General features: G+C 36.5%; 1 pseudogene; it reads left to right on the top strand.

Moving 5' to 3' along the window:
• Positions 1 to 34970: 34970 nt before the first annotated feature.
• On the top strand, positions 34971 to 35908 carry LOC118833997 (annotated as a pseudogene).
• The last annotated feature ends 108271 nt before the right edge of the window (positions 35909 to 144179 follow it).

Below are 144179 nucleotides of genomic sequence, written 5' to 3'. Positions count from 1 at the left end.
AACAACAACAACAACAAAACACCATGGAGTGTGAATGCAGAGTGAAGCACAGTTTTTCACTTTTTAATTTTTTTTCTTTTTTCTGTTTTTTTTCACTTTTGTTCTTATTCTTCTTCCACAACACAATTGATGTTTAACATAATTGTGCATGTATAACCTATTTCAGATTGCTTGTTGTGTTATAGAGGGGGAAGGTAAGGAATAGAGGGAGAAAATATGTTACTCAGATTCTTACAAATCTTACAAAAAGTAATGTTTACATGTAGCTGAAAAAAATATTATTAAGACAAAAAGGAATCATAAAATATTTCTTATATACCAGGCAATGTGGATACAGTGACAGAGGTAAAAATAGTCTGTATCCCAAAAATGCTTGCATTTTACTTGAATATTGATTCTAGTCATTTTCCAGAACAGAAAGTCATATGAACATGGAATCTCTTTCAATCTTTTATTTGAGTACAATAACATTCTCGTATATTTATTCACCACAAGCTACTCAGTTATTCCTCAATTTGATGGGTGCCCTCTTACATCTCAGTTTTGATTTATCTCATCTCACCTCACCTTGTCTTTTCTTCCTGTCTTTTCTTCTGTTTTCATCTCCCGTTAAGATCATAAAATTTACTTTGATAGTGACAGTTCTCTCAGTAGTGTTAGTCCACCCTTTTAACACTCCATCTGAAATTCTTCCTCTATGTAATTACTTGTTCAAACCTTCAGCTTTCCTTTCCTGTTGAGATTCTGTGCTGCCTTTGCTTCCACCTTTCCTGTTTCCTAAGGGTTACTGGCTAATTTGTGTGTGCTTGTACACATGTATGTATGTGTGGTTTTATGGTGGAAGTCACTATAACTTCTCATTGGATTTCTTGATTATGATTTGGTCAGGTGCAAAGTCATGATTTTGCTGACTAGATGTTGAAGAGCAAGGCAATCTTCCTCTTTTAAGGCAGACATCTTGGTAGGAAGCACATTTTTTTCCATCTTTGGTGCAGGACCCCCAACTTATCAAATTTTGTATACACAATACTTTGGTCAAAGCCTTGCTTATGGTAAGCACTCTAAAAATGTTTCTCAAGTAAATGAACTATCTCATGTATCTAAGAGAAAGTAGTATACGAAGATGTGCTTTTGTGGTTTTTTTTGTGACTGGACCAAGGGGATGAATGAGAAAAACTCAGACTTTGTCACATCTTACTAAAATTCCAAATGAGTTCAATTCTTGCATGTTTGGACCCCCAAAAGTTCCAAACAATCAATCAGTATGTACTTGGAATCTCTGCAATTTTCCAGGGGAGTTTGGATTCATATACCCTGTATTGGCCCAGGTATAGACCTTAAGCCCTCATGACAAAAATAAAATAAATCAACGAATTTCCCAAGTTTGAAAATGTATATCTCTTTTTCTACTCAGTCTTCTTCATCATCTCTCTGTGGAGAAGTGAAGGACATGTTTCAGCATTACTCTTTCTAAGTTATAATTGGTCACTAATTTCATCAGAGTTTCAAAGGCCTACAGAGCTCTTTTCCTTTATGTTATTAGGATCATTGTGTAAAGCCTTATTCTGGTTCTATTCATTTTACTCAGCATTAGTTCATAGAAATTCCATGTTTCTTTTAATCAGTTATATTTGTTATTTGAATGCATGCATGTATGAATGAAAGAGTATTCTATGCATCACTTCAACTGAGCACTCTACTTGGCACATAGTAAATGCTTCACACAACAATGACCAAAATGTAAAAAGAACAAAAATGAGTCAATTTGATGAGGTACATTGTTTATAGAAAAAGCCATGAGAAGTATGAAATTTAAATATCTACTTTTTGAGTTTCAAGTGCATATTTTTTATGTGTCAATTGATACTTCCTATGTGCCACACACTACTAAATTGCAAGGATACATAGAATAAAGGCAACCCCTGCTCTCAAAAAATTCACAGTCTAATTGGAGGGGGGTAGCACATATGAGAGCTTCAGGGCATATCAATTTAGTTTTCCTTAGGACTTACCTATAAGGCAGATGGTAATGAATTTTTAAAATGTCATTTTTTATTGACAAAACTGTGTCAATTCCTTTTAAAAATAATAATAGTATCACTTATTTGAAATAATTTCAAATAATACATTACATTTTTTGTAAATAGTATTATATTTAAATGTCTTAACAGTTAATAGTTTTCCATATTCATTTTTTAAAATAAGATTTTGAACTCCAAAATTTTCTCCCCCCTCAAGGTGGCAAGCAATCTGACATAGGTATACATGTCCAATCATGTTAAACACATTTCCACATTAGTCATGTTGTGAAAGAAGAACTAGAACAAAAGGGAGAAACAACTTTGAAAACCCCAAATAACCAAAAAAAAGTGAACATAGTATGCTTCGATCTGCATTCAGTTCACAATACATTCTTGGGATGTGGATAGCATTTTCCATCATGAATCTTTTGGAATCATCTTGGATCATTGTATTGCTGAGAAGAGCTAAGTCTATCATAGTATACCATCACACAATGTTACTGTTACTGTTCAATCTTCTCCTGGTTCATCTGAATTCACTCAGCATCAGTTCCTTGAATCATTTCTTATAGCACAATAGTATTCCACTACATAATATACCACAACTTGTTCAGCCATTCTCCAACTGATGGGCATCCCCTCAATTTTGAATTTTTGACCACCACAAAAAAGAGTTGCTAAAATATTTTTTGTAGATACTAGACCTTTTCTCTTTTTTGTGATTTCTTTACAATGCAGACTAGTAGTGGTATTGTTGGGTGAAAGGTTATACACATTTTGGTTACCCTTTGGGCATAGTTTCAAATTGCTCTCCAGAGTGGTTGGATCAGTTCACAACTCCACTAGCAATGCATTAGTGCTCTACTTTTCCCACATTTTCTCCAACATTTATCATTTTCCTCTTTTGTCATGTTAGCTGATCTTATAGGTGTGAGGTGGTACCACAGAGTTGTTTAAATTTGCATTTCTCTAATCAGTAGTGATTTAGAACATTTTTCCTATGACTATAGATAGCTTTTATTTCTTCACCTGAAAACTGTGTGTTCATATCCTTTTACCATTTATCAATTGGAGGATGACTTGTATTCTTAAAATACTTCTCAGTTCTCTATATATTTGATATATGAAATCTTCATCAGAAACACTACTATTAAAGGTTGTTTTCCAGCTTACTTCTTTCCTTCAAATCTTGGTTGTATTGGTTTTCTTTGTGTGACAACTTTTTTAATTGAATGGAATCAAAACTATGCATTTTGCATTTCATATTTTTCTATATCTATTGTTTGATCATAAATTCTTCCCTTCTCCGTATATCTAAGAAGTAAACTATTCCTTGCTCTTTTAATTTGCTTATATTATCATACTTTATGTCTAAATCAAGTACCCATTATGACCTTAATTTGGTATATGGTATGAAACGTTGGCCTATGTATGCATAATTTCTGACATATTATTTTCCAGTTTCCCCAGCAGTAAAACTTTATCAATTTCTGATATTGAGCAATGTGACAATGCCAAAGATTTTTGTGATGGGAATTTTCTTTCTTCAATAGTAATGGCTACTAAAGAGGCAGCGGCTTTAGCTTCTACAGAATCAGTAAAGTCAAGTTTCTAGGGGTTACTTCCTTAGATCGTGCCAACAAGGCCAAGCTGAGAGCAAAGCTGGCCAACCAGGGTATGAGGAATGTAGGGGTCCAGGCGGTAGTTAGTGATGGTTTGTTCTGCCTGGTACATACTGACTCCTATCTTTCCTTCAGGGTATATCGTTCCTTTGGCTACGCTCACTTGCCTGCCCATTGGTGGGTATTAGTGGCTCCTTATCTCCATAGGCACTCTTCCTTGGAAAAAAGTCTATGTTGAGGAATGGATGCAGAGCCCCCAAAGCAATATTATCTCTATTTCTTGTGGATATATTGTATTACAACATTTATTAAAATGTTGAACAGCTTCTCTATTGATTGGTACCACTTTTGTTTTTTTCTTAAAAAATTTCTTTTAACATTTCTCAGTCTTTTTTCCTTCATAATTTTCTGAAGCACCTAACAATACCGATCATCTCCTGCTACTGGACTGTCTCTTCTCCCTGGGCTTTTATGACACTGATCTCTCCTGTATCTCCTCCTATCTGTCTGGTTTCTCAAAATGATTTACTGGCATATGGCCACTGGGCATGCTATGACTTCTTGGAGCCACAGGTAAGAGCTGTGTGGAACAGGTGGACACTAAAGGTGGAAAGCAGCTCTGATAAGGTCTTAGCAGCCATCACACCAGAGGTACTAGTCTTCCCTGCATACATCCTATACCTTACACTTACCTTCATAGTATACTTTCCAGAGATGTACACATTGACAATCAGGTTGATGTACATTGCTAAAGCTAGCTCAGTGTTTGGGAAGCTCTGAAGGAAAATATGGGAAAGAAGACATATTAGACTGACTACCAAACTGAAGATATACAGAGCCATTGTGCTGACTTTATTGTTGCATGCCTGTGAAAACTGAACAGTATAACAGTGCCATGACAGGAAATTGAATCATTTCCATTTCAATTGTCTTAGGAAGATTCTGAAGATCACCTGGCAGGATAAGGTACCTGACACTGAGGTCTGTACTAGAACTAAAGTGCCAAACATTCAAACTCTGCTTCAGACAGTGCAACTCAGATGGGCTGGTGTAAGGGCAAGCAAAATGGGACATTTGCTGTCTTCTGTTTTGGAGTGGCTCACAGCACTAAGGCCATCAACTGCCTTTGATTGAGTCTTCCCTTTGTTTGAAGGCCCACACCTTTTTGCTAGTTAGGTCAGGAGAGGTGTGAAACCCTATGGACATGTGAAGCCCTCAAGAGGTGAGAAATATTCAGGCCTTGACAAAGGGTATATATACCCAGAGGATAGCCATTGAACTCAGAATTGAGAATTGAGAATCAAGAACTCACAGAACTGAAGGAGCAGAGTTTTTGTTGGGGGGCTCACTCATTGGAAGAGTGGTGGTGTGGAGACTCTGGGTAGTCATTAAGGAGCCCCTTGAAAACCCAGATGTTTATACTCCTCTCTCTGATAACTGCATGTATTGCTATGGATAGATAGAAGCCTGTCTAGTGATTTGTGTTTGATCTGTTTATATAATGTATGCTTGTAATTTCTGTTTGTATTCTCTCTGAAGTTCAGGGTGCTGACTTTTTCCCCTGAACTAAGTGAATGATATATGTATGCTTAATTAAAGTGATATTGCAAACCCCTTAAAGTTGCTTTCCTTAGAAAAGCAGGTCAAAGAATCTGTGCTAGCTGCCCTCCTGTGTGCTGGTGTTATTGGCTTTAGAGCCCCACAGCAGCTGCTAGTAACATTGTTGTTACAGCTGACCACGTTGCTTGAATGGAAAACATATGCTTGCCAAAAAGATGATTTTATGGAGAAGCCACACAGGGTGAGCATTCACATGGTGGTCAGAAGAAGCTGTTCAGGGACATTCTCAAAGCATTTCCTAAGACCTTTGAAATTAATTGTGTGACATGGGAGGTACTGGCATGAGACTGTTCAGCATGTCATGCCCACATCAGAGAAGGTGCTGTGTTCTATGAGCACAACAGAATTGAGAAAGCTCAAAGGAAATGCAGGATGTGCAAATTTGGAGTATCCACCCCAAATATTCACATGGACTATTTGTGCCCAACCTGTGGTAGAGAATTCTGAGCTCATATTGCTCTTATCAGTCACATTTGAACACACTGAAACTTGACTGTAGCATAGTGGTATCATTTTGGTCCTCTTTGAGAATGAAGGAAAACACCCAACCAATCAGTCTCTTTTGGTGTTTCATTGTCCCCACCCCACCCTTTAGACGTGGTTATCTCCCCAAAACCTGTCCCCACTTTTCTGTCTTGTTGACCTCAAACAAAATAAAACAATAAAAATGGAGGGAAAAAAGTATGCTAAAATTTGCATTCAGAATTCACCAGTTCTCTCTCTGGAAGTGGATAAAATTTTTCATCGTGGCTACTTTGGAATTCTCTTAGGTCATTCTCTTGATCAGAGTTGTTGTAACTCTATACAAAATTCTCTTGGTTCTGCTCACTTCCTTTTGCCAAAATTTGTAAAATTCTTCCCAGGTTTTTCTGAAACTATCCTGCTCCTACTTTGTATGGCTATCCTGCTCCTACTTTCCATTAAAAGTATATACCACAGCTTGTTCAGTCATTCCTCAGTTGATTGTAATCCCCTTGATTTCCAATTCTTTTCCATCAAAGTAAGAACTGCTATAAATGTTTTTGGAGAAATAGGTTCTTTTCCCTTTTCTTAGATCCCTTTGGGATATAGATCCAGTAGTGGTATTGCTGGGCCTAAAGGCTATGCACAGTTTTATAACCTTTTGTCATACTTCCAAATTGCTGTCCAGAATGTTTAGATCAGTTCACAATTTCTCCACATTCTCTCCAGCATTTATCATTTCTCTTTTATATCATGTAAACCAATTTTATAGGTTTGAAGTGTTATCTCAGAGTTGTTTTAAATTTTCATTTCTCTAATCAATAGTTGTTTAGAGCATTTTTGTGTGACTATTGATAGCTTTGCTTACTTCTGAAAAGTGCCTGTTCATATCCTTTGACTATTTATGAACTGGTCAATGGCTCTTACTTTATTTTTTTTTATAAATTTGGCTTATTTATCTGCACATTTAAGAAATGAAGCCAGCATGAGAGAAATTTTCTCTAATTTTTCCCCTCCAGTTTTCTGTTTCTTTTACCATTTTGTTCACAATCGTTTTAAGTGAAAGCTATTAAATGTCATGTGATGAAAATTATCCTTTTTATATCCTGTGATACACTCTATCTTCTGATAGAACATTTTTTCATGCTCTCCTAAATTACATATATAACCCTTTATGTATAAATTGTTTATAGATTTTGAATTTATCTTGCTATAAGGTATAAGATATTGGTCTATGTCTAGTTTTTGCCAAATGGCTTTCCAGTTTTCCCAACAATTTTTATGAAATGGTCAGTTCTTGCCCCACAAGCTTGGATCTTTAGGTTTTTCCACCACTAGATTAACATGGGTATTTTCTACTATGTATTATGTACCCAATCTATTCCATTGATCCACACTCTATTTCTTAGCCAGTACCAGATTTTTTTGATGATTACCACTTTGTAAAATAGTTTGAAATCTGGAACTACTTGGCTGTCTTTCTTCATTTTTTTCATTGATTCTTTTGATATTTTATTTTTTTTTGTTCTTGCAGAAGAATTTTGTAATTATTTTTTCTAACTTTATCAAATAATTCTTTAGTAGTTTAATTTGTATGGCACTGAATAAGTTAGTTAACTTAGAAGAATTGCCATTTTTTATATTTGCTTGGCCTACCCATAAGCAATTAATGTTTCTCTAATTCTTTAGATCTCCCTTTATCTGTGTGAAAAGTGTTACATCATCCCTGCTTTGTCTTAGCAGGTGGATTCCCAGGTATTTCATATTGTCTGTAATTATTTTAAATGGAATTTCTCTTCCTATCTCTTGCTTCTGAGTGTTGTTGGTAACTTAAGGAAGAAATACCAATAATTCATGTGGGTTTATTTTGTATCGGGCAGCTCTGCGATTTTTTGACTAATTTTTAGTTGATTCTCAATTTTTGTGAAAGTGTCATACACAGCAAAAGAAAAGGTGTACTCCTTTCTATCATCATTCAGTTTTCTACAGATGTCTGTCATATGTAAATTCACTAAAATATTGTTAATCCCCTTGACTTCTTTCTTATTTATTTTATGGTTAGATTTATCTGTCTCTGATAGGGAAAGTTTGAGGTCACCCACTAGTATAGTTTTAGTATCTATTTCCTCATTTACCTTTTCCTTTAAGAATTTGAATGTTTTTGGTGCATACATGTTTAATATTGATATTACTTCACTGCCAATGGAAGCTTTTTACAAGATATAATTTCCCTGTTCCTACCTTTTAATTAGCTCTGCTTTCGGTTTTGCTTTGCCTGAGATCAAATTGTTATCCCTTCCTTTTTTTCTTACTTCATCTGATGCATAATAGATTATGCTCTACCCCCTTATTTCAACACTGCTTGTGTCTACCTGTTTAAAATGTGCTAATCATAAACAACATATTGTGGGATGCTGGTTTTTAATCCATTATGCTGTCCGCTTCCATTTTATGTGTAAGTTTATCTCATTCACATTAACAATTATGATTACTAAACGTGCATTTTCCTCCATCTTATTATTCTCTCTCTCTCTCTCTCTCTCTCTCTCTCTCTCTCTCTCTCTCTCTCTCTTTCTCTCTCTCTCTGTCTCTGTCTTTGTTTGTCTGTATCTCTCTCATCCTCCCCTCCTCTCAGGTTTTTTTTTGACCCTCACCAGTGAATTCTTTTATTTTCCCTCTTTTTTAAACCTCCCTTTCTTTTATGCCTGTTCTTTTTCTACTTTGCTGTTAGTTTATATATATATATATATATATATCTTGAGTATAAATACATATAAAACAATTGAGTATAAATGCATACTTACATAAATACATACATGTGTATATACCCCCTTGAATCAATTTAGCTATGAGTGAGGCTCAACTCTTACTTACACACCCCCAGCTTTCCTCTCCTATAAAATCTCTTTGTTGAAAACCTCTGTTATGCAAGATAATTTTTCCCATTCTTTTTCTCCCTTTCCCCTTCTCCCAGGACAACCCTCTTTCTTGCTTATTTTTTTTTATTTTATCCCAATATAATTCATTTCCTGCCATGCCCTCTTTACATGTAGAATCCTTCTAACTGACCTGATAATGATAAAGTTCTTATGAGTCATAATTATCATCTTTCCCATTAAGAAAGTTAAACAACTGAACTATAATGAGTCCCTTATGATCTCCCTTTACTTTTTATGTTTCTCTTGAGCAGGTATTTCAAACTCAATTTTCTGTCCACCTCTGGTCTTTTCATTAAGAATAGTTGAAAGACCTCTATTTCATTAAATATTCATTTTCCCTTGAAATATTATAATCAATTTTTATAGGTAGTTTGTTCTTGCTCCTAATCCCATCTTCGGTATATCATTCCCAGAGGCTCTGGGTGGGTCTTCTCCTCCATGCCACATATTTTTCTTCCCAAAATCCTAAGTTGGGCTGAGGTGAAACAATGTTTCACTCTGATATTTTGTTGGTTCTGTCGCTCCAGAATTTGATTTGTGGCATTATTTTATAGTTGCTTGGAGGTGAACATTAGGAGAGTTCAGTTGAGTGCTTTCTCTATTCCAGAACTTGTTTAAGTCTTGGAAGTAGCTAGAGAATGTTTAAATTGTGAAAAATAATTTTAAAAAATACATCCTGGTGCTTCCAATGAAATAAAGAGAAGAAAGTAAAACTAATGGTATGAGACTATTTTAAAAAATGCGCTTAATGAGTTGTGTGTATCTACATAGATAAATATCTACATATGTGCATATATTTATATGATGCAGATTTTTTAAGGGATCTATAGCAATAATTAAGAGTTTATATGTCTATCTTCCCATTCCTATACAATCTTGAATAAGGTGACCTTGAAATACATTAAGGGTATCCTTGCTGAAAATATTTGCATGGGATAGACATCCATAAAGACTGGTTTTTTTCAGCAGAACACATTTTAAGACAAAATTTTTTGATAGTTTTAGATCATATAGAACTCCATTGTGTTTATTGCATGTTGAATATTTTTTTATAAAAGCATTTCACTTGCTATAAAAAGTCAGCCCAAATAGTTTTCCTCTAATAAAATCTTCCATGAGTATTAGTTAAGATAATGGAATATGCCTTAATAATAAATGAAAACACAAAAATGATTTTGTTCGGTGATTATCATCTACCTTCTTGGACAGCGTTCCATGAAAAGTTCAAATTAGAGAAGAATAGTTAGGTCTTTTCAATGCCTCTGTCTAGGGATGACATTGTACTTATTGCAGGAAGCCACAAAATACTTCTGAGCCTCTTTAACCAGATCAACATTCACTTAAGAGGCACTAGATTACATACCCACATAGGTATAAATGAATAAAGTATGTCTGTTGTTTGTGCTACAGTATGTAATTTGGTGAGTAGTTCATTAAGTTAGTCTATGTGCACATGTAACCCACATCTGTATGTGGTATGTGTGTGTGTGTGTGTGTGTGTGTGTAATCTTGGATGCATTGCAGATGGACATTTAATTGCATTCATAATTGGATAAGAGGAAAGTATGGTCTGAATTGCACTGGAAAATGGTAATTGTTTTGGTAAATCAACTCTTTTATTTGACATAAAAACAACCTATCCTTTAACAAAACTATTATCATAATAATATTATATATCTGTAATTCATGGGACATCATAACCACTGAAGAATCAAAACTGTAGTTTCACCTAGAGGGTGCTGGTGAGTATAAGTAACCTGCAAGAAATAATGGCTTTCATGAAAACAGTGGCATAAAAATATCATCCAAGAAGTGTGTGGTCTTATTTTGGATTCAGGCAATAATGTAGTGAGAATGAAGGATGACACATGGACAGCTTACGGATACCAATGTCATCTAACAGATTTTAAAAGACCTAGAAATAGGTTTCCTGTATTTTAAATAGTTTCTTTATGGAGGATGTGTGGGAAGACTTAGCAGGAACTGCGTGGGATAAGAATTCACAAATGGATAATGAGCTGCCTCATTTAATAAAGAATACCCATTAATAAAACCACTTGTATTTTAGCTTCATTTTAGTAACAAAAGAAACCAAACCAGTTGAGGACAATATCAGAGGGATAATACACCAATGACAAAATATCCTTGGAAACACTCAGCATATCACTTACTAAGTTTTCATGCAAATAATGAGCATTTAGTGAGATTCTCACAAAATACAATTTGTTAGACTGCAGATTACTTTGAAGAAAACAATAAGGCATCAACAAATATTAAATTTTATTTGTTTGGTTGTTTCGTTCTTTTCAAGCCCAGAAAACTTTGCCCAATTGTCTTTCAGTTATGGATCAGAGAACATATATAAGATTTATAACAGGAGAAAGACTTCATTAATGGGGAGTGAAATTATCATGTTTTTCCCACAAGGGAGGATACAACTGGTTACATTTTTTTTAAATTGACTTAAAATAGAGTGTTGAAACTCATTTCTTCCTATACCCATGGCTGACTTCAAAGACAATTGTGATTTTAAACATTACAGAGGAAAGCAAAATGAGACTAAATTTATCCTAAGTTGAAAAATAAAATTGTGAGAAATAAAATTATGTTCAGTTTTCAAATTTTCATTTAAAGATTAGTTATCAAAAATTGCATATTTCATGTAAAAGAGCATGTGCTTTATTAAAAAGAGATCCTTCTTGTCCTGCCCCCACCACAGAATAATTCATAAACTGAAGAGGATGCCACACATTTTCATTTAAATTTAGCTTTATACAGATAGAAAAAAAATTAAATGGTGATTTTCATCCCCAATTTCCCCCATACTCACACATACTACATATTTGTGATAAAAAGATTAGTTCTATCAGAACATACTTGTCAATCTCCCATTCTTTCCCCTTTTTGCATTATTTGTTTCCTGTTCTCTATGGGTTAGAAATGAATGTTTGCCCTTTCCCAAAGTATCACCAACTCTACAAGGAGTTAGCAGCAGAAGCCTGGAAATTTTATTCCTTTGAAAAGGGTATGTCTCTCCTCCAAAGTATAGCCTTTTGAGACTGCAAATTTTATTGCAGAGACAGCCAACCTATATCATGCATTCCCCTTGAGCCATCAACATAATTTATTATAATAAAAGAATTCCCTTTTGACTGTATTGCTCACAATAAACATCTTTTGATAAAATAAGACAGACACTTGCAAAAAAAATCCAATATTATGTTGAAAATGTATCATACTTTAATTCATTCAAAGGCTAACAGGGTATTTGTGACAGGAATGCTCTCTTCCCAAATGTCCAGGGATAGAAGAAATGATTCAGATCTTATTTGATGTTAAGTACTCATTCCACTAACAACAGTCTACATGAAACTAGAACCTTCTATTATATTTCATTTTCCAGAGCATATTGAAATTTGGAATAATAACTTAATATCTAAGGTCTAAAAAGTAAAGCCTTTGTAGCTAGTAGGACTGGCACATTTACAAAGAAAGAAATTGAAGGAAAAGTCTGAAGGATATATAATCATATGAAATGTTTCAGTGTCAAGTATAGGACTTTCCTATTTTGAAAGAGGGAAAAGTAATTACTAAAATATCCTTCAATTTACAGTGTTTTGTAAAGGATAATCATTCAATACATTAGTCAATATCCATTTATTAAGAGCTTACCATCTACCCAAAACTGAGTTTAGTGCTGGGAATTAAAAAAAAATATGAAATATTCCCTGTCCTTGAGAAACTTACATTCTATATTGAAAGAAACCAAGCATTTAAGAAGATATGTGTGTTTAAAGACATTCTCAAGTTACAAGGAAAGCTTTTTGTTCCTGTTCTTTGTAAAACACATTGAATTTTAAAGATTTAATTTAGAATTAGACAGCTAGAGGAAAACTACTTCACTTTCTGGGCAGAATAAAACAAAATAAAATCTATTTGTTCTCCATATAGTGACACAAGCTGATAATCCAAACAATTACTTATTACTTATTACTTACTTTGAAAATCATTGCTTTCCTTTGAACAGCATTTCCTTTGAAAAGCCAAGATGGCAGAGTAAAAGCAGGGACTTGCTTGAGCTCTCCCCCAAATCCCTAAATATCTAAAAAATTGAATATGAACAAATTCTAGAGCTATTAAACTCACAAAATGGCAGAGTGAAACAAGTCTCCAGCACAAAACAGCCTGTAAGATTGATAGGGCAGGTCTATCACACCATGCTGGGAGAAAAGCACAGTCTAGTGCAGGCCACATCAGTACAGACCTGGCCAGAGCAGATTAGGCTGAGCAGGCCTCAGGGCACTGAATCACTGGCAGCTGTGGAGGTCTCCAGACTTCTAAGCCCACAACCACGAAACATATCTTGAAATGTCAGTGGGAAAACTCTTTCTGACCTGGGTGAGAAAAGAACTAGGTCAGCCAGAGCCCCTGGGCAGCAAAAGTGGCTGCTGGGATAGCAGCAGAGGGAGCAGCAGCAACTGCTTCTAGACCTCCAGGCCCACAGACAGATGGGGGATCAAGCATCTGAGAAGAGTTGGAATGCAGGGATCACTTTGTTGGCACTGAGGCAGGATTCCCTTTCATTGCCCTGCTTGGATCTGGGTCATAGTCCTGGGTGGTGTTGCTGGGGTAAAGAGGAGCACTGATGTGGAATAGCTTGTGGTGGCTGTGGAGAGAGAATCCTTCTCACAGTTCCAGTTCAGAGAAGAGTGCTTGATGTCACTCACAGACCAGAGCCCAAGCCAAGAGAGGAGTAATCACCTTTCATTGAATCATACCACCTCAGAAGTACTGAAAATTTCCTGATGCCTAGAAGTACCTCATAAAACAGCTGTGCAAAACCGCTGAAGCTTGGGACACAGCACTCTGCACTAGGAGTCATACCTTTACAAAGAGCTCAGAAGTCAAGTAATTGTCTGGGAAAATAGGCAGACAGAGTAAAAAAGAACCTCAAACTCTAGAATCTTACTTTGGTGACAAATATCAAATCATATAGCCAGAAGAAGACAACAAAGTCAAAGATCCTATATCCAAAGTCTTGAAGAAAAAATATGAATTGGTCACAGGCCATGGAAAACTCATAAAGGATTTTGAAAGTCAAGCAAGAGAAGTAGAGGACAAATATAGATAAGAAATGAGTGATGCAAGAAAAATCATAAAGAAGAAATCAATAGCTTTCTAAAGAAGAACCCCAAAATTCTGAAGAAAATAATACTTTAAAAATAGGTGAACCCAAATGGCATAAGAGATCCAAAAAGCCAATGAGAAGAATGCCTTAAAAAGCAGGGTTGGGCAAATGGAAATGGAGGTCCAAAGCTCACTGAAGAAAATAATTCCTTAAAATTAGAATGGAGGGCTCTGGCCAAGATCGAGCCCCAGGCCTTCCAGCCCAGGACCGGAGTCTGTCGGAGTGCAGAGCCTGTGGCTTTAGGAGCAGCTAGCTCGGAGGCCTCCAACCCGAGGCAATCACAAGGGCACCAGACCAAACCATCCGGGAACAACAGAGGAATCCAGCCAGGCTGTGGGTCTGGAGAGTGCTGGGTGAGCAAAATGCCAGAGCAGGAACAGGGCCAGGGAGGAAGTACCGGCTACACCCATGGTTGAGCCCCAGCCCTCTCAGCCTAGGACTGGAGTCTGTTGGAGCTCAGAGCCTGCAGCCACAGGAGCAGCTAGCCTGGAGGCCTCCAACCCACAGTCTAAAGGTTTAAACTCACCTTCTTGGACTCCTGGTAGCCAGGATGTGCAGGTAAAATGGCTCATATCTCTCCCTTGAATAAACCCAGAGAATAAAACCTCAGGAGAAACAGAGGAGCCAGAAGCAGGGCTTCAGTAGTGAGAATAGTGGGTGAGAGGGCCCTTCTTTTGGTGGCAGAAGGAGGCTAGTGCAAAAAGAGAAGTGTCCCAGCAGCCCTCACCTTAGCAGAACAAGAGTAACTGAGCCCCAGGGGGTGGAGCTAAATACTGTCAACACGAGTAGCTCAGACTTGGCTTTGCAGGGCCAAGGGAAATGGCAGACACCAAAACAGACACAAGCTAAGACAACCCCTGCTATAGAGCAGTCCTGGGGAGGAGAAGACTACCAGCAGGCAGACCACCCCTCCCCGACACCTCATGAAACACAGAGGCCATAGCACATAAAGCTAGATCCCAACACATGAAACTTGGGACAGAGCCCCTGAGCCTCAGAAACAGAGATCCACTTCAGAAAATACGAAGGAAAAAAATAACAGCATGAAAAAGAATTGTAAGGAGATTTCAAATGTGGTCGACTCAAATTATGGTGACAGGGAAGATGCAATACCAATTCAGAAGAGGACATTATGGACACTACATCCACATCTGAAACCTCAAAAGGGAAAGCGAACTGGTCTCCAGATCGAAAAGCATTCCTGGGAGAACTGAAGGAGGACTTTAAAAAGCAAATATGGGAAGTAAAAGAAAAATGGAAAAAATGGAAAAAAAATCATTGAGTAAAACAAATCTTTAAAAGGTAAAATTGGGGAATTGGTTAAGGAAAATCAGAATACGAACAGAGAAGAAGTCTCATTTAAAAATAAAATCAACCAAATGGAAAAGGAGATAGAGAAGGCAAGGGAAGAAAACAAACCATTATAATTAGAGTTGGGTAAGTAGAAGTTAATGACTCTATGAGACATCAAGAATCAGTCAAACAAAATCTAAAAAATGAAAAAAAATAGAAGAAAACATGAAACATCTGATTGGAAAAAACACCCAAGCTGGAAAATTGATTCAGGAGAGACAATCTAAGAATCACTGGTCTATCTGAAAGTTATGATGAAAAAAAAAAGAGCCTGGACAGTATCTTCCATGAAATCCTTAAAGAAAATTGCCTGGAGGTCATAAAACCAGAGGGCAAAATTGTAATCAAAAGAGTCCATCAATCAATGCTGGAAACAGATCCCAAACTGAAAACTCCAAGAAATATTATAGCCGAATTCCATAACTACTAGGTCAAGGAGAAAATATTGTAAGCAGCTAGAAAGAAACAATTCAAATATCAAGTAAATACAACCAGGATCACACAGGATCTTTCAGCTTCTACACTGAATGGCAGGAGAAACTGTAATACTATATTCTAAAAGACAAAGGAGCTTGGACTATAAAAAAGGATCAACTACCCAGCAAAATTGAGCATAATTTTACAGACAAGGAGATGAACATTCAATGAAATAAGGCAATTCCAGACCTTCCTGATGAAAAGGCCAGAGCTCAATGGAAAATTTGATCTCCAAATACAAAACTCAAGAGAGATGTAAAAAAGTAAATGGGGAAAAATCCCTAGTTTATCAAAAAGGCTAATTAATTACATCCTTATATAGGATTAATTTGGTTTATATATGTTTGATATATATGTGTGCATATATATGTATATATATATATATATATATATATGTGTGTGTGTCAATCTTGAGAATAGTAAACTTATTACAACAATTGAAAGGGATATTCATAGACTGTGGATGTCAGTATAAAATAACCTCTATAATGATAAAAATATAATTATAGAGATATAAAGGGATAGTTCTGGGAAAAAAGGTAAGGAGGTAGTAGAAAAGGGTAAATTACATCACATGAAGAGGCACAGAAATTGTAGTAGAGGGAAAGAAGGGAGGGAGAAGAGCAGTATCTGAGCTTTACTCCCATCAGATTAGGCTCAAGAAGGGAATAACATACCCTGATAAGTATAGAAGTCTAACTTTTACTATAGGCAGAAGGAGGGGAAAGGGGGAAAAAAGGAGGGGGTGATCAGAAGGGAGGGAAGAAGTAGCAAGTGGAAAATGGGAAGATAAGTGAGAGGAATCAAGAGGGAGGGTAAACTGAGGAAGGTGGCAGTCAAAAACAAAACTTTGTTGAGGAGTGGAAGGAGAAATGGAGAAATAAAAGCATAAACAGGGTGGGGGGGAAATAAGATGGACAAAAGGCATAGATAGTAATCATAACTGTAAATGTGAATGGGATGAATTCTCCCATAAAACAGAAATGAATAGCAGAATGGATTAAAAGCAATAATCCTACAATATGCTGTTTACCAGAAACACATTTGAAACAGGGAGATACACACAGGGTAAAGGTAAAAGGCTGGAGTGGATTATATTGTGCTGCAGCTAAAGTAAAAAAAGCAGGGGTAGCAATCCTAATCTCAGACAAAGCAAAAGCAAAGATAGATCTAACTAAAAGAGATAAGGAAGGACACTACATCCTGCTGAAAGGCACCATAAACAATGAAGCAATATCATTGTTTAACATATATGCCCCAAGTGGTATGGCATGCAGATTCTTAAAGGAGAAGTTAAGGGAGTTACAGGAAGGAATAGACAGAAAAACAATAATAATGGGAGACCTCAACCTCCCTCTCTCTGAACTTGATAAATCTAACCTCAAACTAAACAGGAAAGAAGTTAAGGAGGTGAAGAGAATTTTAGAAAAGGCAGATATGATAGATGTCTGGAGAAAACTGAATAGGGATGAAAAGGAATATACTTTTTTTTCTCAGATGTACGTGCCACATACTCAAAAATTGACCATATACTAGGGTATAAAAACCTCACAATCCAGTGCAGAAATGCAGAAGTAGTCAAAGCATCCTTTTCGGATCATGATACAATAAAAAATTATTTGTAATAAAGAACCAGGGAAAATAACCTAAAATTAACTGGAAACTAAATAATCTGATTCTGAAGAATGAGTGAGCCAAAGAACAAATCAGAGAAACAATTAATAACTTCATTCAAGAGAATGATAATAATAAGACAGCATACCAAAACTGCAGCAAAAGCAGTTCTTAGGGGAAGTTTATATATCTAAATGCTTACATGAAGAAAATAGAGAAAAAGGAGATCAATGAATTGGCATATATATATATATATATATATACACATACATATATATACATACATATACATATATACATATACTTATATACATATATACACACATATATATATACATATACATATAATCTAAACAATAAATTAATAAAGCTTTTTATATTGTAATATCTGGGAGTTATTAGGAAGCTAAGGGATTCTTTGAGGTCAATGTTAGTGTGGAGTACATTTCAGATGCACAGTATCACCTATACAGAGTTTTAGAGGAAGGAGATAGAATGTCATGTAGAGTGAGTAGTAGCCTGTAAGCCTATTTCATTGAGATAAAAATGCAAGAATGCATTTCAATTCATAATATGAAATCCAACTATAGAGATTTCCATAGTATGGAATACTTTAAGTATTAAACTAAGGTTTTTGCATTTTATATTATAGAGAACAAAGGGTTGCCTGAAGTATTAACTAGGGGAAATATTTGATCAGAACTATGCATTGGAAATATTGATTTGGCAGCTCTGGGGAGGGGACACTGGAACCAGAATGATGAATATGCAGTTATTGTAAAAGTCTTTATGAAAGGCAAAGAAGTCCTCCGCTGGAGGAGAGGTTAAGTGTAGAGAACTGGATGAATTGTAAAAGGTTATGTGTATGTATTGATAGATGTACAATGAAAATCAACAAGTTTTATTGAAAAGAGAACTACATGTCTAGTCAGAAGATCTGAGTCCCAAACCTTTTTTCTTACTCTTCATATGTGTGATTTCAGTCAAAACATGTATCCTCTCTAAGAACTGGACTCCCTACCTCCCAGGATTCTTTTTGAGGACAATCTCAATTGTTCTTATCAGCTGCTTAAGTTCTTCAGTTAGAGTAATTTGTAATTTGATCTGCACAAACAATTCTTGTTTGCTTTTCTATTAGCCCACACTAGCTTATGTTAGTTACCAGTAGTATTATTAACAATTTTTTCAAGGATCTCTATTCTTTACGAAGAAGAAAAATATTTTTAGACAAAGTAGAAGTATTTTTGACTGTTATTTAAGCTGGTTTCATTACAAACTCAATGAATAAACTGGGCAAGCTATCTACTTTTTTTTCTGCATCTATCCATACGTGGCAGGTGAAACAGACCATAGCCTGGGCAATTAGATTACTTGGCCAAATTCATAATTAAAACTGACAGCCACAGTCAAATAGATCGTTCAATGGTCTGCACCAGTTGAGAAGATGACAAAATGTACAAGTGGACTCTTCCCTGATCCATTCTTTTGGTGCAAATTGAGAAGACCTATCATCATGGTTCATTTGCATAATAAAAGTAAAAGTGAAAGTTGAAACTCAGAGAGCACAATGAATCTGATCAATGAAGACAGTAAGTCTGCATTTTTAAAAAAAATGTAAAAAGGAAAGAGAAGGAAAAATATCATCCATATTTTACTAACTAGAAGATTCCCTCTGGTAGCATATTTAAGAGTTCCTCTTGCTTACTGAATTTGAAGTACATTGAACCTGACATTAGATTGAGGCTAAGGAGGGGAATTTCACCTAATTGAAGTAAATTTTCCTTTGCTCTCTGAATTAACCTGTAGAAGTTAAGGACACACAGGATGGCTGACTCTAACGACATTGAAAGGAATGGCAAACCATTTACCAAAAGATTCTAATGTTTGTCTTAAACATCTCAAGAGGAATTTTATGGTTGTTCATATCCAGAAAAAAGAGCTGGGAGAGATCACTAAGAAGGGAGGTTGTATGAGAATGGAATGTGATTGATCTGCTCCATACCATGTGCTCTATTGGAACACTAAGACAGATTTAATCACACAGTGAAAGAAAGACAGTGGGGCAGAGCCAAGAGGGCAGATTGAAAGCAGGGACTTCCTTAAGCTCTTCCCCCAATTCCTCCAAACACCTGTAAAAAATGCCTCTGAACAAATTCTAGAGCTGCAGAACCCGTGAAATAGCAAAGGAAAGCAGGTCTCCAGCCCAGGACAGCCTGGATGGCCCCTGTGAAGGGTCTATCACACAGTGCTAGGAGCAGAGCACAGCCCTGCCTGGGCCATGCCAGGACAGACAAAACCTGGAGTTGGCCCAGAGCAGGCCTCAGGGCCATGAATCATTGAGCTGTGTCAATTAAAAGACTTTCCAACTCACAATCACCAAAGACCATGGAGCAGAATTAGTGGGTAAACTGTTAGATCGGATTAGAGACTGATCTGGTTACCAGCCCATAAGGTGGCAAAGGTGGTGTGGTGGTGGAGTTCCAGTGTCAGCTGCTTCTGGAGTCCCTGGCACACACAGTGGGAGGAATCAAGCAGCAGACCAGAGCAGGAATGCAGGGCTTCCTTTACCATGCCTGTATCTGGGTCACAGTCCTGGTTGGCTGTTCTTGGGGGAGGAGGAGCACTTCTGTGGCAGAGCTTGCAGTGACAGTGGAGTAGATAGACCTCTGAAAATAGCCATGCAGCCCCTAAAGCTGGTGAAAAACACTCTCTAATCTACAAGCAGTCATACCCTCACAAAAAGATCAAAGGTCAAATAGTCCTCTGGTAACATGGACAGGCAGCAAAAAAGGACACAGACTCACACACAGATTCAGAAACTAGAATCCCTTTTTTGGTGACAAAGAAGATCAAAACATACAGCCAGAAGAAGTCAACAAAGTCAAAGGGCCTATATTAAAAGCCTCCGAGAAAAATATGAATTGGTCTTAGGCCATGGAAGAGCTCAAAAAGGATTTGGCAAAACAAGTAAGAAAAGTTGAGGAAAAATTGGGAAGAGAAATGAGAATGATGCAAGGAAACCATGCAAAACAAGTCAATGACTTGCTAAAGGAGACCCAAAAAAATACTGGAGAAAATTACACCTTAAAAAATAGACTAACTCAAATCGCAAAAGAGCTCCAAAAAGCCAATGAGGAGAAGAATGCCTTGAAAGGCAGAATTAGCAAAATGGAAAAGGAGGTCCAAAAGAACACTGAAGAAAATGCCACTCTAAAAATTAAATTGGAGCAAGTAGAAGCTAGTGACTTTATGAGAAATCAAGATACTATAAAACAAAACCAAAGGAATGAAAAAATGGAACACAATGTCAAATATCTCATTGGAGAAACCACTGACCTGGAAAATAGATCTGGTAGAGACCATTTACAAATTATTGGACTACCTGAAAACCATGATTAAAAAAGAGCCTAGACAACATCTTTCAAGAAATTATCAAGGAAAACTGCCCTGATATTCTAGAGCCAGAAGGCAAAATAGAAATTGAAAGAATCCACCAATCACCTCCTGAAAAAGATCCCAAAAAGAAAACTCCTAGGAATATTGTTGCCTAGTTCCAGAGTTCCCAGGTCAAGGAGAAAATACTGCAAGGAGTCAGAAAGAAACAATTTGAGTTTTGTGGAAACATAATCAGGATAATACAAGATGTAGCAGCTTCTACATTAAGGGACGGAAGGACTTGGAATATGATATTCTAGAGGTCAATGGAGCTAGGATTAAGACCAAGAATCACCTACCCAGCAACAGTGAGTATAATACTCCAAGGCAAAATATAGAATTTCAAAAAGAGAGTACTTTCAAGCTTTCTTGTTGGAAAGACCAGAGCTGAATAGAAAACTTGACTTTCAAACACAAGAATCAAGAGAAGCATGAAAAGGTAACCAAGAAAGAGAAATCATAAGGGACTTACTAAAGTTGAACTGTTTAGTTTACATTCCTACATGCAAAGATGATATGTGTAATTCATTAGACTTTTCTCAGTATTAGGGTACTTGAAGGGAATAAGGGAATATACATACATACATACATACATACATACATACATACACACACCTACATATATACATATACATATACATACATATACACATGCATACGTATACACACATATGTGTGTGTGCATATACACACACACACAGGGCACAGTGTAAGTTGAATATGAAGGGGTGATATCTTAAAAAATAAATTAAAAATTAAGGGATGAGGGAGGAATGTATTGAGAGAGGGAGAAAAGGAGAGGAAGAATGTGGTAAATTATCACACATAAAAGTAGCGAGATAAAGTAATTCTGTTGGAACGGAAGAGGAGGCAGGTGAGGGGGAGTGCGTCAATCTTGCTCTCATCAGATTTGACCTGAGGAGAGAATAACATACACACTCAATCATCTATCTTACCCCACAGGAAAGTAGGGGAAGGGGATAAAAAAAAGGGCCATGATAGAAGGGAAGGCATATAGAGTGAGGAGGTAATCAAAAGCAAACACTTTCTGAAAGGGACAGGGTCAAGGGAGAAAACTGAATAAAGGGGGACAGGATAGGAAGGAGCAAAATATAGTTAGTCTTTCACACCCTGAGTATTGTGGAAGTGTTTTATGTAATGATACATGTGTGGCCTGTGTTGAATTGCTTGCCTTCTTAGATAGCGTCCGTGGGAAGGAAGAGGGGAGAGAATTTGGAACTCAAAGTTTTAAAAGTAGATGATGAAAAAAAAGTTATTTTTCTATGCACCTGAGAAATAAGGTATATAGGAAATGGGGCATAGAAATCTATCCTGCCCTACAAGAAAGTAAGGGGAAAGGGGGTGAGTGAGGTGACAGAAGGGAGGGCTGACTGGGGAATGGGGTAATGAGAAAATACACCACCTTGGAGTAGGGGAGAAGGTAGAAATGGGGAGAAAATTTGTAACTCAAAATCTTGTGGAAATCAATGTTAAATACTAAAATATTAAATACTAAAATAATTCTTAAGAAATAAAATTATTATCATTAAAGAAAGAAAGACAGATGCTCATATATATGGAAAACACACACATATAATATATATATACAACACATATGTATACATTTCTACCAGTATTTATATGTTGTAGAATTTATACTGAAAGAAATATTCACCTTGAAACAGGAACAGGAACAAAAGCAATGAGCATTTATTCAGTCCCTACTATGTTCCCTTAACTGTGCTAATCAGGGTGAATATAAAGATACCAGTGGAACTATACCTTCCTTTAAGGAGCTAAAATTCTAATAGGGAAGCCATCCAGTAGATATTGAGGAAAAAGTCTGTACTGATTGATTTATTTAATCAAGCCAGCCCACTTCACTTACCGAGATAAAATGTACAGATAATCAGTCCCAAGAAGTGGCTAAAAATACTTGGATGTGGAATGATATTACATAGGAAGAAGAATTGGACTGGGCAAGAAAATATGATCACACCCCTGCAGTCATCTATAAATTGTTAAGATGATTTTAAACCAGGATTATTAGAGAGGCTGAAACAAACCTGGCTTTTCCGGAGGAAAAAAACAACATGAAATGGGAAGAAGAGAAAATAGCCTTAGGTTTGGCCATGGTCAGGTCTCTATTAACCCCACTCCTCCTTCTTTGGCCAGAGAAACATTATGTGAAAGGTAATATTCTATTACTGCTCCCACCCCCATTCAAGTTATGTTTTTTTTTTTTTTCCTTAAAAGGGATTGAAGCTATTCTCGACACAAGACTTGCTAGAAAGACTAAAGGCTGACTCTGTGGATATCACTTCCTGGTGGCCTGCTTACAAAATAGTCACAAGGAGTTCCAGGTACTCTCTGATTCCTGACTGGACAAAAAAAAAAAAAAGAAAAGATGGGCAACCCAAGACAAAGATGCTTCACTTAATTAAATTACCTCTGGTCTCCTCAATGCCTTTGTTTGATGAATATCCTTCTGTTTTAGTTGAACGAATCTCTTTTCTGGCAATTTTTGAATGATACATGAGTGTCACATTTTGTTCAGTTAATAAAGCTAAGAAACAGAGGACTGACCTGAGGGAGATCCATCTCAGTACAACAATTTTCCAAAGTTTATATGTTTTGCAGTATGTTAAAATTCCTAACTTTCAACTATTTTCCTAGTGGTTTCTTTGGACTATTGGGAACCATAGACATATTAAACATATACTCAGGGATCAAGAAAGATTATGTATATGTGTGTGTGTGTGTGTGTGTGTGTACACGTGCGCGTGTGTGTTTGTGTATGTGTATGTATATATATATGTATATGTGTATATGTATGTATGTATATGTGTATATGTACATTTGCATACATACATATATATGTATGTATGTATGTATGTATATGTATATACAATGGGAAATGCCAGAGCACTCCACAAATGGGAGAAAAGTATTTCTTTTAACTAGGAACTGTGAGACACTGTTATGTCACCTATGTTCTCTAAGTTTGAGAGCAAATTTCCTGAGGCTCTATTTATTCTTAGAGAAGAGTTTATCATTAATTTTAGAAATTTTTTGTACCCATATCCCTAGCTAAGTAAATATTCTTTTCTTCATGCTAATTAAAGTTGGCTGATTAAAATGATTCTCAACTCATAATCTTGATGCTTGAGCCAATGGTATTTGAACAACAACCTTCACCTTCTTAGTAAATATATCTAGCATTCTTAGAACAAAAATGTAGCCTTACTCTGGGAACCAATAGTTATCTGATGCAGTGGCAATTTAGATATTCATCCTCAGAATTTACAAGGACTACATAAGTATATATAAAATAGATGCATATATATACATATATATGTATATATATATACATATATATATATATATATGATAATTTGGGGAGGTATTCTAACATATGGGATAGGAAATCAAAAGGGGACACTTGAACTGAGTCTTGAAAGATATTAAGGATTCTAAAAGTTATACATGTGGAGAGAGTGCATGAGAGAAAGTCTGAACAAAGTCATAAAGAAGAAAAATGGAATACTATGTATGAGAAACATTAAGGGCAGTTTGAATGGACTATAAAAAGAAGGAAACAATTAAGTATTTACTAAACACCTTCTGTGTGCCAGGCTCTGCATTAAGTGGTTTACAAATGCTATCTCATTTGATCCTCACAATAATTCTGGAAGAGAAGTGCTTTTATTGTTCCCATTTTACAACTGAAAAACTAAGATAAAAAGAAGTTAAGGGACTTGCACAGTGCTGCACAACTGTTAAGTGCCTGATGTCATATTGACCATAGGTCTTCCTGACTCTATGTCTAGTGTTATATCCATTTGGCCATCTAGCTGTCCTAGAGTTAATGAAAGTGATTAGAATACAATAAGTTTACAACATTTTAAGGTACAAAATTTAAGGGCTTTAGATGCCAGACAGAAGACTTTACATTTGATCAGATCTAGAGTAGAGGTTGTGTAGCTGGAAAGGAGATGTATGCAAGCACAAACAGTGGTGTAGAGATAGAAATGAGGAGATATGGTAACCAATTATGATACACATAAAGTGAAGGAGAATAAGGAGCCAAAAAGGTCAACTAAACATGCCATTCTATTTATACTTGACGCATCACCAAGTCGGGACTTGTTTATTACTCCACTTATAAAAGATGATGAATCTCTCTCTTTTCCTATCTTCTTTCTATGCCTTTTAACTCACATTTAGGAATGAATTGCTTTTCTATATTTGTTGGCCTCTCTATTTCTCTGTACCACTTTGATAATAGTGTAAGGAAGCACAGTATCAATTTTTTACCACTGCATTTTCTAGATAATTCTCAAGTGTGTGCATCATTGACTAAGCCCTAAGAAGGCAGAATCCCAAATGTGGTCCACTCTGCAACTGATCAGGAAAACAAATTATTGGAAGAATGCTGAAAATGGAGATTCTTTTTAAAAATTTTTCAGATCTAGTCTTTGAAAGGCTGATTTCTGAAAATTCTTCTAAGACATGGCATTTATATGGAACTTTATGGGTAACAATATACTTACAAGCAAATGAAGAACAAAAGCAGTGAGAGAAGGCTAAATGTGGATCACAATGTAGCTATAGATGTGGAGGGGGTATACAATTAGTGAAGTGTTTACCTCTAAAAATGTTCATTAGAAATGAAATCCCATTTGATTTCAATATGAATTCTGAATAGCAATTCTGTGACTAGCAATTTTTGTGTTCTGGGAAAATGGAAACATTCACCTGGCATGAGACTTTGAGGAGAAACAAGCATGCTCTTGAATGACATGAGGGTCCTGAACTGTTTAAGGGAGAATGTGTATGCCCTGGGATGAGGCTGGGAGGGAAAGGGAAAGCAGGAGAGGAAACTTTTTTTGTGATTTTTTTGGCAGGGCAATTGGGGCTAAGTGACTTGCTTAAGGTCACACAACTAGTACATGTTTCAAGTGTCTGAGGCTGGACTGGAACTCAGGTCCTCCTGACTCCAGGGCTGGTGCTCTACTCACTGTGCCACATAGCTGCCCAAAACTAGAAGTTTCTTTTTTTGAGGAGGGAAGGCAGAGCAATTAAGGTTAAGTGACTCACCCAAGATCACACAGCTAGTAAGTGTGTCAAATGTCTGAGGCCAGATTTGAACTCAGGTGCTCCTGCCTACAGGGCCAGTGCTCTACTCACTGCACCACCTAGCTACTCCTGATAACTTCCCTTGTAACAGCACTTGTAGTATCCTTTAAACATCCTACCCTGGGGAAAAGCTTCAGTAATTGTGCCCTACTTATCACCACTGAGAAAACCTAGAAGAGGGCAGCATGACTTTTTTGTACTCTTATTGGAAATGTCTACACAATGATGGGTGACTGGAACGGGAGTGTTGTCAGATTTGGCATAGGTCACTGTTCATCTCAAATAATTTCTCCATGTCCTCCCAATCCTTAATGAGCATAAGGTCAGTAACTGATTGTACTTAATCTTCAATCCTCTGATGAAAAAGAGTTCAGTTGCTTGTAGAGAAGACATCATTTCTTACGTTCTTCTGAAGGTACTTGAAGAACATATGTAGCAAAACAAAACATAACACCCTCTTACCATCCCCACCCACCCCCACACACAACATGTGGACTGAGAATTACCTGTATTCATTCAGTTCTGGAATTGGGTTTATATGTGCTGAGGTCTCCTATCATATTTGTTTAAGAAAGTGAGAAGCAGAAATATGGTTATGATTTCTATTTCATTTGAGGGACTTTGGGATACTGAGGGAGAGAGATGAAATTTAGAGATTTTAAAGTAAGTACCAAGAAGGAAAAAGTAGCACTTTTCAATGGGAATAACTGGACTTTGTGTCAGAAGATGTAGGCTGAATCCTAACTTTTCTAGGTAAGTGTGATCCTGGACACTTTCCACCTTTGGATGCCATCTTACTTATCTGTAAAATATAGAAGTTGGGTTAGACTTTATAGGTCCCTAACAGTTCTAAAATGAAGATTCTAAGCAATAGAACAGGACAACACAAGCAAAATTATAAGCAGATCATGGACATGTGAAAGATGACATGGTATGCTTAGACATTTGTCCTGGATTGTGTTTGAGTGTCTTTCATAGTGCCTTGCCCAAATGCTTAATAACTAATGAATGAATGTAACTTAAAATGGGTCTAGACAAGCCACCAAATCAAGACTTGAGTAACTTTGAGGAGAGTACCTTTGACCTCTATATAAGGAGGAGACTAGAGTCCCAGACCAAAAGGAATGAATTTCATTATTCAACAGGAAAAGTATGAGATAAAGCTTTGCCCAAAGAAATGGAAAAGAAAATAAGAATAAACTAGAAAATGAATTTTAAGAGACCATGCATTGAACATAATAGACAATATCGTTTGAAGTATTAACACACTGATCCACAGGTTTTAGTTGAAAAAAGATCCAAAATTTGTCTTTAAATTGTTTTCATTTATTTAAATTTAATTACATTTACTTACTAGGTGTCTTATCTATATTTTAATTAAATCAAGTTCATGAAATATTTGACTCCTTGTCTGAAGAATGAATTAGAAAAGCATTGATTAGACACTTTGTATAATAATTGCACTTTTATATAAAGGGAATTCTTGATGCTCATTTATACCTTTCAAATAACTGAATTCAGCTGTAGCTATCATAGGTCATTGTCAATACCTCACTGAGTCAGAAACTTCTCAAATCAATTAGAAAGGCTCTGCCTATGAATTAAATCTATTCACTAACCTTAATCTGTTCTAATCTTTATTCTAATAAGCACCAAGTATATGTAGTCTGATATTTATTATACATGTTATATTCTTCAAATAACATCAAAGAAGGCTCTGATAAGATACTAAGCTCTCTAATGTCTCCATAGATACAGCTATAGATCTTTTTGTTTGCCTGAACTCTAAGTATGGGCTTAAGTAGGGGAATGGTTAGTGTAGATTTACCTGCATAAAATAACTTTTGAGTTCTCATACCATTAAGAAATTCTACCTCCCACTTTAGCTCCTATATTTCAAGGAATACTAGAATGGATCTTTCCAAAATGGGGTTGGCCAGATAAACAAATACTCTTTATGTGGTGTTTTCAATAAGCATAGAAACAACAAACAATGACAAAATTAGAAATGTTTTTACATTTTCACTCAACTACATGTTAGGAACTTTGTACAGACCTAGGAAGTATTTTATCACTATACCTTAATTCTCTGATGTGAAATCAAATAATGTCAACTCTTCAACATCTAATATGTACCAGGAATTATGGTAAGTCATGACAAAAATAAAGCAAAATAAATAAGACAACAACAGCAAAAGAAGAAAAATCAAGTCCTTCTTTCTCTCAGTGATGTCACAGTATAATGAGGAAGAAACTACATGCAAATTAATATACACAAAGCAGATATTTATAGGGTAAGGGAGAAATAGTCTCAGAGGGAAGGGAGGATTTAAGGACTTAATTAAGGAGATCTAGGAAAAGCTTCTTGCAAAAGGTGGGGCTTCAGTTGAGACTTGAAGGAAACAAAGAAGCCAGTAAGCAGAGATGGAAAGGAGACCATTCAACGGAAGGAGAAGAGCCAATAGACATACATGGAGTCTAGTAATAGAGTATGTTCAAGTATGATCTATATCAAATTGCTTGCAGTTTTGGAGAGGGAAGGAGAAAATTTTGGAATTCAACATCTCATTAAAAATGAATGTTGAAAACTATCTTTACATGTAATTGGAAAAAATAAAACATTATTATAAGAAAAATAAAATTAAAAGCAAAACAACACAAAACAGAAATGGAGTGTGTTGTATGAGGATCAGCCACAAAGCCTATGTATAAGATGGGAAAATGTGAGGTAAAAGAATGGAAAGACTGCAATTGGTCAGGTTATATAGGGCTTTAAAAGCCAAATAGAACTTATAAGTAAGTAAAGAAAAGATGGACATCACTGAACACAATGTGTAGAATTAATTATATAGGCTTTTTTGAAGTGGACATTTATTGCCTTATATTTTCAATTCTCTCATGTTCTGCTGTGAACATGGAAATATTTTTTCCTTGCATATTTTGTATTTAAGTTTGTTTCTTTTTCATTTCTTTTTTCCATTTAAGTTTAATTTTTTTAAAAAAAATACAACAAAAGGAGCCAAACAGAATGTTTTATACTTTACCCTAGACCTGATAGGTAGCCAAGGAAGCTGACTATTAAAAAGACTTTTTTCCTGAAAACACATGCCTTCAAAGAGACATTTCTTCCTTTCCTTTAAATGATATTTCATTTTTCCCAATTACATTTAGAGACAATTTAAAAATTCTTTTTTTTTTACTTTTTGTTTAATATTTAATCAATGGAATAAAACAAAGATTTTCATTAAATAGTACAATAAAAAGATGATTGTACATGAAAATGCAAATGAACTATGTACAAATTGCAAGTCCTTTCAAATATACAATAGAATTATCATGTGAATTATTTCATTTTATTCCCTTCTTCCTATCCCACCTTACATACAAATAGGTATATGTATATAGACACACAAAAGTGTAAAATTATTATATTCAAACTTCTATTCATCAGTTCTTTCTCTGGATGCAGATAAAATCTTTCTTCTCATGCCATTTATAGTTAATTTGGGTATTTACAATAGCCAAAATAACTTATTTACTCAGTCATTTCAAAAAGAGTATTGCTGTGGGGCAGAGCCAAAATGGCTGCTGGAAAGCAGGGACTCACCTAAAGGGTCTATCGCACTGTGCTGGTAGCAGAGCACAATCCAGCTTGGGCCATGCCAGGACAGATAAGGTCAGGGCAGAACATGTGTGGCAGGCTTCAGGGCCCTGAATCACTGAGCTGTGACAGTTTCAAGACTTCTCAACCCACAAATGCCAAAGACAGCATAGCAGGTCAGTGGGAAAACTGCTGGACCAAGGTGAGAGCAGCGCATGGTCTTGCCCTAAACCTGGGATGGTAGAGGTGGCTGCAGAAACAGCAGCTGCTTCCATAACTCCAGGCCCACAGATAGTAGGGGGAATCAAGGTGCTGATCAGAACAGGAGTGCAGGCATCTCTTTGATGGTGCTGAGGCAGAATTCACTTGATTTGACCTGCTTGGATCTGGTTTGCAGGCTTGTTTAGTGGTCTTTGGATTAGGAGTGCTGGTGTGGCAGACCCCATGATGATTGTGCAGAGGGAGTCCATCTGGTAATTATATAGCAGAAAAGGGTGCTTGTACTCACCAAATAGATCTAAGGCCAGGAGAGGATTATCATACCACCTCAGAAGAGAAGTAGCTTTGAAAATAGCTGTGCAAAACCCTTGAAGATTGGGACAGAGCACTCTCCACTCTGGAAGCAGTCATACCCTAAACAAAGAGCTCAAAAGTCAAGCAATTGGCTGGGAATATGAGCAGAGAGCAAAAAGACAGTGATGGAAGAATATCATTAAAAATGAGACAACTGCTTGCTAAAGGAGATACAAAAATACTGAAGAAAATAACACCTTAAAAAATAAACTAATCCAATTAGCAAAAGAGGTCCAAAAATGCAATTAGGAGAAGAATGACTCAAAAGGCAGAATTAGGCAAATGGAAAAGAAAGTCCAAAAGATCACTGAAGAAAATGATACCTTAAAAATTAGAGGGAAAGCAGGGACTAGAGTGAGCTCTCCGCCAAGTCCCTCCAAAAACCTATAAAAATGGCTCTGAGCCAATTCTAGAACTGCAGAACCTACAAATTAGCAGAGGGAAGCAGGGTGCTAGCCCAGGACAGCCTGGATGGTCTCTGGGTAAGGTCTATCCCACAGGGAGCTGGAAGTGGAGCGCTGTGGAACAAAGCCCAGCATGGGCAGCACAGACCAACCAGACCAGGAGCTGGGCGGAGCATGCCCTAGAGCCCTGAATCAGTGAGCTGCAGCAGTAACCAGACTTCTCAACCCACAAACACCAAAGAAAACAGGGAAGGTTAGCGGGAAAAACTACAGAAGTGTAAGGAGTTCGCAGTTTAGCTACCACCCTGGGGGCAGTGGAGGTGGGGCAGCTACAGAACAACAGCTGCAGTTGCTTCTGGCCCCAGGCCCAACTGGTGGAAGGAATTAAGTGGCAGATCAGAGGAGGAGTGAAGAGCCTGCTGAAGTTCTAAGTCAAGTCCCGGTTGGGGGTTCTTGGGGAAGGAGGAGTGCCGGTATGGCAGAGCTGCCACATAACCCCAAGTGTGGAACATAGAATTCTTTCGTCTACAAGCAGTCATATCCCGCTGAAAAACTCAAGGGTCACGTTAGTTGGATGGGAATAAGGACAGGCAGCGAAAAGACACCCAGATTCAGTCTCAGACTTTGGAATCTTACTTCGGTGACAAAGAAGACCAAAACATACAGGCAGAAGAAGTCAACAAAGTCAAAGAGCCTATATCAAAAGCCTCCAAGAAAAACATGAACTCATCTCATGCCATGGAAGAGCTCCAAAAGTATTTGGAAAAGCAAGTTAGAGAAGTACAGGAAAAATTGTGAAGAGAAATGAGAGTGATGCGAGAAAACCATGAAAAACAAGTCAATGACTTGCTAAAGGAGACCCAAAAAATATTGAAGAAAATGACACCTTAAAAATAGATTAACTCAAATGGCAAAAGAGCTCCTAAAAGCCAATGAGGAGAAGAATGCCTTGAAAGGCAGAATTACCCAAATGGAAAAAGAGGTCCAAAAGACCAATGAAGAAAATACTACCTTAAAAATTAGATTGGAGCAAGTGGAAGCCAGTGACTTTATGAGAAATCAAGATATTATAAAACAGAACCAAAGGAATGAAAAAATGGAAGATCATGTAAAATATCTCACTGGAAAAACCACTGACCTGGAAAATAGATCCAGGAGAGAGAATTTAAAAATTATTGTCCTACCTGAAAGCCATGATCAAAAAAAGAGCCTAGACATCATCTTTCAAGAAATTATCAAGGAGAACTGCCCTGATATTCTAGAGCAACAGGGCAAAATAGAAATTGAAAGAATCCACCGATCGCCTCCTCAAATAGATCCCAAAAAGATATCTCCTAGGAATATTGTTGCCAATTTCCAGAGCTCCCAGATAAAGGAGAAAATACTGCAAGCAGGCAGAAAGAAACAATTTGAGCATTGTAGGATCATAATCAGAATACCCAAGATCTAGCAGCTTCTACATTAAGAGATCGAAGGGCTTGGAATACAATATTCCAGAGGTCAATGGAGCTAGGATTAAAACCAAGAATCACCTACCCAGCAAAACTGAGTATCATCCTCCAAGGTAAATTATGGATTTTCAGTAAAATGGAGGACTTTCAAGCTTTCTCAGTGAAAAGACCAGAGCTGACTAGGAAATTTGACTTTCAAACACAAGAATCAAGAGAAACATGGAAAGGTAATCAAGAAAAAGAAATCGCAAGACACTTAGTAAAGTTAAACTGTTTGGTTTACATTCCTACACAGAAAGATGATGTGTATGATTCATGAGACATCAGTATTAGGGTAGCTGAAGGGAATATGCATATATATATATATATATATATATATATATATATATATATGTGTGTGTGTGTGTGTGTGTGTGTGTGTGTGTGTGTGTGTGTGTATGTATATATCTATGTATATATGTGTGTATGTATGTGTGTGTATATATATATATATATATATATATATATAGAGAGAGAGAGAGAGAGAGAGAGAGAGAGAGAGAGAGAGAGAGAGAGAGAATGGGAAAAGGGTGAATTGAAGATGGAAGGAACATATCTAAATGAAATAAAATCAAATTAAGGGATGAGAGAGGAATTTATTGAGAGAGGGAGATAGGGAAAGATAGAATGGGGTAAATTATCTCACATAAAAGTGGGAAAAAAGGAAGAGGAGGAAGTTAGGTGATGGGGAATGAGTGAATCTTGCTCTCATCAGATTTGACCGGAGGAGGGAATACCATACATACTCAATTGGGTATCTTACCCAAAGGAAAAAAGGAGGAAGAAGAGGATAAAAAACAGTGGGTATGATAGAAGGGAGGGCAGATGGGGATGGAGGTAATCAAAAACAAACACTTTTGAAAGGCGACAGGGTCAAGGGAGAAAATCCAATAAAGGGGGATAGGTTAGGAAGGAGACAAATATAGTTAATCTTTCACAACATGAGTATTGTGGAAGGGTTATACATAATGATACGCATGTGGCCTATGTTGAATTGCTTGACTTCTTAGGGAGGGTCGGTGGGAAGGGAAGAGGGGAGAGAATTAGGAACTCAAAGTTTTAAAAACAGATGTTCCAAAACAAAAAAAAAAAAAGGTTTTGCATGCAAGTAGAAAATAAGATACACAGGCAATGGGGCGTAGAAGTTTATCTTGCCCTACAAGAAAGGAAAGGAAAAGGGGTTGGGAGGGGAGTGGGGTGACAGAAGGGAGGGCTGACTGGGGAACAGGGCAACCAGAATATACATCATCTTGGAGTGGGAGTGGGAGGGTAGAAAAGGGGAGAAAATTTGTAATTCAAACTCTTGCGAAAATCAATGCTGAAAACTATATATGTTAAATAAAAAAAAATATATAAAAAAAATTAGAAGAGAGAAGGGGCAGAGCCATGATGGTGACTGGAAAGCAGGGACTTGCCTGAAGCTCTCCCTCAGGATGCTCCCAACACCTATAAAATGGCTCTGAATAAATTCTATTATTGCAGAACCCCTGAAATAGCAAGGGGAAGCATGGATCCAGCCCAGAACAGCCTGAATGGTCATTGGGTAAGGTCTATCACATGGAGTTGGGAGCAGAGTGGAGCTGAGCCCAGCATGGGCTGCTCCCTGTCCAACCAGACAGACAGCCAAGAACAGGCCCTAGCACCCTGAATCAGTGAGCTGTGGCAGTTACCAGACTTCTCAACCCACATATACAGAAGACAACAGAGAAGGTTAGTGGGAAAAAAAACTTCGGGGACAGAGTGAAAAGAGTTCGTCGATGAGCCACCCCCCCCCCCCCCGGGGGCAGTGGAGGTGGTGCAGCTCTGAGGCTGCTTCAAAAGATACAGCTGCAGTTGCCTCTGGCCCCAGGCCCACCCGGTGGGAGGAATTAAGAGGCGGATTAGAGCAGTAGTGCAAAGGCTGCTTTGCCCTGCCTGGAGCTGGGCCACAATCTTGGTTGGCAGTTTTTGGGGTAGAAAGAGCCCTGGTGTGGCAGAGCTTGCTGTGTAGAAATAGCTTTGAAAACAATAGCACAGCCCCTGAAGCTTGGGACAAAGTACTCTCTACTCTACAAGAAGTCACACCCAAAAACATGGTCAAGGGTCAAGTAGTTGGCTAGGAAAATGAATAGGCAGCAAAAACACACTCAGATTCTGACTCAGACTTTGGAATCTTTTTTGGTGACAAAGAAGACCAAAACATACAGACAAAAGAAGTCAACAAAGTCAAAGAGCCTACATCAAAAGCCTCCAAGAAAAATATGAATTGCTCTCAGGCTTTGGAAGAGCTCAAAAAGGATTTGGAAAAGCAAGCAAGAGAAGTAGAGGAAAAACTGTGAAGAGAAATGAGAGTGATCCAAGAAAACCATGAAAAGCAAGTCAATGAGTTGCTAAAGGAGACCCCAAAAAAATACTGAAGAAAATAACACCTTAAAAAATAGACTAACTCAAATGGCAAAAGAGCTCCAAAAAGCCAATGAGGAGAAGAATGCCTTGACAGGAAGAATTAGCCAAATGGAAAAGGAGGTCCAAAAGACCACTGAAGAAAATATTACCTTAAAAATTAGATTGGAGCAAGTGGAAACTAGTGACTTAATGAGAAATCAAGATATTATAAAACAGAACCTAAGGAATTAAAAAAAAATAAGAGTGCATCCTTCAATGTCCTCCAAGGATGAGACATCCTAGGTACCCAGCCAAGAGACAGCTAGGCAGCCCCTTCAGCCAGCCAAATGCTGGACTCTAATGCAGACCTTATGTCTCCTGCCGCTTCCTCATCTTTTCCTCTGTTGTCTGGGCACATAGTATGATCATTACATGTTTGGTTTCCCAACAACTTTATATGGAAAATCAAGGGAAGTGGGTCATGGTTGCTGTGAGCAACTTTGAACAATGGGACACCTTTAGAGAAGCTTGACCAAGTTGCCATCATTGTGAGGCCCTCCAGATCAAGGCTCGGCAGTGTTCTTCTATCTCGTCTTGCTCAGTCAGTGGAGGTTATCTTTCCATTTCTCCTCTGCCTCATGGGAAGTAGCAGAAAGCCAGCATTCATCATGGTGGGATTTAAGGCTACAGATGTGCCTCCAACAGCCACCATAAAGTTCCTCGGGGCTGGTACCACTGCCTGTATCACTGACCTCATCACTTTCCCCATGGACACAGCCAAAGTCTGGCTGCAGATTCAAGGAGAGAGTAAGGGGGGCATCTGAGCTTCCTCTATCAATGCCCAGTATTGGGGTCATGGGCACCATTCTGATCATGGTGAAGACTGAGGGCCCTGGTAGTCAGTACAATGGGCTGGTGGCTGGGTTGCAGCACCAGATGAGTTTTGTCTCTGTCCACATTGGCCTCTATGACTCTGTCAAGCAGTTCTACACCAAGGGATCTGAGCATGCAGGCATTGGGAGCCGCCTCCTGGCAGGCTGCACCACAGATGCACTGGTAGTGGGGTAGCCCAACCCACAGATGTGGTGAAGGTATGTTTCCAGGCCAAGGCTCACTGAGGTGGCAGCCAGAGATACCAGGGTACAGTGGATGTTTATGAGACTATCGCCCAAGAGGAGGGCGTTTGGGGCTTATGGAAAGGAACTTCATCTAATGTTGCCCACAATGCTATCATCAACTGGGCTGAGCTGGTGACCTATGATCTCATCAAAGATGCCCTCCTGAAGGCCCATCTCATGACTGATGACCTTCATGCCACTTCACATCAGCCTTTGGGGCTGGCTTCTGTCCCACTATCATTGCTTCCCCTGTGGATGTGGTCAAGACGAGACACATGAACTCTGCCGTGGGCCAGTGTGCCAGTGGTGCCAGTGCTGGCCACTGCACCCTCACCATGCTTTGGAAGGAGAGACCCCAAGCCTTCTACAAAGGGTTCATGCCTTCCTTCCTCAACTTGGGATCCTGGAAGGTAGTGATGTTTGTCATCTATAAGCAACTAAAATGGGCCCTTGTGGCCACTTTCACTTCCTGGGAAGCTCCTTTCTGAGCCCTCTCTTACTAGCTTTTCTGTTTTGTGACCCACTTTGAGTTCAGACCCCATCCTGCCTCTCTTCCCCATGTTTCCCCTATTCCTCTCCTGTGCTGCCTTAGCATTGAAGGAAACCCCTACACCTTAAACCTACTCTAGCCCACTTCTGTCATTACAGTCTCACCCAGTTCTTAAGCTCCTTCTAATAAAGTCAGACCAGAAGCGCGCCCACCCTCCCAAAAAAATAGAAGTCAACATGAAATATCTCATTGGAAAAAACTGATGACCTAAAAAATAGATCTGGGAGAGATAATTTAAAAATTATTGCACTACCTGAAAGCCTACATATCATCTTTCAAGAAATTATCAAGGAGAACTGCTCTGATATTATAGAGCCAGAGGGTAAAACAGAAATTAAAAGAATCCACCAATCACCTACTGAAAAAAATCTCCAAAAGTTAACTCCTATGAATATTGTCGCCAAATTCCAGAACTCCCAGATCAAGGAGAAAATACTGTAAGCAGCCAGAAAGAAACAATTTGAGTACTGTGGAAACACAATTAGAATAACCTAGGATCTAGCAGCTTCTACATTAAGGAATAGAAGGACTTGGAATATGATATTCCAAAGGTCAAAGGAGTTGGGATTGAAATCAAGAATCACCTACCCAGCAAATCTGAGTATGATGCTCCAAGGTAAAATATGGATTTTCAATAAAATAGAGGACTTTCGAGCTTCCCTCTTACCCCACAGGAAAGAAGGAGAAATGAGATAAAAAAAAGGCAGGGATGATAGAAGGAAGGGCAGATAGGGGCAGGAGGTAATCAAAAGCAAACACTTTTGAAAAGGGATAGGGTCATGGGACAGTATTTGATAAAGCATGATAGGATAGGAAGGAGCAAAATATAGTTAGTCTTTCAGAACATGAGTATTGTGGAAAGGTTTTGCATAATGATACACATTTCCCTATGTTGAATTGCTAACCTTCTTAGGGAGGGTGGGTGGGGAGGGGAGAGGGGAGAGAATTTGGAACTCAAAGTTTTAAAAGCAGATGTTAAAAAAAAGATTTTGCATGCAACTAGGAAATAAGATATACAGGCAATGGGGCATAAAATCTATCTTGCCATACAAGAAAGTAAGGGAAAAGGGTATGGGGGGAGTGGGGTGATTGAAGGGAGGGTTGACTGGGGAATGGGGCAATCAGAATATACTCCATCTTGGAGTGGCAAGAGGGTAGAAATGGGGAGAAAATTTGTAATTCAAACTCTTGTGAAAATTAATGCTGAAAATGCAAAATATTAAATAAATAAATAATGAATTGAAAAACAAGAAGGAAGGGAGTGCCAGAATGGGATTAATTATCTTGCATGAAGAGATCAGAAAGGCCTATTATAATGGGGGGCATGGACATTGCTTGAAACTTATTGTAATGGCAAGCAAATTGGGACTATTTGCTGTTTTTTTTTTCCTTCTGGTATACTTTCAGCACTAAGGCAATCAAGTGTCTTTGATTGAGTCTTGCCTTTGTTTGAACCAAGAATCTTTGATTGAATCAAAAGTCTTTGATGATCTGCTTAAGTCACAAGAAAGCCTAAGTCATAAAGGTTGACTCAAATGGTTGTGACACCCCATCTGGGCTGACCCTGAAGAAGTGTGTATATACTCTGAGGCAAACATTTTTCTTTGGGGCTCTCATTGGAAGAGTGTTCACATGATTTGGCCAGATAAGACTCTGGTTAGCCATTAAGGGGTCCCCTAGCTTTGAAAACCCAGATGTTGGTGCTTCTCTCTCTAGTAACTATGTACATATTCCTATGGACAGAAGCCTGGTCTGCTGATTTGTGTTATTTACTTTGTTTATATAAATTCTGCTTGTAATTTTCTTTTTCTGTTTTCTCTGAAGTTCAGAGTGTTGATTTTTCTCCTGAACTAAGTGAATGATATATGTATGTTTAATTAAAATGAGATTTAAACCTCTTAAGGTTGTTTCCCTTAGAAAAGTTTGTTAAAGGACCTGTGCTAGCAGCCTTCCTGTGTGCTGGTGTTATTGGCCTTACACCTCCTCAGCTGCTGCAAGCAACATTGTTGTTACACTTACTCCCATCAGCATTGTCTCAAAGATGGAATAATAAACACAATCAGTTGAATATAAAAGCTATTTTACCCAACATTGAAGTAGGAAGAAAGGATATTGAGTAAAAGGGGTAGGGGCATGAACTTACATAAAGGAGGGCAGATCAGAGGAAATGGTAGACAGAAGCAAAACACAGGTGAGGTGGGAAATAGTGAAAGCAAAGAGAGGATAAACAGGAGGAAGAACAGGATGGAGGGAAATGCACAGGTAATAATCATAACTGGGAATGGGAATGGCATGAACTCTCCCATAAAATGGAAGAAGATAGCAGAATAGATAAAAAAAAAAAAAACAAAATCCTATAATATGCCATTTACAAGAAGTGCACATGAAGCAGAGAGACACACGCAGGATAAAAGTAGAATTGATAGTGTTTCAGCTGAAATAAAAAAGATGTATGGTTAGCAAATCTAATCTTAGACAAAGTAAAGGTGAAAATAGACCTAATTAAAGGAGTTGGGGAAGGAAACTACATCTTGCTAAAATGTGCCATAGATAATGAAACAATCAAATTAGAAGAGCAAGAAATGGTCTATTTTTAAGATCTATGGGGAGGGGGAGAACTTATGACCAAACAAGAGAGAGAGAGAGCATTATGAAATATAGAATAAATAATTTTGATCATATCAAATTGAAAGACTTTTATACAAACAAAACAAATGCAACCAACATTAGAAGAAAAGCAGAAGGCTGGGAAAAAATCTTTATAATAAGAGTCTATGATGAAGCCCTCAGTTCACAAATAAATAGAGAACTGTGTCAAATTTAAAAGAAAATTATCCATTCCTCAATTGTCAAATGGTCAAAGCATATGAAAAGGCAATTTTCAGATAAAGAAATCAAAGGTATCTATAGGCATATGATGAAGTGAAATAAATCTCTTTTGATTAGATAAATGAAGGTAAAATAACTCTGAGGTGCCACCTCATACCTGTCAGATTAGCTAATACGACCAAAAAAGAAAAATTATAAATATTGCAGAGGATGTGGGAAAATTTGGCCACTAATGCACTATTGATGGAGTGTGAACTGATCCAACCACTCTAGAGAGCAATTTGCAACTGTCCCCAAAGGGCAATCAAACTGTGAATACCCTTTTATCCAGCAACATCATTACTAGCTCTATATCCCAAAGAGTTCCTAATAAAGGCGGGGGAGACTTACATATGAAAAGCTATTAATAACATCCCTGTTAGTGGTTACAAAATATTGGAAACTGATGGGATGCTCATGAACTGGGGGATGGCTCAACAAGCTGTGGTATATTAATGTAATGGAATATGATTGTTTTATAAGAAATGATGAACATATAGATTTCAGAAAAAGCTGGAAAGATCTGTATAAACTGATTTGAAGTAAAATGAGCAGAATCAGGAAAACATTGTACACTGTATCATCAATATTGTGTAATGAACAACTATGAATCACTCAGTTCTTCTCACCAACGCAATGATCCAAGACAAGTACAAAGGACTCAGGAAATAAAATTCTATCCATATCAAGATAAAGAACTGATTTCCTCAAAATGTAGATCAAAGCATATTTTTTGTCACTTAATTCATTTTTCTCATGGTTTCATTTCTTTTTAATCCATTTCTTCCACAAGATGAATATGGAAATTTTTTTGCATGATAGCACCAGATATAAACTGTATCATATTGCCTACCATTTTCAGAAGAAAGGAAGGGATGGAGGGAGAAAAAAATTTGAAAACAAAATCTTATAAAAATGAATGCTCTTTTTTGATTGATATGTAATTGGGGGGAAAATAAAGTAATATTGAATATTTAAAAAAAAAAACAGTTTAACTAAATAATTAAATAAATAAAATATTTAAAAATTTTAAAAAAAGTTTAGCCGAAAAAAGGGAGGAAGCATATGTGACAACAACGAGCAGGGATGGATAGATGACAGGAGTGTCTTTTTTGATAATGGGAGAGACATGAACTTATTTCTGCACTTTAGGGAAGCAGCTACTTGACATAAATTGAAGATTGATGAGAGAGTAGGGATGATAGAGGGGACAATCTGCTGTAGAAAAATTAATAGAATGGGATCACATTTTATTAAGCCATTAAATAAACATTTATTAAATAACTGCTATGTGCTGAGGACTGTGGTAAGCAATTGTAATACAAACAAGAGACAAATGACAGTGTTTGTCCTCAAGGAGCTCCTTGAGGGAGAGATAAATTAAGAAATAAATATGTACAAACAAGTTATATACAATATAATTGGGAAATAATTAAAAGAATGAAGTCAGTATAATCAAGAAAACTGTGGAAGACTTTCTGTAGAAGATAGGATTTCAGTTGACAATTACTGATTAACTAAATGGGCATTACCAAAGTGAGAACCTGGAAAGACATTAACCTAAAAGGTCCAGGGTCTCCCAATGCATCCTGGGCTACCTCCAGTCATCCTGGTGAATATCAGGCCACTGGATTCAGATGGCTCTGGAGGAGAAATTGAGACTTGTGATCTTGCATGGCCCATCAATACTTAAATCAAAATCAACTGCAAATCATGTTATCATTTGTATATGTATATATCATATGTATATATATATACATATATGTATACACATGGAAAGAGAGAGAGAGAGAGAGAGAGAGAGAGAGAGAGAGAGAGAGAGAGATAGTCACATGGGCTTAAGAAATTTAACCCATATATGAAAACCTTTTAGGACCTATAAAGTGATTGAGATATAGAGACTAATTTACTTAATCCCTCTTAATTTTTGTCTATTTGCTCTTAAGATGTCCCCTTCTTCATATATTTTGGCCCGGCATACTTGTAATTGAGAAGGTGCCAATATTCCCATAAAGTAATATAAACGACAGAGTGGAAGTCTGAGTATGCAGAATCAAAAAGAGCATGACATCAAACAAAACTATGAACAGATTATGGAAGACTGAAAGCAGAAGCACCTAAAATGTGTATGAGTTTAACATTTCACAAAATAATTGCATGCTGTTTGAAAATTAACAGCATATTTTTCTTCACAATTATCACTACTTAACAAAGTTAAGAGACAGAGCAGAAAAACAGGAAGAGAAAATGAAAAAATGAAAAAGGAGTAAAATAAGGAGAAAGGGGAGGAAGAAAACATGGATGAGAAAGATTGAAAAAAATAACAAAGAAAAGAACATAATATGGCTCATTTGTTAAAAAAATATAGAAGTGGTTCTCCATCTAAAAATATCATTAAGAGGAAAAAAAAAGTATTATGTCAAAGCATCTCAAAAAGTTTCTGGAAGTCAAAGAGTGAAATTGAGCCAAGGTAGATTTGTCAAGTAAAATATTCTAACAATGAGATTTATTAGACTGTGCAGTACCCTCCTTAGGGAAATAGCAGGAATCGTATTACTTTGAGTAATTTCAAACATTACTAGACAAAGTAGAGGAAAATAGACTATAGAGAATGAACTTGTAGTCAAAGAATTGACTAAATAACCTAATAGACCTTTTTAAAAAATCTCTCCAATTTTGATGATTCTTCTTCCTATCAATTATAGTATGCTTTGTTGCTGTCTCTACCATTGCAACTCTAATATTAAAACAGAATGCTTGGATCAAGGAATTTGCTGGTGACCATTGATAAGATGGAATGCTTTTGATTTACTGAGGATTCCTGATAATTCCATAAATTATGATAGGATTTAAAAATTATATATATATATATATATATATATATATATATATATATATATATATATATATATATATATATATATCTTTATTTCCAAAACAGATCATAGGTGAGTTATTCACTAAATGTTTTCTTATTTTTATTATTTTTCTGATTAAAAAATCTATTTACTCATGGCTACTTTAAATTCTCATATTCTTTTTTTTTTTCAGAAAAACACAGTAAGTTAAAAAAAAATACTGTGATGGTGGGCACTCCTTTACAAATTAAAGAGTGATCAGCAAGGGTCATTTGTTAACATAAAAGTTATCCTGCATAAGTCATGAGGGTCATTTGTCTGGAATAACTTTTAACCTTATTATATTAAGTGGCCTAAGCTCTCTTTTTTGATCCCTTTCAGAAGTTTAATAACGTATCTACACAAAACCATATCGATATATCATTTTCCACCTTGTCACTCTTTTGGACTTCATCATTGTCTCATCAAACTCACCTTCTTAAAAGACCATAAAAACTCTGAAACTCAAACCTCCTTAGTAACCCCTGGCCCTAGGAGCTCTCCCTTCTTCTGATTAAAGGGGATGGAGGGTGGACATTGGAGAGCTCTTTCCAAATCTTTCCTTACGGAAGTGTGTATAGGGAAGTCATCTCATCATTTCCCACCCAGTGACAGGATAGTATCATACCCTTGCACTAGGTATCCCCTTCTTCACCCCCTAGTTTTTTGCATTCTTTTTAATGAATTGTCTTCCCTTATTAGATTATGAGATTCTTGAAGTAGAGGCTGTTTTTTGTCTTTGCATTCCCATGTGTTTTATTCTGGCATATTGTAGGCACTTAATAAATATTTATTGACTGACTGATAATAATCAGAAAAACACAACTATAAGTGACATTTTTACTTTCTTAAATTATATTGATAATTGCAATACTTTTAAAAATGTTTAGAAATCTGGAGATGAGATTTCAACTATGTTGTTCTCCTGGAGTAAATGTTCCTGTCCCAGAACCAAATTGGCAAATCAGGACTTAAATTCTATGAAAGTTGCTTAAGGAAGTAAAGAGTTAAGACACTTAATCCAGGTAATGTGTGTTTGAGGCAAGATCCATGTGTTCCTAATTGCAAGGCTACTTTGCTACCTGGTACCCTGTGCTGTCTCTGTCACACTAGAATGGTTCTACATTATATACAGAATACTTTTGTGAGGGGAAATATATGCTTTTACATTGTTTAACATATTTAATGTTTAACATAGGGAAGGTGAAATAGTATAGAAGACATGATAGTTGCTTTCAAGCAATTGAAAGGGCTGTCATGTGGGAATAGGCTTGTTCTGTTTGTCCCCAGGCAACAGAAGAACTGGAAATGGAAAGAAATTTTAAAGGCAAATTAAGGCTTGACACCCAGGCATCTTTCCTAATCATTATAAATATTCCAAAATGGATTAAGCTACTACAAGAGGTGGTAGTAGGCTTTACCTATCTGATTAGATCCTCATAACAAACCTGGGATGTGGGTGCTATTATTATTATCATCTTACAGTTGAGGAAATTGAGGTAAATAGGTTAAGTGACATCTCCAGTGACATACAGCTATTAAATATCCGAAGTCAAATTTGAACTCAACGCTTCTTGACTCCGGTGCTATATCCATTATCCACCAATTACCTCATCTTAAAATGGGAATAATGATAGCACCTACTTCCCTGGGTTGTTGTTAGGATAAAATTAGATGACACTTTTAAAATACTTTGAAATCCTTAAAGCATTTCATAAATATTAGGTTTTGTTGTTGTTGTTCATAGCACTAGAAGGATTTTAGAGATCACCCAATGATAAATTCCTGATTCTGATTTCACCATTCTGTCTTCTATACAATACTACCTCTGAAGCTACACATATGTCCAAGCATGGCTTGCAGTGCCTTTTAATTAAAAAATTCTGCGACTCTGAGATCTTCTTTTAGACATATTAATATGTGAAGACCTATTAAAATGATTAGAGAAAGTTACATAGTTATATCTGAAAAAGAAAGAAAGAAAGAAAAAGAGAGCAAAGGGAGGAAGGGAAGGAGAAGGAAGACAGGAGAGAGGAAGGGAGGGAGGGAGGAGGAAGGCAGAAAGGAAGGAAAAGGGAGGGGCAAGGCAGCGGAAGGGAAGGGAAAAGGAAAGGAGAAAGGGAAGGAGAAAGGGAAAGGAAAGGAGAAAGGAGAAGCAAAGGAAAGGGGGAAAAGGAAGGGAAAGGAAAGGAAGAATTAATTTATTAAGCATTTTTTAAATGCTTACTCTTTGCCAAATGCTGTGCTAAGCACCTTACTAACATTTCATTTGATATTAATAACAACCTTAGGAGGTAGATAGAAAGAAGGCAGTAAAGATAGAAGAGAAAGAAAAAGAAAAGATTGGACATTCCAAGGAAGCCATTTACAACACAATATGTGCAGTTTCAAAGATAGACACTCAGCTAGCCCACTTGAATTAACATGCTAGTGAGGATGGCTTGCCCTCTGCTGGGTGAACAGACACTGCTTTAAATAAAAGTTCACCATAATTCTACTACCATCCCCCACCAGAAAAAAAATTCTTTGGAAAAAATCCCAGAAAGTGCGAATTACTACTTAAGATAGGTGTTCTTAAAAGGAAATTCTTACACTAAAAGGAGTGATTACATAAGGAGGAAATCATATCATTGTTAAGATAAGATACTATAAAAATCCACAAAGTGATTTCCTTGCTCTTCTGCCAATGAAATCCATCTTACTCTCTTGCTTTCTAATGCTGAGATGACATCTATGTTTCTGTAGCTGGTCTGGAAACTAGACAACTAGCCAATTGTTGGCCTAATGCTATAGGAAATAGAAAATGTTACACATTGTTGCAAAGCATGTTGATGAAAATGATGATGGTGATGATGTGTTTGTGAATTCATTTCCCAGGTTTCCCTCATTCTGTTGCAAACAAAGCAAAATAAGGAGCAATTCTATTTTCAAACTAAAATTAGAAGTGCATTTTCGAGCACATCTTCATGGGCTTGGTTCATTATGAGCTGAATGCACAAGTTCTAGGTCAACAGCTAAGATCAGATACCAAAAAGATAAGATCATCATTTGGGGTGTCTCTAATTGTTCACCAGGAATTCATTTTCTCTGGGAAGGTCTTTAGTTTAGTCTTATGTAATAATTCAGGCTCATAAACGACGAAGTGTTGACCAAGAATCATCAGTTCCCCATGAATCTCACCATGCATCTCTTAGATTTAGTTTAGCTGCTAATTGTTAACTATATACATACACACACACACACACACACACACACACACACACATATATATATATATATTTAGTTACATATATATGTGTGTAGATTGACTAGAAAGTTGTTGACATCCTACTGTCTTGTGTGAATGTCAGCCTTTAGCCCAATTTATATAGTCTGATTGTTCTCCCTAAAATTTTAGAGTTCCAACTATGATGGATTAGAATTTATTTCGTTTGCTAAAAGTATTGCCAGATAGCAACTGCCAGTTAGGAAGGTAGATATAATTTCCCTTTGTGACTAATTAGCTGTTAGCATCTCAGCTCTTTTTATGCATATAATTAACTTTTCTAATCAAATATTTCTTCTATGGAGTTGCAGATGATACTATAGGCTTTGTCATCAAATATTATTCTTCATTCTCATGATAAATCTAAGTGAAATAAATTGTTTGCTTCATTTGTCTCATGGGAATTTCATATGCAAATGAAAACAAGGGTGGAGGAGAGGATCACTAGTTAAAAAAAAACTTTCACATGGGAAGGTTTTTCTTTGGGAAGAAATCTCTGTTAATTTTTTTCTTTCAGAGATGTTACTGAGACTAAGAAGTTGCCTCACAGAGACAAAAACAAAAAAAATGACAAAAAGAGGATAAAAAAAGCTTTATGGTTCTCAATACTGTAATAAATACGGTTTTATCATTCTAAGTACGGTTTACAGAGAAAGAGCTTTACATTACTGGCTAATAAACCTGAATCTGAAGTGATGCCGATTTTAGAATTACTCTCCCTGTTTTCTCAACTCTATCTCTTCAATATCACCAGCATTCTGTCCTCCTGTCCATTTTCCTGGCTTTCACTTGAACTATTGCAATAGCTTCATAATGAATCCCCTCCTCTCTTTTCTTCCCCATTTCCAGTCCATCTGCCCACTGCCAGAAAAATAATCTTAAAAATTGGTTGTGATTATGTCACTAATTTGCTCAAAAATACCTGCAATCATTCTCCAAAGCCTACTGTTAAATCTAGGAATATGGAAAGAAGACAAATATCTGAGGAACTGTCAGTTACCTAACTAGTTATCAGATGACCAATGAGCCAGCAGAGATAGTAGTGGAGTAGTTCAGAGATAATAGGGCAAGTACTTGATTTTCAAATCTAAAGATTGGAGTTTAGTGTTGGGATGTGAATAGAAAGAGGTGCAATGTGGCAGATGAACAAATGAGAACTATGTGGATCATTGGTTTTGTGTCTCTAGAACAGATGGGTACATACAAAGGAAAACCCTGTTTTTGACAACGCCTAGCATAATTCCACCTCTGGTTATATCAAGGAGAGCGAAAGTACAGAGTAAAAGGGTTTCTTCTTTGTGAATGTTGGGTAGTATATTCTAGATCTGAATCTTTATATTTTCACTGAAGATCAACTTCAGGAGTTTTAAGTCTGTGACAACAATAAGAAATGGACAGGTTTCGTATTTGAGTGTATTTAGAGCTAGTGGCTATCCAAGGGATCCAGAGCAGTTGAACATGTTTGTGGCCTGCTGGCAGTATTTGTGTCTATATAAAACTACTGAATACAATTTAAACTTCATAGACTTTCATTGAAGGCTTCCTCAGCCTAACTTCAATGAAAACTTTTAGGCTTTTTTTGTACTACTTTCCTTCATGTACCTTATGATCCAGCTAGACTATTTATCCCACCCTTAATATATCCTGCAGATGGAAAGATCACCTAATATAGTGGATAGAAAACTGCCCTCAAGGTAAAGAAGCCCTGAATTCAAATTTCAACCCCGGCATATTCTGTTCATGTGACCGTAGGTGGGTAACTTTATTTCTCGGTGACCCATGTTAAACCTACAAATTGCAGAAGCAGATGTCAAACTGCTTTGGTAGAGAGTCTTATTCTATTGTTGATTTCCCCATGGAGGCTTACCTGATCCTGCTATCTAACCCCACCCCCTAAAAAACCCTTCTTTTTCTAACTTCAAATTTTTCTTACTTCTTTTATATTTTCATCACAATGTCATCAATTTTATTTTTATTTATAAACATATTAGTTTCACAAGTAAATTGTAAGGCTGGTACTTCATCTTGTTTTAAATGTTTTCATAAGCTCTACAGGGTCCCACAACATGTTATAAATGTAAGTTCGTTTTGGAGAATCCTCAGAACATCAAATCAGAAGCACTAATGTAGAAAATAGAATGAACCTTCTTCTGGGGGAAGCCATGTTTTTTTCTACCACATGGGAAAGAGCAGCCTCTTTCTCATGGCTACAGAGCCAAACTGGAACAGTCTCTCTGTCTCTGTCTCTGTCTCTCTGTTTCTCTCTCTGTCTCTCTGTCTCCCTCTCTGTTTCTCTGCCTCCATCTCTGTCTGTCTCTCTGTTTCTGTCTCTCTCTCTCTGTCTCTCTCTCTCTCCCTCTCTCTCTCTCTCTGTCAATCTCTGTTAACAGATGAAGGTCTTAAACTGACCTCTCTCTCTTTTAGAAACTGCAACCCTGAAAATTTAGTTTGTGATTTTTTTCCTTGCTATGCCTTTGAAGTAATTTGTTTGTAAAAAATAATGATAAGCTGACTGTTAAATTTTAGAACTGGGGATCAGAGATCTCCTAAGACTGAGGGAACACAATCAGTAGAGAGCAGAACTAGTTACAAAAATCAGACACAACTAGACCCTTTTAAAGGTACTAGAGAATCTGAGGTGGGGGGCAATGAAATGCAACAAACCTGACCTTCAGGCACTGGGAGCTAAGGAAGTCATTATTCACATTGTACATACATATATGCACACACATATACATAAACACATTAGATATACTTATAATCATACATGCATACATACTGGATATTATATATGTATATATAAGATATTACATCTCTTATATATTTAGATATTATATATGCATATGTAACATATTACATGTATTATATATTTATATATTTAGCCATTAGTATATATGTGTCTATATAGAAATACCTATGTTAATAATAAAATGTGTACATATATGCATATATGTATTAGTCTGTATGTATATACATGGATATGTGTATGTATATACATATATACATATAAACATATTTGTCTCTATATAGATACATATATCTATCCATAAAACTCTAGAAATAATATCTTACTGGTAAATCTTATTATTCATACTACATCTGCATTTTAGAGACTATTTTCCATTGAAAGGAAGAGGAAACATTACAACATTTGTATTAAAGTATGTCATTCTTTAGCTGTCTAGGGAGTTTGGAGATCTTCAGATTGTGTTCACATGATGTCAAAATGCCATGGCAAAAAGTGAAAAGATTGTTGAATGTAGCTCAAGTATATTTGAAATTATATTTACCCTATGTCTGCTTTGTGATGGTAGATAAAGCTCTTGGATTTTTTTTTTTTTTTGGTTTGTGTTTCAAAAGAATTTTTGACTGTCACCAAAGCAACTGGGGAATTTTGGGCAAATATCATGACATCTTCAAATTTGTAATCCAGGAATTGGACAAAATTACCTGTAAAGGACCTTCCACCTTTAACAGCCTACTCAGTTCAGTATTGAAATGAATATTAACCATCCAATCTCAGTCACAGGTACAGCTTCACCTAGATGCAAGCCACATATTAGTTTAGTGTTAAGTATGAACTATAATGTGTGCAGAGGGAAATATTAAAAAAAACTCATTTTAGAATATGTCAGAAATATATTTTCTTTTTAAAGTGACTCTTGAGATGTCCATATAAAATGTTAAATATCTTTTTTTTTCCAATCTGTTAATCTTTGGTTTGTTTTTAATGGAAAAAGACACTGAGAATTGGCCACAATGTCTAAGGTAGGCAATCATGAAGATGTATGCTGTTTGGAAGAGGTTGAAGAACAGTGGTACCATTCAGTTCTTTAGCAAATATACTGCTTTAAATTTTAGAGTGTGAATTGAATGATACATTTAAGTCCTCAGTGGTCCTGATGGTTTGGAATTGTTACTGAATATGCTGTTAATAAAGTAAGGGTCTATTTTTATGTGGGAAAAATCTAGGCTTTTGTCATTCTCTCATTGAAAAGTAAAAATTAAGTTTTCACAAAAAGAAAAAAAAAACAAAGCTTGATTTAGATGGTGACAGCTCAATCAGGTACCAGCCCTTTAAAAATAGTTTTCAGGATGCAATATAGTCATCTCTATTATATAACCATCTTAATCTAGTTTTCTCAGAGTCATTTGCTGACAGTGTTCATATTCTTCTGAATCCAGTTCCAGGAATGAACCATTGCTAAGCTGTAAATTGTGATCTGTTTTTATAAATCTTGTCATGATATATTCCCACATCCTCTTTAAACTGTCTGAAGATTCAGCAAAAAGAATTGAGTAAATAGTACATTTTTATTCATCTCTTCATCATGATGGTTAATCAAGTTTGCTACCATCTGAGCCTGTGCCCTTCTTTGATTCTAATAGTAAATTGAACTTTTGATTCACTGCACTAAAACTTTCTGAGTATTCCCTGTAGTCCAGGCACTGTGGGGGTGCAAGCAAGGATAAGGCATGCTCTTTGCCTCTGAGAAGTTGTAGTCTTGATGGGGGTGTATAAGAATTGAATATATGAAGGTTTAAACAATAACATAATACAATTGATAAAGAAATAGGATAAGGAGGTATTTGAATGGTAAGGAACACATAGGACATTTACTAGGTCTTGAAGAATGAGTAGTTTGGTTAGAGAGAGAGAGGAGATGGCCAAGCATACTAGGAGGCAGCATGAATAAAGGAGTGTAAATGAAGTTTTTACTAGAGGAGAGAATCAATAAAACAGAAAAGAAGATAATGGTCTATGTTGGCAAGTAAATGAAGGTTACATTTTCTGAAATGAGGATTAAGACTAAACATTTTAGGCCTTATTGTAAAAGTAATGAGGATTCACTAATAGGTTTTTTTTTTTGACCAGTAGGATCACATGATAACATCGGTATTCAAAGTAAATGTAATTGACACTATTAGCAATAACTAAGGTGCAAGGATCTGAGTTAACATACTGACAGTGGGAAGGGAAAGAAAAGAACAGAATCAGAAAGACTGTAAACAAAGAATCAATAGTACCTGGTGCATAAATGGATATAGGAGATAAGATAAAAGACTTAAAGATGACTCCCTGGTTTGATTCTAGATTATTGGGAAAATGGTAGCCACATAGTTGTAAAACTGATGGGAATATTAACACAAATAGAAAGTCAGAAGAGGGAGAAAGTTTGGAAAAAAATGTTATTAATTCATATTAAGACATATTAAGCTTAAATGAATAATGGAACATTTTGAAGTGGAAATAAATAGCAGTCAATTGTTGAGATCAGACTGGAGTTTAATGAATCATCAGAAGCTTTATAGGCTGAAGGGACTAGTTAGAGTCTACTAATATGCAATACTTGAGGGTACCATGACTACTTACATGTAGGGTTCTCAATCAATATTATCTCTGATATAAGACACTCTGTAGGTCTGTGTTCAAAGAGAGAGAGGGAGAGAGAGAGAGAGAGAGAGAGAGAGAGAGAGAGAGAGAGAGAGAGAGAGAGAAGAGAGGAAGGAAGGAAGGAAGAAAGGAAGGAAGGAAGGAAGGAAGGGAGGGAGGGAGGGAGGAAGGGGGGAAAGGAAAGGGAAGGAAAGAAAGAAAAAAGAAAAAAAAAGAGAAAGAAAAAGAAGGAATTAAAAAGAAGGAAAAAAAAAGAAAGAGGAAAAGAGAATTTTTTTCCTGTCTTTTAAGCATCAAAATATCTCTCTGAGACAAGTCTTTACACAGGAGAAGCCATTCTTGGGGCAAGGAGTGAGATAGGAATTGCCATCATATCAGTTACATGCATATCCAAAGAATCTCATGAACTTAGAATCTTTTGACTTGTGTGATAGTACATCTTGGTAGATTAAACCCAATTAATTCTCACAGAAAAATTCTTTCTAGGGAAGAAAAACATAAATCTATTAAGCACACAAAGTTATAGTACATATTGATTGCTTTGAAAGATTATAGCTCAAAGACAAATATGCAAATCTTTATTCATCAAATTAGAAAAATTAGCTTAAGCAAATAATTACTAAGCATAGTTCTGAAAATCATAAAATAAAGTTACAGCACATTCACAGATAAAAGAAAAATACCAAAAAATTAGGAAAAATATGTAAAGATGATATTTCAATTCAGATGCCTGGCAACAGAGACAAAGACATAGAGACAAAGACAGTCACTGACAAGAGACAGACAGATAGACATACAAAGAGAGATAGGGATGGAGAAACAAAGGATAATATTTTATTTTTTTAATTTAGCAAAAATCCCCTTTCTCCCCTTCCTATTTTCCACACATGGATGGTCTCTCAAATAGAGAATTTAAGAAATATCACTAAATAAACATTCAATAATCACCTACTATGTGCCAGGCACTGTACTAACTAGTGGGGCTATAGTGGCAAAAGACAGTCCTTTCCATCAAGGAGCTTATACTCTAATGGGGAAGATAACATGAAAACAAATACATACAACATAAGGTATATACTGGAAATATAGGAAATAATAAACAGAGAAGGCACTGGAATAGAGAGGGGTTCAGAAAATTTACCTGTGGAAAGAGGGATTTTAGTTGGAACTTAATGGAACATGGTGAGGTCAATAGTCAGAGAAGAGGAGGGAGAACATTCCAGGCATGGGGGACAGTCAGAGAGAATACTGGAGCTGAGAGATAGATTGTCTTGCTTGCAGAATGGCCAGGAAAACAATGTCACTGGACTGAAGAGTATGTGTAAGGGAGCAATGAATATATAAGAAGACTAAATTCTTGTTAGAAATATGTAGAGTCATATACAAACATACTATACAATGTCACATTTTGCATTCTCAGTCTTTCAACTCTCTTTCAGGAGGGGGATTGCATGTTTCATCATTAATCCTTTGGAATTTTTGCTGGCAATTACACTAATTGGAGTTCCACATCTCAGATTTTTTCTTCTGGTTCTCTTTGTTTCACTCCTCTTCAATTCATACAGGTCTTCTTAGGTTTCTCTGAAATCATCCCCATTTTGCTTATACCACAATACTATTATTTCTCATTTGTATACTGTAACTTTTTCAGCATTTCTGAAGGGGCAAGTATGTCTTTTGATTCTGATTCTATGCCACTTCAAAAGAAGATATATATATATATATATATATATATATATATATATATATATATATATATATATATATATATATATATACATATCCATCCTTATGTCCTTAGTTTGAGTGTTTTTTCTTCTTCTTAGAACTAATCCCTCCCTTGATCTAGCTTTTGTCTAATTCTCCCTTTCCCTTTCCTTTATAATTCCCTGTTTTGGAAATATATTTTCATAGCCAATTATGTATGCATATACTTTCTCCTTTAACAAGTTCTGATGAAAATAAAATTCAAATATTAGCTGATTCCCCCACTTCTTCATTTTTGTATAGATTTCTACTTGCCCACATAGGGTATGTGAAATAATTTCCCCTGAACTTGCTTTCTCCCCTACCCAAAGTATTCCTCTTCTCATCCTTTTTCTTTTTTTTTTTTTAAGATCATCAGGAAATAACAGAAATACTACCAGGTCTTCAATCTAATTAGACTACATGCATGACCTCTGTGAAACTAATAATGATTGAGTTCACAGGGTACATATGTATCATATCTCCACATTAGAATTAAGGATTTTTTTTTTCTATTTTTTACTCCCTAACGATCATTATCTTTTTTATGTTTATCTTGATTGTCTTGTATTTGAACGTTAGATTTCTTTGAAGGTTAGGTCTTTTGAGCAGTAATGTTTTGGAATGCCTCTGTTTTATTAAAGATGTTTTGCCCATATAGTATTATACTCAGGGTTGCCTTCTGGAATATCACGTTCAAAACGTAACCTTCATAGTAATGGCTCTAGATACAGTTATGATCCTGACTATGGCTCCTTAGTACTCAAATTCTTTCTTTTTGGATGCTACCCATTTTTTTTTCTTTGATCCAGAAGCTCTATACTTTAGCATCTTTTGGATGTTACCAGAGAATCCTTTCTTTTCCCACTATCTCTCCTTATTATTTAGAAGTTTGCACAGTCTTTTATATTTATTTATTGTCTGAAATACGTTGTCTATGCTCTTTTTCTGATCATGGCTTCCATGTTGTCCAATGATTATTATTTTTTTTTCTTTCTGAACTGTTTTTCAGGTGAGTTGTTTTTTGCTAAGAAAAAAAAATTTGCATTTCCTTTTTTCAGGCTTTTGACTTTATTTTAATATTTCTTATTGTCTCACAGAGTCATTCATTTCAATTTAGTTCATTCTCATTTTTAGGAAATTTCTTGCTTGAGCAAGGTTTTGTACCCCTTGTGAAAAGCTATTAATTCCTTTTCAATTGTTTCTTCAATAGCTCTCAATTCTTTTATAAATAATCAAAACAAAACATTGTAACTAAAACAACAAAAAGAAACACCTCTTGCTTCAGTTCTTCAAAGAATTCTAATTGAATTCACACTAAAACTTTTTTGAGGCTTTTCTTATAGACATTCTTGAATCATTCTCTTCTAAGTTTATGTCTTAAGCAATCTTGTCAACATAATAGCTTTCTGTGCTTAGATTTTTTTTGTTCTCCTTTTTTTTCAAATCTACTTCATGACTTCAGTCTTTATTTTAGATTAGAACTGTGCTCACTTCTGAAGGGAAAGCCTGAGCTAGTCCTGTTGTTGCATTTTGCAGGAACAGAATGTTAGGTTATTCAGGAACATATTATTCAGGTTACTCTGGAACAACTCATGCTGTAGACTTGTCAGCTTTCAATATTCCCAAACTGGTCTGACCCAAAGAAAAGTCTGATTGTAGTGCCAGCCCTTCCTCTCACTAAGTTCCCAAGCTAGATTTAAGTCAGAGAATGTTATGGATTCCATTTCTAGTAGCCAGGTGAGTGGCTCTGTTGGTTCAAAACAATTGTACTGTAAGTTCCCTTAATATTGTCTAATATTGTTGTTCTAGTCATTCCTGTGTAGTTTTTAGAATGGGCTAGATTTGAAACCCTACTGTGTTCTTGGAGATCTGAACCACACTGCTGTTGCTTGCTTCTGAACTGGCTTCTCTTAGTACACAACCCAGAACACATGGTTGCTCCTTAACTAGGAATATAATCCTGGGGTGCAAGTCTGATTCTCAGTTCACACTGCATCTGAGACCTGGAACTGGGGAGTAAGTGACAATGTTACCAGACAATACCTCAAGGAGTATGCCACATGTTTAGTCCCTTCTGTGCTGGACAACAATTCCCTTTTTGCCTGTGTTCACTGCCTTTTTATGGTGGAGTGTTCCTCACGGAAACCTTTCTCCTTATTTTGAGCATCTGCAGACCTCCTGGTCTCTATTCTGATGTTTAGCATGGCTGAAAAACATCACTAAGAAGTTTTCTTGGATTCTTCCAACAGTATTCAGTCTAGTGCAATTTTTAGATTTGTTGAGAAAAGTATTTTGGGGAGTCCAAAGCTCCCTGCTACTCTACTATCTTTGGGAGTATACTGTACATTCATTCTCAAGGTTCAAATGTTAAGATAAGCTCTTTGGACTTAGACAGAGGAATATACTCCCCTTTATTTCACACACACACACACACACACACACACACACACACACACACACGTACATACACACCTACACGTATGTAGATTGTTTGTATATGTGTACACAGACATATGCGTATGTGTGTACACATACACACATATTCACATATATCCACGTATACATTTACATACATACAAATACACATACACATTCACATACATACATATATATGTATGTGTATATGCATATATAAGCATACACATATGTACATACAGAAATATATATACATATACACATACACAGATACACACACACATATACATATACATATGCACACAAAATAATTCTCAGTCTATAATCCTCAGTGTTATTGACTGATTTTCTCTAGAAAAAAAATTTAAAAATAATTTTAAAAGTGACCACAAAGCTCTTTTAGTACAGGCAGTTAAATGTCACAGTATATGGAAGGCTGGACCTAGATACAGGAAGAATCATGAATATAATGAAGCACTACTGCAATTTGAGAAGTTAGGAAAGAGATGATTTTAAGGAGACATACAAAGACTTGTATGAACTTGTAGAGTCTGAAGAATAATTTCAAATATAGAATCAATGTTGACAAAAGAACAATTCTATAAACCAAAGAATAATGAAATGAGCATAACAATTTATATAATTGTAACAGCACTTTAAAAACAAATAACTTTTATGATAAAAAAAATGTTCATCCACAATTCCAAAGGACCCATGATGAAACACACAATCCACCTCCTCTCAAATAAGTGACACATTTAACATACAGAATGATACATAAATATATAAACCCATATATATATACATACATATCTGTATATATGTACATATTTGCATTCAGAAAATGTAATTCATTTTGTTTGATAATACATATTGTTGCAAGTAATTTATTTTTCTCTTCTTTTTTCAATGAAATGATTTCAGAGTGAAAGAAAATAAATTTTGTTAATAAAAATAATATTTAAAATAGAGGTGTAGGGTAAGTGATAGGATTTTGGAATATTGCATTCTTTGTCCAATGATGTAATTGTGCTTATAGAATTTGCTTAATTATTTATTTTGTTTCTGGAGATACCTCAAGAAGTAACGGCAATCTGCAAAAGTTTGTATTATATGAATAAAATATATTAATACCATATTTTAAAAATTTAATTTATTCAATATATTTATTTTTCAGCATTTATTTTCACAAGAGTTTGAATTACAAATTTTCTCCCCATTTCTACCCTCCCCCCATTCCAAGATGGCATATATTCTGGTTGCCTTGTTCCCCATTCATCCCTCCCTTCTGTCACCCCACTCCCCTCCCATCACCTTTTCCCTTCCTTTCTTTTAGGGCAAGATAAATTTCTATGCCCAATTACCTGTGTATCTTATTTTCTACTTGCGTACAAAAACTTATTTTTGTTTTGAACATCTGTTTTTAAAACTTTGAATTCCAAATTCTCTCCCCTCTTCCCTTCCCACCCACACGCCCTAAGAAGTCAAGCAATTCAACATAAGCCACATGTGTATCACTATATATAACCCTTCCACAACACTCATAGTTGTGAAAGACTAACTATATTTTGCTCCCTCCTAACCTATGCCCATTTATTCAGTTTTCTCCCTTAACCCTGTCCCTTTTTGAAAGTGTTTGTTTTTGATTACATCTTCCCCCATCTGTCCTCCCTTCTGTCATCCCCCCTTTTTTATCTTCTTCCTTCTTTCCTGTGGGGTAAGATACCCAATTGAGTGTGTATGGTATTCCATCCTCAGGTCAAATCCGATGAGAGCAAGATGCACTCATTCCCCCTCACCTGCCTTCTCTTCTCTTCCTATAAAACTGCTTTTTCTTGCCACTTTGATGTGAGATAATTTACCCCATTCTATCTCTCCCTATCTCCCTCTCTCAATATATTCTTCTCTCATCCATTAATTTGATTGTATTTCTTTTAGATATCATCCCTTCATCTTCAACTCACCCTGTGCCCTCTCTCTCTATATATATACACATACATATATACATACATACACACATACATATACATAAATACACACACACACACACACACACACACACACACACACACACACACACACATATATATATATATATATATATATATATATATATATATATATATATACATTTATATGCATATTCCCTTCAGCTACCCTAATACTGAGGTCTCATGAATCATACACATCATCATTCCATGTAGGAATGTAAACAAAACAGTTCAACCACACTAAATCCCTTGTAATTTCTTTTTCTTGTTCTTTTTCTTGATTACCTTTTCATGCTTCTCTTGATTCTTGTGTTTGAAAGTCAAATTTTCTATTCAGTTCTGGGATTTTCACTGAGAAAGCTTGAAAGTCCTCTATTTTATTCAAAATCTATATTTTGCCTTGGAGGATGATACTCAGTTTTGCTGGGTAGGTGATTCTTGGTTTTAATCCTAGCTCCATTGACCTCTAGAATATCGTATTCCAAGCCCTTCGATCTCTTAATGTAGAATCTGCCAGATCTTGGGTTATTCTGATTGGGTTTCCACAGTACTCAAATTGTTTCTTTCTGTCTGCTTGCAATATTTTCTCCTTGATCTGGGAGATCTGGAATTTGGCCACAATATTCCTAGGACATTTCTCTTTGGGATCTATTTGATTAGAGGATTCTTTCAATTTCTATTTTGCCCTGTGGCTCTAGAATATCAGGGCAGTTCTCCTTGATAATTTCTTGAGAGATGATATCTAGGCTCTTTTTTTTGATCATGGCTTTCAGGTAATCTAATAATTTCTAAATTATTTCTCCTGGATCTATTTTCCAGGTCAGTGATTTTTCCAATGAGATATTTCACATTGTCTTCCATTTCCTTTGGTTCTGTTTTATAATATCTTGATTTCTCATAAAGTCACTAGCTTCCACTTGCTCCAATCTAATTTTTAAGGTAGTATTTTCTTCAGTGGTCTTTTGGACCTCCTTTTCCATTTGGCTAATTCTGCCTTTCAAGGCATTCTTCTCCTCATTGACTTTTTGGAGCTCTTTTGCCATTTGAGTTAGTCTATTTTTTAAGGTGTTGTTTTCTTCAGCATATTTTTCAGTATTTTTTGGGTCTCCTTTAGCAAGTCATTGACTTGTTTTTCATGGTTTTCTCTCATCCTTCTCATTTCTCTTCCCAATTTTTACTCTACTTCTCTAACTTGCTTTTCTAAATCCTTTTTGAACTCTTCCATGGCCTGAGACCAGTTCATGTTTTTCTTGGAGGCTTTTGATGTAGACTCTTTGATTTTGTTGACTTCTTCTGGCTGTACGTTTTGGTCTTCTTTGTCACCAAAGAAAGAATGCAAAGTCTGAGACTGAATCTGGGTGCATTTGTGCTGCCTGGCCATGTTCCCAGCCAACTTACTTGACCCTTGAGTTTTTCAGTGGGGTATGACTGCTTGTAGAGTGAAGAGTACTATGTTTCAAGCTTTAGGGGATGTGCTGTTGATTTTGGAGCTATTACAGTCACCTCTGCTACACCAGCATATCTCCTTCCCCAAGAACCCCCAACCCAGACTAGACTTAGATCTTCAGCAGGCTCTGCATTCTTGCTCTGATCCACCACTTAATCCCTCCCACCAGGTGGGCCTGAGGCTGGAAGCAACTGCAGCTGTAGTTCTGTAGCTGCCCCACCTCCGCTGCCCCTGGGGTGGTGGCGGAACTGTGAACTCTATCCCCCTGTCCCCAGCATCTTTTCCCACTAACTTTCTCTGTTATCTTTGGTGTTTGTGGGTTGAGAAGTCTGGTAACTGCTGCAGCTCACTGATTCAGGGCACTAGAGCACTCTCCACCCAGCTCCTGGTCTAGTTGGTCCACGTGGCCCACACTGGGCTCTGCTCCACTCCACTCCACTCCCAGCTCCATGCGGGATAGACCATACCCAGAGACCATCTAGGCTGTGTTGGGCTAGAGCCTTGCTACCCTCTGCTTTTTTGTGGGTTCTGCCATTCTAGAATTGGTTCAGAGCCATTTTTATAGGTTTTTGGAGGGACTTGGAGGGGAGCTCATGCTAGTCCCTGCTTTCCAGCCACCATCTTGGCTCCACCCCCTGCATTAATAACATTTTAAAATGAATGAAAGATAAAGGAGGAAGGAAGGAAGCAAGGAAGGAAGGAAGGAAGGAAGGGAAGGAGGTGGGAGGGAGGAAGGAAGGAAGCTCTGTGGCTCTGTGTGAGCAATTTGTTCCAAAAGCTGATTATGTGCTTTTTCTGCACCCTTTAATGCTGAATAACACAGGTCTACACTGCATTGATTATACTAGCTTCTCCATTCTTAAGCAGTTTTTACATTTATTTGATCTGGAGTGTTTATTACCTGTATCAGATGGAAAATGGCTACATACTTGAGACAGATTAAATATTTTAAACAGGTTGTAGGATAATGGAATGGCTGCTTAGGTTTATCAAAATCAGCATACCTTAAAGAGAACTCCTTATCTTTTCTCTTTCACCCTTCCTAGCTTTCTTATTCGTGTTAAAGGAATGATTTTGCTTCTTTTCATGCAAATCTGTGACCTCAGAGTCATCCCCAACTAGTCGTTGTTCCACAACTAATGTATCCAATGATCCATCATGTCTTGGTAGTTCTACCTCATTTTTTCTCTTCTCTCCATTCCACTGTCTCCTGTTATACAATTTATACAGATGCTTTCAGACCTTTATCACTTCTCTCCTAGGCTATTGCAATATCTTCCTAATTGGTCTCCCTGCCTCAAGGTTCTCCCCTCCACAATCAGTCCTCTAGAAAGCTTCCAAAATAATATTCCTACAGCAAAGATCTGATCATTCCATTCATGTGCTCAATCAAGTCCACTGCCTCACTATGACTTATGTGATCAAATACCAGTTTTTCTGTTTGGGCCTTAAAACTTTAGGATCAGAGATTTAAAAGGGAACATACTTTATAGGTCACTGAGTCCTTCACAATCTGGATCCAATTTATTTTCACCTTAATTACATATTCCTTGCTTTTCATGTAATCTTTAACATAACAAAACTGACCTTCTTGATGTTCTTCACATGTCACACACAATCTCTCATGTCTGTGCCTTCTACTCTCTGCATTTTGATTGAAAGAAGCTTATAGATGGTGGTACAGTTTAGAAGAGGCTTGTACTTCTTCCCATGCCATAAGAGGGATGGATAGAGGGTGGTTGTAGAAATAGATCAAGAAAGAAAATAAAAAAAAATGCTAAAGAAAGACAATGTTGGAATGAATGAGACAGAGTGATACAGAACTGATGGACGAAAGAAGGAGGTGTGCCTGGGGATAAGAGCTGGATTGAGTACAGCATCAGCAGAGGTATGGAAGGCTGATGAAATCATCTAAAGTTGCAAAAGAAAGGGGAATCGCAGTGGTATGGACTGAGACTGGCAGAAGCTGGAATAAGAAAAGCAGTGAGTCCCAAAATCCCTTTTACCAGGGTCCTGGCATAGAGCCAATATTTTAAGCCCTCACAAAAGATGAATCTCTGGTAGAAATTATAAAAAAAAAGAATAACAGGATGTTTCCTTTTTTTCTCCCACAGTAATAATCTTTAGATTTTTACATAATGAAAATCATAACAATGAATAATTCTGTACAATGAATGTGTCTTCTTTTATTCCCACATACTTCATCCATGTTATAATTACTTCCTATTACAAGAACAAAGAACAACAACAATCAGCCCTTGATTATATGGCACAATGCAGATGTAAGGAGGAAAATAAGCCTCACTAATTGTTTTGTTATTGACTTGAGACCCTTCACAATTCTTGTGGTCTCCTAACGTACCTTCTCCAGCTTATCAGTACCTTTAAATCATGTCACTCTGAACTGAACACAATATGCCAGAAGAAGTCTGAGCAGGAAAGTGTACAATTGCTGGAAGCTATTGTCTTCTTGACACAGCCCGTGGTCACATTGACTTTTTTGTTTGTTCCATAAAACTACTGATTTCTATAGAACTTTTGTTGTTCAGTCATTTTTCAGTCATCTCCAACTCTTCATGATCCCATCGGGGTTTTCTTCACAGAGATACTGGAATAGTTTGTCATTTTCCTTTGCAGCTCATTTTACAGGTGAGTAAACTGAGGCAGTGTTAAGTCACATGCTTAGGGTCACACAGTTAGTAACTGTCTGAGTCCAGATCTGAACTCAGAAAGATGGGTCTCTGACTCCAGGCCCAACATTATACCCATTCTGCCACCTAGCTTCCTTCTCTATTGAGCTAGCAGTCTACTAAACCCTCAGAATTATTTCAAGATGACTGTTTTCTGCCATTTCCTCACCTATTCTATATATGAAGTTGACTTTTAGTGACCAAGTGCAATACGCGGAAACAAAATTTGAATAATCCTGGTTACCGCCAAATTTCACCATCCTTAAGAGGTAATGGATCCCTATTCAAAAAATTCTAATTTTATGGGTAGCTTAGAATTCACTTGAGGTCCTCATTTTCAAGTTATCCTTATGAGAAAAGTCAATACTTTACTTAGGATGAGACAATCCACATATTTTGTTCTTATTTCCAAGAGTTATATTAGCAAATGCTGACATAAATAAACTTGTTTATCCTAGGCTTAAAAAGCAGCAGACATAGAGGAGGAAGTAGAATAAGCTCTTCAAAACTAGGGCTATTTTATTCTCACACAAAAGTGACAAAATCCACAGTCATGGCTGCCTGATTTCTTAAGTGCATTTACTAGCTCTCAAACAAATGAAGAAGAGCCCAAAGGCCATTCTTATCTCCCTTTTCTTTCCCAAATATGCACTCCCACGTTCTTGAGGGGAACATCACATATTTGCTACAATGCACAAACTCTATGTGTAAGAGTATGTTTGCAACCTTGGACTGTTCTCAGGGACCTGGCCACCTACACTGAGCAATAAGGGGGAAAAAATTGAAGAAGCTTTTTAGCTTTTATAGTTTATTGATTTTTATATTTTCTGATGTATTAGAGCAATTTTTCAAATGTATCTTCCTTACCTTGATATCTTGAGTGTGGAGAGAGGATTTCACATTTATTAGCTTTGCTTTGGTGGGAAAAAAATATAGCAGTAGCAGTACTTGAGTGTTATCACAGGGACATAAATGGTTTTGGTATTAAAAAAAATCAATTCTCAGAGTAAAATTCAAAGCTTTTGTGCAAGTGTTACACAAAAAGCAGACAACAAGGGAAGCACTTTCCAACTAGGTAACAAAGATGATTTTCAAAAGTACAGTTCTGGATTGCAGTTGAGCTCATTGATGCTCAATACTTTTAAAATAGAAAAGTTCTATCTTAATGGAGAGCATATAATGTAAATACTTTTTTTATTATCTCTGATCATCCATGACAGCATGAAAGAAAGGAGTGCAGTAGAACCATCTTATCTAATGGCAAGCTTTTTTCTTCAGAATACAGGCAATGAAACAAGGTAGGAAATATGCCATACTAAAGATGCATTGAAATTTTGAATTTCTAAATAAGAGGGGCAGAATAAAATATATTTTGAAATGATACTAACTTTTCTATATAAAGAAGTCTAAATGCCCTTTGTGAATACAGCATGGAACTTGAAGTTAGGAAAACCTAGATTCAAGTCCTTCTTTTGACATTTACTAGAGTGTGGGATGATGGTTAAATTAGTTAGACAATCTTAGCCTCAGACGCCTATTGAATACTATAAAGTATAGAAAGATTTTGACCTCTATCTGCAAAGGAATATTCCAAACTAGGGATACAAAACTGCTGAAATCACACTTGCTTCACATGTTTTGAGGTGTATTTAATAATAAGCACATTGGAACTTTCAAAAATTTCCTCTTTCAAGCTCGTGTATTCCCCAATTTCCCTCAAAATAATCTTTAGCCGACTGTTCTTGTCATCATGCCAGGGCATGCCTTATAAAATTCTTCATTGTCTCTGTAGAATGATATTAAAAACTCTGGTAAAATTCCTCTGGCCCCCAAATCACCCTTATGTAGTCTACTACAGTATATATTATGCTAACACTTAGAGGAAAAGTTCTTCACTTCTTACATATGTGTGTCATGGGTGCATTTAGCAGTCTGATGAAACCTATAGACCCCTTTTCAGAATAACATTTTATGTGTATAGAACAAAATACCTATGGTTACAAAAAAAGCAATTATATTAAAATAGTTACAAAATTAAAAAAAAATATTGCTGGATCCCTATAACATCAATGTTACTTTCCACTACTGTGGTTGTGTAAGACTAATAACACCAGCTCACAGAAAGGCTACTAGCACAAGTTCTTTGCTATTCTTTTCTAAGGAAAGCAACCTTAAGGGGTTTAAAAATCTCACTTTAATTAAACATACTTATACCATTCACTTAGTTCAGGGGAAAATGTCAGCAACCAGAACTTTAGAGCAAATACAAACAGAAACTACAAGCAGAAATTATATAAACAGAGCAAATAAACACAAATCAACAGACAGGGCTTCTAGCTGTCTGACCAAGACATTACAAACACAGCTACCAGAGAAGGAGCACCAACATCTGGGTTTTTCAAAGCCAGTGGGGCTCCTTAATGGCTACCCAGAATCGCCATATCAACACTCTTCTAATGAGTGAACCCCAAACAAAATGATAACCTCAGAATGTATATACAGTTCTTCAGGGTCAGAGCTCTTCACACTTCTCCAGGGTTTTGCACCTCTTAAGCCCTTCATAGCTCTTGAGGGTTTCACGCCTCTGGTGACCTAATTAGCTAAAGGGAGTGGGCCTTCCTACAAACAAAGGCAAGGCTCAATCAGAAGCACTTGATTGACTTGGTGGTAAAAAGCACTCCCAAAGAAAAAGAAACAGTAAAAAAGTCCCACTTTGCTTGCCCTTACAGCCCCGGTTAAGAAACCCTGACTGGGGGGGGCAGAGCCAAGATGGCAGTTGGAAAGCAGGGACTTGTGTGAGCTCCCTGCCAAGTCCCTACAAAAACCTATAAAAAATGGCTCTGAACAAATTCTAGAACTGCAGAACCCATGAAATAGCAGAGGGAAGCAGGACCCCAGCCCAGGACAGCCTGGATGGTCACTGGGTGAGGTCTATCACTCATGGAGCTGGGAGCAGAGGGGAGCAGAGCCAACCAGACCAGAAGCCTGGCGGAACAGGCCCTAGTGCCCTGAATCAGTGAGCTGTGGCAGTTAACAGACTTTTCAACTCACAAACAACAAGGACAACAGAGAGCGTTAGTGGGTAAAGCTGCAGGGAGTGAAAGGAGTCCATGGTTCAGCCACTGCCCCAGGGGCAGCAGAGGTGGCGCAGCTACAGAACTACAGCTGTAGTTGCTTCTGGCCCCAGGACCACCTGGTGGGAGGAATTAAGTGGCAGATCAGAGCAGGAGTTCAGAGCCTCCTTAAGATCTGAGTCAGGTCCGGGTTGGGAGTTCCTGGGGAAGGAGAAGTGCTGGTGTGGCATAGCTGGCTGTATAGAAATAGCTCTGAAAACAACAGCATGTGCCCACACTCTTGGAACAAAGTACTCTTTACTCTACAAGCAGTTGCACCGCGATGAAAAACTCAAGGGTCAAGTAGTTGGCTGGGAACAGGGCCACGCAGTGAAAACAGACTCAGATTCAGTCTCAGACTTTGGAATCTTTCTTTGGTGACAAAGAAGACCAAAACATACAGCTAGAAGAAGTCAACAAAGTCAAAGAGCCTGCATCAAAAGCCTCCAAGAAAAACATGAAATGGTTGCAGGCCATAGAGGAGCTCAAAAAGGATTTGGAAAGCAAATTAGAGAAGTAGAGGAAACCATGACTTAGAAATATATTTCTTTCTTTGTTAAGCATCAATTTTCAGAATCCCTTCTTAAAATGAACATGCATTAGTTAAAATATACATTATCCTTATTAAACATTAACATTTTTGGTATATATTAATAATTCAGCTTAACTAATATCAGTTAACAATATTTTAACAAAACAGAATCTAGATGTTAACAGTAGCGGTAAGGAGAGGACAAAGGACAAAATCTATTTCATTGTACAATGATTAGGGAGGACAGATTCTATTGTGATATGGAAGGATGAGATGCTCAGAAGCCAGAAGATATTGTGGGAGCAGTAGAAGCCTTCCAGAAGGTAATGACTAAAGAGAAGGATTCACAAAGTTAAGGTGGTTAAGATTTTGGAAGTCAAACTTTGCAATCTTTGCACTTTTTCTCTAGAGTTTGCCCAGAATTGTAATTTTAGCAAAGATGAAATTATAATTAAAGTTGTCAAGCCTGAGGGGAACAGCTAGAGTATAAGATTATTTTCATTACTTTTGATCTCAAGGTTGCTCATGCCATCTTCATATTCAGAAATCTTTTTGGCTTCAGAAGTTATTGAAAGTTGCCAATTCTGATTTGTTGACACATATTTTCTGACAAAGAATGATTTGCAAGAGAGCAACTTGCCCTCTTTGGTTCATTTCAATGAGGGAAGGTAGGAGTTAGGCATAATATGCTGATTTCTGTCAGCACAGTTCTTCACAGTTGTGTACCTATTCTGAATAAAGAGCAGGTACACTTAGGAACCTGTCACAGAGGAAAAATATATCAGATGGCCTTCACCCTTTTTATTTTCCCATTTCTACTTGGAAATATCATTGTGAAGCAATGAGATCAATATTAGTTTAGAATTAGGGAACAAAAATTATCTTATAGTACCTTATACCTAAAACCTAATACAATACTTTTCATATACTAAGTACTTAAATATATGTTGGTTTAGAATTAGGGAATTGGTTATATCAATATTGATTTAAAATTACTCAGCAAAACTGAGTATCAAAATATGGATTTTCAATAAAATAGAGGACTTTCAAGCTTTCTCAGTGAAAAGATCAGAGCTGAATAGAAAATTTGACTTTCAAACACAAGAATCAAGAGAAGCATGAAAAGGTAATCAAGAAAAAGAACAAGAAAAAGAAATCGCAAGGGACTTACTAAAGTTGAACTGTTTTGTTTACATTCCTACATGGAAAGATGATGTGTATGATTCATGAGACCTCAGTATTAGGGTAGCTGAAGGGAATATGCATATATATATATATGTATATTTATGCATATATATATATATATATACACACACATATGTCTGTGTGTATGTGTATGTATATATTTATGTATATGTATGTGTGTATGTATGTATATATGTATGTGTATATATATGTAGAGAGAGAGAGAGCAGACACAGGGTGAGGTGAACATGAAGGGAGGACATATAAAAGAAATAAAATCAAATTAAGGGATGAGGAAGTAATATTATTGAGAGAGGGAGATAGGGAGAGATAGAATGGGGTGGATTATCTTGCATAAAGGTAGCAAGAGGAAGCAGTTCTGTGGGAGGAGGGGAGAGGGCACATTAGGGGGGAATGAGTGAATCTTGCTCTCATCCGATTTGGCCTGAGGAGGGAATACCATACATACTCAATTGGGTATCTTACCCACAGGAAAGAAGAGGGAAGAAGATTAAAAAACGGGGGGGGACAATGGAGGGGAGGACAGATGGGGGGTGAAGGTAATCAAAAACAAACACTTTTGAAAAGGGACAGGGTCAAGGGAGAAAATTCAATAAAGGGGGATGGGTTGAGAAGGGGCAAAATATAGTTAGTCTTGCACAACATGAGTATTGTGGAAGAGTTATACATTTTGATACACATGTGGCCTATGTTCAATTGCTTGACTTCTTAGGGAGGGTGAGTGCGAAGGAAAGAGGGGAAAGAATTTGGAATTCAAAGTTTTAAAAACAGATGTTTAAAAACAAAAAAAAAAGTTTTTGAATGCAAGTAGAAAATAAGATACACAGGAAATGGGGTGTAGAAATTTATCTTGCCTTACAAGAAAGGAAGGGAAAAGGGGATGGGAGGGGAGTGGGGTGACAGAAGGGAGGGCTGACTGGGGAACAGAGCAACCAGAATATACTCCATCTTGGAGTGGGCAGGAGGGTAGAAACGGGGAGAAAATTTGTAATTCAAACTCTTGTGAAAATAAATGCTGACAACTAAATATATTAAATAAATAAACATAAAATTAGTGAACAAAAATTATCTTACATTACCTTACACCTAAAACATAATATGGTACTTTTCATACAGTATGTATACAATATATATGTTGAATTGTAATAAATTTGCTGAATCATCTTGAATTAATTAATTAAGAATGATTAAATCAATGTTTTACACATTTCAATGATTCAGGGAATCTTTAGAATAAATGTAATAAAAAGGCTTCCATAAAATTAATCCTAAATTCCTGTCTATCTTAAGAGTTAATGAGTTCCCAATTATTTTTTATGAACAATCTTGGTTATGCTACATACACCATTTCAAACTATAACAGAGTCAAATATATTTTTTTCCCTGTTTTCATTTAAGGATATTTTAGGTGTTTGAATTTGTCATCTTTTAGCATACATGATAGTAAGATTTTGGGGTATAATTGCACCTCCCAACTTTATCTATTACATTTTTGTTGTTGTTTTCTGCCAACCTTTAGCAATATGTTATATTGTCTATGTATTCAATAAAAAAAAAAACTTTTAATCAATAAGGCGGTATTTTCTTTCTATAATTTATGTGGGAATGACTTGCTTGAGAGTCTATCATGAACCTCCTACATTTCTATAAATCTGAATGATTCAGCCCTTTGTTGCTTCTGTGTTATCCTGTTGTTGGTTGAGTTAATGTAGATATTATCCACAGAGAATCTTTTCATTTTACTCTTGTATCTTAAGAATTTCTTAAGTTCTTATTTAAGATAATCCCCTTTTGGTTATATCTGTGAAGTGCAGTGGCCAATACCAGTAGTTGGCCAGTATCACTTCTTTGTAAAGTGAGATTATATTTCGGTTCCAGAATTATTGCTGTGAATTTTCATGCTTAGCACATGCTCTGAGAAGATTCTAGTAACTGCTTTTCACCTTTTTGATAAGGAATTATAGATTGTTCTTAATGTGCCAGAAGTTGATGAATCTTATATTTCATTAATGTTGTTGGGATTTAAAAAAGGTATATTGATGATTACAAAAAAAAAATAAAAAAAGATAATTTTGATTATATGACATTAAAAAATATACAAAAATTATCTAAGTTAAAGGAAGAAGTCAACTTGGGAAATGTCTTTGTATTAAGAATATCTGAGAGGGGGCAAAGCCAAGACGGTGGCTTCAAAGCAGGGACTTGCCTAAAACTCTTGCCCAGGACCCTCAAAACACCTATAAAAATGGATCTGAACAAATTCTACAACTGCAGAACCCATGAAATAGCAGAGAGAAGCAGGGCTCTAGCCCAGGACAGCCTGAATGGTCGCTGGGTAAGGTCTATGCCATGGAACTGGGAGCAGAATGGAGCAGAGTCCAGCACGGGCTGTGCCTGGAACAACCAGAATGGGAGCTAGGCAGAACAGGCCCTAGTGCCTTGAATCAGTGAGCTGTGGCAGTTATCAGACTTCTCAACCCACAAACAACAAAGACAGCAGAGAAGGTTAGTGGGAAAAAACTTCAGGGACAGAGTGAAAAGAGTTTGTGGATAGGTCGCAGCCACAGGGGCAGCAGAGAGAGTGCAGCTAAAGAACTACAGCTGCAGTTGCTTTCAGGCCCAGGCCCACCTGGTGGGAGGACTGAAGTGGCAGATCTGAGCAGGAGTACAGAGCCTACTCAGATCTGAGTTGCTGTCTTGGTTGGCTGTTCTTGGGGGAGGAGGAGCGCTCGTGTGGTAGAGCTTGCTGTGTAGTAAAAGCTCTGAAAACAACAGTCCAGCCCCTAAAGCTTTGGACAAAATACTCTATACTCTACAAGCAGACACACCCCAACAAAAAACTCAAGGGTCAAGTAGTTGACTGGGAACATAGCCAGATAATGAAAACACTCTCACATTCAGACACAGAGTTTGGCATCTTTCTTTGATAATGATGATGTGTATAATTCATGAGACCTCAGTATTAGGGTAGCTGAAGGGAATATGCATATATATATATATATATATATATATATATATATATATATATATATATATATATATGTGTGTGTGTGTGGGTGGGTGTGGGTGTGTGTGGGTGTGTGTGTGGGTGTGTGTGTGGGTGTGGGTGTATATATATAATATATATGTGAATGTTTATGTATGTATATATGTATGTGTATATATATGTAGAGAGAGAGTGAGCATGCACAGGGGAAGTTGAAGATGAAGGGAAGTTATCTGAAATTATATAATAATTTTATAATATATATTATATAATTATTATATTATATAAATATTCTATACTATATATATAAATTATATGTATATATAACTATTATATAAATATATATTATATAATAATAATTATAATATAATTATATTTGAAATTTAGAATAATGATAATACTAAAAATTATCGGACTACCTGAAAGCCATGATCAAAAAAAGAGCCTAGATATCATCTCTCAAGAAATTATCAAGGAGAACTGCCCTGATATTCTAGAGCCACAGGGCAAAATAGAAATTGAAAGAATCCACTGATCGCCTCCTCAAATAGATCCCAAAAAAAAATCTCCTAGTAATATTGTCACCAAATTTCAGAGCTCCCAGATTAAGGAGAAAATATTGCAAGCAGCCAGAAAGAAACAATTTGAGTATTGTGGAAACACAATCAGATTAACCCAAGATCTGGCAGCTTCTACATTAAGAGATTGAAGGGCTTGGAATACGATATTCTGGAGGTCAATGGAGCTAGGATTAAAACCTAGAATCACCTACCCAGCAAAACTGAGCATCATGCTCCAAGGGAAAATATGGATTTTCAATAAAATAGAGGACCTTCAAGCTTTCTCAGTGAAAAGCCGAGAGATGAATAGAAAATTTGACTTTCAAACACAAGAATGAAGAGAAGCATGAAAAGGTAAACAAGATAGAGAAATCATAAGGGACTCACTAAAGTTGAACTGTTTTATTTACATTCCTACATAGAAAGATGATGTGTATGATTCATGAGACCTCAATATCATAGTAGCTGAAAGGAATATGCATATAAATATATATATATATGTTTATGTATATATATATATATGAATGTTCATGTATGTATATATATATATATGTGTATGTAAATATACATATATATGTGTATATATACATATATATGTGTATGTGTATATACACAGAGAGAGATATATACAGAGAGAGAGAGTGGACACAGGGTGAGCTGAAGATGAACGGAAGATATCTAAAAGAAATAAAATCAAATTAATGGATGAGAGAGGAATATATTGAGAGGGAGAGAGGGAGAGATAGAATGGGGTGGATTATTTTTTCCAGAAAGGTGGCAAGAGGAAGCAGTTCTGTGGGAGGAGAGGAGAGGGCACATTAGAGGGGAATGAGTGAATCTTGCTCTCATCAGATTTGACCAGAGGAGGGAATACCATACATACTCAATTGGGTATCTTACCCAAAGGAAAAAAGGAGAAAGAAGAAGATAAAAAACAGGGGGTATGATAGAAGGGAGGGCAGATGGGGATGGAGGTAATCCAAAACAAACACTTTTGAAAGGGGACAGGGTCAAGGGAGAAATTTCAATGAAGGGGGATGGGTTGGGAAGGAGCAAAATATAGTTAATCTTTTACAACATGAGTATTGTGGAAGGATTATACATAATGATACACACGTGGCCTGTGTTGATTTGTTTGACTTCTTAGGGAGGGTCAGTGAGAAGGGAAGAGGGGAAAGAATTTGGAACTCAAAGTTTTAAAAACAGATGTTCAAAAACAAAAAAAAATTTTTTTGCACGCATCTAGAAAATAAGATACACAGGCAATGGAAGGGAAAAGGAGATGAGAGGGGAGTGGGGTGACAGAAGGGAGGGCTGAATAGGGAACAGGGCAAACAGAATATACGTCATCTCGGAGGGGGGGGAGGGTAGAAATGGGGAGAAAATTTGTAATTCAAACTCTTGTGAAAATCAATGCTGAAAACTAAATATGTTAAATAAATAAATTTAATTAATAAAGTATACAAAGTGAAATTTACACTAAATGCCAAAATTAAGTATGATTTTAGTATACTCTTGATCTACCATATTTTCATATTGTGCAAACTAGTCTTATTTTTACTAGTGCTGAGTTATGTGCTGAAAGTTATCTTATTTCTTTCTGACCTCTGAGGAACCATTCTATTTACAGTAGCATTATTGTGCTCAACAACTCTTTAGTACTCAAAAAGAATTAATCCAACTTTTTGAAGTGTCTAACTACCTACCAAGGAATAAATCCTGCCCTAGGTGAGTCAGTGAAGGAATGCTACTTTATTTTGGTAGTCAAGGTTTTAGGGATAAATCATTTTATTGTTTAAAGATATAAATAACTAAACAAGGACATTGACAAATATGAAATAATGAAAACTACATACCATTTACATAAGAAAATGGAAATATAGAAGAAGAAAATGTTGAAAAACCACCAACTACTGTAGGACAGTTCAGCAGATAGAACAGTGGACTTGAAATCATGATAGCATGAGTTCAATTCCTTCCTCAAGTTCTTGCTAGCTATATGAGTCTAGGCAACTCAGTTTACCTCTCAAAACTTTAATTTCCTCATCTGTAGAGTTTCCTCAGTTGTAAAGATTGGCTTGTAAAGTCCTCTCTACTTCTAAATCTATGTTTTGATGTGATATTTTCATTACTAAGCAATCATTAGCCAAGAGAGATGAAAGCATGGAAAAAACAGTGAGAATAGTTCTTCCTCATCAGCTGGTTCATTCTGAACCAGTTAGGTGGTTTTCTACCTCTTCTCAGTATTTTGCTTTAATTATCCATAATAACAATAAGAATAATGATAATGTTGATGTTTAGAGTAACAATCCCTGAAGGAAGCGTCCACCTATTATCTACATCGTGTGTGTGTGTGTGTGTGTGTGTGTGTGTGTGTGTATGTAGGGTAGGTAGGGAGAGTGGGCTGAGTAGTTATGGAAAAGCGATGGAATGCCAACTAGTATAATAAAGACCAAAGGCTTAATATGCCGTGGTAATACAACAGTATCATTTTGGAAATATTTTATTAACTTCCTTTTAACAAAAGTCTACTTACAGATTACTTAAAAGAAAGCCTCACAGTACTTGTAATCAAAAGTTGAGAACACTCTTCAAATATAGACCTATTACTCATTTATATACCTTGCAGACTTTAGTTAACCATTTGTATACTGTTTCACTCAAATAAATCTATGAAGGCAAAAAAGAAACCCAGAATTTGGATCAGGAGGAAAAGAGAAATGTAAAAATCTTTGAATATCAAAAGTCATTCATTTAATCATTATTGAACAAACCAATTAAAAACACTGTAGGTGAGTGTTCCCAGTGAGCACTACATGCTGTCTCGAGGAGCGTAATAAATGCCTTCATCTGCTCACTCTGGTTCTGAGTTCTTTGGGTGAGAATGGGCAAATCACATGGATCTTCCTAAGGTTATGCTACCAGGAAAGCAATGAGCTGCTGAAGCACGTCTCGGGCCAACTTCCTGACCCTGCCTTGGGGCGTCCTTTGATCCCCACTGCGGCGTTAAGAGGGCTACCACTCGGGATTCCCCTGGGGAACCCTGTGGTCTGCACAGCCTTCTCAAGGGGACATCACCTGGGTCCAGTGATCCCCAAAACCGCATTTCTCACAATTTGGGGGCTTGTCCAGGATTCTGAAGACTCCAGGAAGGGTAAGATAGGACGGAGAGAAGAGTGCTCCCACTCATTCTTAGAGCGGTCCTACTGTCTAAGCTAAAACCCCCCCTGGACTCCCTGAAGGACCTGAGACCTTGTTTGAACAAGAAGAGTGTGCAGACAAATGCAAAGGGAACGGCCAGAGGCTGCGCAAGTCAGGTCACCTGAGCAAGGTAGGAACAAACAGGTAGTAGTGCCTTGTCAAGTCTGGGGGTTCTAGGTTGAGAAGTAAGGTTTGCCTAGAATGGGAAATAAGAGCTCTAAGAAAAAGGTACCTGGGGAGGATGTAAGGGATCCTCCGAACATTCCTCCGCATAGCCCGTTAGGAAGAATGTTGGCTAGCTGGGAAGACAGTAAGTTAACCAGGGGAAAAAATAAGAAAAGGCAAGCTCTTAAGAAATCCTGAACAAGAAACAGGGAGTCCTTGTGAGGACTGGCTCTGTTGAGTTTGCGGGGTTGAGGGAGGACAAGACATGTGAATGATGAAACTCCCCCCAACCAAGAGGAGTCAGATTATGCTTCCTGTTGGAAAGGGGGACCTACAGCTGTTAAGGTATTTGTAGCAAGGGAGGAAAAAGATACACCATGGGACCCTTTAGAAGCCCTCCAACCACCTTATATTACCCTTCCGACTGCTCCTGAGCATTCAGTCCAGACAGAGGAGAGACCTTTGGATGAAGATAGAGAAGAAGGAGGTAAAAAGAGAAAGGAGGAAGGAAAATTAGGTGAACCATATGAGAGACTAAGGAAAGAACTGAAGCAATGCCAGAAGAACTTAGAAAACTATCCTTTGCCCTCCCCTTCTAAGGCTGTAACATAGCCCTTAAGGGAGGTGCCAATGGGAGGGGGTAAATTTGGGTTTGTAAATGTTCCCCTTAGTTCAAGTGAAGTCAGGAATTTTAAGAAGGAAATGAAGTCCTTAGTGGAAGATCCAGTGGAGTTAGCTGAACAATTGGATCAGTTTTTAGGGCCCAATATATATATCTGGGCAGAATTAATGTGCATACTCAACCTCCTGTCTATGGGAGAAAAAAGGGTATGATTAGAAAGGCAGCCATGGAGGGATGGGAAAAGAGACACTCTCCAAGACCAGGAGTGGTATCTGCAGATAGAAAATTCCCAAATGAAGATCCGAGCTGGGATAACAATATTGAAGAACATCGTAGGAATATGCAGGATCTTAGACAATTGCTAATAGAAAGGATAAGGGAAGCTGTGCCAAAATCACAGAATATAAATAAGGCTTTTGAAATAGATCAGGAAAAAATGAATCTCCTTTTCAATTTCTAGAAAGAAAGAAAGAAAGAATGAGGAGATATTCAGGGATGAATCCTGAGGATCCTGTGGCCCAAGGGATGCTAAAAGTAAACTTTGTCACTAGGGCATGGCCAGATATAAACAAGAAATTGCAAAAATTAGAGAGATGGAGTGAGAGACCAATAGATGAATTATTGAGAGAGGCTGAGAAAGTATATGTAAGGCGGGAGGACGAAAGACAGAAATAGAAAGTTCGGATCATGGCCAATACTACGAGGGAAGTTACGAGGAAGCAAGAAGGAAGAAGTGATCATAAACAATCCTTAAGGGAGAATCTCAAAGGGCACAGGGCTTCAGGACATGGGAGAGATGTGGGTAAATGGGCAGGTAGGACAACCTGTTACTATTGTAATAAAGAAGGACATTTTAAGAGAGAGTGTCCTGAGTCAAGAAAGGAAGAACAGGTAGCTCCCCTCCTCACTTTTGAGGAAGAAGACTAGGGGGGTCTGGGGTTCTTTCTCACCAGACCCAGCCGAGAACCCCTAGTAAACCTAAAGTTTGGGAATCATAAAGAAGACATAATATTCTTGGTAGACACAGGGACAGAGAGATCTTCCCTTTGTACGCTACCCACTGGGGTAAAAATTGAGAGAAAAACCCTAAAGGTTATGGGAGTTAAGGGTGAGGATTTCCGGGTACTGATCTTAGAACAGACCCCTATCTATTGGAAGGACCAACAGGTTTTCCCTCAATTTTTATATATACCAGAAGCTAGGAATAATCTGTTAAGAAGAGACTTGATAGTGCAACTAGGATTGGAATTGAATGTATCAAACCAACAAGTGGTAGATAAAATATGTCCCTTATTAGCTGCATATGAACAAGATATAGATTCTAGAGTTTAGGCTGAAAATGGGGATAGAGGAGGACTGAGAATTCAGCCCTTAAAGATTAACTTAAAGAACGCTGGAACTGTGGTTTGCATAAGGCAATATCCTATTTCATTACAAGGAAAATGGGGATTGCAGGCAGTAATAGATAAATGGGTGAAAGACAAAATATTGGAACCTTGCATGTCTTCTTTCAATACTCCTATACTACCAGTAAAGAAGCCAGATGGGTTGTATAGATTAGTACAAGATTTAAGAGCAGTTAATAAATTGGTACAGGTTCGATATCCAGTGGTATCAAATCCTTATACCTTACTTAGTAAAATTCCCCCAGAGCACAAATGATTCAGTGTGGTAGACCTAAAGGATGCCTTTTGGGCCTGTCCCCTGGATCAGGGTAGTAGAGATATATTTGCCTTTACGTGGGAACACCCCCAGACAGGGAGGAAACAGCAACATAGGTGGACAGTCCTACCTCAAGGATTCACAGAATCCCCTAACTTGTTTGGACAAGTATTAGAGACAGTAATAGAATCATTTACAGTTCCCCATCAGATTACCTTGTTGCAATATGTAGATAATATATTATTGCCAGGGAAAAAGAAACACAAAGTTACTCAGGCAACTATTGACTTACTAAATTTTTTGGGAGAACAAGGGCTCTGAGTGTCTCAGAAGAAATTGCAATTTGTAGAATTAGAAGTAAAATACTTGGGACACCTGATTAGTGAAGGGAAAAGAAGAATTAACCCTGAAAGGGTAAAGGGGATTGTAGAGTTACCCTTACCAAAGACCAGAAAGGAACTAAGGAAGTTTTTAGGACTAATTGGATATTGTCACTTGTGGATAGGTTCTTATGCACAACTGACTAAAGACTTATATAAGAAGTTATTAGATGAGGAACCTGAATTCTTAAAGCAAAGAAGTTATATGAAATAAAGTTTTATATATATATATATATATATATATATATATATATATATATATATACATATATATATATATATATATATATATATATGTTCATTTATGGTCAGGTATATATTCCTAATACCTGGGCTAGAGGCAACAGTTGGCTAGGAGAAGCTGAGCAGTGCTAAATAAATAAATAAAATGTATTTGATGTATTAATGTATTAATATATTATGCATGTATTTGTATATTAATGCATTAATATAGAAATACCAGAAGTATTAGGATCAATAATTTCAATACGTGATAATCTGAAAATGTAATTGAAGTCATCTTATTTCTAAATTGTATTTTTAGAGTTCTCTTAGGCTATAAAATTTGGGAGACCCTTGTGAGGTCTGAATTTTTTATATATGAATTGATCTTTTTAAAAAAGGGTATGATAAAAGTATGATAGTTTGAAACTGTTATATTTGGTTATGCCAGGTTCTAAATACATAAAAATGTTTAAAGCATTAAATTTATGTGGTTTAAACATACATTTGTATGGTTTAAATGTTGTTAAAATTGCACTATCACAGAAAATGCTGAATGGGTTAAAAAGCTGTTATTGTTCAGTTAAAATTGCTTTGCTAGCACTTAATAGCATTTGTGAGATTATTAATTAAGACTTTGTGAGAATCTTCTATTTTACTTGTTATATACAAGAGGTTCTAGAAATTCTGTAATAACAAAGAATTGAGTTGTGGGAATTTATGAAAAAGCATTTTTTCTTATAATCTCAATGTTGTTAGATTAAGAATTATACTTAATCAAGAAATTGAGGCTGTTAACCAAAACAAGGATTTTGGATTTAAATCTTTGAATTTTACATTGTATCTATATGGGATAGCATCCTTAGATGTTTTAAAGTGATATAATAGCAATTAGGTATTAATACAAATGTGTACTTAATCACTGGAACTAAATCAGAGACATCTTCAGTTTAGGTAAAAGAATTTCAATTTAAGTCTCTTTAAGATAGATAAGTTGTAGAATATTTTTGTATTGATGGGAAAAGTTAAATGTGGATTTGAATTCATTCCATCGTCTAACACATAGAGATAAAATTATGTGGTTCAATTCTTTCATATCAGGCATAATTAGAGAAGAATAGAAAAATAGAGGAGAAACTGATGCAAATGTGTTAGAGGAATAACTTATGATCTTAATGGGAAGATTTTATGAACAAGGGAGGAAATGCATGCAAGCTATTGAGAGCTAGATTTAAGAATGTTCCTCAAGCAATGTGAGATTATAGACACCAATTATTGGAACTTTCCATTCAAAGACTTAATGGGACTGTTAGCTGGCTGTTTTTTCTGAGTCTAACTCCAGGTGTGAGTATCAAGGAAGGTTGACCCAAGATGGCAGCAGCCCTGTGGGAGGGCAGGCATAAACTGAAGATATGATTTCATGGTAAAGTTGAGAGGGCAACTGTTCAGCATGTGTTGAGGTGGGACCCTTTTGACCTGATGTCATAACTGAAACCTGGAAAACTAGGCCTGGCTCAATGCAGCTTGCAGTTTGACACAACCTCTGCCTGGAGCTGATGGGAAGCTGGGGAAAATATGGTCCCATTACTCTAAGTGCCTACTCTCTTGGTGGCAAATTTCTATAATCAGAAGCTTTTGTAAGTACAGTAAAAAAAAATGTATTAAAATAATTGATTATGGAACATCTTAGATTACTATAGGACTGGGAGTAGTGTTTTTGTATAGGTCCATATATAAGTTGGGTTTTTTCTTGGTAATGCTATGGAGACAATTCGGTCAAGGGCTTGTGAGAATATTATTTTGTTATTTGGTTAATATCATGCTTGTCTAAAGCTTTGTTACAATTAGTAATGTCAAAAGAAGAATGGCTTGTGGTTTATTTTGTAAACGCCATCAAAGAAATATGGTATGATTAAAAGTTTATGATGTTATATATACTGTGCTAAGAATTGGTTATCCAATGTATTTATGTATGTGCTGGAGTCTGCTGTGAAATATCATCCTCCTGGTGAGGAAATTAATAATGAGTTAATGTAAAGTATGAAGAAATGGGTTCTGATGTAAATTTCTTAAACATGACAATTGGCCAAAGTTCCAATTCTGAATTTGTAAAAATGATCAGGATATAAGGATTAGAAATGGTAACTTAAAATTGTGCTAAGGTAACTTTTGTAGGAGAAGGCATGAAGAAGATGCTGGAGATGGCTGGAACAAATACCAAGAATGAGAAGACTTCACTGATGTTGTTCCCGGCCAGACAGCCTTATGGGAAGAGACTTTTGAATCTTAAAGGGACAATTGTATTGTCCTTTTCTTTTGGGTCTCTGTATCTGTATTTACAAAGGGACTGCACCCTTTGATTTGTCTATGCCTCAATCAATCCTTCCCATATTTACTTAAAGGGGTGATGGTTAAGAGGAAAAACTCAGTTGAGAAAGAGAGTAAAGGAGTATTAAAATTGTGGAAACAAAAATTTTAATAAAAGAAGAGGGGGGGGGGATTGTAAGAAATGGGAGGAGGAGTTTTGTTTCCACAGAACAGAAGGTATACTTCCCCCCTTACCCACCCCAGCTTTAGCAAAAACCAGGCTTCAGGTCCGTCAGGTGAAAGGTCAGCGGCTTGTATCCATGCTTAAATGAGACATTCGAGGAGGCAGTCAGGGGAACTAGAGAGGCCAAACTGGTTGAATCAGTTCAAGCTTATCAAGGGTCTGGTCTTGGTCAAAGGTCCAGACCTACTGATTTGCATAATTTGCATAGGTTAAGGAGGGAAGGTAGGGGAGGTAAAGAATGTAGATTAATCCTAAACTCAGACAAGAAAGATCTAATTAACTTCACTTCTGCCTTCACATCCTTATTATCTTACCTATATAAACTGTATAACATAGGAAAACTATGTAAAAAGTAAAGAATGTGAACTAACCATAACTCTAGCAGGAGTTGATGTAATGGTTACCTCACTCCTGCAGCTGTATCAGTGTGATTGTTCCCAGTGAGCACTATACCCGCTGTCTTGAGGATCATAATAAATGCCTTCCTCTGCAAAAAACAAAACAAAAACAAAACAAAAAAACACCACTGTAATGTTTAAAATATCTTTATTATCACTAAAACATTTTATTAATTATATTTAAGCCTAAGTTCTGAACATATGTCATACACCTGTTTGGCCAGTATATAAAAATACAGTGAGAAAACTAGAGTGTTTGAAGTCCACATAGAAAACTCTTCTCTATTTAAAATAAGATGGAAAAAATACCAATCCCAAAATCTCAAGACCACAAAATATGACAACTTCCCTAAAGATATTTTAAGGGCATCAATCATCAACACTCTTGGATGAAAACTGTTTATGAAGTTCATGTTAAAGTGATAGCCCAACCAATGCCAGATATTTATCTCTGTATATCGTGTTTCCTAGTTGCATGCAAAAACTTTTTTTTGAACATCTGCTTTTAAAACTTTGAGTTCCAAATTCTCTCCCCTCTTCCCTCCCCACTCACACTCCCAAAGAAGGCATGTAATTCAATATAGGACACATGTGTATTATTATATAAAACCCTTCCACAATACTCATGTTGCACAAAACTAACTATATTTTGCTCCTTCCTATCCCATCCCCCTTTGCTGAATTTTCTCCCTTGACCTTGTCCCTTTTCTAAAGTGTTTGCTTTTGATTACCTCCTCCCCCTATCTGTCCTCCTTTCTATCGCCCACCCTTTTTTGCTCCTTCCTCCTTCTTTCCTGTGGGGTAAGATTCCTAATTGAGTGTGTATGTTATTTCCTCCTCAAGTTAAATACGATGAGAGCAAGATTCACTCATTCGCGCTCACCTGCCCCCTCTTCCATTCCTACAGAACTTCTTTTTCTTGCCACTTTTATGTGAGATGATTTGCCCCATTCTATCTCTCCCTTTCTCCCTCTCTCAATATGTTCCTTTCTCATCTCTTAATTTGATTTTATTTTTTTTGCTGTAATCCTTTCATATTTAACTAGCCTTGTACCCTATGTCTATATATATATACACACATATATATACACATATATATGTACACACACAAACACATATATGTGTGTGTCTGTATATATATATATATATATATATATATGTATATATGTATGTATGTATATGCATATGTATATTTCCTTCAGGAACCTTAATACTGAGGTCTCATGAATTACACACATCATCTTTCCATGTCGGAATGTAAACAAAACAGTTCAACTTTAGTAACTCCCTTATGATTTCTCTTTCTTGTTTACCTTTTCATGCTTCTCTTTATTCTTGTGTTTGAAAATCAAATTTTGTATTCAGCTCTAGTCTTTTCGCTGAGAAAGCTTGAAAGTCCTCTATTTTATTGAAAGTCCATATTTTGATACTCAGTTTGTTGGGTAGGCAATCTTGGTTTTAATCCTAGCTCCACTGAGCTCCAAAATATCGTATTTGGAGCCCTTTGATCACTTAACATAGAAGCTGCTAGGGGGCAGAGCCAAGATGGCTGCTGGAAAGCAGGGACTAGTGTGAGCTCCCCTCTGAGTCCCTCCAAAAACCTATAAAAATGGCTCTCAACAAATTCTAGAACTTCAGAACCCACAAAATAGCAGAAGGAAGCAGGGCCCCAGTCCAGGACAGTCTGGATGGTCTCTGGTGAGGTCTATCCTACATGGAGCTGGGAGTGGAGTGGAGCAGAGCCCAGTATGGGCAGTGCAGACCAACCAGACCAGGAGCAGGGCACAGCGTACCATAGCACCCTGAATCAGTGAGTTGCAGCAGTTACCAGATTTCTCAACCCACAAACACCAAAGACAACAGAGAGGATTAGTGGGAAAAACTGCAGGAGTGGAAGGAGTTTGCAGTTGGGCTACTGCCCCGGGGACAGTGGATGTGGGGCAGCTATAGAACTACAGCTGCAGTTGCTTTTGGCCCCAGGCTCACTTGGTGGGAGGAATTAAGTGGTGGATCAGAGCAGGACTGAAGAACCTGCTGAAGATCTAAGTCCAGTCCGGGTTGGGGGTTCTTGGGGAAGGAGGAGTGCTGGTGTGGCAGAGCTGGTGCATCCCCCCAAGCTTGGAACATAGTTCTCTTAACTCTACAAGCAGTCATACCCCACTGAAAAACTCAAGGGTCAAGTTAGTTGGCTGGGAATATGGCCAGGCAGCAAAAACGCACCCAGATTCAGTCTCAGACTTTGGAATCTTTCTTTGGTGACAAAGAAGACGAAAATATACAGCCAGAAGAAGTCAACAAAGTCAAAGAGTCTACATCAAAAGCCTCCAAGAAAAAACATGAAAAATCTCAAAATTGATTTGGAAAAGCAAGTTAGAGAAGTGGAGGAAAAATTGGGAAGAGAAATGGGAGTGATGCGAGAAAACCATGAAAAACAAGTCAATGACTTGCTGAAGGAGACCCAAAAAATTCTGAAGAAAATGATACCTTAAAAAACAGACTAACTCAAATGGTAAAAGAGCTCTAAAAATCCCGTGTGGAGAAGAATGCCTTGAATGGAAGAATTAGACAAATGGAAAAGGAGGTCCAAAAGACCACTGCAGAAAATACTACCTTAAAAATTAGATTGGAGCAAGTGGAAGCTAGAGGCATTATGAGAAAACAAGATATTATAAAACAGAACCAAAGGAATGAAAAAACAGAAGATAATGTAAAATATCTCATTGGAAAAACCAATGACCTGGAAAATAGATCCAGGAGAGAGAATTTAAAAAAATATTGGACTACCTGAAAGCCATGATCAAAAAAGAGCCTAGATATCATTTTTCAAGATATTATCAAGGAGAACTGCCATAATGTTCTAGACGCAGAGGGTAAAATAGAAATTGAAAGAATCCACCTATCACCTCCTGAAAAAAAAATCCCCAAAAGAAAACTCCTAGTAATATTGTTGCCAAATTCCAGAGCTCCTAGATCAAGGAGAAAATACTTCAAGGAGGCACAAAGAAAAAAATTGAGTATTGAGGAAATACAATCAGGATAATACAATATCTAGCAGCTTCTTTTTTTATTTAATATATTTAGTTTTCAGCATTGATTTTCACAAGTGTTTGAATTATTTAAAATAATAATCAAATATAATTATAATTACATTTCTTTTATATATCTTTTCAAACTCATAATAAAATTATTTAATAATTTTTAAATTATCTCTCCCGGATCTATTTTCTTATTTCTATTTATAATATCTTGATTTCTTATCAAGTCACTAGCTTCCACTTGCTCCAATCTAATTTTTAAGGTAGTATTTTCTTCAGTGGTCCGTTGGACCTCCTTTTCCACTTGGCTAATTCTGCCTTTCAAGGCATTCTTCTACTCATTGGCTTTTTGGAGCTCTTTTGCCATTTGAGTTAGTCTATTTTTAAGGTGTTGTTTTCTTCGGTGTATTTTCCAGTATTTTTTTGGGTTTCCTTTAGCAAGTCATTGACTTGTTTTTCATGGTTTACTCTCATCCTTCTCATTTCTCTTCCCTATTTTTCCTATACTTCTCTAACTTGCTTTTCCAAATCCTTTTTCAGCTCTTCCATGGCCTGGGACCAGTTCACGTTTTTCTTGGAGGGTTTTGGTGTAGGCTCTTGCACTTTGTTGACTTCTTCTTGCTGTATATTTTGGTCTTCTTTGTCACCAAAGAAAGAATGCAAAGTCTGAGACTGAATGTGGGTGTGTTTTCGCTGCCTGGCCATGTTCCCAGCCAACTGACTTGACCCTTGAGTTTTTAGCGGGGTATGACTGCTTGTAGACTAAAGAGTTCTATGTTCCATGTTTCGGGGGGATGCACCAGCTCTGCCACACCAGCACTCCTCCTTCCCCAAGAACCCCCAACCTGGACTGGTCTTAGATCTTCAGCAGGCTGTGCACTCCTGCTCTGATCTGCCACTTAATTCTTCCCACCAGGTGGGCCCGGGGCCAGAAGCAACAGCAGCTGTAGCTGCCCTGCCTCTGCTGCCGGGGGCGGGGGTGGCACAGTGTCCAAACCATGAACTCCTTCCACTCCCGCAGCTTTTCCCACTAACTTTCTCTGTTGTCTTTGGTGTTTGTGTGTTAAGAAGTCTGGTAGCTGCTGCAGCTCACTGATTTAGGGCTCTAGGGCCCGCTCCACCTGGCTCCTGGTCTGGTTGGTCCAAGCCGCTCACACTGGGCTCTGTTCTGCTCCCAGCTCCCAGCTCCATGTGCGATAGACCTCACCCAGAGGCCATGCAGGCTGTCCTGGGCTGGAGCCCTGCTTCCCTCTGCTGTTTTGTGGGTTCTGCAGTTCTGGAATTGGTTCAGAGCCATTTTTATAGGTTTTCGGAGGGACTCGGCAGGGAGCTCACACTAGTCCCTGCTTTCCAGCCGCCATCTTGGTTCTGCCCCCCTTTGCATACTTTTTAAAGTTGAAATACCGTACTTCCCTGGAAAATGTTGTTTGGTGACTTGGCATTAGAGTACTCTTGTTTTAAAGAAAAAAATCTATCCTTAAATGTAGTGGTTTCTTTAGATTTTTAAAAATCACACTTTCTCTTTCCTTTACTCTAATATTCCAAGCTACCTCTCAGAACATCATCAAATCTCTTAGGCTTTAAGCAACACTTGTTTATCCAGATTTTTTTTTGAGGTTTCAGAAGTGCTTTTTAATAAACATGACAACAGTACTGTTACTATTAGATTCAGGGCATGTTTTTGTAATTGGTATAATTGGTAATATAGTGCAATTAACATATTTAATATTCACTGTGCTCAGTCAACATCACCAGAGCTAGAGTATGAGTTAGTTATTGGCATGTACCCTTTATCTTATTACATTGTAATTTTCCTCATTTCGAATACAGATTGGATGACCATCTGTACCAATTTACTATCATCTTCCTGAAGCATGTGATTTGTCCTGAATTTGGGGAAGTGAAATCTCAATTTGGGGTAAAATGAAACATGCAACTTACTGTTATAATCACAGGCTAAAGAGTAAATTTGCACCCTGAAGGTTTTAATGTGCCTTCCCTAAAGGCTAAATATACCACCAAGTTGTGACTTAGGTGCAGATAACAATAGAGACGAGTAATTTTGCTGCTTCTTCAACTTTTGTCCGAGGAGTAAATGCCTTTCCTTACTTTATTTGTGCCAAAATATTAAAGTTATCTCTCTGAGCATTTGTTTTTACTATTTATGTGTCTGTAACCTATGTCTCTATCAATCATTAAGACAGTTGCTGCCTGGTATTGAGGATTTGATTTGATGGTTAACCTAGACCTCATTGATATTCATGAAGCCAATGAGTGAAGTCAGACATTTATGTTCACTTCATCCTATGGTACTATGAGCCAAAAAAGGCTTCAAGTCATAAGAACAAATCTAAAAAAGCAAATGTAAAAAAAGGAAGTGAATTCTTGACCCTGGAAAAAATGAGTAATTACAAAAATTTCAAGAGTTTAAAAGTTTCTGTTATTTTCAAGTCCTGGAGCATTCTGCTTTCATTTGATTGGCTAATTCACATTTTAGGTCAATACTATCCTTCCACTCTCTCAGGCTCAAAACCTAAGAGATCTTCCTGGACTTAGCACTATCTCTGAGTCTACCCACCTCCCACCTGCATATCCAATCTCTTACCAAGGCTTGTAGATTTTTTTGCAACATTTCTCAAATATGCCACTATTTCTCCTTTGACATTGGCACCACTCTAGTATAGAACTTCATCACCTCATGCCTGGATTATAGCAATAAATAGCCTGCTGTTGGATCTGTTTTCTTCAAGTCTCTCTGTAGTCCAATCTTCCCTTCACTTATCCACTAAGGTCATTTTCCTAAAGCACAGACTCAACCGTATCAATCCCCCCACCACTGAATGTATATTAGTATAACTACAGAAATAATTGTTAATAGCTCAGTTGCTCAATTTATTTAAATAGCTAAGTAGTCAATATAGACTAACATTTTGAATTCACAAATTTTGAATTTGCAAATTTTGAATGTACAATTTTAATTTTAGACTTCTTAATTCTTTCAATTGTAATAAATTCTTCCAATATCTATCTAATTATTCATAATTTAAAATGAGAAAAGTACTTGGGGGAAAATGTGGCATATATTTATTCTTCCAAATGTGCCTTTAAAATTAACTTATTACCTTTTAAATGTTAATACATGAAGACACATAATCTCCATTGCATATTAATGAGCTGGAAAGAATAATTTCCATTGTGGAGGAAAATCTTCTATTAAAAATAAAGATGTTATAAAATTACAAGACCAGAAAACACTAATTTGTTTACATTCCATAAATATAAAGTTGCTAAGGTAAGCATGAAGGAAAAAATCAAGCACATCAAAATAAAACATCAAGAAATGACACTTTCCTCCACATCCATTTTTTTCATATAATTCTTTCAGCTCAGCCACAAACCCCAAATCTTTGTTTCTAGGCCCTTAAATAAAATGCTGCCAATTGGCAGTGGGATGAAATTCTAAACTCTAGGACTTAATGCCTTGTGGGACATTGAGGTAAAAAAATAAGTAATTTTCATTTGCTAATAAAACTCTATCTTCTATACTATATTTGGGGGAGCATTTAACATGAACATTTTATGAATTCCAAATTAGATGTTTTCCTCATCACTTCTTGACAAAGTGTTAGTACACAGTGGTCTTTAAAAGCTATGTGTAATTATGGTGCAAGATAATATCTAGGCTGCCTTTCAATCTGTACCTCAGGACAGCTATTAATATGGCAGAGGAAAACACTCTCATTTTTAGGAAAGCAGTTAAATCCATTTGTTAGAACATGAAAAAAATAATATTTCTCCTTTATAAAGACTGAAAAGATGCCAAGGTCATTGGGATGAAACATGACTTTCTTTCCTTGGCATCATCACTTATCCATAAAGCAGCTGATTGGCATATTTTGAGGACATTTAAGAGTGATTGGTTATTCATTCTACCTTGAGAAAGAGAACACCATGAATAGATTTAATGGTCCTTTCCCTGTGTTCGAAGAGATGCAATTTACATGTTTTTGCATATAGACCATGCTATTTGTTTACCTTCCAATTGAGCAGTAAATTCTACAGTCTCAGTTCTATTCTAGTTCTTTACAATTCATCTATTTGTAAGTATTTGAAAATACCACAAGTTTATTTTACACATCTGTAAACACAGACTGCAAGCATATTCTAAATAAAAGTATTCTCGACCAAGGTTTTTTTGTTTTTCATTTTTGCTTTGTTTTGTTTTGTTTTTTGTTCATAGCAGCATTGATGTTTTAATTAAAAGCCTGTCAAAAAGTAAGAATACCACTCTATGATATAACGAGATTGAGTGCTTATTTTTTATATCTATGGAATTGACTGATTCCTAACATGTGTCATAATTAAAGACATTGGACAGTTAATACCTGTGTTATTAGGTATGTTAAGAATATAATTGCAGTGCCAAAGAAAGTAGTGTAGTATAACTCATGAAGGAGTAGAAAATTTAGTATTGAATTTCTCTATTTTTGCTTTCACTTCCAAATTCTCTCTCTGCCTCCTTGCCTCAATTATCCATCAAGCAGGCAAGAAAAATGATATCCATAATACATCTGAAGTCATAGAGTAATGGATTTCTTAACCTATGATCTTCTGTCTGATGAATACAGATTTTAGTTCATAGAATCTCAGAAGTAGCATTATCTTAGGTATAATGCATTATTGGAAATACTTAAACACTCAGATTGATCTTGGATTCATAGATATGGATTTTTACTTCATGACACAATGACACAGATTACATGATTAGGTAGATAGATATAGGTACAAATCCATATACACACATATATGTATAGACATATAGACATATAAACATATACACATGTGTGTGCATGTACATATACATACATTCTCTTCCCTTCCCTTCCCTTCCCTTCCCTTCCCTTCCCTTCCCTTCCCTTCCGTTCCCTTCGCTTCCCTTCCCTTCCCTTCCCTTCCCTTCCCTTCCCTTCCCTTCCCTTCCCTTCCCTTCTATTTTGAAATACATTTTTGCTGATATACTTGGTTTTATGTCATCTAAACTTTTTCCCTTATCTTTTCCCTACCCACTCCTAATGAGGCAGACCATGTAACAGAAACTATTTTTAAAATAGAGAGATAGACAGAAAGTGGGAAAAATTAGCAGAAATAATTAATGAGAAAACAAGAAAATCGAAGAACATATACAATGTTTCACAACTCTGAACGTCATACCTCTACAAAAGAGTATGGTGAAGTGTCTTCTCATATGTATGTATATACACTTATGTGTGTATGTATACATATACATATATATTTGTGTGTAAAATTTTGTAGCATTCATTCTCCATTATTTTGTGGTGGATGATCTTTTCTTTTGTATTGTAATCACTGAGTATTACTTTCTCAACTTTATTTATTTTACTCAACATCTATTAAAGTAAATCTTTATGTGCTTCATTAAATTAATAGTATCCAGCATTTTTAGAGCACCTAGCCCATTAATTTTATGTAGCACAATTTATTTAGCCATTCCACAATCTACTAGGTGTCTATTTTTTTGCCATTTCAAAAAAGTGCTGGGGTGTGTGTGTGTGTGTGTGTGTGTGTGTGTGTGTGTGTTATGTAGTGGAGCTCTCCTTTTATCAATGATCTTCTTGGGGTATAAACTCAGAAGCAAAAATCTTCATTTTGGAGTATTTTATTTGATTAATTTTTATTTTAGCTACCTTACTTGCATAATTCCAAAATGTTTTTCAAATGCTTATATAGATTCACAGTTCCACCAACACTTCAGACATCATGTTTTGTAGTCGCATTATTTCTGATTATCTTTTGTCTTATCTGTTGCATTTTCTCCTCTTTTTTGTTAATCAGTGGCAAATGATTTTGATGGCTGCTGTTTTATAGCAAAGTTTGAAGTCTCAAAATGTTACTTCCCCTTCATTCCCAATTCTTTTCCATTATTTCCCTTGGTATTCTACATATTTTGTTCCTCCAAAGGTATTTTGGTATTTTTAATTGTTTTGTATAGGTATAGCGTTAAAACTAGAAATTGACTTAGACAATATTATAATTTTTTATTTATAGTGACATTTCACATCTCAACCATGAGTACTGAATATATCTATATTTAGTTTGTTATTAATTTCTTTAAAGAACACTTTGTAATTAAATCTGTACAAGTACTGCACTGCTTTGGTAGACTGACATCTATTTTTTTTCATTTTATATTATGTTTTAAATAAGATATCCCTTTCATGCCTCATTGTAATTTGTGCTTACTATTTAGATATGCTGCTTATTTTGTGCCTTTGTTTTGCATCCTACAACTTTGCTGAAGCTATTATATCAAATAGTACTTTTGATGATTCTCCATATTTTCTAGGTAAATCATCTTGTCATTAGCAAATAGGGTTAGTTTTTGTCTCCTTTTTACCTATTTTATACCTTTAATTTTCTTGTCTTATTGTTATTCCTAATATTTCTCAAATTGTATAAAATAATGGTGAGGAATACAGGTAATATTGCTTCACTCCTACATTTATTGCTAAGCTTCCACTGTACATCCATTAAACATGATGTTCGTGCTTTTGGTTTTCTTGGTCTCTTTCTTGGATGGATCATTGTTCTTGGTTTAATACCTTTGGTCATGCTGTTCTGTGGGGAAAATCTCTATCAGAAGTGTAATCTCTTTATTTTTTGCCTGAGTTCTTTACCTGCCTTTGTGTTTATTCATTTGCATTAATGAAGGCATTTTTTTCTGGAGGCCCTGAACATGTGAGTTTTAAAATAGAAGAATGTCTTCTGTAGTTACAGAGTCCCTAATTCTGGATGTTGAATCAATGCTAGATTTTCCAGGTAGCTGAACATTGATACCTATGAGATGGAGAAGGCAGGAAAAACTATGAGGGCATTAGCTGAGGTGAGGTCTCATTTGTCAGTCTTGCCAAATTTGGACTTAAACTTGATGTTACCTATATGATGATACAGAGGAAAACATATGCTTGAGGCACTGGGAGGAGGGGAGAGATTTCAACTTTTTTGTATGCCTTTGGAATAATTATCACTTTGCAAAAGCCAATTGATGTTAAGTAGTTAAATGAAGCCAGAGCAATAGTAGTCCATGGCTAACAGTGGAAGAACAAATCTTGAATGGACATGATTTCTTAGTATTAGAGAATTATACTTCAAATTTTTAGAGGTATCCCTAAAATTGAGAGAGAGGGAGAGACAACTGGGATAATGATTTAGCAAGAGATATTATCTACATTGTTCTTATGGTTCTATTCTATTCTCATCTGACTCTGTATCAATTCACAGTTTTCTCATCATATTTGTGATTTCTTACAGTGAAATAATCTTCTATTTCATTCATTTACCATAATATTTTCAACCATTACATAGTTAATGACCACCTACCTAATTTCCAGTTAATAAAAGGTACTGTCACAAATATTTTTGTAAGTATGGCTTCTTTCCCTCTGACATTTTTGAAGTATATCCCTAGTGGCATCACTGGTTCAAACAATTTATCTATTCTTGGTCATCTTCTAGTACTCATTAATATCCTTTCATAAGTTTGTCATGATGAAGCTGCAATATTCTTGGAACCTCCTTTTCTTTTGCACATATCAGAAGCATTACACAAGAAGAAATGGGCTTTGTGTCAGTTATCTCTGAGGTTTTTTGTGTGTTTTTATGATGACATCCTTTACGCTTGTTCTCAATAGTTCCTTATGTGTTTCATTTCACTGTTTGTTCATACCTAAAATATGTCTCTCTGTTACCTTCTGAGTGATACTCATTTTTTAATTCTTGAGAAATTTTATTGTTCCATGTCTCACTTCTATGTGGCAACACTGGCAGAACATTTTTTTTTTTAATTAAACAGAGAGATATTTTCTCTGTGTCACAAGTGTTTGATTTTTTCATCATTAAAGGAGATTCATAATTTCAGAAAGGTAATCAATTTTGCCACCCTTTCTGGTTAATCATTAACCCCAACACTTTGCCCTTTTATATTCTTATAGGATGTATATACAATCATGATCAGTTTTATGGCTTTTATGTCTAAATAAATGTCATAATTTAGATACCTCTTCGAAAGTGTTGTGCATTGATACAAGGCTTGATGTTACTGGCACAATATCATCCATGGACTGGAGAATGTAAAAGATCTATGTAACTAAATGTAATTCCTCTTTAACATAGCTGCTGTTTTGGATTTTCTCTATGACAGTAGTAAATAACTTTGGAAAGCATTCTGCATGCTGTTTTATTCCTCATGTGAAATTAATTATAACATGTGTAATCTAACAAGCTTATCTCTGCTATTACATTTTCAAAATACTTGCGTGATTTTAATGTCTTGATGGGAATTACTTGTATGAAAAGATCCTTCAATGTAGCATTTCATTCTACTAAACCAAATGCTTTTTTGATAATCAACGAAACAAAAAAAGTATCGTATTGGTTTATTCTTTTTCTAAAGACAACAAAAGCAATTTTATAATCTCATTTTAGTGAATGTGATAAGCAATTACAAAAGGACCATCATGAAAATAGAAAAAAATTATAAACAATATTTTTTTAGAGAAGAAGAAACTGACAAATTATACAAAAGTGTCAATGTGACAATCCCAATTAAATCCACATATTTTTTGATACTTGGTAACTTCAATGGAATGTATGATTAAATGTAAAATATACTGTAAAATACAGATTAGGCAGAAGGAATGAGATAGGCCAAAGACTTGAACACTATACAGAAACTCCATATATGCTTATCATGAATAATGTCTTTGAGAAAAGAATAGGTAGCTATGACATGAACCAAATAACATCAGCAAAGGATGGAATTGAGTGCATTTTAATAGACAGAAAATGACTTGCTGCTCTTGTTACTCTCACATCAATACTGAATCTCTTGTCTATGTTCAGTTAAACTACTGCTTTGCTTAGTTGATAAAAAGTGGGGGTGGGTGGGAATTAGATATAAACAGAGACATAGCCTGCAATTTTAAATATTATTCATGATGAAAAATCAGAAATGAATATGATCTGAATAAAGGATAGATATAGACAACAATTGCACATGGAGGTTTATCAACAGTTTAAACATGGAGCCTAGAGCATCTATGAACTTGTATGAGGGGGAAAAATCATTTCACTAACATTTCATATATTTTCTAATCTCATTTTATTTTATGAATTTAAAAAAAAAACAACATTCTTCTGAGAAAGTTTCATTAGGGTTCACCAGACTATCAATGTGGTAGATGATGCACAGAAAGATGAGAATCCCTCATCTAATAAGTGCCTTGGTCAACACATGCTTCATTTGCCTTCCAATTAAAGAGATATGACATCCATGTGAAATATCAATTTTTTGGAAATTAAAGGGAGAAGTATGGAAGATTGTGAGAAGTACCATCTCACAAAAAAGAGATTCACAGTGGAGATAAAACTAACTTAAAGAAATTTTAACAATAGGCAAAATCTATATCCTGAGCTGACCTAAAGATGAGAAATGAAAAAAAATAGAAATATGAAAAAGATCTGGGAAGCTTTCTTTAATGAGCCTTTTTTTAATACTATCAAGGATTGTAGAGCTGCTATACTCAGACTTTTGTGTCTTTAAAGTCACGGTCATGATTGTACTTGTAGTGGAAAGGGAAAAGTAACTAATAAGAGCAAAATAAGAAAAACTATCTGTATTAGATCAAGTATGTGTGTGTGTATACACAAAAACATACATGTGTGTACTTAAATATAATATAATATCATATATTGTATTATAATTATTTTATAATACTATAATTATATTATAATTTTATATATATACACATGCACACATATATACACATATACATGCATATACATATATATATGTATATACATACACACATACATATGTATACATACATATATACATATATCCATGAAGGATACTTATAAAGAACAGAAAGTCTTCTCAATGGTATAGTGCTCAGTCAAAACTTAAATTAGAAAAAAAATATATATATATATATATATATATATATATATATATATATAATATAGTCTAGTAAAACTTGGTAATTATTTACAAATGAAGAAATGGAGGTTCAGGGAGGATATTTTACTTACTTGTCTCCTCTTTACCTAATAAGAGGGCAGGATAGTTCTTTTGTTCTTCTAAATTCTAGCATCTTCCTCAATAAGTGATTTTAATTCTTTTCAAGCTTATAAAACTCATCCTATCTGAGATCATTTGAAAGACAAGTTACGTTACATTTTAAAATGCAATATTTGTTAAGAAAGTCATGGAGAGCAAAATATTTTAAATGTCTATCATGCCCTTTCTATCAAGTAATCTCTATAGTGTCTTCATATGGCTGAGGTTCTCATAACACAGTTCATAAACTACATTTCTTTCTCATGTCCCTAGTTCCTTATTTACAGAAAAAATAACATGTGCAAACCTAATCAATGTCAACTGCAGCTATCCCTCTTTTGTTATGTCATATTGTAATCTTATCAGAACACATAAGGACTCATATCTTACCTATCATTAATGAAAAGTGTTAAAGGAACATGGGTAGGGTATTTAGCCTTTACAAAAGAGCATGAAATCATTTGATAGTTTTCTTCAAATATCAGAAGGACCATAATGGGATTAGGATTGCTCTATTTTATGTTAAAAGGTAGGATTAGATCTAATCAATGGAATCTAAGATTTGGGCTTAATATGAGGAAAAAATGTTATTAATGAAAATTACTCAAAATATAATGGATTGACTAAGTAGGTAATGGGAGTAATTTCCCCCTCAAAGGAAAGCTTCAGATGTATAACTCTCAGATCATAGACTCAGAGATGAAAGGGACCTAAAAAGTTATCTAAAACTAATTCTGTCATTTTAGAGTCAAGGAAACTGAGGTCCAGGTTTTTATATGAGAATTAGATGTCAGGATTGGTATAGGTAACATCTGTTTTCTTCCAAATCAAAGATTCTGTGATTCTTTCCTTTTGTTTCCTCAATTTTATACTTTTTTACCTAAGGTGTTATTAAGGATTATTGATTGTAGTTATATGATCATCACAGTAAGTTAACCAAGACTGGTTATTTAAAACAAGAAGACAACAATTGTGTACTAGAAACAAGAAGTGCAGTCCATGAGCTCTGAAATCCATGATGCACATGCTAGTGATGTTGCTTACTAACTGTGTCATTTAGTGTCCCTCATGAAAGCTGTGAGAGGTTTCTCATAGCTCAACTTTCCTTATTCTTCATCATCACACTTGAACTATCAACCTAGAAAGGTAGTTGAAAGGATAAAACTAGATATCTTTATGAAAAAAAAAAAACCTTTGCAAACTAACTAAAAAGCACAATATGAGTAACAAAAAATGACCATCACACTCAGAACCTAAATGCTGTTTTTATCTAGGAGCAACTTTTATTCCCAGGGCTTAGCAAAATGTTATGCATATAGTAAATGCTTAAAACATGTCTATTGATTGATAACTTTACTTATATGTACACATGTACACATACACGCATGTGACCACACACATGCACACATACAACCATATCTAATCTTCGATTTTTGAACATTCTTATTAATTTCTTGACAAAAGGAACTACAAGTGAAGAAATTGGTTGTTTCATATTAGCAATTTTTCCCTGTAATTTAAAGTGTTAGTGAATATCTAGGATACTGAAAAATTAGATGACTTGCACTTTGTTACATAGTCAGTGTGGATCTGATATGAGCCTTCAACCTAAGTCTTCATGAATCCATGATTGCTCACCCTTCCCCTACAAATGTAGTGGAATATTATTAACATTTTAATTTATTCCCTATCCTACTGTTATAACATGTGAACGCCAACTGCATCCAGAGGATCAGCCTTATGATAACATGTATATAGGCTAATATGTATATAGGATGATTTCCTTAAATAATAGAAATGGAAAAGATGTAGTATCATAAAGAGTTCTTTCTTTAGTGTCTGACCACATCATCTGGCTTTTCCAGATAGGTTTGAATTGGATGAAAAATTTACAAGAGTTGTCCCAACTTGTAGTGGTGCAGAAGTGCTTATAGGCAGTGAAATAGGTTTTAATGACCCAGATGGTGGACTAAGATTGAATGAGTAAGAAACTTAAGTATTCCTCCCTATCCCATTTGCTGAATAGGAAAAGAAATTCAAATCCCTGCCACAATCCAACCCTTAATCCTCCAAGACTTTGGCTATTTTCCCTCCAAACTTTATTATGGATATAAGAAGGTTCATGATGGCAAGGTCATATATAAACAAGGTGAAAGATCATCCATCATGCTCCTTGTCTTGCACACTTTAATACAGCCCTAACATTTTAATTTTAATGGAAAGCATCTGGTATTATGAACTCAGGCTAATGCTTTTATCATCTATCAGATACTATATATGGTAATCTGTACTGTATAGATGAATAAATTTCTTTCTGCTAGTGATGTTAATAAGTAAATAATTTTATGCAGAATGTTATTCTAATAGCTAATGGTAGGAAAACAATTTTAAATATACTTCATTTGCACTGGTATCAAAACTTTCTTGGAGACAAGATAAGATTCAATGTATACCTGACAAAGTTACAAGCAAAGGCTTTTCCTAATATGAAAAATCACAATTTTTCCAGCTTAGTGGATGTTCTCTTCTTAGTTTCTTTAAAAAATAGAAAGAGGATTGTAGTACAACATGAATACTGAAATCATGACACAAGTAGGGCTTATTGAAAATGCAAATTTTTATACAAAATTAGTGACATGAGCATATCTCACAACTCTGTTCATCAGCTTACATAGTTTAAACAGCTGAGATGCCCTTGTCTACATTCATTCAGTCACTTTAATTTGGCACAATGCTCAATTTTCTTCGGTTCAGTAGCCAAAAAGAGACTTTTTGACAAAATACAAGCTTTAGAAGCAAAGAAATGGTGGAGTGAAGTACAAAATCCCATTCCAGTCTCAATATCAATAGGAATGATGGATAAAGATGAATATTTCAGATGAGAGCCCATGGAATTATGTTTCTGAAATGGAAACCAACAACGACCAATCAGATATATCTTTTTCTTTCTTTTCCCAAAATGAGGATGTGTTCATGGATGTTTGAAATGTGCTAATGCCACACACACACACACACACACACACACACACACACACACACACATATATATATTTATATGTATATGTATATATACACACATACACACACATATATACATGCATGTATACATATATATGCATATATACATACATATATTTTTTTTCCTTTGAATTCATTCAACACAATTATCTCAAAGTACAGGAAGTCAGTACAATTCACTGTGAATTTTAACAAACTATACAATTTCTTATCTCTTTTTCTGCCACTCTTGACTTTATTCATTCTGTGCTATTTTTCTTGTATCTATCACCATTTATCCACCCACTTTCCCGCAAGTAGAAACCTGCTCTTATACCAAACATGTATGAACAGTTAACACAAATCGATATATTGGGCAAACAAGAATACATGTCCGTTTCAATACCTCTAGCCTTTTCTATACTACTTAACAGAAGGTATGCTTCGCCTTCAGTCTTTTGAAGTCATGATAAATCACTGCTATAGTCAAGTTCTAAGGTTTTTCAGAACTGATTCCCCTCACATTGTTGTGAGCATCACACAAAATTGATCTCTTGGTTTTGCTCCCTTCATTATTTAGAATTTAATAGTTTTTCCATATTTTCCTGAGTCTGTCATATTCCTCATTTCTTATGGCACAATACAGTTCCCTTTCATACACACATTTGTTCACCTAATTACTAAACAATGGATTTTATTTTATCTTGTATTTTTTGACCCAACAGAAAGTGCTTCTCTAAGTATTCTTTTTAATTTATTTTTTTTTATTTTTTCTGCATTAAGATTAATTTATTTATTTTTAGTTTTCAACATTCATTTCCACAAAATTTTGAGTTACAAATTTTCTCTCCATCTCAACCTTCAACCCCAAGGTGGCATGTACTCTGAATGCACCTTTCCCCAATCTGCCCTCCCTTCTATGATGCCACTCCCCCTCCTTATCTGCTTCCCACTTACTTTCTTGTAGGGCCAGATAGATTTCTATGCCCCTTTGCTTGTACATCTTATTTCACAGTTGCATGTACATACAATTTTAACATTTGTTTTTAAAACTTTGAGTTCCAAATTCTCTGCCTTCTTCCCTCCCTGCCCACCCTCCTTGAGAAGGCAAGCAAATCAATATTAGATATAAATGTAATATTATGCAAAATACTTCCATAATAGTCATTTTGTGGAAGATTAACTCTATTTCCCTCCATCCCATCCTGTCTGCAATTTATTTAATTTTCAACTTTGACCCTTTTTCAAAAATGTTTACTTTTGGATACCCCCTTCCCCAATCTACCTTCCCTTTTATCATCCTCCCCATCTTATCTCCTTCTGCTGTACTTTCCTGTAGGGTAAAAGACCCAATTGAGTGGGTATATTATTCTGTGCTTAAGCCAAATCTGACAAGAGAAAGGTTCATTCTCTTTCTTTCACCTCCCCACTCTTCCCTTCCATTAGAACAGCTTTTTCTTGCCTCTTTTATGTGAGATAATTTATCCCATTCTATCTCTCCCTTTCTCTTTCTCCCAGTATATTCCTCTTTCACCACTTAATTTTATTTTTTAGATGTCATCCCTTCATATTCAACTCACCATGTGCCCTCTTTCTCTCTTTCTCTATATACACACACATACATATATATACATACATATGTATATGTATACATATGTATATATATACATATGTGTATGTATATGTGTGTGTGTGTATGTGTGTGTGTATTCCCTTCAATTACTCTAATACTGAGAAAGGTCTCATGAATTACAAATATCATCTTTCCATGTAGGAATATAAACAGTTCAACTTTAGTAAGTGCTTCATGATTTCTCTTTCTTATTTACCTTTTCATACTTCTCTTGATTCTTGTATTTGAAAGTCAAATTTTCTATTCAGCTCTGGCCTTTTCATCAAGAATGCTTGAAAATCCTCTATTTCAGTGAAAATCCATATTTTCCCCTGAAACATTAAACTCAGTTTTGCTGGGTAGATCGTTCTTGATTTTAATCCTAATTCCTTTGACCTCTGGAATATCATATTCCTAGCCTTTTGATTACTTAATGTAGAAGCTGCTAGACCTTGTGTTATACCGGCTGTGTTTGCACAATACCAGAATTTTTTTTTCTGGCTGCTTGCAATATTTTCTCCTTGACCTGAAAACTCAGGAATTTAACTACAATATTCCTAGGAAGTTTCCTTTTGGTATCTTTTTCAAGAGGCAATTGGTGGATTCTTTCAATTTCTATTTTATGCTCTGTATCTGGAACATCAGGGCAGGTTTCCTTGATAATTTCTTGAAAGATGATGTCTAAGCTGTTTTTTTATCATGGCTTTCAGGTAGTCCAATAATTTTAAAATTCTCTTTCCTGGATTTATTTTCCAGGCCAGTGCTTTTTCTAATGAGATATTTCATATATATTCTATTTTTTCATTCTTTTGGTTCTGTTCTATAATTTCTTGATTTCTCTTAAAGTCATTACTTTCTAATTTTTAAGACATAATTTTCTTTAGTGATCTTTTGGACCTCTTTTTCCATTTGGCCAATTCTGCTTTTTGAGGTGTTCTTTTCCTCATTGACTCTTTGGACCTCTTTTGCCATTTGGGTTAGTCTACTTTTTTAAGCTGTTATTTTTCTTCAGTATAGTTTTGGGTCTCCTTTAGCTAGTTATTGACTCTTTTTTCATGATTTTCTTCCATCACTGTCATTTCTCTTCCCAAATTTTCCTCTGCTTCTCTTACTTGATTTTCCATATCCTGTTTGAGTTCTTCCATGGTCTGTGACCAATTCAATTTCTATTTTTTGAGAGGTTTCTGATGTAGGATCTTTCACTTTGTTGACTTCTGGCTGAATGTTTTGATCTTCTTTGTCACTAAAATAAGATTCTATAGTTTGAGATTTTTATGCTGTCTGCTCATTTCCCCAGCCAATTACTTGAATTTTGAGCTCTTTATAAAGGCATAACTGCCTCCAGAATGGAGAATGCTCTATCCCAAGCTTCAGGGATTTTGCTCTGCTGTATTCAGAGCCACTTCTAGGCACCTGTAAATTTTCAGTTCTTCTGTTGCTGTATGATCCAATGAGAGGTGAATACTCCTCTCCTGGCCTGTACTCTTCTCTGTAAGTGGTCTCAAGCACTCTTTTCTGCTTTGTAACTGCCAGGAAGACTCCCTCTCCACATTCACCATCAGCTATGCCACACTAGCACTCCCGCTTACACCAGGACCACCAACCAGGACAGTAACCCAGATCCAAAATGGAGAAAGCAAAATAATCTTGCCTCAGTGCCAGCAAAGAGATCCCTGCCCTCCTTCTCTGAGCAGTGGCTTGGTTCCTCCCACTGTCTGTGGGCCTGGAGTTCTAGAAGCAGCCACCACTGTGGCTACTGCCACTACCACCACCACTGCAGCCATCTCAGCCACCCTAGCACTGGGGCCAGACCGTGCCCTTCTTTCACCCTGGTGCAAACAAGTTTTCCCAATGACCTGATAAGTTGCCTTTGGCATTTGTGGGTTGAGAATCCTGGAAACAGCTACAGCTCAGTGATTCAGTGCCCTGAGGCCTATTCAACCAGGTCTCCTCCAGCCTGGTGTGATAGACACTTTCCCAGACACCATCCAGGTGTCTTCGACTAGAGATTTCTTTTAATCTCTCATTTTGTGAGTTCTGTAGCTATAGAATTTTTTGAGTCATTTTTTACAGGTACTTGGAGAGATTTGGAGCAGGGGGAGCTCAAGCAAGTCCTTGGTCTCACTCTGCCATCTTGGCTCTGCCCTGTAAGTATTCTTATATATTGACACCTTTCCCTCTGTCTCTGCCCTCCTTGAAATATATGCCTCCTATTAACATTGCTGAGTATTTTAAGTGTATTGGACTACTTCCAAGGGTTGGAAAAATGACCTGATAGTCCTGCCCTTTCCTTAGCATTTAGTGCCTATTGATCTCTACATAAATAATTACTTTATATAATAGGTATTACTCTAGGCTCAGTAACATCTGAAATTAAAACCTAGTGCCCATTTCACATATATTCCTTTGAGACATAATGAAGGATGTATAATACCAAAAATGAGTTTCATATAACTAGATCTCAGATGTTTAGAAGTGCCTGAAATATGAATGTTTCCCTTAGATCCTATGAAAACTTACAAATGAAAGTCACTCCTCAATGATTGTAAATTTACTTTTGGACCTGTGTCAGCCTTCTCCACTCTCATATCCATATATGTATGAGTGTGGCAGGATGTCTTCGAAAATAATGGGATTTGAGGATAGATTATACGTGTCTATATAGTAGAAAATTTCCACTTCTGGCATTCTTTTTATCAATGATGACTCACATTCTTCAAGCATTCATGAAGAATTATACGTGCTAATTAGTTAGGCTTGAATTCTAGGATAGTTTCAGTCTAAGTTCTAATTCAACAGAGCACATGAGCCTAGCTTGTGGACAGTCTTTTCTGTCCTCATGTGACTTCAGATATAGCCTATTGTGTTTTGAGAAACCTATGATGTGCCAGTTCACATAAATAATATATGAATGATATATGGTGAGTGACATTGGAAATTGGAGATTATCTCAGTCCAGATTCAGCTCAGCTTTTAATAATTATCTTGAGAATGACCTTGACATCCAGTAGCAGGATATTTTGAGGGAGCAAGGATAAAAGTAACATAAAAAGGTTTTGTCCTTTCTTTAAGACAAGCAAATTTACAAACATACAAACAGAAAATCTTCAAAGAAAATTGTAAAGTCAACATGTAACAAGAAAGGTTTATAACAAGTAATTTTTATGTTTCCTCTGCTTAAGAAAGCAGTGTCCCAAAATTGGGGCTGTACATTCCAGGAGATGAGGAGGAGAAGAAGATGATGATGTTAATATTATTGCTGCCTTAATCCGTCACTTACCATTACTTGTGGGACATAGAAATTCATAAATCATTAGTAAAGCAAACCATGAGATAGGTAGTAGTATTCAAAATATGGAAGTTATTAGTGAAAACAAATACAATCAAGGACACTGGTCAGAGGCATGTGTAGTTTATATGTTTTGAGTAACAATTCCAAATTATTTTCAAAAATGGTTGAACTATTTCAAAACTTCAACAATAGGACTTATGTACCAGGCTTCCCATAAACCTTTACAATAATATCAATCGTCCACTTTTATCATCTTTGCTAATTTGATGGGAGTTGTGACTAATATTTCACTTATCATTAATGATTTGGAGTATTTTTTTCACAGTTACTGATATCTTGCATTGTTTCAAATGCGCACTGCTTGTGCATATTCTTTGCATTGGTGAATTAGATATCATTCCTATGTCAAGCAAGAATGAGGCGGATAAGATTCTTGAATATGTATTTGTGGTACTACAAATTCTAGTTCAGCACATTATTTGACACCAATCATAAAATTTATATTCATACTGAGTCTCAAGCTCACAACCTTACATAGCAGATATTCAAATTTATGGTTTTTGAATACTTATAGGCAAGTACAAGAGTAACGAAGGAGTTAGATAAATTACTATCAAGAACTGAGTACAGAAAACTGGATGATCTTGGAACTAGTGGCACTTGGGAAGCATTTAGAGGGCAAGAGTAAGCTCACTACCAAGCAGTGAGAAAAAAGAAAGAATGCAACTCAATGAGGTGCAGTGAAAAATATACAGAATGTTTGTTCAAAACCCAGCTTTACCACTTACTACCTGTATGAATGTGGACTTATCCTTTAATTTCTCTGGACCTCAGTTCCTCATGTATAAAAAGTGGTTGGGAGATTATAGCTAAATCTATGACCACCTAAGGAGTAAACTAAGGGGGTAGAAAAGGAAGTAACTCACTTGAGCTCTTCTTCAAACTCTTCTGAACACATTCAAATAATGCTAGAAAGCAATACATGAAATAGCAGAAAAGTTATGGTAATCAGGGTGAGACTTTTTTTTTAGTATTTTCTCTTTTGGAATGCTGAGGTAATCAAGTACCTTTGAAGAGTTTTGCTTTTCAAATGTAATGGCAAGCAAAGTGGATTTTTTATTGTCTTTTGTTTCTTTGATTGAATCAAGAGTCTTTGACCTGCTTAAGAAACAAGAAAGCCTAGTTCACATAGGTTTGAATCACATGGTTGTGACGCCCTCTGATCCTGAGAAGGCTATATAAGATCTGAGGTTGGTGTTTTGTTTTGGGGCTCTCACTCACTGTACGAGTGTCATGTAATTTGACCAGATGAGACTCTGGGTAGCCATTGTTAAGAGCCGCCCCCCTCCCTGCTTTGATAACTCGGATGTTGGTGCTTCTCTCTGGTAACTATGTATTGCTATCGATAGACTGATTTGTGTTTATTTGCTCTGTTTATATAATGTATGCTTGTATTCTCTCAAGTTCAGAATGCTGGCTTTTTCCCCCTGAACTAAGCGAATGATATATGTATGTTTAATTAAACTGAGATTGGTAACCTCTTAAAGTTGCTTTCCTTAGAAATGCAGATTAAAGAATCTGTGCTAACAGCCTTCCTGTGTGCTGGTGTTGTTGGTCTTACACCTCTGCAGCAGCTGCTAGCAACATTGTTGTTAGAAAAACCCACAAAAGTACAAGATAAAATAATTTTCTAGTCAGAAACAAAGTGGAAGGTCAGCAGAAAAGCTCTGTAGCACTGAGTGAGAATGGAGTACAATCTGGTGCAGGCCATACGAGCATAATCCCGCCCAGCCCCAGCAAATCAGTGGTAGGCCTTGAGAGCCACTGAAATTGCCATAGCTTCTTCTTGGAGCCCTCAGCTCACAGACAATAAAGAAGCTGAACAACTGGTCAGAAGGAGATTACAGCATTTTGCTAGCACTCTGTTGGTTTGCCTATACTCAGTTTTGGTTTGCACTCCTGGGTAGCAGTCCCTGGGAAAGGAGGCACATTAGCACAGGAAAGCTTGTAGCCACAGTGGATCAGGGACCCTCCTTATAATTCTAAGGCAGAAACAAGTGCTTGTGGTCACTCACAGACCAGAACACAGGCCAGGAGACTAGTAAACACAATTCCCCTTAAATCATACAACTTTGGAAGAACTGAAAACTTACAGGCCCCTAGAAGTATTTCTGAAAACAGCTGCCCAAATCCCTGGAAGCTTGGGAGACTACACCCTCAATCCAGGAAGGAAAACCCTTCTTTAACAAAGAGTTGAAAGTAAAGAAATAGGCTGAGGAAATCAGCAAACAGCAGGAAAAAAATTCTGACTATAGAAAGTTACTATGGTTAAAAAGAAGATCAAAACTAACACTGAAAAGAATATAACAAAATCAAAGCTCCTATATCAAAGTGTCCAAGAAAAATCTGAACTGGTCTCAGTCCGTGGAAGAGGTCAAAAAGGATTTTGAAAATCAAGTAAGAGAGGTAGAAGAAAAATTGGGAAAAGAAATAAGAGTGAAACAAAGAAATAATGAAAAAAAAAAGAGTCAATAGCTTGGTAAAGGAGACACACAAAAAATACTGAAGAAAATAACACTTTGAAAAAACAAACAAGACTGAATGGTAAAAGAGGTACAAAAAAAGACAAGGAGGATAAGAATGTGTTGAAAAAGCAGAACTGACAAAATGGAAAAAAAAGAGGTACAAAAATTCACTGAAGAAAAAGAAGACATCTTAAAAAGTAGATTTGGCCAAATAGAAAAGGAAAGGAAGTACAAAAGCTCACTGAAGAAAATAATTCCTTAAAAATTAGAATGGAGGAAACAGAGGTCAATGACTTTATGAGAAATCAAGAAACAATAAAACAAAACCAAAAAAGAATGAAAGATAACTGACCTGGAAAATAGATCCAAGAGAGATAACTTAAAAACTACTGGACTAGCTGAAAGCCATGAGCAAAAAAAAGACCCTAGCCCTCATCTTTCAAGAAATTGTCAAGGAAAACTGCCCTAAAACCAGGCATTAAAATAGAAATTGTATCTACCGATCACCTTCTGAAATCAAAAGTCCCAGGAATATTATAACCAAATTCCAGAGTTCCATTGTTAAGGAGAAAATATTGCAAGCAGCCAGAAAGAAACAATTTAAGTATCACAGTCAGTCAGAATAACATAACATTTAGCAGCTTCTATATTAAAGGATTAGAGGGCTTGGAATATGATATTTCAGAGTGCAAAGGAGTTAGGTTGAAACCAAAAATCACTTACCCAGAAAAACAGAGTATAATCCTTCAGGGGAAACAAAATGGATATTCAGTGAAATAGAGAACTTTCAAGCATCCTTGATGAGAAGACCAAAGCTGGATAGAAAATTTGACTTTCTAATATAAGACTAAGAGGAACATAAAAAGGTAAAGAGGAGAGGGAAATAATAAGGGACTTAATAAGTTTAAACTGCTTACATTCCTACATGGGAAGATTATACTTGTAACTCATAAGAGCTTTCTCATTATTTGGGCAGATAGGAGTATATATCAATACTGGGCACAGATGTGAGTTGAATTTGAAGAGATGATATCTAAAAAAATAAAACTAAGAGGTGAAAGAGAAATGTACTTGGAAAAGGAAAAGGGAGAGGTACAATGAAGTAAATTATCTCACATGAAACACTGAAGAAAAAGCTTTTCTAGTCAAGAGGTCAAGGGGGAAGTTGAGGGAAAATGAGTGAATCTTAGTCTCATCAGAACTGACAATTGAAATTGGGAATAACTTACACACACAGCTTAGTATAGAAATCTATCTTACCCTACAGGAAAGTAGAAGGGGAACGGAATAAGCAAAGGTGGGGGGTCAGTGATAGCTGAAAGGGCAGATTATGGGAAGTGGAAGTCAGAAGCTAAACATTTTTGAGGAGGAACAGTGTAAAAGGAGAGAGAGAGAGAATAGAACAAATGGGAGAGGAGACATACAATGGAAGGAAATACAGTTAGCAATAGCAACTGTGAAAAATAAAATTTGTAAGCATGTTTTCCAGATAAAGACTTCATGCTCAAACATATAGAGAACTGAGTCAAATTTATTAAAAAATAAGGGCCAGTCCCCAACTGATAAATGATGAAAAGATATGAAGCTTTCAGATAAAGTAATCAATGCTATCTATAGCCATGTGAAAACAACAACAACAAACCTCCAAATCACTATTAATTGGAGAAAAGTAAATTAAGACGATTCTGAGGTTTTGTGTCATACCTATTATATCGGCTAATAGGATGGAAAAAGGAAAATGACAAATATTGGAGGGGATGTGGGGAAAAAGAGACATAAATGCACTGTTAGTAGACTTGTCAACTGATCCAACCATTCTGTAGAGCAATTTTGAACTTGGCCAAAGGTCAACAAAAACACACGTGTCTTTGACCTAGCAATACTTCTGCAAGGTCTGTATCCCAAAAGAGGTAAAAAAAAAAAAAAGCAAAATGACATATATGTACAAAAATATTTATAGCAGCTCTTTTCTGGTGGAGATTGAGAGGATGTCCATCAGTGGGGGAGTGACTGAACAAATTGTGGTAAGTGATTATGATGGAATACTATTATGCTATATAAGAAATAATGAGAATGATTGATGCTATCAGAAAAAAAATGTGGAAAGACATAAATGAGCTGATGCAACATGACATTATCATGTATGAAGTAAGATACATATTGTAAGATGATGAGCTATGAATGACTTGGTTGATCTCAGCAATACAATGATCCAAGACAGCTCTGAAGGACTTATGATGAAAAGAATGCTTTCCAGAGAAAGAACTGATGGTGCCTGAACACAGATTCAAACATATATTTTTGCAGTCTTTATTTTTCTTGAGGCTTTTTTGTCTATGTTTTCTTTCACAACATGACTAATATGGAAATGTTTTACATGACTACACATTTATAACCTGTATTGAATTGCTTTCCTTCTCAATGGGGGTTGGGGGAGGGGAGGGAGGAAGTGAGAGAATTTGGAAGTCAAAGTTTTAAAAATGAAGGTTAAGAATTGTTTTTACATGTAACTGGGGAAAACAAGATTCTAAATTTTTAAAAATCTATTTTCATATAATAACACGTGCATACATGTATTTGTACATATTTGTATTCTATAAGGTCATAATTTTTCCAACAACCAAAATGAAAACAGTGACACTTACAAACCATGTGATCCTAGGCAAGGCACGTAACCTCTATTTGCCTTAATGTCATCAAGTATAAGTGGAATAATAAAAGCACCTACCTCAAAGGATTGTTACGACTATCAAGTAAGATAATTATCGTAAAGAAATAGTACAATGCCCAATACATGCTAAATAGTATATAAATTTTTTGTTTTCTTCCACTCTCTTCCCATCCTTTCTCTCTTCCTCCCTGTCCTTCTTTTCCCTTTCCCCTTCTCCCAACCCAGTAGCAAGGCCCAACTCATTCAGCATCACTATGCAACAAGTGGCTAGAAGTTGGCCTTTATTTTTTTTCTTTTTCACTTTCTTTTTACATGATATTAAATTAAGTCTTATTTATAGTCTGTGAAAATCTTCCCCAGGGCTATTACTCTTGGTTTTCTACAGCCTGGTTCTAATGAAACTTTTCAGATTCTTTTTTTTCTTTCTTTTTTTCATGGGTTCTAAGTTCTACTGAAACTGAGTCTCTGTCTCTCTCTCTCTCTGGCTCTGTATCTGTATGTGCATGTCTCTGTCTCTCTGTCCCTCTCTGGGTCTGTCTCTCTCCCCTCCTTCCTCTCAAACTCTTTCTCTCATTCTCTCTCTGTGTCTCACTCCTGTCTGGCTCTTTACTATCTCCATCCATACCCCTTTTATTCTCTCTTCTGGCCCTAGTAAACTATAAACTCGAGAGCAGAGACTTATCTTTGTTTTCTTTGTACCTACGTTGCTTAGGACAGCTGCCCACATAAACTAGTAGCTTTATAAATTGTTTATTATTTTTTTGAGTAGGGGCACACAATGTTATTGCTTCAGATATTGTTCAATTTTAAGAATGACCTGGAGCTGTTTTCTTCTAGGGATATTTCCACCATAGAAGTTCATAGGAAATAAAAGCTTAAAGGCACCATAAAGCAAGTCTATTTAAAGTCTTTCACTTTATGGATGAAGAAATGAGGTCTCAGAGATATAAAATGACTTGACCAAGGTCACACAAAAAGTGTAAGTGGTAGAAGTAGGAGTAGCACATGTTTTTACTATTTCCTTCCTAGGTACTCTTTCTACTGAATTAAAAATACATGTTTGCTATATCATAGCCCTCCTTGGTTAGAATGCTCAGACTGTGTAATATTAGGTTTAATCCTTTGTTTAGACAATGATCATCCTTATCAGAAGGTCACTGTTAAAATTGGCTTATTACTTGAAAGAGAGGCAAAGACATCTCCTAAACTTTGAAGACTAAACATATTAGTCACATGATGTAATAAAAAATAAAAAAAACAACATAGATAGAAATATATCTTTCAGTGGATAAGGTCCAAAAAGGTAAACCTCTGAAAGCAGAATGAGAACAGCCTGCCTCCCAAAAAATGAAATATTAAAGACTAGATTAAAGAAATCTAAAAGTGATATTTTTCTACCATAATCATCTGCTATTTTGAATAATGAATGGCAGATTGAAATCGTTAATTGGCATACATTTGTTAGCTTGGTGGGGAGGTGATGGGGAGTATAAATGTGTATGTACATAGTCATGTGCTCTGGCTAAAAAAGAGAAGTAATTTCTATTAGTAGGGAAAAGGAAGTAGAGAAATGAAAACATTTAGAAGAGAAATAGAGGGGAAGAGAGTCAAGAAATTGAACCAAGGAAGGAAAAAAAGGAGAAAGGGAGAGCCATGGGTGATATCTGGGATGTATTTAATGTAAACACACACATACACATGCACATATGCACACACACATAAACCAAGATGATAGACTGCTTTTGTTACTTTTGTTAATCCCCTGATGGTTGAGGGTCAGTTGCAAACATTTCCAGAGAATATCATATATGATCTCCCCTAAATTTATTAGAAGCTTGATTATCTCTGTTCAGAGAACCATTCCTAATTAAAAAAAAAATAATTTTCAACTTCCTGACTAAACAAATGTTTGTCAAAATAAACCCAAAATGAGCCAATTACTAAGATCACCCTGAGTATGGACATGAGTACAGACCAACGGGGTACTTGGGTGCTTGTGCTTTGACCCCAATTTCAAAATCACATTCATTTTTCCTTAAAAGCATCTCCCAAGCCCAAGAACACTATGCCTAGCAGTTACTCATGAGTGGGCCCTAGCCAAATACTTATCTTTCTCCCTGTTATAATAACAAACTGTACCTGAAGAATTCCACTGGAATACTACCTCCCTGCCTCATTATATATATTCTGCACTCCTCATTTGTACACCTTAGGCTTTAGAAATATGAATACTCCCTACATCTGTCTTGTGTAACAAGACATTGATGGGTGGTAGACTGGGCATTCCTTAGTCAGCCCTGACCACTAGTAGACTTAGTGACATTGCAAGCCTCAAACCATACCTCCATGTAGCACCCTCCTTGGGCTGGTACTCCCCTGGTGAACTCTGGGTAAAAAGCCTATGCAGTATATACCAAAAGTGAAGGTTCCTTTAATAACTGACCACTCATTAACCCTTAACCACTCCCTTATCCCACCCTGAACCACCTAGTTAGTATATTTTGCACATATTCTACTATAGAATATCCTATATAACCTTTAACTGTATACCTTTCAGATGGCAGTTTCCTTGAGAACTTTTTCCCACTGTAAAGCATAACAATAAACTTTTGCCTAGTTGACGTAAAGACTGCTTGGGTCTGTGAATTCAGTCCAGATGACCCTGTTCAGTACTCTAGTCTTTCGCTGGGGGGAGGGGGATCTCTGAACCTCTCAAACCACATCATAGACCACATCATATCCTCAATTTTTTATTAGTCTGTTTCTTAAATAGGGCTACTCTGCAATGACTACTCAAAAATATGAAGGACTCACTAAGATAAGTCATTTATTTTTCATGAACTGCTTGGTGCCAAAACACAAATACTGAGCTCATCTTGACCTGCCAAGGGCCTTTGCACTTTATGCCTATGCATGAAATCCTATCAGGGATTTGGGGTTTTGCCAAGACTTATACAAAACTGCAATGACTTGTGAGGCCAATGGGGCCACTCCATCTATACGAAAATGAAATTAAGTTGCTTTTTTAAGATATGAAGCCACCTAAAATTGACCTCTATTCAGAAAACATCTTTATTCATCACAGTCATGTGTTATTTACTGCAAATAATGGGGGTGAAAGTTGGAGATACCATTTGCTATTCTTTTTGACAAGATTTTTTAGCTAAAATAATTTGACACATGAAGGCAATGAGAATGAAATAATTAGCTCTTGGTGTGACAAAGCTAACATGACATATGGTTTGAAAATCATATTTTCAGCTGATCTTTCCCCTGTCTGGTCAGAGACAGGAAATGGGAGAGGTCAGGGAAGTACTAACCTTCAAAAGCCAAAGTCCAACTATTACAGAGCCATGTCTGAAAAAAAAATATTTCCTATTTTTCTTTCCTCTCTTCTCTCTAGGTGGGCTAGTGTTTTTTGAAGGCACAACCTGAGGACAGTAGGGGTTAGGTCAATTGAATAAATTCACTTTTATATTAGAGCAGCTCTTGCCCCTCTGTCTAAACATAGACAGATAGGAAAGTGTGAAAGGTGACAGATTCCCTCTGCTTGAAAGACACACTACCAAATTTGAGGATATCTGATGTCTCAGAGTTCTTCTCTATTAAAGAGGTATAACAATGTCAGAGGAGTGGGGAGAGGAGAAGGAAGAAATGTACATATTTTCTCAGATAGCCTAAAACAAAACTGCCAGCTAAATTAAACTGTCAGACATTTTTAAGAAAAGAATTCTTATATTCTTTTTTAATTTTTTTTTAAATTTTTGCAGGGGGGAAGGCAGGGCAATTGGGGTTAAGCAGCTTGCCCAAGGTGATACAGTTAGTAAGTGTATCAAGTGTCTGAGGCCAGATTTGAACTCAGGTCCTTTTAAGTCAGAAATTTTTAACCTTTTCTCTCTCTCAGGTTAAAAATTCCTGTCTGTCTTGGACTTTGGAAATCTAGAGAAGTTTCTATAACTTTTCTCAGAATATTTTTAATAATAAATTATAATGCAGAGGATTACAAGGGGAACCAATTATATTGAAATGCCATTATGAATGGTATAAAAGACATTATTGGGGAGGCAGCTAGGTGGCTCAGTCAAAAGAGTGCCAAGAAGACCTGAGTTCAAATCTAGCCTCAGATGCTTACTAGCTCTGTGACCCTGGGCAAGTCATTTAACCTCTATTTGTTTAATCCATTGGAGAACGAAATATCCAACTATTGCAGTATCTTTGCCAAGAAAACCCGATGGAGAATTTTGGCATTCTATGGTCCACAGAGTTATGAAGAGTCAGACAACTGAAGAAAAATGTTTATAAGACCATTAAAAAAAAAGTAAATGCTCCCCAGGTTAAAAACACTTGGAATTAGCAATACTAAAAAAAAATGAATTAAAGAAGACTTTGATCATTCCCAATTTACAAATCACTTCAGCTCCTCAATAACAGAGCTTGTTTTGTCTACACTGATCAAAGGAATTATTTGTCAAATCTCCAGTTTATTTTACATAGAAATAGCCTAAAATATCAATTATTCACCATATAAATAATAGAAACTCTCCATTTCCTGAGTTATTGAGAATATTTCTTCTTTATCATAAATGTTGTTGCCACATCTTGAGCAGAGAGAGACATCTTGTACAATTCTCCTCCTCAGCCTTTTCAAGACACAACATCAAGCTCTGTGGAATTGTCAAGGGGAGAAACCTTTCCCTCACCCTTTTCTTAAACTCTCAATTCAAATGAAGCGTATTTTGCCAGTTAATGGCTTCTAATTTTATCGAACAGCCATAGGGATTTAACGAAGGGGAAGGGAATAAAGATTTATATAGCTTCTGTGATGCAGATGCTGTTATTATCATCACAGTTATGAAAGCTGGGATAAACAAAGGTTAGATGATTTGCCCAGCGTCATATGGATAATAAGTGCCTAACTCAGATTTGAGCTCAGGTCTTCCTGACTACAGGCTCAGTGTTCTATCCTCTGCGTCACCTCGCTGAAAGGGGAAACAAGAATATACCCTTGAAGAACTTGGTCCCTATGAACAAAGATTCTGGAAATTGATAAACTTCTCTTTATTCATGGACTTTTCTTGTCTTATTATGGGTTCTCTGATGGCAGGGTCTTATCTGTCTAAAAGCTGAAATTTAGACTCAGGGTTTGAATATAAAACAGAGAAGGCATGGCCTACTTATCACATGGTGAAAAAGTAGTACCTCAGGTGAGGTTTCCAGCACAACAGGTAAGGGAGGAAGAGCATAGAGAAGGAGGTAGAATGCAACAGGAGCTATATACCCAACAGTAGCTATTAGGCCATTAAAACAGCTCAGTAGAAACCAAAATTTATGTCACTTGGGCAGTAGCAGAAACAAGCAGACAAAAGAGAGAATGAGGAAGTACAATATTATGATATCACCAACAGATCTTTATGATCCTGCAAAATAAGAGGCATTATTTGTCCTTCCATGGATGTGCCCTAGATCCAGATGTGTCCTTAAATATATTCTCCTTTAGACATGCATCCTGGCCTCATATGTTCTCTAAAAATTTCCTATCATAGGACATCACTATGTATATTCACTCTGATGGTATTTATTCTTGTTAGAGAATGTGTCTTCTGGGTCCAGTGTTAATCTACAAACTGAAATAATTTTATGATTTTTTTTAAAAAAATACTGTATGGCAACACAAGATGACCAAATATCCCATTGTGATCCCTTTGGATATAACTCCTTCACCTCCTTCCCGTGCCACCCAAACAGAACTTATGAGCCATCCATATGCTTAATTGTATTTTTCTCTTTCATTTTCATTTATCCCATTTTTTTGTTTCCATTAGAAGTCCAGCTATAAATATTTCAATAAATATAGTGCCCTCATCTTTGATCTGTAGGGTATATGCCCAATAGTAGGATCACCGGGTCACATAACAATTTGTAACACAAATTCTAAATTGATTCTATGACTGATTGGAGCAAAACACTGTTTTAACAATATTGCACTAGTGTGCCTGTCTTCCCACATGCTAATTTTTTTTTTCTGTCACTTAACATCTTTGGCATTTTGATGGGTGTAACTTTCAACCTAAAATCTATCTATTTATAATTTTTCTGTGCATTTCTCTTATCATTAGAGATTGAGAATGATTTTTCCAGTGCTAGTGTAAATGGTTTGCAATTCTTTTGAGAAGAGTTTGTTATCCATTTGGAGAATGGCTCTAGGTCTTATGTATTTCCATTAATACCCTCTATATCTTGGGTGTAATGATTTCATTTTGATGCTCTTTCACCTCTCTATAGCATTTAATCCTGTTGACTATTTTCTCCTGAATATCATAGAATTCTTCCAAGGAATGATGAGTTAGTTCTCTGGAGCGTGAGGGAATAGAGAGAGTTTAAGATCAAGGGTACTTGGGGTTTGTAACAAAAAAGTATAAGATCTGGAATCAGGTACAGTTTGAGAGGAAGAGGAACTTTGTTGGAATGCAGTGTGGCCATGGTGCCGATACTGATGAGGGCACAGTCTCTAGGAACCCCTTGAACCCTTGAACTCTCCTTGAATCTTGCCACTTGACCTGGCCTTGGCCTGAGGCTATAACCATTAAGCCCAAATGCCTACCTTGCCCAGTCCTCTATTGTCCAGCTGTTTCCCACCCTTAATCCTGTTTCCCATCCTTAATCCTGATCAAAATATCTATACCCTAGCTCTTTTCCCCTAGCCCTTCATGGTCTGTCATTTCCATATAGCCTTCAGCTATTTCCCCCACCCTGGAGTCTGACCTCGTCCTTAAGTCCCTCCCTAGACCCCTCTTCTGGTCACCCCAGACCACCCCTCAATCCCTCCCACAACCTTTGTGTATATAATCTCCATCTTGCCTCCATGAGGTTGGTCAGATCCAATCTAGCTCAGATTGGTCTGGCCCGCTTTCCTTACAGGCGTTGCAAGGGATGGGATCTCTGGGGGCAGGCCTATGTGGCTAACTCTTAATAAACTTTCTTTTCCCTTGGCTGAGAAGGCTTAAGTCGAATTCTTTCGGCAGGACCCGGCGTGTCGGCACTTTGGGGTGTCGAGCACCTCTCACCCCAAACCCTCATCATTTATGGTTCCCTGACCGGGAAGCACTGCTAATCTCAAGTTCTTCTCCAGCCAAGACTGAAGGTATGTGAGCCTCCCCCTCTCCCAATCCCCCTCCTCGCTCTCCAAACATTTTGGATGTGCTTCTCGGGCCTGACCTCAGCAGGTCCCAGTGGGTTGGACAGCTCGGTCCAGTGGTCTCAGTGAGTCGGACAGTCACGCTGTCCTGGTCAACCTGACGCTATCAGGTGGTTCTCGGTCCAGTCGGACAGCTCGGTCCAGTGGTCTCAGTGAGTCGGACAGTCACGCTGTCCTGGTCAACCTGACGCTATCAGGTGGTTCTCGGTCCAGTCGGACAGCTCGGTCCAGTGGTCTCAGTGAGTTGGACAGTCACGCTGTCCTGGTCAACCTGATGCTATCAGGTGGTTCTCGGTGGGTCGGACAGCTCGGTCCAGTGGTCTCAGTGGGTTGGACAGCCACGCTGTCCTGGTCAACTCAACCTGACACTATCAGGTGGTTCTCGGTCTAGTGGTCATGTCGAAGGACATGGACGGATGCCCCATCTGGAAGCATGTGCCAGATCCTTTCAATTGTTTCGGCGCTGGGAATTTGGGAAAGTTTCAGGTATCTTCTGTATATTTTGTCTTCTTGTTTATTTTGTTTGTCCCCCGACAATTACTCCCAACTTCTCCTTTACTAAGGAGGAAGGAATTTCCAGCCTCGGGCCCTGCCCCCACGGCAATATCTCCTCCCCTAGCCCCTCTCTCTGAGGTAGCACCCATTTGGGTCTCTGGGGTATCTTCCCCTCTGACCTCTACCCCTCCTCAAGTACTAGCTGATCTCCCTTGCCAGGCAGATGCCCTGGCCTTGCAGTCTAATCTACCTCAGCCCCAAGCTCCAGGTCCCACAGTGCCTTCAAGGCTTTTTCCCCTGAGGGAAATGCCTGCCTCCCCTGCTGGGACAAGGAGAGTGCATGTTCCATTCTACATTTCAGATCTCATCCAAATTAAAGAAAAACTGGGGAGATACTCAGAAGATCCAACTAAGTTTACTGAGGGTTTTAGGGATCTGTCCCTGCAATTTGAACTTTCTTGGTGTGATTTGCATATCCTCTTCTCTACCTGTTGTACCACTGAGGAGAAGAGGAGAATATGGGAACACGCTCAAAAATTTGGGGACAGTTTGGCTAGCAATAACCCCATAAAATATCCCCCAGGAACAGCTGCTGTTCCAACTAGTGACCCAGGATGGCATTATCAAAGGAGTGAGGATAGAGAAAAGAGAGACCATATGGTAATTTGCCTGTTAGAAGGTCTAAGAACTGCATTTCAAAAGCAAATAAATTTTCAAAAAATTAGGGAGATTACTCAGGGAGAAAAAGAAAACCTTGTCCTTTTCCAAGCCCGGCTAGTAGAAGCTATTAAGAAGTATTCAAATTTGGATCCTGATTCTATTGAAGGGGCGGCAATACTTAACATGTATTTCATTAATCAGTCTGCCCCAGATATTAGGAGGAAACTGCAGAAATTGGCAATGGGACCCCAAACACCTCAGGCCCAATTACTGGAGACAGCATTCGGAGTGTTCAATAATAGAGACTTAGTCCAGGCAGAGGAAAAAGCCAGAGACAGAGAACATGCCCAATTCTTGGCGGCTGCCATGGCCAGGAGATTGCCGGAGGGTGCTTCTGGCAACTTTGGCAAAGGGGAAACCTGCTTTCGATGTCACAAGGAGGGTCACTGGTCTAAGGAGTGCCCCTCTAGGGCGCCCCCCTGGAAGAAGCCTCTAGGATCCACGCCTCCAGGACCATGCCCAGCATGTCCCCGAGGCTGGAAAAGTGGTAGAGCCTCCTCCCAGCACCCTGTCCTCCAGTACTCAGGAGGAGGGGAAAGCCTGGGGCTTGGCTGTGCTCCCACTTTCTCCACCTCTCTTGCGGAGCCTTGGGCAAAATCGAGGCAGAAGGTAAGGTTACCCACTTTATCACGGCTATGTTCTCTTGCTTTAACTAGTGGCTTTGGCCCCACATGCCCCTCGACCTATCAGGTCATGGGCATCAAGGATCTGTTGTCTGAACACTCCTTCTCTGGCCCTGCCCCTTTTTGGGGAAGGGACCTGATGGTGAAATTGGGAAGCCAATTTTCTCTAGTTAAACCTCATAACTCCCTTTTCCCTCTGTTTCCCAGACCTCCCCATGTTCCCCCAGAGGCATGGGAGAGGGTTGAGCCAATTGTTTGGGATCAGGGAATTCCTGGGCAAGCTACTTCTGCCACCCCAGCCATAGTTCCTCTCCATTGCCTTCAATATCCAATTAAGTCCAAGGCTTGGGAGGGGCTGCAACCATTAATTGGCACTCAAGGCCCTGACTCACTCCCTCTAGAATGGGGCCCCTACCCAGCACAAGCTTTTGGGACTTTGAAAACTAAACTGACCACCACTCCAGCATTAGCCTTACCTAATTTAGAAAAACCTTTCACTCACTCTGCTGAAGGAAGGAGAGGACAGGCTTTGGAAATTCTAATCCAGTCCTTAGGATCTGACCCCTGTTTTCCAAAACAATTAGATTCTCTGGCTGCTACAGCCATTCCAATTGAGGAAGCTTCTAAGCCTCTAGCAGACCAGCCCCTAGAAGCTCTGCCTTGTCAGAGCACCCTGGAAGCAGAGGGCCACCAGTGCCTGGCTAACCACAGGCTCACCAAACATCAAACCTTGCTCTTAGATATCCCCGACCTAATTTGGATGTGCTACACACTCCTGAACCCCGAAGCAGAACAAGTGGTTAGGAGAGCTAGGTATGAAATAGTCATTTTTAATTCCCACCAGGGATATTGTCCTTTCTCTGTACTCCTGTACTGTCTGTTTTGTTGTTTGCTTAACTTCCTTGCCAGGTTTGTCTCCTCCAGTCTCCAAGCCATCAACTTCCAGATGACTGTGCACCCCTTGAACTGGACCCATCAAGCCAGCTCTATGCCCCTTGTCAGCAGGAAGCAATTCCAGAAGCTGAGACCTTCGTCCCTGACCCCAAAAGAATTTGGGTCCCATTTGTTTGAGGGGGGAATGATGAGGGCACAGTCTCTAGGAACCCCTTGAACCCTTGAACTCTCCTTGAATCTTGCCACTTGACCTGGCCTTGGCCTGAGGCTATAACCATTAAGCCCAAATGCCTACCTTGCCCAGTCCTCTATTGTCCAGCTGTTTCCCACCCTTAATCCTGTTTCCCATCCTTAATCCTGATCAAAATATCTATACCCTAGCTCTGTTCCCCTAGCCCTTCATGGTCTGTCATTTCCATATAGCCTTCAGCTATTTCCCCCACCCTGGAGTCTGACCTCGTCCTTAAGTCCCTCCCTAGACCCCTCTTCTGGTCACCCCAGACCACCCCTCAATCCCTCCCACAACCTTTGTGTATATAATCTCCATCTTGCCTCCATGAGGTTGGTCAGATCCAATCTAGCTCAGATTGGTCTGGCCCGCTTTCCTTACAGGCGTCGCAAGGGATGGGATCTCTGGGGGCAGGCCTATGTGGCTAACTTTTAATAAACTTTCTTTTCCCTTGGCTGAGAAGGCTTGAGTCGAATTCTTTCGGCAGGACTCGGCGTGTCGGTACTTTGGGGTGTCGAGCACCTCTCACCCCAAACCCTCATCAATACTAGGATGCAAGGCAGAGATTATTTGGGGTGTGTGTGTGTGCAGTAAACAAAACAAAACACATACAAAATTTTGCAGTGCCACAATTGGAAGAAAGATTTAATCAACAGTGCACTCACTGTTTATCACTTTCCCTTCAAGTTGCAAGGAATATAGATCATCTATTTGTCTTTTCTCCATGTGTTAAGGTAAAGCTGGAAGAAGAGGAAAAAAACAGTTATGACATATTTTCCATCTACCATTGCTGCCAGTATTTTGAAAGCCTCTTTTTATAAATTAGTTTGACCCCATTATTTTCTGCAGATATTTAAGATCAGAGGGTGCAAGGAGTGTTGGCTCTGAGGACATAGTTTTTTGTTTGTTTCTACTTTTCTAAGACTATCTACATTTCCACCCTCTAATTCAGGCAAGTAAAATTTAAATATCTCCCGGGGGGATATTGAGTCCAAGGTCAGACTTTTGAATGATATTAGAATTTGCTCTCTCAACAAAATCTTAAATTTTAAATTCAAATCTAACTCAAGTTTCCCATGGAAGTCATTATAGGAACAAGACAAAGGTCTTGCTCTCTTCTCCATCTCTTACAACTAGTAGTATGAATATGGCTTTGATTTTTTTCACCATCTCTTCTTTGAGGAGCCCCATTCTATGAATTTAATTTATGGGGAAAAACACGATATATTGCAAAATAAGTTCTGAATCAAGAGTCAAGGGACAAAAACCAAATTCTGGTCTTTCTCCTCACCACCTACATATCATGGTGAGGTGTGTTACTGTAACAGCAATGTTGCTAGCAGCTGTTGTGGAGGTAAAAGACAAAAAGACCAACAACAAGAGCACACAGGAGGGCTGCTAGGAGAGCAAGAAGTAGTTTATCTTTCAGATATATGGAAAAGGGAATAATTTATGACCAAACAAGAGATAGATAACATTATGAAATGAAGAAATGAATAATCTTGTTTACATTAAATTGAAAAGTTCTTGCACAAACAAAACCGATGCAGGCAAGATTAGAAGGAAAGCAGAAAGATGGGAAACAATACTTATGGGAAGTGTTTCAGATAAAGGCCTCATTTCTCAAAAATGTAGAGAACTAATTCAAATTATAAATTCTTATAAGGATACAAGTCATTCCCCAATTGACAAATGGTCACAGGATACAAAGGCAGTTTTTAGATAAAGAAATTAAAGCTATCTATAGTCATATGAAAAAAATGCTCTCTGATTAGAGAAAGGCAAATTAAAAGAATTTTGAGGCACCCCATCATAGCTACCAGATTGGCTAATATGACAGAAAAGGAAAATGATAAATGTTGAAGAAGATGTGGGGAAATTGGGAGAGTAATGCATTGTTCATGGAGGTCTGAATTGATCCAAACTTTCTGGAAAACAATTTGGAATTTTACCCAAAGGGGATTCCAATTGTGGATTCCCTTTGATGTCACTTAAAGGCCTATATCCCAAAGAGATCATAACAAAAGTGAAAGGACTTATATGTACAAAAATATTTGTACCATCTCTTTAGGTGGTGACAAAGAATTGGAAATTAAGGGAATCTCTGTCAATTGAGGTATGGCTGAAAAGTTGTGGTATATGAATGTAATGGAATATTATTGTGCTATAGGAAAACAGTAGCAGGTGGATTTCAGAAAAACCTTGAAAGAGTTACATGAACTGATGCTGAGTAAAGTGATCAGAATGAAGAGAACATTATACACAATAACAATAACACTGTATGATGATCAACTATGATTGATTTAGCTCTTCTCAGCAATATGATGATCCAAAACAATTACATAAGACTCATGATGGAAAATGCTACCCACATCTAGAGAAAGGACTATGAATGCAAATCAAAGCAAACTATTTCTCCACCCACCCCTTTTTGTGGTGTTTCCCTTTTGTTCTCTTTCTTTTTTTACAACATTACTAATGTGAAAATATATTTCCATCATTGCACATGTATAATCTGATGATTGCTTGCTGTATTAGGGAAAGAGGAAGGAGGGGAGGGTGGAAGAAAAATTCGGAACTCAAAATCTTATTAAAATGAATGTTGAAAGCTATCTTTATATGTAACTGGAAAAATAAAATACTATTTACCAAAAAAGCTAGAAAAATAGACTACCAGAAAATAAACTGAAAAAAAGAGTATTAAGTAGGACTGGGATGTGAGGCCAAGTTCTTTGCTTTCAAATATTTCTATATTATACAACATAACTTTTGATGTCCCTTGAAACTCTGAGATTTTATAATTCTCTTATTGCAAAGAAAAAGAATTGAGATAAAAAAAAGAGTTAGGAAGAAGTATAGGACTTGGCCAAATACATAGCACAGTTAAATACCCTGTAGTCAATACAATTTTAAGAATATTCAGGAACTGACTTTTAAGATATTTCAAAATTAGAAGAATTTACTCCCAACTGGAAAAGGTTATGGTGCTCACACTCTGACCATCTTCCTCCCCCTACACTTGGTTACCACAGTCTGATAAAGGAGGAAAGTATGCAAACAAAATGTACAAACTACAGAGAGAGAGAGAGAGAGAGAGAGAGAGAGAGAGAGAGAGAGGAGAGGGGGGGGGGGGGGGGAGAGAGAGACTGGGTAGCAACTGGGGTTGACTTCCCCAAACTTGAAAATTCATCATTGTGAAAAATGAAAAAAAATTATATAAATCCTAATATATATATATGTGTGTGTGTGTGTGTGTGTGTGTGTGTGTGTGTGTGCGTGTGTATAATATATATGATTACCTTTTATTCTAGTTTTTATATTATGATCTTTAATATTCAGGTTGCTTATCCATTTTGAATTTATAAGGTACTACGGTATAAAATTTCAGCTGAAGCCTGATTTTGCAGACAAACTTTATACATCAGCCATCATGCTTAAAAATGAGATATTTTAATAATATTGCATTCTAATATGATCCTTGTTTTTTAATTGGGGAAGGGGGGATCTGAATAGAAAAAAAAAGTAATATTAGTTTTAGGGCTATCCCATGTAAGCCATGTCCCATGCAAATGGTATAATCATTGGATCATAAATTAACAGAGATTTAGGGAATCAGCTTTTTTTTTTTTAGCTCTTATAACCTATTGAAAGGGCTAGTTCTTTCTAACTGAATAACAAATCATCTTCAGCCACCAGTTATGGCAACCAAAGAACTAACAAGGAATATCTGGTTGTGTATGCCTTTTACAAGGGAGACAGCATAATACATGTCCCATTGGAAGGAGGAAGAGCACAATCTCAGCTCTGTAGAAAATACCCTAGTCCTGGTGTAGCTCCCTTAATAATCCCTGCTATACCTACAAAAGTTGAAATATCACAAACTATAGTATCTTTGTTACAAGAAATGAACAAGGATCTGCTATCTAGCTGTCTTTCCTTTCTTCCTTCTATTGTAACCTATAGTCTAAATAATTTGGTTATAAACTGAATAGCATTGTTAGTGGACAAAATAACTTTTTAAAATATTCATTGGATATTTTCAATTTAAACAGTATGAAAATTGTCCCAATACCATACGGGAAGTGAACTTTTTTTTTTAATCGTGCAATATAGTATTGAATTACACTTCATGGCATGCAGATAGAAAATACAGTTGGCAACAGAATGTATTCTCTAGGGGGACACTACCTTGATGCTGGATAAAAGCAAGCACAAGAAGGAATAGTTTCAAGTTTATTAACAATGATTTTCTTGCCCAATCACTTCCTTTGGCAATCCCAAAAAGAAAAGCATGCATAAATGAAATAATAAATAATTAAGTCACATACTTCAGAAATATTGCTGTGTGATTCACATGAGGTGCTAGTTTGGGTTGTACTGGCCTTTACAAAAAATAAAGCTATGTGTTTCACATTTAATGATGATTAAACAGCCCATAGGGTACCATGGTTAATAAGTTATTAAGGCAGAATAATAACAATACTTAACATTTATATAGCACTTTTTTGTGCCACGAATTGTGTTAATTGCTTTATGATTAGCATCTTATTTGATACTCCCAGTAACTCTGTTGTGTGTTCTTATAATATCCTCTTTCTATAGTTGAGGAAATTTAAGCAGAGATTGTGACTTTCCTAGAGTAAATGAGTGAAGACTAATTTGAAGTCAAGTCTTCCTGACTCCAGGGTCAGTGCTCCATCCATTATGCCATCTAGCCATCCCTGAGAGCCTTTGGATAGGAAAAGAATCAAATATGTTTTAAGGATATTGTTAGTTAACTGATTAGTTTACAGCAAAGGTACTATGGCATAGTTGCGTTTCTAGTTTAGTTGTTTGATTTAATTCTGACTTTTAGTTGTCTAGTCAGTCATCAAATAAATATTTATTAAGCTCATACTATATGCCATGAATTGTGGCAAACTCTGGGAATATAAAAAGAGGTAAAAGACAGTCCTTGGTCTCAAGGAGGTAAAATCTAATTTTTCTGACTTTTATATAACATTCAACAAATCCAAACTACTTTACTACTTTATCCACTAACCATTTTGGCCTAATTTTTTTTTTTTATTATTCACATGAATTGAAGTATAAATAAAGAATTAATCAAACTATTAAACAAACTTTTTGCCTGAAATCACACACCTTCAAAGAAACATTTCTTCCTTTTCTTTAAATGATATTTCATTTTTTGCCTATTACATATAAAGACAATTTAAAAATTCATTTTTTTTTACTTTTTGATTAATATTTAATCTATGGAATAAAACAAAGATTTTTATTAAATAGTACAATAAAAAGATGATTGTACATGAAAATGCAAGTGAATTATGTACAACTTGCAAATTCTTTCAAATATACAACAAAATTATCATGTGAATTTTTAAATTTTTTCCCTTCTTCCTATCCCACCTTACACACAAATATGTAAATGTATATAGACACACACAAGTGTAAAATTATTCTATTCAAAGTTCTATTCATCAGTACTTTCTCTGGATGCAGATAAAATCTTTCTTCATATGCAATTTATGGTTAATTTGGGAATTTGTAATAGACAAAATAACTTATTTACTCAGAGTCATTTTAAAAACAATATTGCTGTGGGGCAGAGACAAAATGGCTGCTGGAAAGCAGGGACTTGCTTAAGCTCTCCACCAGGTCCCTCCAAACACTTATTAAAAATGGCTCTGAACAAATTCTAGAGCTGCAGAACCCACAAAATAGCAGAGGGAAGTAGGGTGCCAGCCCAGGACAGCCTGGATGATAACTGGCAAGGGTCTATCACACAGAGCTGGGAGCAGAGCAGAGCACAGCCCAGCATGGGCCGTACCAGGACAAACCAGACCAGGAGCCAGACAGAAAAGGCTGTAGAGCCCTGAATCCATTGAGCTGTTGCAGTTACCAGACTTCTCAATCCACAAACGCCAAAGACAACAAAGAAGGTGAGTGGAAAAAGCTGCTGAGATGGAGTGAAAAGAGTTTACAGTTGGCCACTGCCCAGGGGCAGCAAAGGTGGTACAGCTCTGAGGCTGCTTCCAGAGCTACAGCTGCAGTTGCTTCTGGCCCCAGGCCCATCTGGTGGGAGGAATTCAGTGGCAGATTAGACCAGGGGTGCAAAGCCTGCATTGCCCTGCATGGATCTGGGCCACAATTATGGCTGGTGGTTCTTGGGGGAGAAGGAACATTTCTGTGGCAGAGCTTGTTGTGTAGTAGTAACTCTGAAAATAGCAGTGCAGCCCCTGAAGCTTGGGACTAAGTACTCTCTACTTTACAAGCAGTCATACCCCAACCAAAAGCTCAATGGTCAAGTAGTTGGCTGCAAACATGAACAGGCAGCAAAAATGGACTCTGATTCAGATTCAGACTTTGGAATCTTTTGGCAACAAAAAAGAAGAAAACACAGAGCCAGAAGAAGTCAACAAAGTCAAAGAACCTACATCAAAAGCCTCCAAGAAAAATGTGAATTAGTCTCAGGCCATGGAAGAGCTCAAAAAGGATTTGGAAATGCAAGTAAGACAAGTAGAGGAAAAATTGGGAAGAGAAATGAGAATCATGCTGGAAAACCATGAAAAGCAAGTCAATGACTTGCTAAAGGAGACCCAAAAAAATACTGAGGAAAATAACACCTTAAAAATAGACTAACTCAAATGGCAAAAGAGCTCTAAAAAGCCAATGAGGTGAAGAATGCCTTGAAAGGCAGAATTAGCCAAATGGAAAAGAAGGTCCAAAAGACCACTGAAGAAAATAGTACTTTAAAAATTAGGTTGGAGCAAGTGGAAGCTAGTGACTTTATGAGAAATGAAGATATTATAAAACAGAACCAAAGGAATGAAAAAATGGAAGACAATGTGAAATATCTCACTGGAAAAACCAAGGACCTGGAAAATAGATCCAGGAGAGATAATTTAAAAATTATGGGACTACCTGAAAGCCTAGATATCATCTTTCAAGAAATTATCAAGGAGAACTGCCCTGATATTCTAGAGCCAGAATGTAAAGTAGAAATTGAAAGAATCTACAAATCATCTCCTGAAAAAGATCACAAAAAGAAAACTCCTAGGAATATTGTGCTAAATTTCAGAGCTCCGAGATCAAGGAGAAAATACTGCAAGCAACCAGAAAGAAACAATTTGAGTACTGTGGAAACACAACCAGGATAACGCAAGATCTAGCAGCTTCTACATTAAGGGATCGAAGGGCTTGGAATACAATATTCCAGAGGTCAACAGAGCTAGGAGTAAAACCAAGAATCACTTACCCAGCAAAACTTAGTATCATGCTCCAAGGCAAAAAATTTGGATTTTCAATAAAATAGAGGACTCTCGAGATTTCTCAGTGAAAAGACCAGAACTGAATAGAAAATGTGACTTTGAAACACAAGAATCAAGAGAAGCATGAAAAGGTAAACAAGAAAGAAAAATCACAAGGGACTTACTAAAGTTGAACTGTTTTGTTTATATTCCTACATGGAAAGATGATGTGTATGATTCATGAGATATCAGTATTATGGTAGTTGAAAGGAATATATATATAATGTGTGTATGTATATGTTATATATATGTATATGTCTATATATTGTCTATATATGTATATGTATACATATATATACATTTATACATACATATATACTTATATATACATATATACTTGTATATATACATATATATGTATATGTGTATGTATGTATATAAATATAGATATAGATATAGATACAGATACAGATATAGATATAGATATAGATATAGATATATAGACAGAGGGTGCAGTGTGAGTTGAATATGAAGGGATGATATCTAAAAAATCAAATCAAATTAAGAAATGAGAGAGGAATATATTGAGACAGGGAGAAAGGCAGAGATAGAATGTGGTAAATTATCTCGCATAAAAGTGGCAAGAAAAAGCAGTTCTGTAGGAAGGGAAGAGGGGCAGGTGAGGGGGAATGAGTGAATCTTGCTCTCATCAGATTTGACCTGAGGAGGGAATAACATATACACTCAATTGGGTATCTTACCCCACAGGAAAGAAGGAGGAAGAAGATAAAAAGGGGGTATGATGAAAGGGAGGGCACATGGGGGAGGAGGTATTCAAATACAAACACTTTCAAAAAGGGACAGGGTCAAGGGAGAAAATTCAATAAAGGGGGATAGGATAGAAAGGAGCAAAATATATTTAGTCTTTTACAACATGAGTATTGTGGAAGGGTTTAACATAATGATACTCATGTGGTCTATGTTGAACTGCTTGCCTTCTTAGGGAAGGTGGATGGGGAGGGTAGAGGGGAGAGAATTTGGAACTCAAAGTTTTAGAAACAGATGTTCAAAAAGAAGTTTTTGCATGCAAATAGGAAATAAGATAAACAGGCAATGGGGCATAGAAATTTATCTTGCCCTACAAGAAAGTGAAAGGAAAAGGGAATGGGAGGGGAGTGATGTGACAAAAGGAAGGGCTGACTGGGGAATGGGGCAATCAGAGTATGTGCCATCTTGTTATGGGAGGGAGGGTAGAAATGGGGAAAAATTCATAATTCAAACTCTTGTGAAAATCAATGTTGAAAACTAAATATATTAAAAGAAATAATAAAAAAGAAAAAAAAGTTAAAAAAAATAATTTACTTACATCTGAAATGGGATAAGACTTACACTACTAGTCCCATGTAGTTATCAGGAAAGTATTATATAAATTTGAATTATCACAATTACTGGTATTGTTAACAGTGTTACTAGTAACATAAGGGTTACCTATCGTAACCGCTTTTTGCCTCTCTGAGAGTAGTAGGGTAAAACTGAATTCTTAGGTGGCATTATACAAATCTGTACAATGTAAAGACATTTATATTAAAGAGAAACCTAAATCACCTTGGACAAATTTACTGGAATATTTGAGCCCTATTATACAATGCACTTCTTGCAATAAGAAGAGTCAGATTAAATTTGGCTTTGGTGGGGAAAGACTGAGTAATTTTAAATCCCACATTTATTATATTTTATTATTTTCACTTTTTTGAGTTTTGGGGTAGAAGGAATCAAATCCCCTATGTTTGTGTATAGGTGCAGTAGCTCATGAAGTGTTAAAGTATGAGTGTCTTACTGGAATAAGATCTTGTTTATTAATGTGTTCTTTATTTGAAAGGATAAAATTAGCTAAAGAGAGAATAGAGGATTTAGAAGAGCAAAAGAGAAAGTTAGCCTCCCCTCTCGTAACTTACTCACACAAATGAGTATATCCTAGTTGGAAGCTGGGCATCATAGAATTTCAGGTAAATAGGAAGAGGGAAAAGTAAGGATACTTTTTCCTTGTGTATTCTAAGACCAAAGAGGAAAAAAAAATCATTGTTGAAGTATTGCTTAAGAAAGGGAAACTCAGCTGGAATTTGTAGGCTGGATTTCCTCTTCTCTGGTACTGTGTAGGTCATTGAACCTGTTGAAGGGAGAGGAATGCCCTCTCTCTAAGAAAAATAAGCAGAGGGAGATATTTTTTTCTTTTTAGTTATCAAACAGCAGCTCGCAGGTGAAGCAGGGCAAATACGTGTCTTTGGGAATGATCAGGGAAACCTGAAGGCAAGCAGAAATGCTAATCTTTCACAGACTTAAGGCTATTGTTCGCTGAAAGAATTTACTACTACTTCAGCAGGCCAAGAATAGCAAAATAGGACCACTATCTTATAAGAAAGCAGAGTCTCAGAAGATGAGTTACCTAGCAGATAACACATGGTGTAGGCTGTTCCTTCAAGTGACTTTGTAATCATAAATGCCTGCAGTACAGAGTCATAAGTAGCCCTAGACATATAAGTTTCTCTACTCATGTCCCTTACTGCTGGTTTCTATAAATTTGTAACAGCTGTCCACTCCACACAAATGCTCTACGTGTCAGTGGGAGAATGTGACTGATTTAGGAGTTAATGTTTTATTTATGAGTTTTATTATTGTTGTTGTTATTAATTATCTCTTTGTTATGATAATTGTTGCTTTAACCTCGTTTTGTAAATGTTTCATGTTTAAGAGTTAATAGTGTCATTGTGACTGATTTCTATAAATGAAAAGCATATAATTTGAGAATGAGGAGCTAGACTTTCATGTAAACTTATATAATTTAATTAGCCAAGATTACTCCCTATAACCATAAAAGTGAGGTATAGCTGTGTAGCAGCCATAGTTAATTCCACTCTAGGAACCACCCCTCTCCTCCACCAGACCTGATGACATAAACACAGGTAGGGGTGAACAGACAACTCTAGGAAAAGAAAAGGAACGCAGAGACAATTGTGAATTAACATCATGCCTTATATGGGTTAGAACCGGAATATGCTCCTTTAGGAAAGGAATTTCTTCTGCCTCTTAGAATCCTTTGATTTCTTCAAGATTCAGCTTATGTGCTACCTCAAGAAACTTTTTCCTTATCTCCATATTTTGTAGTATTCTCTGCCTCCTCAAACTATCTTGTATTTATTTTGATTTAAATGTCTTGTGCCTCAGTAGAATGCAAACTCCTTGAAGGTTTGTTTTTTGGTTGTTTTTTTTTTTTTTCTGTATCCCCAGTACCTAAGCCCAAGGCCTTGGATACTGCAGCTGTACTGTCTTCCCATTCCTTTTTCTCCGAATCTCCTGCCTTTTCATACCTTCCTTCAATTACAAGACCCAAACATTTTGTGTCTTCATGCTACAATTTTTGATAAATAGGAGTATGTATAGAACGATTTTACACATACACACACACACACACACACACACACACACACACGCCCTAGCTATCTCCAAGATTGGGGAGGGGGGGAAGAAAAGAAAGGTGAAAAAGAAAGCTGCATGAAAACTTTATTATATATTTTAAAAGAATAGCAAGTTGTACATAATAGATTTGCAGTTTCATGCTCAATCAACTGTTTCCTCCTATCCTACATTATAAAAATCCTTGTTTTATTTCTTAAGTTCAGAATAAAATAAATGAAAAAAAAATTCTCAAGAGGCAGAAACTCTACTGTTTTGTGGTGGTGGTGATTGTTATGTTGTTGTTCTTAATTAGCTAACTTCTGAGGTTCTGAACACTGAATCCATGGCGTTAAAGGCACAACAATGGTGAGATTTGCCTTGTATAACTAACTGGCTATGATTTCTTCCACAGTTGATAACACCCCTAAAAATATTTTTTTTTCAGAATTTAATAACAAAGCTTTAAGAAAGGACTAAATTAATAATTGTACTTAACTTTTTTCCCACTTACACAGAGAGAGATATGTTTAGAAATGTTTTCAGTTAATTGAAAAGCTCTACAGCCTCTCATTCATAAAGGAAACATTCCTACATCTGCAAAAGGCAGGCATTGAGGTCTTCAAAATGCTTTTGTATTGTCAAGGTATACTTTATATACCTCACCTAACAAAAATGGAAACTTGAATTAAGTCTATATAAGTTAATTGAGCTGTGGAAAACATTTTTTCCCACTTGTTTCTCTTTGTGGCTTTTTTATTCATTGTTTTTTGCTTTTTCTTGTGGTAATGGGTATACTTGGCAAGTCTAGGGATGAAAGATGATTCAAAATATGAAAAGTTTCCTAATACTCAGTAGCTCTACAGAAACATTTGGCTGAAAAGCAAATAGAATGGGTGGGAGTCAGCCTTTAGCTGAAAATGTGCATTATGCAAGACCAATTGCATGAGTTGACTATAAACAGACACCAATATCTAGTTTCTAGTGCTTTTGGTCTTAAAGCTCATTTTCTGCCAAGAAATGGAATTCATTCTGAATTGTATCCTGAAATTAATCTTCTGCTATCTGTTAAATCATATGTATGGAGTAGGCTCAGGAATCTGATGCAATACATGTACCTTGAAGTAAGAAAATTTACCACTGTGTATGCTTTTTATTGTCTTTTAAGCAGAAATCAGTCTTCTGGCTTCACATAAAACATATACTAACAGTCTAACCTGAACATTATGCATTCCTTACATCTTCACTCTTTGCTCCACACCTATGCTGTTTGCTTTTTTTAAAATTATTCTTTCAGTATCCAACACCTCTACTCTCATTCAGGCCTCTATATACCAACCCAGATATGAACACATCAATATTTGGGTCATCTTCACAATCTTTTACATATCAAAATATAAACTTAACTCAGTGATGTTGCAGTCAAGGTATTAATGAAGCTCAAAACTAGATGAACAATCTTTAGAGTTTTGTCGTGTGGTCCTACTGACACGTTGCTATGAGTGAAAGAAAAGAAGGAAGGAAATAAGAATTTATTAAGTGCCTTCTGTGCATCAAGCTCTATGCAAAGTGCTTTACAAATATTGTATCATTTGATGTAATAACCCTGTGTTATGGGTACTATTGTTATTCACATTTTAAAACAGAGGAAATTGAAGCAAACACAGGTTAAGTGACTTGCCCAGGGTCACACAGCTAGCAAATATCTGAGGCCAGATTTTTACTTTGGTCTTCCTGAGTCGAAGTCCAGCAGTCTATCCGCTAGCTGACTCCAGGCATGAAATGTTTTAAATCACTTTTCTTTTCTCTATAATATATGCTGAAGTTTAGCAAAGGGCCTTCTCATTCTACATGTTTGTCTTGGATCAGGGCCATATGGTTCATATTTCCCTTCTTTCCTGCTAGTATATTCTTGGTCACTGACTCTTCGTAAAAACAGATCTATAGTAAATAATAAGTACTCTCATTACCAGAGGAGGTAATATGTATTATATCTCCATGATTTTTTGTAACTACAAAGAAAATTTGTATAATATTATAAGGTTTGTGTGTGGTGCAATGTGATGTGATATGTTTGTGTGTGTGTGTGTAGTCTACTTTGATTTTCACAAGTTTCTAAAGTGGGAACAATCATTATTCCAGTTTTAGAGATGAGAAAAAAGTGATTTTCCCAACTTGCACAGCTATGAAGTATCTAAAGCAGGAGTTGAGTCCAGATTCTTCTTACTCTAAGTTCAGTACTCTAGCAACTAAGTTCTATTGCTCCCTCATGTTAATGAATTCACTTATGCTCCAGTATTAACCCCCTTCCATCACTGCTTGATAGTAGATGCCTTTATGATTCTTCCACATACTGGCTAAAGCATTGTACTTGGAGTCAGGAAGACCTGGGCTCAGATTTCTCTTCTGAAGCTTACTAAGCAATTATGGATGAGGCAGAAGAAGAAGAAGGAGAAGAAGAAGAAGAAGAAGAAGAAGAAGAAGAAGAAGAAGAAGAAGAAGAAGAAGAAGAAGAAGAAGAAGAAGAAGAAGAAGAAGAAGAAGAAGAAGAAGAAATCCTTTCTTACAAAAGACAGTTGAAGAAAATGTGTCTATATATACATAATGTGTGTGTATACATACGTGCAAAATGTATACTAAATAAATTTTGGGAGAGGATATTAGTACCTCAGGGTATTAGGAAAGGGTTTTGGTTTTATTTGTTTGGATTTTTAGCTGATTTTCTTTATTACAAGGAAGATTTCTTGGGATGGTGGATCTAGAAGGTAGAGGGAAACTGGTTAAAAACATAAGGCATCAATACAACAAACAATAAAAAAGTGTATTCAAAATGGGAATTTGGTGTATATGTGGGGCAACTCTCAATTTACATTTTAATTGTCTTTTTTTTAAATTTCCTCCTTATTTTTGCAGCTTTGAAGTCCTTTTCCTAGCCTAATAAGAAACCAACCCAGTGGATTGTAGGTATGCTTCTCTCCGATTAAAGAGGATTATGTCCTTTCTCTCTCCCCAGCAAGTTCTTATCCCAAATATGGCTGCCTAGTTTTGCTTTTATTTATCTCTGTCTTTCTTTGACTCTGACTCTGTATCTCTCTTTTTATTTCTCTGCTAGCTCAGTCAACCTAGCCTACACTCCAAATGGCAGACTGAAGTTACCAGAAGTGGGAGGTGATGGCACTACTACTAATTTTCAAGATAATGTTGGGGATAGACACACATATATGTACACAAACCTGTATGTGTGTATGTGTATATAGATATGTATATGTGTATATAAATGTATATATACACCAACCTATATACATATATATTTGTATTTATGCATATCTATCAATCTGTAGCCCCTGAGCTCCCATCATCTTTTCTCATTTAAATAAATCAATTAAGATGCCACCATTTATTTTTAACTTGGAACATTTTACTACACAGAATGCAAAACGAGAATAATTACAGTAAAACAGTCCACTCATAAACATGGGTTACAATCTGTCTTTGATAAACACAGTGTTAATAGAAAAGAGTGTGCACAAATCTCCAGATTCCTGACAGGTTGATATGTGAGTATGGAAGCCTATTTGCCCAGAGATTGGAAGCTTTGATGACTTTGTTATACTTATGGAATAGTCTAAAATAAGGGCTGAGTAGGGGTTCTTCTCTGCTATTTTTTTCCACTTGAACCACTGAGACAGCATTATTGTCTTTTAGCAAAATTAATTCTTTTAAGTTTGCAATCCACAGAATTATTTAAGACTTTTCTCTTGCTTAAGCTATTTTGTTTCTTTATTTGTTTTTTTATTACTCTTGGCCTAAATGGCACCAAAGCCCAAGACCAACAAATATTTGAAAGTATTACCTTCTCATGAGTCCTACATCTTAGTAAAAGGCAAGAAAGGCAAACTTAATTTTCCCAATGATTTCTGTTATTTTTCCTCCATTCAGCTTTTCACAGCAAAGCTTTTCCTCCAATCATCTAAGTTTCCAGCAGTGGAAGCAATGCCTGACTTTATCCAATCAGCTCATCAGGTAAATACTGTAGATTCCAACATCTCTCAGCACTCAGTTTGACTGCTTTTTATGAACTCATTTCAGCTCAATTGGACTCAGCCACACTTAGCTGGACTCTGCTATGCTTTAGCTTTTTTTCAGGCTCCTCTACTGTCTGCCATGCTTCTTCAGTCAGTGACTGACTCTTTCTCACAATGAAGTCTCCTGTGTTAACTCACATTTCTGTCAGATATGCCACCAATGAGCAAGCTATAAGGTTCTCATAGTTAATGCACAGTTCTGCTTATCAAAGTTTCTTAGCTATCAACTTCAAAATCATCATTACATTTTATATATAAATTAGCTGCTGTTAAACAAGAAACTTCAGGTTTCTTTGAATTCAATACTATTTTTCTCTGAGAGCTGCTTTTCTTTATCAGAACTGTCTATGTTTCTCCTCAAGTAATTTTCTCTTAGGGGCTGCCTCACAGCTGTGCTTGTTTCTGTCCCTTTCTACAAATAAAGTTGGCCAAGTCTGAAAATGCAATGCCTTGCATTCAAGCATATGTTTGTTTACCAATTGCTTAACAATAAAGTTATCATCTTCATTATCTATATAGCTTACATGTGACATATATTGTAAGCATCTTTAAGAGTAGAAGAAAAACTAAACTACTTGCGATATACACTTTCAGTTAACCATTCCAGGGGTTTTTCTTTTCAAGTTTCTTTCCCTTTTCTGTAGTTGCTCATATTCCTTGTTCCCTTCATGAATCTTCTTATTCAACACTCTATTACAACTAGTGATCTGAATGAAAGTGAAGTAGTATCTGGGGAAAGTGATGAATAAACAGGAAATAAGTCTTTCTTTGTTCTACCTTCCTTAGTTTTATCTTCTTTGACTTCCTTTTCTTCCATCAAATCCCATTTAATTTCTGTATCACTTGGAGTCACTAGATAGAAAAGCACCAGTGAGTTTTTTTGATTTTTACTAAACTAGAGTGGTCAATATAGAAAGGCAAACCCTATGCTTTCTTTTCTTCCAAACAATTGGAAACTGATATGGTTTTCTTTCCCCCAAGTCACATTGATTTAGTTATTTAAAGTTATCTGTTCCATGAAGTTAGGCTTTTTATCTCTACTTCCTGGCTCCCTTACATTCGTTAAAGTTTTAAATAAAGTTGCATCTTATGTAAGATGCTTTCCCAGTGCTTATTAATGTTAATGTCTTTCCTCTGATTTTATATAGTATTTTCATTCTGTATTGTATTCTGTATACATTCATCCTGTTTATATCTTGTTTGTACCCAGTTGTTCATATCATCATGTCTCTCCCATTAGATAATAAACTCCTTTAGAGGAGGGACTATTTTTACCATTCTTTGTATTGTCAGTCCATCACACAGTGTCTGGCTCATAGTAAGTATTTAATAAACATTTGTCTACTTTATTTGACTTGATTTTTAGATCTAATTAAAAGCTTCCACTATTGGTTTTCAGGAAATTGAGGCATAGTATCTTCTTGCAAAGGTCTTTCTTTATCAATGAATTTTTCTTCAAAAGCTATCATTACACTTTCCAAGTCATTGGACTTCAAGGCAGAGTGGAAGATTTCTGATTTTAATCAAACTTTTAAGCAAAATATTAATCAAAATGTATAGTAAATAATCCTAATGGTTACTAAATATTAGAATTGTGTTAGTCTTGTACCTAGAAGCTTTGGTATTTTTTTTCCATAAGCCTAATCAATAAATAAATTAATAAGATTCCATTGTTTATGCAAAATGTATTATCAGACTTATAACAGTACAAAAGAATAGCATTGATGTTACATTTGTTGGACAGAATAAAATCTATTTAGGTTTTATGGTCCTGTTTATTCACTGATTTAGTTAGGTTATTCTTTTTGTATAGATTTTCTACCACTAAGAATGGGGAAGAAGAAAGGAAGAGAAAGAGAAAGAAGGGAAAGAGGAAAATAGAAGAAGAAGAAGAAGAAAAAGGAGAAGAAGAAGAAGAAGAAGAAGAAGAAGAAGAAGAAGAAGAAGAAGAAGAAGAAGGAGGAGGAGGAGAAGGAGAAGGAGGAGAAGGAGAAGGAGAACAGGAAGAAAAAGAAGAAGAAGAAGGAGAAGAAGAAGAAGAAGAAGAAGAAGAAGAAGAAGAAGAAGAAGAAGAAGAAGAAGAAGAAGAAGAAGAAGAAGAAGAAGAAGAAGAAATGGAGGAGGAGGAGGAGCTATGGGTCATACTCACACCACGTAAATTTTGAAATCCTGTAAACTAAGTCCCAGTTACATGAATTCATCTTACAGATAAGCAACAACAAAAAATGGTTTGTTCAATATTTTTGGTTATTGTCTTATTTGATATTAATTAAAGACACAATTTCACTGAATTATTAAAATGAAAATATTTCCAAAACGGAACCTTAATATTTTACCCAAAACATTTTTGTTATTCTTCAGTCATGTCTGCCTCTTTGTGATCCCATTAAGTGTTTTCTTGGCAAAGACATTTGAATGGTTTTCCACTTTCTTTTCTAGCTCATTAATAGATGAGAAAACTGAGGTAAACAGTATTAAGTGATTTTCCCAGGGTCACACAGCTAGTAAATGTCTGAAGATGGAACTGTCCTGACTCCAGGTCCACCACTTTATCTACTAGGCCACCTAACTGTCCCAAAACATTTTTTGGCCATTTTTTGTTTGTATTTACACATTTCTATGTGGCATAGTTTGTTAGGCATTAGTTTGACTTTCTGGTGTAGAAATCTTTTAGGCTTAAGTCTTAATGATTTGTGTGAGCTCACACAATTAAATTCACTTTTATTGGCCTCATTACAGGATGAGAGGAACTGGATTAAGTGATGTCTAAGATTTCTTTCTTTAGGAAGTCATATTATTTATCAGAGAATATATAATAGGAAGAACAGAAGGACTGAACATATGTTAGAGACCAAGGATCATAGGTAGAGAGGCTCAGTGTTCCACTTGTATCTTCATAATGCCGTTTAACAAGTTGTATGGCCTTTGGCACGTTAGTGCAACAAACAATGGTGACATTACAAGAAAATATACAAAAATCATATAAGATATTCTGGTATGGACAAGATAGGCATTATTGTATGTAACCAAATAAAATCACACGTACATTTGAACACATGAACAGAATATGATTTGTGGTATTTGAATATGATTATGTCGAGGAAAATTGCTTTGTCTTTTCAGGATTTTACTGATCCAGACTCTAACCTGAGAATAATGAAACAGCAGGCCAGAGACAAAGTGCCAGTAATCAGGTAGCTGCTTAATTAATTAGTTTCATTATGAGGTACAAATTTGAAAATCAGGAATTCTCCTGATCAGAATTCCACCTCGTTGAAGAGAAGACAGAGATTATATACATAAATCAAGAATGGGAAGGGTTGGGAGAAGGTGGATTACAATCATTTAGTGTTTTATTTCTTCTTTTTTATTATTATTTATTTAATATTTTTAGTTTTCAGCATTGATTTCCACGAGATTTTGAATTACAAATTTTCTCCCCATTTCTACCCTCCCCCCCCCACTCCAAGGTGGCATATATTCTGATTGCCCCATAGCCCAGTCAGCCCTCCCTTCTGTCACCCCACTCCCCCCATTCTTTTTTCCCTTACTTTCTTGCAGGGCAAAACAGATTTCTGTGCCCCATTGCCTGTATATTTTATTTCCCAGTTGCATGCAAAAACAACTTTTTTTTTGAACATCTGCTTTTACAACTTTGAGTTCCAAATTTTCTCCCTTTCCTCCTCACCACCTCTCCTTAAGAATGCAAGCAATTCAACATAGGCCACACATGTATCATTATGCAAAAGCCTTCCACAATACTCATGTTGTGAAAGACTAATTATATTTTGCTTCCTCCTATCCTGTCCCTCTTTGGTCAGGTTTCTCCCTTGACTGTGTCCCTTTACCTCCTCCCCCTATCTGCCATCCCCCTTCTATATTCGTGCCTCTTTTATTCCATTCCTCCTTCTTTCCTGTGGGGTAAGGTACCCAATTGAGTGTGTATGTTATTCCCTCCTAAAGTCAAATCCAAGGAGAGAAAGATTCACTCATTTTCCCTCACCTGCTCCCTCTTCCCTTCCAAGAGAACTGCTTTTTCTTGCCACTTTTATATGGGATAATTTCCCCATTCAATTTCTTCCTTTCTTTCTCTCTCCATATATTCCTTTCTCATCCCTTGATTTTTTTTTTAGATATCATCCCTTCATATTCAACTCACCTTGTGCCCTCTGTCCATATATGTATATATGTATATATATATATATATGTATATATATGTGTGTATGTATATATATGTGTGTGTGTGTATATGTATGTATGTGTGTGTGTATGTATGTATGTATGTGTATATATATATATATGTATATTCCCTTCCGCTAGGCTAATGCTGAAGTCTCATGAATTACACACATGATCTTTCTATGTAGAAATGTAAATAGAACAGTTCGACTTAGTATGTCCCTTATGATTTGTCCTTCTTGTTTACCTTTTCATGCTTCTCTTGATTCTTGTGTTTCAAAGTCACATTTTTTATTGAACTCTAGTCTTTTCACTGAGAAAGCTTTAAAGTCCACTATTTTATTGCAAATCCATATTTTGCTTTGGAGCATAATACTCAGTTTTGCTGGGTAGGTGATTCTTGGTCTTAATTCTAGCTCCACTGACCTCCAAAATATCCTGGTCATGTTTCCACAATACTCAAATTTTTTTCTTTCTGGCTGCTTGCAGTATTTTCTCCTTGATCTGGGAGCTCTGGAATTTGGCAACCATATTACAAGGAGTTTTCCTTTTGGAATCTTTTTCAGAAGGTGATTGGTGGATTCTTTCAATTTCTAATCTACCCTCTGGCTCTAGAATATCAGGGCAGTTTTCCTTGATAATTTCTTGAAAGATGAAATCTAGGCACTTTTTTTGATTGTGGCTTTCAGGTAGTCCAATAATTTTAAATTATCTCTCCTGGATCTATTTTCCAGGTCAGTGGTTTTTCCAATGAGATATTTCACATTGTCTTCCACTTTTTCATTCCTTTTACTCTATTTTATAATATCTTGATTTCTCATCAAGTTACTAGCTTCCACTTGCTCCAATCTAATTTTTAAGGTAGTATTTTCTTCAGTGGTCTTTTGGACCTTCTTTTCCATTTGGCTAATTTTGCCTTTCAAGGCATTCTTCTTCTCATTGGCATTTTGGAGCTCTTTTGCCATTTGAGTTAGTATATTTTAAGGTGTTATTTTCTTCAGTATTTTTTGGGTCTCCTTTGGCACGTCATTGACTTGTTTTTCATGGTTTTCTCACATCATTTTCATTTCACTTCCCAATATTTCCTCTACTTGTCTTACTTGCTTTTCCAAATCCTTTTTGAGCTCTTCCATGGCCTGAGACCAATTCATATTTTTCTTGGAAGCTTTTGATGTCAGCTGTTTGACTTTGTTGACTTCTTCTGGCTGTATGTTTTGGTCTTCTTTGCCACCAAAGAAAGATTCCATAGTCTGAGTCTGAATCTGAGAGAGTTTTTGCAGCCTGTTCATGTTCCCAGCCAACTACTTGACCCTTGAGTTTTTTGTCCAGGTATGACTGCTTGTAGAGTAGAGAGTACTGTGTCCCAAACTTGAGGGACTGCACAGCTATTTTCAGAGCTACTTCTACATAGCAAGTTCTGCCACACCAGTGCTCCATCTCCCCCAAGAACCACCAACCAGGATTGCAGACCAGATCCAGGCAGGCCAAAGAAGGCTTTGTACTCTTGCTCTAATCCTCCATTTAATTCCTCCCACCAGGTGGGCCTGGGCCCAGAGGCAACTGAAGATGTAGCTCTGGAAGCAGCCTCAGAGCTGCACCACTTCTGTCACCCCTGGGGTGGTGGCCAACTGTGAACTCTTTCCATTCTGTCCTAGAAGCTTTTCCCACTAATTTGTTCTGCTGTCTTTGGCCTTTGTGAGTTGAGAAGTCTGGTAATTGCCACTGCTCACTGATTCAGGGCACTATGCTTGTTCTGCCTGGCTCCTGGTCTGGTTGGTCTTGGTGTGGCCCACACTGGGTTGTGCTCTTATCTGCTCCCAGCTCCATGTGAAAGACCTGGCTGTCCTGGGCTGGAGCCCTGCATCTCTTTGCTATTTGATGGGTTCTGCAGCTCTCGAATTTGTTCAGAGCCATTTTTATAGGTGTTTTGAGGGTCCCAGGGTAGGGGGTTTAAGCAAGTCCCTACTTTTCAGCCACCATCTGGGCTCTGCCCTGCCATTTAGTGGTTTTCCATGGGAAACTCACAAATTCCACAATACAATGATTCTCCAGTCAATTCTTTTAGAGTTGTGACCATGTCCCCTAGGGCACACTACCAGAGTTCTGTGACAAGAACAGGTTCTACTACCTTTGATTCACTTCACGTAAGGTACATAGGCAGTGAGGCCAGTGATTATGAACATTGTCAGATATTTGATTGATCATTTCAAGCTGCATTGTAAGCTCTATCTCACAAGCTGGAAAAAGCAATGCTTTAGAATTCTGAATTATTAGTATATTGATTACACATATCATATAGATTAATATAAAAACCGTAATTCTCTTCTCACTATGCAAAACAAAGTGATAAAAGCTAAAAGGGAGATTATGGTCATATATTGAGTGCATATCAGAGGGATGAATCTTATCAGTTTCTGTCCTAAAGGTATAATTTATCCCCTCAACAGAAATAGCCTTTTCTTTTCTCACGTATCTGACTGCTATGTGTTATTGATTGATTACTTACCTATAAAACAGTGGTTTATTAACCTGTAGAGAATATTACTTCCTTTCAAATCTCCTAAATTTTAAAGAAGAAACAGACCTGTTATCTCTTAGAATATACACACATACACACTTTGTGATAACATGTTTTTGAGTTTTTCAATATAAATATTAAAAAAAAACACTTTTCCTTATACCCATCAAAAACTTTGGGTTTATTCATTTGTTTGCCCTTTGGCCCACCACCAAACCTGGGAAAAGAAACAATAACAACCTCCACCACCACTATAAGCACTAGTACAGCCAAAACCAATACAATCATAAAAATAAAACCACCAGTATCACCAATTACCACAATAACTATAACCTCAGCCATTATCACACCACAAGCACAATCACTATGACAACAGTAATTTAAATTTAAAACAGTAATAAATTGATTTATGTGCTAAGCATGCTATCTCTACTCAAATAGCTATGCTAATTTATTTCATATCAGAACATTCATTCACTCTATTAAAGTTTAAATAACTGAGTGGTACTTCTCAAATATTTGGGGATGGGAAAAAGATACCTTTTCACTGTAAACCAGACTATGGTCAAATTCCAATAGTAAAACCTTTTAAAGTTATTTTTTAACAATTTCTTTTGCCACATAACAAGAGAACTAGAGACTTTGTGATTTCGTTAGTATTGGAAAATCCCAAATGAAGTTATTTTCTTCACCAACGCAGGTTAGCACCTTCTCTACAATTTATAGTCTCAGAAAGTTGGCTAGAACTTTTTGATGTTGAGTGAATTGTCCAGTGTCATACAGCCAGTATATACCTAAGGTAGGACTTAAAAATAAGCCATCCCAATCCTGAAGGTTGTTCTCTATTCACTACACCATGCTCCAACCTAATATATGGATAATTTAAAACAAAAACAAACTTAATTTTCAATGTAATTTTATTCCATATTGAACAATATCACAAACACCTAAGTGAGAAGGTTGGGTCACCTGATCTATTACAAGGGTTCTGTACTGTAAACAAATATTACATGTGACTGACAAACTTCTAAGATGTTTCACAACTATGTTCATCTTTAATTATGCAATGGGATATACAGGGTGTACTGGAAGGACTAGCACCTCTGGTATGAGGACGTGCTGAGTCCTTTTCAAGGCTGCTAATTCAATTTTGGTGTTCACTTCTCACCCAAATTTGGCCTGTGTCTTCAAGAATCTTTAGTATGCATAATGGTCATACTGCAGCAAACCATCTTGGCAAGTAGGCTAAACCAGTTTGAAGATGACCAACAGGCTTCAAACCTGTCAGCAAATTAAGGGGATGCCTCCCCCAAGCATATGTAAACTTCCACCAGTGGAATGGGTGGATGAGAAAAATTTGTTCCCTGGCCATGAGTGGAGCACTTAGAGCTTAGTCAGACATTAAAGATGCCAAGGACATCCACTGCATCCTAGGACATTGCTGATTGTCTTGACTCCTGTCTTGCCACTGGACTTCGATGACTCTGGAAAGAGAGTGAGACTGATGACTTTGTGCAAGTCTGCCTCATACATTCAATTCAACCACAAATCAAGACATCACTCCATGATATCATTGGTGCTCTTTGAAAATGAAGGACAAACAACAACAATTATACAATCCAGAATTCCTCTGGGGGAGGGGAAGGAGTGTGGTTATGATGTTGGGGAGAATGGATATTGTTTTAAGTCATCTCATTTTCATTTAAACAATCATTGAGTTCTGTTTTTAGGGTTGTTTCTTGTTTGTCAATAGTTTCCTCAGTGGTTTTATTATTTTTCCAGATGCCTGAAACTATTTTAAACAAATTGGTAACACAATACATACTTCACATTGAGAACACTGGAAGGGAATATTAATTGAATATGGCTTCATATTTGTATTTCTTCATTGTCTGAGATTTTGCACTCAAAATAGTTCTTAGATGTTTGTTTCATTGTCACAGTTTAGGTTATGAACTTTCTTCAAATGTCCAGATTTTATTCAATTAGTAGTACAAAAATATTTGCAGTAATAAAAATTGTTATAAATAGACACCAATTATTATACATATTTTGACTGGCAGTCAAATCATTGTTCATTGCATATCATACATCACACTTTCATTATTCTATTCTGTGTCTAGATTTATGTCATATAATGATTCATACAAATGATTTCAAACAATGATGGCTCTCCCTATATGCAGCACACACATAGTATAGGAAAAGAAAATATACAGGAAATAGTTAACTTCTCTATGTGCGATTACCTCACATTACAACTTTTTTCTCTGCAGAACCTATTAGACAACTTACCAGAGTCTCAGGGTTTGTAAAACACAATTCCAGAGAGGCTTTTGTTGTTCAGTTGTTTCAGTTATGTCTGACACTTCATGACTCTGTTTGGGGTTTTCTTGGCAAAGATACTGGAATGGTTAACATTTCCTTCTATAGCTCATTTTATAAATGAGGAAATTGAGGCAAACAGGGTTAAATGACTTGCCCAGGGTTACAAAGGTAGTAAATGTCTGAGGCCAGATTAAAATTCAGGAAAATGTCTTCCTGACATCATGCCTGGCATTCTATCCATTGCACCACCTAGATGTCTCACCAAGTCAGAGAGGTTATGCTAAATAGTAAAGTTTGGAATTATTTCTCCTTATTTGGCTCTCTCCCCACTCTGAAACTACAAGTAAGTTAGGAATCTAATTACCTTGATGTTCTTTTGCTTATGATCATATTGAAGAGGGAGGTTTGAAGACTAAGCAAAGGAAAGATAATGAAGAAGGAAAAAGATGTGCAATGGAATATTGAATCAGTGAACAAGGAAGAGCTAATAAATGGATTTTGTTTTGTTCTTCTCTTTGCTGCTCTCCTCAGAAATCCAGTCATGTAAAAATGCACAAAATAAGAATTGCTCTTGCAGAAGAAATATTCTTGAAATATATCTGTCTGTGCACTCAGAATGCCTTGTAAAGGAGCAGTCTCTGCACATAAAAATCACATGCTTACCTGGCAGTAAATTAGGAAGCTCTCTCTACCAGGCTATCAGAAGCACTTAGCCATTCTGAGACTGTCTACATGATGTCAAAACAACTAATTGAAAAGTAAAATTCAGTTAAACTGGGTGTTTGACATAAAGTAGACAAAAAAAACCCTTGTTGTCTTATTCAATTCAACTGTCTTTTCAATGGAATTCAATCAAACTAGTTTATACACGGACATAAAAAGAGATTTTCCCCTTACTACCTCTTTATTCTGCTCACCATCTGATTTTAATTTCCCCTTTCTCTTTGCTTCTCCCTCCCTTCCAGTGGCTAGAACAAAACATATAAACAACCTAAAATGCTAGAAATTTGAATGATTGCTATAATTAAAATTTACCTCAAATATCACATTGATTGATTTATTAGAATCAGAGGGAGGAGAAGACACGTGTGCAGTCTATGCAAACTCTGAAAATTCTATTCCTTCTTTGCTTGAAATCTCTGTTCTCTGTGTTGCTGTCCATATAATACTTAGAGCTGTGAGTGTAATGTGTGCAACTCAACTTATTGTTAAATAAATACTCAAATTATATAAATATGTAAATTATGTAAGTATATGAAATACAATATTGAAGATACCCTTTCATGTCCTCAGCTCACATACTGTTGTCTAGACCAGGGATGTCCAACCTTAGGTTTTTTTTTGAAACAATAGTCAATATATTTTGATTTGTCATTTTAGTGAGAGCTCTGCAGTAGCTCCATTTTGTTTACTAAAGCATTTATGTAAATTGCTATGCTTGTAGGCAGCCACATAAATCACACTGTGGGCTGCAAGCAGCCTGCAGGCTACATTTTGGACAGCCCTGGTCTAGTCAATGCATAGATTTAACGAGATTAGAATATGCTCTTCTTTTAAGCCTAAATAGATATGATTTTATAAGATATATGTGACTGAATCTACATGCCACAAATTAATAGCATATGGCATAGCAGAACTAGTAAGTAAGTTTGCTGTGGCCAGTCTATTTGAACTTCCAACAGGTAATAAAGCTCAATTGACCATAAAAGTCATTTGTTGAATTGGTCAGCAATGAGTTCTGCTAATTGGTCCTGGATCATACATTGTACAATACATTTGGCTGTAGGTGCATATTTATCATATATCCTATTTAAGATTATAATTTCTCATTTAAATACTTTTAATATAAAATTTATATGATATAAGTAGAAAGTTATAAAAGCTTAAATTTGTCCTCTTTTTTCTAAAAATGGGGGCACTATAAGTACTGAGTACTATATTATCAAGTAAAGATGACATATATAAAAATGGAGGATAATATAAAGCAATAGTAACAGAAAATATCTACTGTACCTGCATTACATGTTTTATTATAGTTTCAGTATATATATATATATATATATATATATATATATATATACACATATATATGTATATATATACACACACATATATATGTATATATATTTTTTTCTATAATATTCCACTAATATTATAGGACCTGGGCCTGTAATTTCATTAACCTGGGAAAATCATTCTACCAAGGCCTATTTGTACTTTCTTTGAAACTTAAAATGTTGACTAGAGAGTAAATGCCTTGCTAACATGTTTCAGATACAGGACTTGAAACCAAGTCTTCAGGCTTTGAGTTTGCATTTCTAATCTCCAAGCTATGTTGCATCTTCGAATATAATAATGTTAAGTAATAATACTAGGCCATCCATTCCCTATTATGAATTATAGAGATTTATAGGAATGCATCTTTTAAACTCACAAATCCATTAGGTAATTTGGCAATTTTCACTGTAAATTTGAATAGCCATGTCAGAAATAGATTGAGAGAAAAAAAATTCCATAAAATAGCTTGTTTGCATCCTTAGAATTAAAGGACATCCATAAAAGTACACAGATGTTTTCTCCATAACCATTTCCCTTCTTCTGTGTCTTGTGGGGTCAAAAGGTCTATGGGTGGGGAAGGAGTAGAATGGGAAAATATCTACTGCTGGTAGGTACCAAACTTCCAATAGCACTTCAGCAGTCCTCATGCGCCCTTTTAAATCTACTTAAGAATCCCAGGCTTACTTGAATTTGTTGTTGTTGCTGTTGTTGTTAATCACTGCCAGCAGCTCTCTTTTCACCTTTTCACCCCATTCTTCTTCAGAAAAAAACTACTGTTTTCGAACTCCTACCCTAGCATTGTATAAAAGAAGTGTTTCTGTGTTAAACACACAAACGTTCCAAATATTTTTGAAGGATATTATTACATATGAATATTTTTAGGTTTTTAATATAGTAGTGTTTTAAAACAAAAGGCAAATATTCTAAAGTATTTTTTAATTAATGAGTTAAAAAATAATTAAGTTCATCAGTCTGTGAGGAATTTATGGGGGGCATGGATAAAACTTGCACAAAATGGATACAATGGTTGAGTTATATTCATCATCATGAGTGGCTATTCTGTCATATAGCCTTTGTAATATTGAAGAATAGAAGTGGATAGTTGTGGTTTTCACTTCTCACGTGAGACCTAGGCTTGATCTTCCTTGTATTCCTCAATTCACTGATCCCTTGTTCTCTTAGTTCTCACTGGAGTCAACTCATCTATGGCTCCTTGGAACCTAATGCTAGATCAAGTTTTTAGGGTTCTTGACAATGTAGATTCAAGTTACCAAGTCAGGTATGGTTCTCTGTCCCATTTAGAACTTCCTTTCAAAATGAGGGTCCTGCCTTAAGATTACACTTCTCTGACTCCAAAAGATTCTCCAATTGCCCTAATGCCTTTATTATAGCCACATTTACTCTTATTAGAGAGTCCTATAATCTTCTCCTCATTTAGCTTCTTTGAAAATGTCACTGTTTTTTTCAGCCCATGAAAAAAAAGCTTCACACCCTCCTAGACTGACCTTGCAACAGCCCACTTGAGTTCACACAGAATTACATTGAAGTTTAGTTGTAGAAGGAATTTTAGATATCATTTAGTCAACTCTATACTTCAAGAAGTATTGCCTCAACATTATATATGAAAAATAAATAGAATTCTAGGCTCATCTAAAAGAAACAATCAATGTAAGGGAACATACTGCTCCCAAATTAGCTTCTTTCAATTTAGACTGGTCCGGTTTTTAGAAAGTGAATGAATCTAAAATTTGTTCTACAATTTACAACCATTGCAACTAGTTCTTCTCTCTGGAGCCAAGCAAAACAAGTTATTGACCATAAAAATAATGAGGAGGAGGAGGAAGAGGAGGGGGAGGAGGAAGAGGAAAAGAAGGAGGAGCAAGAAAAGGAGAAGGAGGAGTAGAAGGAAATGCAGAAAAAATATTTATATTTAATTTGGTAGATTCTTCTTCCCTAGAGCATTCTAATCCCAGTCTTCAGAAGGCATTTGGTCCTAAGAAAGATTTCATATACCTCTCCTTGGATAAAATGTGTTTATAAACTTGTGAATGGTAGTGAGAACTCTCATATCTATGGAGAGACTACCTCATTCCCAGAGCATCTATGGTTTTAATCCCTGGAGGTCCAAAAAAGTCCCAGTTATCTATAAAGGTAAAGAGTCCAAGATACTGAAGTGATGCCTCTTCCTTCTTTCCACCACAGTACCCATCTTTACTTTAGCACCTGGAAATAACTGCACCTCTACATTCTCTTTCTTTGGTGGTTTATCTTAGAATTTTCATTTGAAAAAGTCTCATGTCTTAATACAAACCTGTTTCAGCTCATGACCCCTCAGAGTCCTTCTGGACCTTGCCTGCACATGTGTACCACTCCCATTTCTGAGATGTCTTTCATGTGTCTTTACCTTTTAGACAATCAGTCAACAAGCATTTATTAAAGAATTACTATGTATCACACACTACATTGGGAACACAAATTAAAACAGAAAGAAAGCTCTGCTTTCAAGATACTTATATTCTAATAGAGAAAGAGAAAACACAAATGGAAAATGAAAGGGAGAGAGTGAGTTCATTCTGCAAGAGGTTTCTAGCATAAGAGAGGAAAGCTAGAGTTTAACCTGTACATGTTTTGCCTGAATATCCTCCTTGAATGGTGTTTCTGAAGAAGTGACCCAATGAAAAGGAGAGGGAAAGGAATAGGAATTTACATCTCACCTACTACTTGCCAGTGTTTTTTTTTTAATTTTTTAACAAATATTGTTCCATTAATTAGCAACTTTTATTATTTCAACACAGATATAAAAATATTTTACAAACATTATTTTACTAATTAATAATTTTAGCAAAGTTACAGGATGTAAAATAAACCCACATAAATAACTGGTATTTCTATACATTACTAACAAAGCCCAGTGGCAAGAGAAAGAAAGAGAAATTCCATTTAAAGTAACTCTAGAAAATATAAAATATTTGGGAGTCTGCCTGCCAAGACAAGCCCAGGAACTATATGAACACAATTATAAAACACTTTTTTTTTCCACACAAATAAAGTCAGATCTAAATAATTGGAAAAAAAAATATCAGTTGCTCATGGGTAGGCAAAGCTTATATTAAGAAAAATGACAATTCTACCTAAATTAATTTATGTCTTCAGTGACATAACGATAAAACTACCAAAAATAATTTAAAAGAAATAGAAAAAATAATAATACAATTGATCTGGAAGAGCAAAAGTTCCAGAATATCAAATGAAATAATGAAAAGAAATGCAAGGGAAGGTGGCCTCATCATAGCAAATCTTAAATTGTAGTATAAAGCAGCAATCATCAAAACTACTTGGTACCAGCAAGGAAATGGTGTAGTGAATGGAATAGGTTAGGTACGTAAGACTATAATAATCCACATTTTGGGTGGGGAGGGAAGAAGGGAGAGAATTTGGAACTCAAAGTTTTAAAAACAGATGCTTAAAAAAGTTGTTTTTTGCATACAACTGGGATACAAGATATATAGGGAATTGGGCATAGAAATCTATCCTACCCTACAAGAAAGTAAGGGGAAAGGCGATGGGAGTGGGGGGGTAGGGAAAGTGAGGCGAAAGAAGGGA

The sequence above is a fragment of the Trichosurus vulpecula genome, chromosome 1, assembly GCF_011100635.1.
Source record: "Trichosurus vulpecula isolate mTriVul1 chromosome 1, mTriVul1.pri, whole genome shotgun sequence".
NCBI classification, from domain to species: Eukaryota; Metazoa; Chordata; class Mammalia; order Diprotodontia; family Phalangeridae; genus Trichosurus; species Trichosurus vulpecula.
Note: the sequence above shows the minus strand (reverse complement) of the source record. Positions and strands in the feature narration are given on the sequence as shown.